This window comes from Musa acuminata, chromosome BXJ3-4, assembly GCF_036884655.1.
Source record: "Musa acuminata AAA Group cultivar baxijiao chromosome BXJ3-4, Cavendish_Baxijiao_AAA, whole genome shotgun sequence".
NCBI classification, from domain to species: Eukaryota; Viridiplantae; Streptophyta; class Magnoliopsida; order Zingiberales; family Musaceae; genus Musa; species Musa acuminata.
The window spans coordinates 41671761-41801763 of record NC_088352.1 but is presented as its reverse complement, the minus strand read 5'-3'; the positions used below and the strand labels follow the sequence as shown (position 1 = coordinate 41801763).

Below are 130003 nucleotides of genomic sequence, written 5' to 3'. Positions count from 1 at the left end.
ATCATAAACCTTTATGTGACAATATACTTATGCTACGTTACTAAAAATTTAAATATAGATACTTTGAATGTTGGGTAAATATAAATTGGTAATGTTTAAGATGAATTCTCATAAAAAAAAAAAAAATTATCTTTAACAAATTCTTACAAAACCGTCCTGTCATTCTTTCCTCACTTGTGATTGATGGTACGAGGAGATACGACTCACCAACTTGTGATAGATGATGAGAGATGATATATAGATGATCACTCCGATCCTTTTTTCCTCCTCCAACCTATGGTGAAAACCCAATCTTCTCCCTCGCTCATGATCGACATTGAAAAGAATCATTGAACCTCAATGACGAGAGGACCTATGGGCAATGGGGTCTAACAAGAGAAGAGTCTTTATCCCAAACAATTATCTGAACAATAGATAATTGTTTGCGATAAAGAGGGGGCGATTGACGAGGTGAAGAGCAATAGCCAATAAAGATAGAATAGATATTTAAAAAAGATTCTCTTGCTATAATTTTTTAAAATTAAGATTCTATTAGAGAAACTTTTTTAGTTCAAAAATTTTTCATGAATTTGCAGGTGAACTTCCAAAAAATAATTGATTTGATAATTTCCTAAAGAGCCTCCATTGTTTTTTTGTCCATACTATCTAAAAATCTAAATAATATCCTTTTAGTTTATAATTTCTTGGTCCGATTCAATGAATTAAGAACCGGTCAATGAGTTAAAGTATACCAAATTAATAAAAAATAAAAAATATACTACTACAAAAATTAAAAAAAATTAAAGTCTTAAAAAATATAAAAAATTTCTGAAAGGAGTAGTAACTTATAGTTCAACACTTTATTTCTTTGACATAATGCTTAACTATATGAAACATTAAAATATTTTTGGTTCCATAAAAAATATAAAGAAAATATTTTGGAAGGCATAATAATATTTCTTTTAAATACAATATTCTTATATTTGAAATTTTTTATATTTTTTAATTAGCTTACTATTTATATTTTATTATATATTTAATCACATGATTTCATATTAATATTTTTTATATTTTGTATTTTTATTCCTTAAAAACTATTTATTGATTTTTATCTAAACCTTTTAAATTATTTTGGATGTGGATTAACGTTAGTGTTGGTCTTCTTGTCGAGCATCCATGTAGTATGGTTTTAAGGCTGAGATGAGTGATGCTCTTTAGTTAAAAAAGATTATATTGGGTATCATAAATGCATTTGCTCGAAATGAGAGTATCTTGGCCAAGAAAGCCCTATCATACACTCCGAAGGGAAGGCTGTATCAGATCTATGGATAATTTTACTCGAGATGAGGACATCAGACACATGAGAAGGTTGTATCATAAGCATAAGATGCTTTTGTTTGAGATGAGTGCATATGCTTACTGAGTACAAGATAGATTTACACATCCTTCCTTGTGAGTTCCCCCCATAAGTTGAGTTTCAATCCCCCCTTCACCTGTTCATCTTAGAGTTCCTTCAGTAGTGAATTTTATCGGTCGAAATGACACTCAACTGTTATTTTATTATATTAATCAAATGGTAATTAAAAAATATTATTATGTTAGATTATCTTATCATATCTAATTAATTAAGATATATTATGGATATGATTGAATTTTGATTATGATCATCGATTAATAAAAATAAAGTTTAATTATAATAAGATTTTTTAAGAGATAAGAGGGACTCTCCAAATTACTTATCCTAGACTCTCTGTTTTTGTCTATAAATAGACAAAACCTCCTAGGAACTCAACACACAACACAATACGAGTATGACTAATACAACCAATTATTGAGATATTATAAATATTTTCTCATCTCTCTAAGTCTTTAATTCATCGCTCATAGTGGTCTTGTGAATGAAAGGAAGAAAGGAGAAAGTGAGTCTAGTTCTCCTTACCGATCGACATTGATATCACTTTCGGATCCAACGACGATGTATCCGTAAATTAGATAAGAACTTTCTGAATATCATTGCAAGGTATACATTTAAGATAAATCTATTATTATTTGATTTTAAATTTTATTATTAATTTTTTTACATAATAATAATATAAAATATTTTTATGCTTACATGGAATACCAACGTTACATTAACCTTTTGCACTAATGCTTTCGAGGTGTACAAGAGAGTTAATTCATATTACTTGATGACCCAAAATGATTTCAAAGATAGAGAATATTCCATAAAGCTAGAAAGATAGGTTCTTTTTTCTAGAATTTGGACAAACCAAACTTTTAGTCTCTTGTGGTCTACCCATAGGACTTTTAAGATGGTGGAGGTCCACCAAGAGATCCCGTAGAGAACCTCCAAGGAGGCATCGAGCAAGGCAAATCTTTAATCCTCCTAAGGGAGGACAAATATATAGGCATCAAGTATGCTTAAGTCCCCTTCCAGTTAGGTATCGAAAAATTAACCTTAACCTAACCCCAAAGGTCCCAAAGAGAAGCCAACATTGAAAAGGTCAAGACAGAACTTGGTGAAGGATTTATATAGGCACCACCTTGCTTCCTTTGCAATTTTTTGCATCATCGATTTATCCAAAAACCAATTCATGAGAGCCATTAGTGCCAAAGATTAAGGTTCTCACCCATCTTCTGGCCACCTGTAGAGGTTCTCACCTAATACCTATAAGGTGCTCTTATGCTCGAGCTATCCAAGGAGGTGTATTTCGTGCCCTCATAGACATATATAGCTGAGATACCTTGGATTTTTTTTTGTCTCATGGTAAACCTTAATTTTTCTTTTTTTCTTCTTCTTATTTTATGTTCTTCTCGATACATCCGGAGTTTGTTACTTAATTCGATCGATTGTTATAATCTCATTCTATTTATTTCAATATGTGAATATCCTAAAATGGATTCGGTTGAACTACTCTCAAAACAAATAAATCTTCTCTTATTTGACACATTGGTCAATAAATACATTTCATATATTACGCCTAAACTCGTTATAAAGTAATAATAATCATTCACACTCAGACCTAAAACTTTCATTCTTTCAAGAAGATTGGCATTAGGTGATAAACGATAATGAGCCTCTTCTAGTGATTGATCAGCTTCTCTAATAATCCTCCATTATTGTACAATTTTACTTAGTGGGCATTCTCTTTGCTCCTATCTACCACCGAGCATCATCAACGACGTCCTCATCTCCTTTTCGTCAATCGCTAAACTCGCTAGCACCTTAGATATACTATTGACCTCTCGATAAAAGTTCATTATCTTCCATCATCCTCTCGATTATGCCATCAGCACTCACGATCGAAAGAATGACTCAGGAGAAGAGGAAAGAAGAGATCGTCTTATTCTGCACATCTGAGATCAAAACCTCTCTTATTCACTTCTCAAATTTGACCTCCTATGTCATATCATTGGAGGCAATGATGATATCATCATTAGTGGTGATAAGAAAATCTCTAACACTTATATTGGTTCTATAATACTTAGTTTATGCACAAATATTTTTATGCTCAATATGTTTTGTATGCACCTTACACAAAGAAACCTTATTTCTATCTTTCAATTCTACAAACAAAATAACACATCTATTGAGTTTTTTTTCGACTCATCTTTTGTAATGGATCTAAACACTAGGGCATCATTAGTTTGAGATTAAAATAAAGACAACATCTATGATTGGTCGTTAGCTTCATAAAACACCTAGCTAATCGTTCTTGCTTCAGTTACTGCTCTAATCGATGTGTGACATCGTTACCTTGGTCATCTGTCATCCTCCATTCAACAATAGCTAAATTCTCGTTACTCCCTTCTAACTTTCAAATTAAGTAAAATTATTACTCATTATGAAATCATTTACACTGATGTTTGGGCCTTACTCCAATTGATAATTTTAGATTTTATATGATTTTTATTAATTATTTCACTATATATACATGACTATATCCTCTCAGATATAAATTTAAGGTTACCATAGTCTTTATTTATAATGACCCGAGCCTGATGAGCTAACTAGCTTATCAACTTCGTTTGGTCTAAACCACTGACCAAAATGCTTAAGCTGAAGTTGATAGTAGTACACTCATCAAACCCTTATAAGTCAATCTTAATCTTGCCCACTTTCGACGTGGGACTAATCAGGAGTGTTACAATCACCCAAACATAACCTAGATCAGACCCTAGCATAGTGAGTGTTACAATCACCCAAACATAACCCAGATCAGACCCAGATCAGACCCTAGCATAGTGAGTGTTACAATCACCCAAATATAACCCAGATCAGACCCTAGCATAGTGCATGTGAGGCGTAGTCCAGTGGTGGCTTCACGCCGTGACGAGTCCTCTGACTCCGTCTACGGGTAGCCCCCTCATCATGCCCAAATGCTAGGTCAGCTCTGATACCAAATATAGCTCTGATACCAAATATAATGACCCGAGCCTGATGAGCTAACTGGCCTATCAACTTCGTTTGGTCTAAACCACTGACCAAAATACTTAAGCTGAAGTTGATAGTAGTACACTCATCAAACCCTTATAAGCCAATCTTAATCTTGCCCACTTTCGATGTGGGACTAATCAGGGGTGTTACATTATTCATTTTAGAAAGGTGATCGAGAATTTTTTCTACTATAGCATTAAAACAATTTACTCTAGGATGTGAATTCCAAGCTTTAACAACTTACCTCTCAACATATTATATACAATATATCAAGTCACTATCACATACATCTCAACTAGTTGGCTATGTCAAATGAAAGCACCAACACATGATTGAGACTACCCTCCTACACTTAGATTTCATGCCACTAACCTTTTGGTCAATAGTTTTTTAGACTATAGTCTACCTTATTAACTATTGAGAAACCTAGATAGAGCATCATATGTTCAGTGGAAGAATATATAAATAAAAATATCATATTTGCCAAAAAAAAGTTTATCATCACTATACGAAGATTGTGCGTAAGACAAAACGTAAAACAAAAATTGCACGTGTCAAGGCAGATTTGTTATCTATGGATATCGTATATCCTTATAAAATTTTAGATCTATAGGAGTGGATGAAGAATGTCAACTGTCCTCCTCTAGCGGTGTTCCACACGGTAGATGTGATGAAAACACTCCTCAAATCACTGCATGATCTTTCCCTCCACGCGCACCACGTGATCAAGAAGGGGTCGGCCTTTCTTGCTGTCCACACTATCACGGACAAACTTCGAAACAGGATGTTTGATGTAATGCTTATGTATGTCCGTGTCTTTTGGCATGTTCATGCCTTGTACAGCATGTAGAGGGGCGGCCGAAGGCATAATAGTCTCATTTTAGTTGGGTTGGTGGCCTCTTTAGGCTTGTAAATAAAGGTTGTGTCATATGGACACGTGCGAGAGATTCTCGGTCTATAATGGACCATTTTACCCTTTGTTGTGCAACTGTTCAGAGCTTGTAAAGTCTGTTTGTAATTTGCATTGTCTATAAAGTGTTTTTCGGAGATGTTTGCTTATGGATCCCGATTGAGGCGTTCTCTCTAACCCGTTCTCTCTTTTGTTGGTCCTAAGGGACAATGGGAGGCTTCGGGGAGGCTGACCTTTGCGGACGTACACGCAAGGGTGCCGCACGACTTAGGCAAAACCAGCTAAGTCCGTGACAACACGCTCCAAACTGGGGCTGTCGGTTAAGGAGGAGAGGGAGGGAGGAGAATAGGAGGTGGCGGCTAAAAAGGGTCTAACATATGTCCATTTAGTTCCTTTATATTTATAGAGGTCCATGTTAACTCAACCATAATGAATCATGTCATATTGGGTATTGAATCTCCATCCAACTAACCGAGCCTATTAGATTAGTGAATCTCTACCAAATAATCTCACATTTTCTCTTATTGGATCTTATCCATATGATCCAATAATTCAGAGTCTTATTGGATATCTAATAAGATAAGGGCTCTAATGAATATCTTATATCCGAACCTCTACTCATCGCAATACCTACCATATGCGTGTAACTCTCTAGGCCTAATATCGAGCTGATCGTAAGTCATACATGTCATAATTCCTTCTAGCTCAATGAATTATTATCTCTATAATAATTCATTCGACTCATTGAATACGAATGTATTATGCCACTACGCCACAGTCCCCGGACAATATAAGGAAATCTAATCCATTAGACATATCCATTCTCAGTTACCATGTATCTATAGTTCCTCATCCATCTAATATTCTAGATACCGTATATCGAGCATGGTATTATCAAGCTCATACGGAATCTACTCGAGTCTCATTCTAATCAAATTCTTCTAGAGAACTCTTACTCTCTCGAATAATCTTAGCCAAGGATTTGTTTGAGCAAAAATACATAGGATATTCATCTCATGATACTGAGAGTGAATGATCTTCTATCGATACTTAATTACCCATGTAAGGTTGGTTGCCACTCTTGATGACCAGCTATGCTAGATATGAAACTTCTAGACCTATAAGTTCAGTATCAAAGAATGAAGTACTCATATAGGGCATCCTTAGTGTGTCATTATCTAACAACTTGAACGACGGATTCATTATCTAACAATGAGGTATCATCAATATTCAACATTCTATGAGTGAATCAATCAATGAACTCTTTCTCCAATTAGTACCTGCATTGTATTAATAGTGTCCCCACACGAGCAGATATGAGACTAGCCGTCTCCATTATATGGATGGGTATATAGTACACCAATTTATCTAGTTATCTCGATGTTTCTCTCGAGTAACTTATGATCAGGATTATTTAGGGTTTGTGTTTAAAGGCGAATCAATCTCATTATCATGATCTCATCATGATCTGATTCTTATAGCATAAATTCATAGACATGATAATATATGTAATAAGAAACATAAAGTGAGAAAATATTAATAAGTTAAAAGATCGTGCAACGTGTCACATATGCTATTACTCATGTGATTGGCTTATAAAGTACCTACGATTAGCATTAACTGCATGCTCACCCCAATCGTATAACACTAGTCATCATTTGAAAAATTATTTCATAAAATCCCTACCCTTCAAAAACTCAAAATATATGGTTATTTATATTATCCTTAATAACTCCTTTTTACTTCACATAAGTTAACACTAAGATCTAAGCCTTAATTTTTATTGGGTACTCTCTTAAACGTAATATTTTTAATATTCTATTTCTTAAACTCAAATGATCTTTGTATCATGTCATGCTATTTTATTGAGTCTATCTTTCTTTTCTAAAATCCTGCTCATTTTGTAATATGATCTACTACAATAATCATCCATTACTAGATGTATATGAGTACATCTGAAACCCACTCAAGTGTACCTTTTACTATATCCATATGTAGTTCTTTCCTATACTTGTACTTCTTTACTACTCTAGTTTAATAATGCTAGTTATAAGTGTACTGTAAGCCAATCACGTGAGTGATGACACGTGTAACATGTTACATACTTTTTTTGCTTATTATATATTTGTTATTTTTCTCATTTTATATTGCATCTTACATATATTATGATTTCTATTAATTTATGCAATGGGAATCGGATCGTGATGATATCATGATAATGAGACCGATTCACCTATAAACACAGATCCTAAATAATCTCAATCATAGGTTATTCGAGAGGGACATCAAGATAACTAAATATAATATTATATAGTATACACGTTCATATGATTGAAGTAGTTAGCCTCATAGATGCTCATGTGGGGACACTTGGGCTATAGTGCATATGCTCATTGAAGAATGAGTTCACTAATTAATTCATTCACGGAATGCTAGATGGTTGATGATACCCCATTGTCAGATAGTGATTATGTCTTCCTAATGGTATACATGGTCCTTAGACTTGAGACACCAAGGATGTCCTGTATGAGTACTCCACTCTTTGTACTAGTCATTGGTGCCCTACAAGCCAATCACGTGAGTGATAACACGTGCGACATGATACGTAATCTTTTTGCTTATTATTATTATGACATTCTCTCACTTTATATTGCTTATTGCATATATATTACGATGTCCATGGATTTGTGCAATGAGAATTAGATTATAATGAAATCACGATAATGAGACCGATTCACCTTTAAACACAGACCCTAAATAATCCTAATCATAGATTACTTGAGAGAGACATCGAGATAACCAGATAGATTGATGTACTATATACTCATCCACATGATGAAGATAGCTGGTCTCATAATTGCTCGTGTGGAGACACTAGGGATATAGTGTAAATGCTATTTGAGGAGATTTGAGTAGCAATTTGAGGAACATGTCATACCTGCTGGTCTCATATGCTATATTTTTTAGTTGTCACCTCATATTCTCCTCTCCCCTTATCCTCGTCAGATAGTACGATTTGAGGAATATCTTCACAGCCCCTACCGTGTGGATCACCCCTAGAGAGGAGGACACTTGACCTCATTCTTCCTCTCCTACAGGTCTATAGGATTTTAGGATATATGATCTCCCTAAGTAACATAACTATCTCACACGTGATTTTCAATTTCACAGGTTTGTACATACTAATCTTCGTACGATGATAAAAACTTTTTTTTTTAATTTAGGATTTTTATTTTCTGTTCTTTTGCTGCGCATGCGATGTCACCCCTATATTTCCCCACATATATGATAGGTGTTGCAATGAGTAAAGGTTCGAATATAAAATATCCGTCGGAGTCTCTATCTTATTAGATATCCAATAAGCTCTTGAATTATTGGATCCTATGGATGAGATCTAATAAGAGCCAATAAGAGATTATTTGATAGAGATCCATTAATCTAAGTGACTTGGGTAGCTGGATGTATATCTAATACCCAATATGGTAGGATTCATTAAGGTAAGTTTATATAGACCTCTATAAATAGGAGGGAACCAAAGAGCCATAAGCTAGACCTTTTTTGGCTACCACCTCTTATTCTCCTCTTCCCCTCTCCTCCTCAGCCAGCAGCCCCTATTTAGGGTGTGTGAACAACAAGAAGGGCCAACCCCTTCTATCCCGTGGTGCGCGTGGAAAGGAGATTTGTGCAGTGATTTGAGGAGTATCTTCGTAATCCATATTATGTGGATTATTGTTAAAGAGAAGGACAATTGACCTCTTTCATCCTCTCTTATAGATCTGAATGATTTCAGGGAAATACGATCTCCTTAGGTAACACACATCTATTAACACACGTGGTTTTTTGATTTTACGGGTTTTGCATACCAATCTTTGCACAACAATGAGAAACTATTTCATGTGAAAATATGATTTTTTTTTTCTTTCATTACACATATAATATCATATCGTCATAGGTTTCTCAACAAACAGCACATCATCACCTCCAATAGCCAAGTGACACCGAAATATATCAACTTAATCAAATAGGTGTCATTAACTCTTCATCAATTCTCATACCTTCAATATAACCCCAATAATACCATCGAGCCTAGTCATATGCCAATATTATCCAAAAATATCATCTTTAAATCAAGTCAAAGCCTTTATCTCCATGTTATTAGAAGCTCTCCGATTGAGTATATTGAACCCACTCCAACTATTCAAAGCAAACAGTGAGGTGGGCGGTTCACATGACGATGTTGTCTTCGTCAACATCAAACTCCACCACATCACGATAGAATACAGCCGATGTGGTGATCAGATTTCCAAGGCGAGGGTAATACGGAGAATATCCGTTTTCACGCTACGGCCACTAGCGTTGACCATGTCAGAATGTGTCCATGATCGTATAGAACTCTGAAAATAAAAAAACAAAAACCCTTCTTCGAGAAGCGTCTTCGATTTTTGATTCAAACAATATTTTTTGTAATATTTAAAATATTATTTTTCTTCTCTTTTCATATGGATCGATCCATAATTGATCCACCGGTGGTGCAACTTTTGGCACCAAAAGAACGTAAGGCTTTTCAATTAACCGTCGGATGTCTTTAAATAAATTTTTATTTTGACATATTATTATATATAAAAGATAAGTCAGAAAAGACGAAATGAACGTAAGGGGGCCTTTTTCCTCGGACACGTGTCAGTTACGGAGAGGAGAACCATGGTGCTTTGCTCCAGTCGGGCGTGCAGGGAATCCGAGTAGAAAAGGGCAGTAGGGGATCGAGTGACTCGAGCGTTTACTTGTGTCCTTACCAAAGCGGATCGAACTTTATGTGGTGGGGGCCTTTACGTCACTTCGCATCACTATCATCGCGATCTCTTCTTTAGACGTCGCCATCGCCAGCCATCTTTGCGCGTTGAGTCGAATTGGATTGGACCGCGACAGAGAGCGGTTGGGTCTGACCCATTCGACCGGATGTCTTGTTCGACCAGGTTTAGTTAGACTTGACCCTGCACGTGCTATGCACGAGATGTCAATTCCTATTAATATATTTTTTGAGGAAGAAGAAGAAGACTTGCAAATGAAACAACAAATTCAGAAAACAAAAAAAAAAATATTTGACATAAGATTCACATCATCCAACATATTTTACTCATATACATTGAATTACTGAAATATAATTTAAAAAAAAAACCCTAAAGCTTGTTCTACATTTTCTATTTCAAAGCAAAAGATTTTTTTTATATATTTAGATATATTAGAGAAAACAGAGGAACACTCAGCTACCACATACATGAAAACAGTGAGCTACATAGAATATTTATAGAGCAATGAACTCTTAATTTTGGACGGAATATGAATTCCTTATCCTCCGATCGATCTGTTTTTGGTCAAGGGATAAAAAAACATCGATCTTTATTATAGGATTATCTTGTGAGAACTTGTGATCTACTAAATAAATCTCGGTGATCTACTAAATAAAACTCTTTCACTGACTTCATCTTCAAAGTACATGCAAGCCTCGACTATCAAGAAACCTAAAGAATGCACGGACGTGTATGCAAATGAGAGGATGAGGGTGACTATATCTTCGATGATACAGCTTGTGAGAAAGACATCATGGATCCAACAAGATGACAACAAAAAGATGATAAAAGTATAAGGATGACAATAATACTCGGAATCACAAAAGAAGAGAAGAGTATGAATTGTTTAGCAAATCTTCTTGGGAATGGCAACGAAGAGATGGCTTCCATGTCTCTTCCAATTGCAAGGAGCCTCTCCAACACGGCCTTCCCCAATCTTTATTGGGGTCACTGACTCTTGAATTAGCTTGTGTTTTCTTTGATAAGATACACATGCTTTGCCCATTGAAATCATGTTCACAACCATCATGTTCACAAATTTACCAATTAGTTTTGTGGCACCCGAAAGCATATTATAGGCAAAGGGAGAAACCACAAGCACAAATATACAGCAACCAAGAATAAGAATCACATGATTTTAAATGTGTTTAGTTTCTCCATTGGTACAAGCAATAACTGATGAGATATAAATACAGAAGTTGATGCTTCTAGATGTAACAGGGAAACATGTAGATAGCGCTATCTGTTGAAAGAACAAGTGTCGTGCAATTTTTGGATGCCTCCAAAAACAAACACACAGTCACTTTTGTGTTTGCCCCAATTGAGCTATTCTTAGGGAAGGAGAGTCATTTTGGTGATGGGTTCCGGTATTTTCTGATGCTCTCCACTAGCCCTCTGCAATGGTCAGCATTACATAATTCTCAGGAAGGAGAGTCGTTCTGGTGATGGGATCCAGTATTTTCTGATGCTTCCACTAGCCCTTTGCAATGTTCAGGATTACACAACGATCTAATCCTATTTTGTCCTCTTCTTAGGATGTGTACATGACTAGAATCAAAATAGACAACACAATAATATGCACAATGACAGTAACCATGATAAGTTCCTAAATAACCACCAATGGTGAAGGTCTCTATTGTTGAGGTGATGTTAGTTTATTGTGCTCAGGTTCATGTTTTATTGTTGAATCTCCACCCATCAATTCATGAAAGGAGGCCTCCACTTTCACTGGTTGTGTTCTCATGCTATACGCATTCCTGCAATGGAAGACAAAGAGTCCATAATTACATATCTAAAGCACCGGTATAAAAGATGTGATCCAAGCATGTCAAGAAAATGCATCATCGTAGTCGTACTGTGCTTGTAGTTGAGGAAGTTGGACATTAGACATTTGTTTAAACTGCTGGCCTGATTGAGCATGCTGATTTGACATAGATATCTGGTGTCGTAATTGTAACTGTTGTTGTTTATTAAGTGTGCTGAACATGCTCTCCATTGGAGATTCCGTCATGTTTTCTAACTTGACATCCACCATGGGTTGATCTTTGTCCATGATGACCATAGAGCCACGAGTGGCTACTTGACGGCGGCGTAATTTGTCCCATTGCTGCTGCTGTTGAAATGCCAAGTTCTGAGGATGAAGCAACTGCATCTGTTGCATTTGCATTTGTCTCTGGATCTATTGTAAACATCTAATTTAGTTCTCTTACTGTTTGAAAACACACACAAGAGGAAGAAAAAAGGAAACAACCTTTTGAGGAAAAAAGTAAGCATGTACACACATGGAACTGATATGATACATGGATATGTTGGCACATAAAATCTTTGGAAATAAGATATGATATAGAATGGTTACGTAAATAAAAATGTTTAAATATATAAGCACAATATACGTGACAAGGCTTATCAATTCCTAGAATGTTTGAATTTTGGTTACATGTCATGATAGACAATATCAAGTAATTAATTAGCACCCTAACATATTCATCATACAAAAGAAATATTGTACCTTCAAGAATATAAATAAAATACCAAATACTTATCATAAATGATGATCATATAATTATTTTGACTACAACCACCATAAACTAGTACTTAGTACAAACAATTTACAAAGATTTAACCAATCATATATCAATCTGATGAAAATAAAATATCAATAATCAAGAAAAATGAAAGTTATCTCACGAAGTATATGTGAAATGTCCTCAAGTGTCCAATTGTCAATAACTTTTTGAAGATTAAATACTTTCAGGGGTATCCAGCACATTCTTAAAAGTATCCAACAAACCGTCTCCATATGTATAAGATATACACATGGCAATCAATTCAAAGTATCTACATTTTAATGGCAGACTGGAATCTATTATGAGTATCTACTGCAAGTTCAATTGCAAAACATTACTTTCAGGGAAGAACACCTGTTTCTTATAACCATAAACATTTTCAAAACCCTAATGAAGATAAATATTCTCAAACTTCAAGTTGCAATCTGTTCTTGGAAACATTATGAACTCATTGTAAAGAAGTTAGCTGAAACTCTCATCTGTATGTCTTCCTATAATTATCTCTAATGCCCTTCTGATGATAGCTTCCCCCTACAAATCTCCAATCTTTTTGCTAGGAAGGATACATCTGGCTACCTTTTGTGATGATTGCATTTCCTCTTTGTTAATCCAATCTTTTGATGACATGGATTCATCTGGCTATTATATATGTTGACACAAAAATTAACACTTACAACTGTATATGAACTCCAAAAGCAATTAATCAATAAAGGAAAATCCACTTTAACTTCTCAAATCAACTCCATTTCATCTTCAACTCCATCTCAACTTCTTAATTTATGCATCTGGACCAACTAAAAAGTAAAACTTATAGCCATAAAAAAAGTTGCCTTCTAAGAAGTAATCATAAAGATAGAGAGAGTAAAATGGGGTGTGCAAACATTTCTATGTGCCATATTTTCTATGATTTCATATGATTGAAGCAATACAATTAGGAATCCTCCCCACTATTTCACGAAATTCGAGCTTTACATTTGAATCTTAAATGGCAAGGCAATCATTGTTTAAAAGGCTTTTTTTTTGTTCACTGTGTTACATTTATAAAATGATATTAACATTAAGGATGAGGCTACCATGTAATAGTCAAATAAAAGCTAAGAGAATGAAGAGGACAGGTATAAAATCTTAAATGAAATGATCTAGCTGGATATTATGGTTGAAAGAAGTAAAGAACTATATAATCCTTTTCTACCATACTGTCTACTACTATTGTATGGAATTGATTCTCATCAATGAATTGCTGATCAAGACCTCAGATCTACTTATTTTTGTTTCATGGCAAAAAAGAAACATAATTTGAGCACTCTAGAGAATTGGATTGCGGCATCCGCTAGACAATTTTCTTCCTCAGTGCAAGCATTATCTCAAGAGCAAGAAATGATGGTCAGGTTTAGGAGTCAACAGGCTTGACAACAGTATGACCAGAAAAGCTCAAGACACTCATTAACTATATAGTCAAACTACTTACTATGTAGGATTGCGTGCAGTAATGGATGTAGCCTTTAGTCACGATCATTATCAATTTACTTTCAGTAAAATAGTTTGACCGATCATTAATTATCTATATTGTTCAATCCATGTATAGCATGGGCCTGCAACTACTTAAAAGACATTCCAGGAAATGCAAAACTCGAAACATAAAATACCTGAGATTAATACACTCACTAAGATATGCAATTGTCATGATTAAATCAAAATCATGACCATAAAAAATTAAGCATAGTACAAATTGTATTCTCCACTTAGTTCTTAGATTTGTACAAGGACCACATGAGCTAATTCGGTCAAGGAATGCAATGCCAAGTTATACAGCCTTCTCACACAGAAAAAACACAGAACTTATTGGTACAACCCTTGAGAACATTTTTCTTTAAACTGTATTAGCCAGGAGCAGAAGTATTCAACTAATAAAATATGCAACAGGGGAATTTTCTTACTTGTTGAGCTTGCAAAATCATGTTCTGTTGTGGTGATTGCATCACACGAACATTTTGATGTGCATGCTGAGTGAAGCCCTTATTACCATCCTTAATAACTTCTGATAAGATTCCAAGGTTACTGCTAAATAAGAAATCATCACAAGCCTTGTTTGAATAGGGGGGAAAAGTTGACCAATACAGGAATAACATAATACTACATAAGCTCAATCAGGAGAAAAGCCTCATTTAGATATCACCTAGTAAATGGATTACCTTTTATTATATTCACTTTTTCTAGTTGAAAATCTAGAGTCTCACATTACTATTTTATAGACATTCAGAATATGTATTTTGCTGCTCATAATTTGGTTTTGCAACCCAAAGAACCAAATAAGCCAACATACTGTTCTTCATATAATTTATTCACATCGTCAAAGAAAGTTATCACCCGTGAAACTATGTGATTTAAATACAATCTATGTTATAACCTTGCAGAGCTCAGTAAATAGTCAGATAACTCTATCTTCTTGGCAACAGGCAGCTTTTGTCAAAGCACTTCATAACAAAGATGTAGAATTGGAAATTAACTCTCAAGGTTAGCATGCATGAGAAGATTCTTCATCAGCCTTCTAGATAATAAGCCAACCACATCAATCTCAATGAAAGAGTAGACATAAAATTTGCTTATTTTGCAAATTTTAAGGATTGCTTATGCAGTATAATTTCCATAAGTTACACATGCCAAGTGCCATGTACCATTTCATACAAAAGTCAGACCTTTGCTAACATATTCCATGGAGCAACATGAAAGCATGTTACAGGGAACATAATGCATCAACAATGGCTAGATATATTTGGTATGTGTCATGGCAACATGATTCCTCATATCTGGCGATTCTACCAAGCTTGCTTCTACATAAGCAGAATTTCTAGTTCCAAAACTAGAACAAATTAGATATGCACAATTCTTGGTAAAAACTGAAGTTTAGTTGAACATGTATTATGCTGTTTCAAATACCAAAATACCCATGGTGGTGAAAACAGTAGTAAAGAGCATAATTAATATTTGCAGTAGCACTTGCAGACAAACTTAAAAAGCAGACCAGTGCATGCAGATCCAATAATGCCGGGTTTGGATAGAGTCAAGATTAGCAATCTTGTCCTTGCAAGAAAAGAAGTTATTTCCATGACTAAGAAGAGCCGATGCTTCTGAGGACAAACATGGGAAACATATAATACAGAATATCTTTTCAAAAAGTGGACTAAAATAAAGGTCTTTACCCTGTAGGTGCCAAGCTTATGTTGAGTCCTTTTTTCAGATTGGCCTTTTCTATTAACTTTTGTTTTGCATTTTCTTTGTAGAAACAATACCTTTGTTTCTAACATCTTCTAGAAAGATATATATTTTCTAATGTTTCATGTTGTATGATGCAATGTCTTGACCACAGGAGAAAAAAAAGACACTTGAGGAGAAAAAGTTTACCACGTCCAGTCTCTTAAGAGAAAGAGACAACCAAGCACTTGAGATCAGATGCATACATGAGTGCACAATAGTAACAAACATACCTATATCCTGCAGTTTGCAAAAACATCTTGAGGAGTTCAATTGATGAGAACTGCCTTCTGTAGCTATCACTCAAAAGCTTCAAGCTGCGGCCTAATTTACAGATATGACTACTCAAAATTTCTGAGAAAATTTCCACCGAGAATTCAGATCCACCTTCAAAACCCACCTTTGCCAATGTACTCGCTACTACCTTGCGAGTCATCTTGGATGCTTCCTCAGGACCAAGTGGCTTTTTCTCCGTTCCAGAACCATCTTTTCCCCTATATTTACCTCCAACCTTATGATATTCAGGCATGATGCCAAACCTTTCAATCATCGCCGGGCTCCGGCTTATTATGGTAGGCAAATTATCAAGAACCTCACGAACTTCAATATTCTGATTCTTCTCTGTGCCATTGCTTGGTGGGATAGCACTATCAGGTACACAATTAGAAGGGAACATTATTTCTGGAAAAAAGGTATAGTCTTCATCAGTCAAGTTAGTTAAATTAGAAGCACTCTTTGAATGCACAGAAGATCCATTTTCTGCCATAGGAACCCCAGAAGCCACATTCTGATCCCCCTTAAATGTTTGTCTCTTCCTTTTATGTGTATCACATAGCTTGAGGAACATAGACATTCCCTCAGATGTTCTCTTCTGTGGTTCCTTGTCACAATACGGGAATGTATGATGTCTCATTCGATACTCACGAAGAAATTGGCTATACCATGTATCAAGGCGATCCTCAAGCCTATGCCTTGGGAACGAATTTATATTGTCACCTTCATGGTACTTTGGCCCACTATTAGAAGACCTATCATATGAATGCTCATTCACTTTGCTGGTGGTGAAAGCTGTTTTAATTTGAATCTACATCAGTCAAGAATTACATTGCTTATTAGCAGAAGGGGGAAAAACAATATGTTATATGTTCTTTACTTCCAAAAAAACTATAATTATAGATGAAAACGAATGCATAGGATTTTTGGTTAATAAATTAAGGCAACAATTTATAATTTAGCGATAAATACTTGAGATTCAAACAACCATGAATTCAAAGGCTTCAACAGTACAGAATAAATGTTGAAGCAAGAAACTACATTTAAATATTAATATGCTTTGATTTTTCATTGACATGAATGTTGAAGCAATATTGGTCACAGATCATCACCAAGCAAGTCAGCATGCAACAGAGTTTGGCATAATTATTAAAGCATTGGGGTATCTTGGTTGGAGGAAGTGGCTTACCCAAGGCGAAATTACAATGGAGATGAACTGCTTTAACTGTTTGCTTTAAAGAACTGAAAACCAGCAGAGAAAATGAACTTACGCCACAAAGCCCAGTTTCTTAGAAATAATTTACATCATCTGAGAACTAAGGTCGAAGTCATTTTGGAAACTGAGTGCCCATCTACTAATATATTTCACTATTTCTCACCTTCCAAATGAAGTGAAAATGAAACACCATTTCCAAAAGCAGACCCCCAACAGGTCCACATGAGTCTTGTGTGCGCCACCCCCCGTTCTCTCTTCACTTTGATCCTTCACCTATCCAAGATAATAATAATAATGGAAACTGAAGATCCATTTTTTCCTTTTCAAACTCATATATACTTTTCTTGGTTTCTGGATCCTTTTTTGGATTTCATATATCTTAAATTTTTGGATCTGTTTCTTGGGATCCTGTAGAGATCTGTTCTAATTTAAGACACTGATAACTGGAAAAATTAACTTCCGGGGCATAAAAATTGACATTATGGTTCAAAAAACCACCATGACCAATTCATATTGGATGGTAAATACCAGTCCGATGGTGAACCGGGATGTGGGCCAGCCCTTTTCGGGTGGCTTGGGTCAGCTTCAAGGGTCACTGCTCGGTAACCAACTAAGACCATATTTGCCATTTGGTTTTTGCCCATTATTGAGCCTGGACCATGCAGTAAGCCACCTTCTGGTTCGGTTACTCCAAGAGACCCATGCTGGGGTCTCCTTGGGGTCTTTAAAGAGGGCTAAACAACCCTCTTTAACTCCTCTTCTCACACTCCTCTCAGACTCTCTCAAATCTTTAAAGAGCTCACTTTATCAAGAAGGTTCAATTTTAAGATCTGGTCCGTTTTTTCTTTCAAATTAGGTAAACATCCAAGCCTAATTTCTTAATGTAATCTCTTTTGTTTGTTGCAGTTATGTTGGGATTTGTTTAATGTCTTCCATCCAGACCTTTTTCCCTAATTAAAATAGGCATGAACCTTGAGGATCTAAGCTACATCTGCGAGGATGAAGACTACATCCTTGTGGATCTATCCAAGATCTTCTCCATTTGGATCTTCACAGCAAGGTAAAGTGTCACAGTCAATTAATACTATTAATGCAAGTGACAAGCAATATATCCAGTTCGACAATGAGACACCATCACCCTCATAATATGCATCTCATGAGGTCCATGAAGATAGAAACGACATGGACAACAGAACTTCTACAAATGGTAGCTGGCATGAACAGTTACATGTTCCTGTTATGCACACGCAAACAGGTGGTACGCGGACCTAGGAATAATATTTCAGACATGCGACCAGGGACACAGATCACGAAATACATGGATCCATACAGCTTGTTTGTGGCTGCAAAGATAGGAAAGAAAAAGGCAATTGATTCATACAAGAAGATGAGATGGAGCCTACATGCTGTCAAATATAATAGTGGTGCATCATATTCACAATCTTCCTGCCATCTTGGATCTCATAACCAATAGTTACATTGTGATAATTGGTATTTTTTCAGTCAATTGCATTGTGACATACAACAACATTATAGTGACAAGAACTGTAGCTCCAGTGCGCTACATCCTAAAAAAGTGACAGGCCATCTAGGTGAAAAATGTCAGGAAGAAGTCCAAATTAAAAACTTACTGCAGTGCATCATGAAGCAAACAAGACTTAACAGCTATCTGTCAACTAGGAAGAATGGTTAAAAGAGACCATTGGGGTTTTTGCCTACTCCAATGTAGAATATCAGATCTACTGCAGAAAAAAAGTTATAGTGGATATGCATCCAGATGGCCACTTTAGGAATTGATCTAGAAAGTAGAAACAAAGCCTAGTTCTACCCATTAAAAAACAAAGGTCCTAGATCGCATATATTTAAATACTCTCTAGCAATCACATCCAGTGTGTCCAAGAGGCAACCAAATGAAGTTCACATTTTTATATATGCACATGAAAGTGGTTGCACGTGAATCTACTGTTAAACAAGAAAGATACATATATTGCTTTGCAAAAAAAATAACATTACAAAACTCTTCCTAATGTATGAAAATCTTCTAAAAATAAAATTCAATTTGCTGTTAAAATATGATAGAAAAGTTTTGGATAAAATGAATTTAATAAAAATTAAAACCAAAATTATGGATAATTAGCATTTATGTATAGTTGTAAACAACTGCATTATGATTAATAAGGTGGGCAGAGCTTACTTCATGTTGAACACCATCTTGTTGATCATCTTCCAATGAGTAATAAATATCATCCCCATGCAACTGCAGATCTGAAAGAAAGTTTCAAAAAGGAACCTAAATTTCAGAAATGAAAAGAAATATGGATGATTAGATCGAGAACAGATTGATGTATGATAATATGGGTAAAAAAAAATGATAATCATTCTCTGGAGAGTGAAGTTAATAATCTTCATTTTAATCCCCATTTTTCAACATAATCCTGTAAAGAAGTTACTCTAAAACTAGAAAGCATAATAATTTTAATAAAGCATCTAAACTCTCAAAGCCAAAACAACTTTAATAAAGTATTTAAATTATTCCAAGGACTGTTGTCCTATACCAACCATGGCTGGACTGATACCAGTCAGTATCGATGTAGCGACACATGGTACATCGGACATACTAGAATTTCGAGAAGATGGCTGAAAAATCAGTTGAAATTAAAAAAAAATATTTCAAAATTTTCTTCTCATATGTTTTTGGTATATAAATTCAATAAAGTATATCTAAGATATCAAGCAATAGAAATTCTAAACTAATGTGAACAAAGTTAGAAATTATTATCTCTTCGGACCCATTGAAGAACTCTATTGCATTCATGCTAAAATACCTCTAATTAGGACTTAACTAGTCACTAATCCCTAATCAATCAATAATTACCAATAATCTTAGGCTAATTACATGAAATTATGATAAAACACATAGACGTTAGGTGAAAATCTTAAATTGAAGATAACTACCACCTGATCTCAAAATTCCAAGCCACTTTGATTCAAATCAACCTCCATTAATCACAACTTGAAATCAAAAGAGTGAGAAAAAGGGTAAGAAGTGAGATTGAGAGTGAGAAAGACAGAAATGAGAGCGACAAAGTGTGTGAGAAAGAGAGTGAATGAAAGTAAGAGAGGGTGAGAGGAGGCAGCCAAGAGGGCGTTAAATGACCTCTAAAAGTGGGCCAATGATCAAATTCAACTGTTGGCACATGGTACCAGTCGAAAGTGGACCGTTATCAACCAGTACAACTGTTACTGACTGGTACCATTTCGAATTTTGGCTGTGCCACCTGGTACAGTAGGTGTCCCAGCTGGTATGCCTTATACCACTGATTTCACCCAAAATCAGCTGGTCCAGGTTTCAGAAAATGTTGGACCAATTGTACTGCCCATACCATACCTTTATGGGTGAAATTACAGTCCTTGCTTCCAAGATAATAGTGACAGATAGTGAAAAGTTCGAAATCTAAGAGCCTATTCTTATGTTTTAAAAAAATTGGAAATTAACATATAAACAATGTAAAGAATGTCAGACAGATTAAATTGGCATTACATAAATCTGTCAATCATAAATTAACTACCATAAAGTCCATTTCAGTTTCTCAACCAATATAAGTTAATACAAAAAATGTTAATGTTACGTTCCACAAGGGTAGTCTGTGTCACTAAACAAAATAAAGAAAAGGTTGTGGTGATATCAGATCACCAAAGAAGGATGTCATAGCACCTAGAATCTGGTAACAATCCATCAGACACCAACAGGAACTTTTGTATTCAATTGAGGGCAGTGAATTTGACAATTTCGTAGGATGTTTAGGGCAATTCTCTGTCACTTGTCACTCTCCATTCTCACTCCTCTCATTTGCCTTCTCTCCATCTCTCTTCCTCTGTGAATGCTACTGAGGCACTAGAGAACCATCAGCTTCACCTTGAACACATTGCTATCGTGGAACTTCACAAGGAGAGGAAGTAACTAGACATGATGGGTCTGCAGCAAAGGCAGCAGTGTTAATGATAATGGTGGTAAGAGAATAACAGTAATCTAGGCATGGTGGTCCTAATCACAGAGGAGGGCATAAGTGAAAGGGTGGATCATTGCAGCAAGGGCCAAGGGTATGAATGACCATAGAGGAGTATGCAGAGAATTGAAGTTAAATAAAGCTTAGTCCAATTTTTGACCAAGATAATGAATTAAAAACAAGCTTTTGTTGAAAAGTCTTAGTCTGATGCTCCTTTACAAATCAGAGACACTAGGAATTTTACAAATGTAGACAACTTTGTATCCCAAATGCTTTTCTTCCCTTAAATCCATGATGATTTGACATTTCATTGTAAAAGCAATTAAAACTCTACATGTTACTTTACCCAAAATGTTCCACATGGGCAAAAATACTTCAATGTGTAATATATCATTCTTCTGTCAGAATCTAATAGCACACTCAGCATGTAGACAACCTTCTTATTAATTCTAACAACTTCTTTAGTCACAGTTTGCAACAATTTAGTCACCGAATATTCAGTTCAAATACACCACAAGAATACGATAACCTTATACATGACATACATTCTAGTACGAATATTCTTCCATTGAATTGTACATCCTGGTAAGAACATGTTTCCATCAGCTAACACTATTCAGCACTCACCTCCATGAATACATTGAAAAGATACTCAAAATTATCAGAATATACCCTTCAAAAATCACACTAGAATGGATGAATCCAGTTAGCATCCAAAATATGAACAAGTGATTTCCTAAAAGACATTTTCATCCAAACACTGGAACAAGAAACAGACAACACATAGTAGATAGTTGGAACCTCATCATCAGGTCACATGGTCAAAAGTCCAAAAATGAGTTACTTGCTATAACTGAAAAAAAGCAAAACAAAGAAACACATATCAGAAAAATATTTGTAGATCATTCACAGCACACACACGATGTTACGATTTGTCCTCTTCAGAATATCAATCAGAGGATCAAGTTACTAAATTGTCTCTGAATAGCTAGCGCAACGAGATCCGTAACCCCACCGGTTAACAGAGATAATCCCTTCTTCGAGTTCCTTGCATTTAAAGATGCTTGATTATGATTAATTACGTATAAAATTAACATTTAATTAAAAATTAAAGCCGCAAGAGGAAGAAACAATCGAAAAAAAAGTCGATGCTTTTGTTTCATCCACCAGGGAAAGGTAAGAAACAGCTCTATTTCCGAGAAACCTAAATGAAGGAAACTGGGGGAAGGGACGGCTTACAATCGGGGTTGAGGTCGGCGAGAGAAGGGGCGCTGTTTCCGGCGGCGGGGGCTGGGCGGAGGAAGAGGGCGGCGGAGGCCTTGTCGAAGAGGAGGGCGCGGACGCGGAGCTGTAGGTGGAGGTGGGCCCGAGAGGGGGAAGGCGAAGGGGAGATGAAGGCGTCCCAGGCGGCGGGGGAGGCAAGGTTGTGGGCGAAGGCGGAGTAGGCGGCGTCGCCCAGCCACGCACGCCACGCGCCGCAGCCCTCGAGCCGCCGCGCGAGCTCGTAGCCCCGGCCGTCCTCCCCCAGCAGCGACGCCGCCATCGGGAATCGATGGATCCGATCCCTCCCGAGACGAGACCGAAGCAAACCCTCCTCTCCCTTCTTCGTTCAATCTTCCCCCTTCCTTTCACTTATATTTGTTGGCAGCAGACGACGCCGCACGGATTTTGGACAAATCCGTCCGAGAGGAGGAATAAGTGAAATCACTCTCTCACAACAACGGAAGATTTATTAGAATCAATATTGTTTTGACTTCCATCACAGAGCGATCGTCTTTAAAAATAATAATAATAATTTAAATAGTCATTATTGAATCAATATTGAAATTTTTCTAAAGCTCTTGGACACGTCGTTATTGAAACTAATTCAATTATATATATATATATATATATAGGTCAAATTTATAATAATTAATGTTAGCGAACCACAATAATATTTTAAATGTGCTATTCAAATAATTTAAAACCATATTTTATTTATAAAATTTTAAGGATAATGACTACAAATATGAATTTTTTTTTAATTTTTACTTTCATTTTAGAGATGTTATTCACAAGTACGTACGAAAAAATTAAGAAGCGAATTCTGAAATTTTAATACCAATAATGAAAATGTTAATATGAAATGCATATACTGTTTATATTTAAATTTGGTGATACATATCTATTGCGCTGTTTTTTAATAGTATTTATATTTCAAATAATATATAAAATATTATCCAAAATTAACGTAATTAACATGACTCCTATTAAATTACAATAAATATTTCTCTCTCTCTCTCTCCTATTAAATTATTTTGACTAGTTTTGGATGTCCAAAACGTGTCTTATAGTATCTTCACGTATGTTACCATCGGTCCATCATATTTCTTTTTTTCTTATTTTTTTGCAGTACACAAGAACCCAATATCACACTAAATGGATAACAGCAACTACTGAGGACCTGATAGAATGTTACTGCCAAAGGATTGACAGTAGATTCTAAAGACATGAAACTAACCTTGAAATATGACAATGAAGTACACGTTAAATTTTAGACGGTCACAATATGGACTATTTCTTCATAGAATTGCTACATGGATCGCTATCCTCTCAGGTAGAGTTTAACATTGTGCCTCTGCATGACAAAGAAGGCAACAATTAAATCCAGAAATTCTGGCAATTGATCAGCATAAAGGCGTATTATACATCGATACAATGAATTACTTCCTCAAAATTGCCATCGCGTATTAATAGAGTTGAAATCTCAAACTTCCAAGAGGCTGAGTACCCATCTACATTCTACACATTTGATCTCCAAACCCCAGTTCCGCAGTGGATGCGGATTGCTAATAGATGTTTTGTCATCTGCAAGCTCGTGTTGTGAGACTTGATGGCTTTCATGAACTTGTAGCAACCGTTGGTTCCAGACACCAGAAATTATCGTAAGCTAATACTCCATCAGAGCTGTGAATAAGCCAACCTGTTCTTCGGCAGACTCCCTAGAAGTCGCCTGTATCTTCATCCTTGGTGCTAGGGCCATCATCAAAACCTGTTCCTGGAGCAAGCTCGTTCAGGTCTAGGAACCTAATTTTTTGGACACCATCACCTTCGTGTCGGTTTCCATCTGTCTTTTCTACTGACTGTTGCTGCTCTTTCTGCTCAGCCTCAACATGGTCCATGGTCATCTTGTTCTCTGCTACTTCTTGACTGCCTTCTTCATCTTCATTCTGAGATTCTTGACTTTCTGTTGAAAGTTCCAAGTCATCAGATGCATCTGTTGCATTTGACTTGCTTGGCTTTGTGGAATCTGTATCTGTATCGGATAGCTCATATTGACGGTAATTTACACGTGTTCGCATAGCTCTCTTGCTACGTCTTAGGCCTGTCTGGAGTTCATCAACTGATCTCAATTTTGTTTCCCGCCTAGTTCGATTTGGCAACGTCCTATGATGGTTTGGCTCCTCCACATCTTCACTAGTACTCAAAGAAAATTCCTCTTCCTCATCATCTTCTGCATTTTCCTCCTCCCACCGGTACTCTTCATCCCCCTCGGAACCACTTGATGCCTTTCTCTGTTTTCGACTTCTCAGATATTCCTCATCATATACTGCTTCGCCTACGATGTCATCATCACTGTCAAAGTCTGCATCAATATCAGAAACAATATCCACAAAATCTTTCTCCAAGTATCTCTGAGGTCTTTTCCTTCGCCTATTGCTGAGTTCCATGAGTGCAAATGTGACTCAGATATAACAAATTATAATTTGAACTATACATCTCAATATAAGCACAAAAGAAAAGGTACCTGCGATCAAGAGGCTCATCCTGGTGTTCTACATCAGTTTCTTCATTGTCATTTGACTTCGGGGACTGTGCATCATAGTCAACTAGATCTATTTCTGAAGAGCCATTCCATTTACCATTAGTAGATACCTCAGTTCTCCCAACAACTGCTCTTCTAACGACATTCTCAGGTGAGCTCTGTCTTTTCCTAGATCATACAATGTAAAATCGGAAGAGTAAAGGATAAGCCCATATTCTTCAAAGAATCAATGACATGCAGTATATATATGGAGAAAGGAGATGGTATACATACTTGGTAATTTTGATAGCTTCATTGATGGAGCGGTCATAATCATCTGAAAAATTGCTTAACATGTAACTTTCACTAGAAATCAGAAAAGAGAACCTAAACAACTACATTTCAATTAATCAGGAATAATCAATATCCTTAAATGCATCCACCTTTTAAAACTCAAAACTGCCAATATCAAACGTTCACAGGATCAACTTTTCCAGCTTAAGCATATCTAGCCATGTCCTCTTCCAGATAATTTAGTTCTCATGTACATCAAAATCACCAAAATAAACACTTATCATAGTGCACAAAAAACTTGAGCATGACATCTTCGAGCCCACATTTTTCCACACACGAAATACTGGAACCTAGTTCAATGACAAGCTTATGTATGACAAAAGACCTGACTCGCCACAGGAGCTTCAAGGATATGATTCACGAGATACAAAGAACTGGATACCAAGAAATTGGATTTCGCCCAGACCGGTATGTAATGCCTGCCTTACATTTATCTATACATTTATTTCCTTATCTTTGACAAATTAATCAACAGAACACCAGCTTATTTCACTTCAAATTGATCCTAGACTAATTACTCAGAGCCTTAGCCTATCGCAGTAGCCTCCAAACAATAAGATTACATCGTACAACATCAACATTTAACACAACAAAACCTCCCAATTAACAATAATAATCATGGTGCCTATCTCGAGGAATCAGAAACCAAAATGAGAAGTGGTCTATGGTAATATAAAAAAGGTCAATGGAATACATAGTTATTTTGCCATTCCCTCCCTAAAACCTAGTAATATATAGAGAATTAGTATGCCAACAATCAATCAATTAAATATCTAAAAGCACAAGGTTTTTGTGATACATTATAATAGGCTAATAGCATCCTAATTTCTAGAGATTATAGGGTTTCCACAACCAAAGAGAAAAAGGGAAAATGAGTGTGACGGCAATACATGCAACGTAGACACAATATTATGATAAAAGCACAAGAGTAAGCTAAGCAAGTAGTATAATCAAAACATTGTTCACAACATATTAAACATTGTGTTAGAACATCATAGTAGAACATCATTAAACTTTAGATGGCAAAATTAAGGATCTCACCAAAAGTATATGTGACAGGTTTTCTATCACGAAGAGCACGACCTGACGAAATTCCATCAGCAGTAAAAAGGCTGTCGAGGAGGAGGGCTTCTCTGTGTTGCTTTTTCAACAGCCTCTCCTTTTTCTGTTTGAATGACCAAAATATCAGAACAATTAGTAGACATTATTGACTTTAAATTATACAAGGCTATTACACAATTTATCGAATACCATATACAAGGCAATTAAAATTTAAAACCATAAGTATTAAGGTAGAAAGAATCCCATACTTTATGAATTTTTTCAATTTCTGGCAATGAATCAATCTTTAGTTTCTTCCCAACAGAGGCTTCTGTTCTATTTTTACTTGAAAAGAGTTTCTCCTGGAAACAAGCATAGAAAATTAATATGTAACAGCTGAGACATACAAAAGAGGAACTAACAAACCACCACTGATATCTTACATGATATACATTAACAAGTTTACAGTAAATGCATGAGCTAGCAAGACAATCATGCATTTGAGATGGTACCGCCAGAAATCAAGCCAAGATATCTCTTGTTTCAGTTGACAAGTATTGATGCAAAATGGAGGGCTGTCGTAGTGCAAACTCAAACTTTAATTCAATAAAAAGTTTTATCGCCAGACTCAGGCAACATACAAATGCAAAAGTAATTAAATAAAGAAATAACATAAAAAACACTATAAGGTTTCTTTCATCCAAAAATTCATCATATCCCATCTTAGTTGTTTAAGCGCCTTAAAGATTTATTTCCAAATTAATCATTCATCTATAGCTAAGATTGGAAAAGATAAAGGATTTTATATTATCTTCAAGTTGAACACTCATCTAAAACTACACAAAAGATATGATCTTATCTTATCATCAAAAGATAAAAGCTATAATAAGATAAAACTTATCCTAATAAACTCAACATCAAAATACACCAATTAGTGTTGTCAAAAGCATTAGGACTATAAGGCGCCAAGGTATCTTTTTGCTTGAGATGCTAGGAGCCTGCCTAAGCATGGCAAGATGCCTTACATAAATTATAAAGAATTGCTAAGGATAAAGATGGAAGAGGAGAAGCAGCGAATAGAGGAAAGAAGAAGAGGATGGGTAGAGAAGCAGGGAAGGCAGCGACAACAATGATTGTTGGCGTGGAGAGAGGAGAGAAGGACAAGGAAGAAAAAAAGAGGGAGGAGAGTGACAGTGGAGATGATTTTGGCTGCAGAAAGAGGACAGGAGAAGATAAAAGAAGAGGGTGGGAAAGGTGGGAGCAGGTACAAGTGCTACTCATGGAGAGAGGAGACTAGAAGAAGAAGGAGGGAGGGGATAAAAAAGGGGAGAGAGGATGGAGACAATAACGGAGCACCAACAAAGAGAGTACAAATAAGAGGGACTGAAGAACAGAAGCGGCATATCAACAAGAGAGGATCATAGAGGAGGTAATCAACAGTAGGGGAACATAAATCCCCTAGGCCATGGCATGAACAAACACAATAAAAGTAACTAGGTTGGATCTTGCACATTGAATTGATTATTGAGTCAGATTCGATGAATTTGGGTCCACAAACCCAGATGGGCGGGATACCCATGCCTAAACTGAGGTGTTCACCTAAGCATCCAGGCGAGCATTTGAGTGACGCTTAACAACATTGAATGCAATCCAAATTCCAACAAGCTAAAAACTTCTTTTTAATTGGGATGCATTAAATACTATACAACATGGCTTATCAAAGAAGTATTAAGCAGCATGACAAACATAAGGACATACCAAAAAAGCATACAACAGCATGTACTATGTAATTTATATTATTGAAACATAAGGACATACCAAAAAAGCATACGATAGCATGTGAATACTATCAACAATAATATCAACTCTAAGAACCCTAAAATTTAAAAACTTTGTTGTGTTTATCGAATAAAGCACTAAAAACAAAGGTCACGACCTTGATTCAACAAAGGAAAGAACTCAAACCTCATAAAGCAACAAAATATGTAAAAAATGTTCATGCATAAGCCATAAACAGAATATGACAGAGGCACATTAATGAAGAAAACATAAACTTATTTTGTTTTCCTCAGATTTCTCATGAAGTGCATTTTTAGCAACCAGCAAAGTATAACAATACTATTAATTATGAAAGCAAAGGAAGATGAATTTACCTTACCAAGATTAAAAAAAGGAAAAAAAAAAAGAACATTAACAAAGGTATTGCTGAATTCTGCAGTTCATTTTCTTTTATTCCTAATGGTTATAAACAATTTATATCAGCTGCATCACCATGAGCATTGTGCAGTTAAACTACCAAACACCCAACAAGGAGAAACTCACTGAAACATCTTGAAATTCATCTAAGTTGGTTGCAACAGTTTCCCACTGAAAAGATATAACAGGAGCAGATGATGATCCCTTTGTCCTGATCTTTTTTGCTTCAACCCGTCTAATCTCCCGATATAATCGATGGCCAATAATTGGATCATCTTCATACCTACAAAATAAAGAAATTAAGCAATTGCCATATTTCAAATCGTGAAACACGCAATATGACTATAGGGAAAGTATTAAGGATATAAACATGTATAAGATCTGGGGTCACTTGCAAAGATAACAATGAAGGTAATCAGGCTACCAATAAGAAATCCCATGTGAATCACCACCAATCCTTTCTTTGCGAAAGGCTGAGAGTTGAATGCCTCGTTTTAAGGAGTTGTCGATAAAATTCCGAATATCTTCTTGCTACAAAATGCAAAATATGAAGTCAGCTTTCATTATCAAGTGGACCCAACCAAAAGCTATTTAAAACTCAGTTCAACATAGTTGAGGCTCTACTGTTATAGTTCAAATACAAAGCCATACTGTTGGTTCATAAAAAAGCTGGAAATTTGGCATCATAGTGGCATTTCTACCATATATAGTGCCACCCACAGCATATGATACAGTACAAAAAGTGTATGCAAAAGGCCCAAGCAGATGATAAGGAAAAAAATTGCCAAAGAGCAGCATATAGGGTGCCAGCAAACCATGAACATTTACAAGGAGATAGTACTGATTGACAATGGTCAAAATACTGGTCCCATACTGATATTAGAACTCTATTAAAATAGTAAATGTTGGTACACTCCAAAAATATTTTAAGATATTATTAAATATCAATATGTGGTCAGTATACCGTGATATCTACATTTTCCTTCTTTTTCAGTGTCAATGTTTTACTATTCTACATTGCAAGTTTTTTATTCCTTGATTACATCAAAGAAGTGAAGAAAAAGTTGAGGGGAATTTCTTTCAGTTTTACAACAACAACAACAAGCCGCAATCTTTCAACTATTTAAGGATGATGGCATGGATCTTTTATGCCATTTAATCTGAAGGACATCTGGCAATCACATTAAGACCCCTATGCTCCTCTCCACTGTAAACATCCATTTGTTATTCTGTAGGTAACATATGCATCAATCTCTCTGTTTTGTATAATAGATCTACCATACATAAAACTGTTATATACATCAACTTCTTATCCATCTACCTTACATAACATATTCAATTCTTCTCTTAATATTATTAAAATCACATTTCATTGTATTTAGTCTAAGATCTACTTAATTCAAAAATATTAGTTTCCAGTGTTTGGCTCTATAACAAGTTTAGCATTGATTAGATCTAAACTCTCATGGGTTATCTTGCATATGATTGGTAAATTCATCCATTACTAACATAAAATGGTAAAAACTTAAAGTAGATCCTTGATATAGTCCTATAATTAAATAAAACTCGCTACACACACTCCTTATATATCCTTGGTAAGTCCACTATTACAAATATCTTTTACGACATCAATATAATTAGGCATTACATCTTTCTTTCCTAAGACTCACCATGATAAATCTCTAGCAACTCTACTATAGGTTTTTTTTAGGTCAATCAAAAGCATATGGAAATTGTTCTTTTTCTCTCTACATTTTTTTCATTAATTGTGATTTAATAAAGAAAAATATTAATGACTGATTTTTCAGTATAAAATCAAATTGCTTCTTGAAATATTCCTCAATCACCCTTTCTCAAAGTCTACATGACATCAAAGGAACCCTGAAAGAATAAACTTCATTTGCATAAAGAACAATCGGAAAGAGGAACTAAGCCAGTCTGTGCAAGGAAAAGGAATTAGCTATAAATTTTTCAACTTGACACTCAAGATAGAAGCCCACATTAAACAACAAATCAGAGGTAATGTTATTCATGGATGAAGATTGATATAGTAGAAGCACCTCAACACGTATGTCACACAGTGCTTTCAAAATCAGTACACGTGTCCCAGGATCAAGAGTCTTATATGTCTCAATCTCTGCCCTGGAAAAAAGTATAATTTGAAGTAGTGTCAGCCGAATATGCTATATGTAACTTTAAACCCCCTGCATATTCGGACTCACCCATGGGATGCAACAATTGGTATCTCACCATCAGCAACCTGCGGCAAATAACAATTAGCTTATCCCATAATATGATCTCTTTGGTGTAATACTTTTAGCATCAAACAAGCTGCATACCCAGTGCCACCAATCTCTTAATTTCCTGCAGAGTACTGTAACCCAGGTTGCACGCCCTAATGCCATGCGAGTTACTGGAGGAATTGCCTATCAACATGCCAATGGGATAACAACAATAATGCATAATCTAACTTTTCTTAACAATTTCATATAAATCCATCTTTCTCAAGTAATAATCACGTGAAGTTACAAAAAGAAAATCACGGCCAATAGTATCCTAAGTTCCTAACAATGCCAACAGATGAGAGATCTGTTTCCCAAGCCAGGATGGTACTCAAACTACATTACAGGAAAGAAATAAACAAACATAATAAATCATCAAAAGCAAGATCTATGGCTTGAGCATGCACAGAAAGATTAACCGATGCTGATTATAAAGCAAGATAATTTTAACGATATAATAAGCATGAAAAACCGAAAAACCCCAGTTACCTGGATAAGATGTTACTCCTAATAAGCACTAAAATAGAGACCATACATAAAGGATGCTAAAGTATAAACTAGCGAGTACTTCAAGTTGCAGCTCACCAAAACTCGATTGTTATGAAATATATTATAAAAGAATAAAATTCATGATGCACTTATTTCTACCTCCTTTGTCAGCTGAACTACATCCATATGGTGAATATATTCAGTCATCAGAAAGGAAAAGCAAGGAGGATAGTCAGTTCCTTTTCCATGTAGGAAAAAAGCAATAGTCCCTAAAATTGGTAACTTAAACGACCCAATCAATGGCCTCTTCATGTAATTGAAACCAACCACTGATGCAGCATTAAAAAAATAAAGATTACAGAATTTGATCAGAAGTATTTTTGTTGTTCTGCAGTAAGAACACGCTTGATGTTGGTGATTCTGAGCAATGTATAAAAGCTTTGTACAATACAGGTTCTGATACCTTGTTAGACTGGTATGGTACCGATATAACAAATTATACCATCCTATATTATTGAAAGCGCGATATGATCCAAAATCAGTCCTTGGTCAGACTGGTAAGTACTGGACAAAACATACCAGTCTGACCAGTATCTAAAATGTTGATTCTTAGTATTGAATAATTTATAAAGCAGCTGTGTCATGTATATACTCTTAATGTTGATCCCACCTATTGTCCTTCAAAGAAATCTAATCAGCTGATACCTAAACATCGCAAACAGCAAGCAGCTTGCATAATTACATCATATTTAGCCCATGACTTATTAGGCAGTCAAGCTTAATTTCTTCTCAAAGTAATGAGCTGCTATTATTTAGAGAACAACAGAAAGATATACCTCATCTAATTTTGCACTGAGAACCCCTACACAGTTCTAACATCTAACACACAAAAAACAAACTGACTTTTTCCTAAAAATGCTGATCATTTGTGAAACCAAAGACTTTCTACAGTAAGAGTTTCTGCATAGACCTAGAAACAAGTAAACACAAGAAAATGAGTAGCAGTACTGGCATGGCTAATTTCTCAAGTGACTACCATTTAGCAATAAGTTACTCTAGAATTTTGATGATGAAAATTTGCAAATTTAATGTAAAAATGTTGCAAAATTTCCATCTGATAGTCATTTAACACTTTTGAAAAGGAATTTGACTTCTTGTTATTAAAAACACATGACACTTATTATATAAGATATCAACCAAAAGGCATTTCGGCATAGTCGCATACGTAGATTTTGGAACAGTAAGCATAAGCTTATCATTTCATCATAGATTAGTAGGAAATTAAAACAGGAAGCAATAACATTTTGCTGGAAATCTACTATGTTCTGTTGAAATGCTATTTCTTTTAACTAAAAAGCATAATTTCAAGTGACAATGAAGCTCCTTTTGTTACAAACAGAGATACTTGATTTTGGAATTAAATGATTCAACATGTCCAGTATTCTGGGAATACAAAGTAAGACAAGTCCTTCCATAACAGTAACACTTCGGTCACAGACAACGCATTCAGATGAGTTTTGTGGTCATTTTAGGCTCATTAGCTGAAAATATTCTACCATGATATTCATACGCAATTCAAGAACATTATTGAGGGGAAGAAAGTTAAAACAACCTCGTGTCCTCAACATTCAATGAACTATCCAGATAAAAAAATAAGCTTGTGCACACACAAAGTCGCAAATAAAAACTAATTTGCAGCTTTCTGGAATTCATGCATCTATTCTGAAAGAACCAAATAATAAGTTGTGACATTTGACTGCCAAAACTCATAGAATAATTTAAAATCAGACTGAGTTCAATGATAGAGCAAAACTTTAGGTCAAGAAAAAATTTTATGGCAAGTTTGATTTTCCAACCTCTGAAAAATTGAAACAAAAACCTAGCAACAAAAAGCTAGGGCAGAATAGGGGCTTACATGAATAATACATGTCATAACTCGAGGTTATAACTCTCCATGAACCCCTCATAAATCTGACTTGAAATGATTAGATAAATAAAAAAATACAGATTCTCAAAATAAAAGAAATACAGGTTCTATGTAGCTAGTTATCTTTATGTATAATGCAAGCTACCAACTCTCATTTTGCAGAAGAAACCAATTAGTTGGCTTAAGCTTGGATAGATCTGATAGTTCAGGTCAATTTCAATCCTATTTAGGTAATTCATTTATTGCCGACAGGAGAGAATAACAGCAGTTAAACTTAAAAGTCAAGCTTCAGTATAAATTCTCAATGTCCCAGAATCAACATTTCTTTTGGTAGTACTTCTGCAAGCACTTAGATATGGTCGATGTTCATAGGGCGACAGGGGTTTTCTAAATACATATATGTTACGAAATCTATACCAGTAAGGACTTATTCTTAAGTTCCACAAACTTTGAGGTATTTTAGCACTTTAAATAAGAGGCCTTTGTGAACCCAAAAGGATGATGACACTTCTATTTTCAAATTCTTTTGTATTTTCAGTATTTATCCACAGTAGTTTAGTTTGCAACTTTTACTTTCATGTAACTGAACATTTGGAACTGTTTTAGTTAGCATAACTTCAAGGAGTATGAAAACATGTCAATGTCATCATCTTAGAATTTTTCCCTAGGTGTTTCACAAGAACTGAATAATAATGAACATTAATGACGCATATCACCAGAATAACTCAATTCATGTCACTTCTACTTTATATATCCTCAAAACAGAACATGGTTCTGATTTTGGAGCCTATGGGTTGCACATTTACCATGATATCCAATGAGTGAGCAATTGTGTAAACAATTAATATAAAACTACATCAAAGAGCAGGATCATACCCTAGTCCAACAAAGAGTGAAAGTTATGTCACATTTCTAGAACTTGGGTCTACCCAAACATCATTAAGGAAATCATCACTACATATTCCATGATTAGGATATTACTAAATTAAAATTGCAATTCATATTATTGATATCAATAGCATAATTAATGCTCTTGAACCAAGCCTTCCGCTGCTTAAAACAAAAACCTGGCACTTAATGAAAATGCAGCAAGGTCCATTTAACAACAAATTAATTGAGAAAGAAGAGTGTGTGCTCCACATACAAAGAGATGCAGTTCATAGAAGAAAAAAAATTCGTGAAGCAAGAAATAATTGTTGGCTCTGTCGAAAGGTCTTTCATTTAATTATTCCAGAAAGTGCAAATTATTCAGCAATTGTAGTTATTCTTGGTCATTGTGGCCAAACCATTCCTGGACAAAAACCAAAGTGTTCATTACCAGACACTCCAGACCTTATGTTAATGAGTCCAAAGGCCAATGCCGCCGACAGGATAGACAGAAAGATCAAGAATAGAGTTGCAAAAACCCACACTGATCCAGCGAGCCAGATAAGTTGCAGCTAAGATCTTTATTAGTAAAGTATCAGGAGGTACAATTCAAGGAAAGAAGTGTCAGCTTTTCAAGGAAATTCGCATTCAAAATCTGGTTATCAAAGAGAGAATTTGCAAAACGAGACAATCAAATTTGCAAGAGAGAATTTCAAAAACTTTACAGTTATTGAAACGACGATATGCAATGTAACACAGACCAGGACGACCGAAGATAAAACTACTATCTTTACGTTCAAACTAGAAAGAACGAACCTTTAGCAGAGGCATGTGCACGTCATCCAGGGTGCTGTTTGGCGTGATCAGCGCCGTCTCGAGTTCTTCAGCCGAAAACTCCATCCCAATATTAAGCAATGGTCTGAAAACCTAGGGAAACCAAGCAAGAACATAAGCAACCCTCGCAAACCCTAGCGAACAAAGCAAGGTCGCCTCGGGAGGAGGGAGCTTTACGGCAGGGGGGCGCTCACATGGAGGAAGTTGAGGACGGAGGCAAGTTCCCACATGGAACGGAGCTCCCACCGGGGCAGCTGCGACGGCGGCGGGGGCTGGACGAGCGGCATGATCACCCGCCCAGCCTTCTTCTGCTGCTCCTTCTCCCGCCGGGTAACGGGGCGGCGCTCCGGCGGCGGGGGCCGAGCGGCGGCGGGGGGGCGAGAGGTGCAGGCTCGTGGGAAGCGGGTCTTGCGGGGCGAGGGGTCAGCCTGCGGCGGAGGCGGCTGGAGGTCCTCCCCCGGGGAGGAGGATTCGTCCGCGGCCGGGGGCGGCGCGGCCGGGGGATCGTCGGGCATGGGAGCGAAAATTAGTTTAGATGGGGGGAGATCGGGCGGCGGGGAGGCAGGGGCGGCGGCGGGGGGCCGGTCGAGGAGGGAGGAAGAGGAAGAGGGGAGGAGGCGACGGCATGGAGAAGAAGCGGAGGCCATGAGAGGAAGGGGAGGGGAATTAGGGGAGGTTGGGAGAGGGGTATTATGGGGTTTTCAACGCTATCTTCTCTTTACTATGCTTCTTTGCCTCTCTATTTTTCTCTAAATATTATTTCTTAACGGTATATTATGGAGATCTTAAATTAATTTTTTATATATATTTTTAAAAATTTTGTTCTTTATTTTTTTCATAAAATAAGTGATGAAAAAAGCGGGATTTAAAGTGTCAATATTTTTTATTTATTATTCTCTTTCTTCTTAAATCCTCATTTTTATTATCTATTTACTGAGAAAGATTAAGAGAAATGTGGTGCTGCCTTAATTGCATTGTTACAGGGAAGTCGGTGATTAGTAAGTAAGCAGACATACTTCCATTTGGGTTCCACTTGGATCTTTGGATTGGGCTGAGTTAGTACATATTTCTTTCTCTCTCTTTATATATAAATATATTAATATTGTAATTTATCTGGACCATGGTCATAATAATAATAATAATGTTAAAATTTTAAATGATATTAACATTTTATATAATATATATATATATATCCTTATTAAATTGGTAATTTTGTACTTGATCCTCTAAATTTTAGATTAGAAAATGTGAAGCCAAATATACACATCTTTTTTATTTATTTTTAAAAGTATTTGAAATATTAATATCACATAAGTTTTTTTATTAAAAGATAAAAGATAATAAAAAAATTATATTTGGTATCCTCTAGGCCTCTCCACATGTTTCCTTCATCTCATCATCTTAACTAATACCATAAAAAATTATTCTATAAAAGATAAAATGTATGGTTTGACTAGTTAATTCACCAATTCAACCAGTAAACCAAGGTCTAATTGCTATTTTTACAGTTTTTTGCTTTGATTATTTTTTCATTCAATTTATTTGTTTAGCTTTATTTATGGTGTGGTGTTTTAACATCCTATGGTGATTTCACTATTTCACTAACTAATAAAAAAGAGTCCATGCATAATTAGGATAGTAAAGTGCTTAATCATTAGAATTTTGACCATCAAATACACCTAATTTCACATTTAATTTTTCTTGCTTATATTGAATGCAAGTGTGGGTTGGATATGATCCATTAAAAAAAAAAATTCTATATTCAACAGTATCTTCTTCAAACATCCAAATATTTGAACATTTATTAATTGCTCCTTCAATTGTTATTGACCTCTAAAGATGGAATGAGTCTTAGGTTGATCATCTGCTGGCTCAATCATTATCAGTGTTTTGAAGACAAATCCTGCCAAAATTAGTATAGTTATCTAATCGGACTTGTTTATTTTTATAATATCAATATGAATGAACTTCAAACTACTAAATTTACCAATGTTAAAATAAGGAAAAAAATGCTATTAGATTGTATTAGGCCTTCCCATTTACCAAATACTATTAGTGACTTGATAGATTGAGAAGATCTTAGTCTCATGAAGAGTTACCTCTCATTGCCCAAATGTATGAGCATTTCACTTCACTATGATAAAAAAAAAAAATCAGCTAAATTAACTTATTTGGATTGGAGACTTAAGTGATCTTATTTTAATAATGCAAATGCTACCTTCATTCTTTCCTCATTAGATAATTTTATTCCATAATATGAGCTCATTTTAAAGTAGAAATCTATTTAGTTAAAAGAATTATTATTATTATTTTCTTCTCACTATTTTTAAGAAATGTATGAAAGAAAGATCTAAAACTATTTTATTAAAAAATATTTAAAAATAAAATATTATTAATTTAATTAAAATAATAGTTTTCTAATAGTTCATTTGTAACAAAAATAAATGTAACGGATCCTAAATATATAAGATCTTTATAACACAAGAAACATAATCTTAAACTTTTAACTAAGCAAAAGTATCTATTCTGATTTTTTATTTTAAAAATAAAATAAAATAAAATTATTCATTCATTAAATCACGATGGCTGATTCAAAAATAAAATCAGGTAAGCCATTTATAAGGTTCAATTCGTCTCAAAGGAAAATAAGGTTGGTCTCACATCATTTTCCATGAGTTTGTTTCTTAGTCCATTGTTGCCGGAAGAACCAGTCGATTTAATAGCCTAAATCTCAATTGTTCGTAAACGAGCAATCACTAATTATTTTGACATCAAACAATCTATTTGTAAACATTTCTAGATTTAATAAAGAATGATATTTTTACCATTGTAATAAAATTTAATGAATTATGGATACTTTATCTAGAAAATTCTCGACTTATTAGTTTTTACGTCCTCAGTTAAGAAATTAGTATACCCTTATTCTTTTAATTTTATTATATAGTTTTGATGGGAGTAAGTATAAATCCATCTAAATCGAGTGAGTAAATATATTCAAATCAAATCTTCTTTCTATGAATCAGTTCATTTATTTTTTAAATGATTTATAAAAAAACTTATAAATAAAATTTTAAGAGAGAGATATCATCCAATAAAAATGAAATAGTGGATTTATTGTCATGATGTTTCCATCCCTTTGCAAAATATCTCCTAAATAATTTCTCATGTGGTGGCTTAGTTTCTTGTTGTTGCCGAATATATTTGTATACATAATTTATTCTATCGCGCGGACGTTGACCTCTGAAGTTGACTTTGTTCCTTAAGTCAAAGAGTCTCCGGACACGCTTTGGAGCTTCGCTCTAGAAAACACGAGAAACAAATCAGACTCATCAAGAATCCATGGTCAACTCCTTTTTTTAACTTTTCTTTTTTTCAATGGTCAACTCTTTTGGATCAATCTCATCCACGTATCAGTTTTGTGCCCAGTCCATTGTTTATTACTGAAAAACCATCGTCATCTTAATCGATGAGATGAAGATGTTGGGGGTAATTTATCCCCAAAAAAAAGCCCCATAAGCTTCTATCATATGAGGTCTTTAAATTTGATTCTTTTTTTCTATCAAGGGATATTTTAAAAAAATAGTAATAATCCTTAAATTGAGTTGTTTCAAGCTCAACTAATTCTAGGTTTGTTCGATCTAATCGGGATGTCTCGATCGACATTAAATTGATTTGAATTAGATCGAATATGATCGAATCACTTTTATCAACCCATGAACCATCTACACTTATTTCTCCCATTCCACATCCATCACCTTCCACTATTATATTCTCAATTTTCTTATTAACTTCATTCTTCCTCTCTCTTATGATTTCTTTCTTCTCCTTTTCTGTCTCTTATTCTGTTATCTTGACTTTCTCCATTTTATCCTTCTTACTCTGTTTCCCACTCCACGTCCATTTTCTTCTCTTCCTCACATTCCACTTTCATCTCTCCTTACTCTTTTTCATTTGTCTCCTCTTTATCATTCTCTTTTATCTTATACTCATCATTATTATCCATCACCACTACATCCTTATCATAGTTTAACATAGAAAAATTATATTATGCTCAAGTTATATTCAGGTTATAATCGAGTTATATCGATTTACACAACTTATAAAAAATATATTAATTTTTATATAATATATTATAAATTCATCATAAAATAAAAATTAGTAAACTTTTTATTTTAATATTAATTATTTTAAAAAAATAATTCAAAAAAAATATATTAATTTTGAAAAAAAGTCAAGTGATCGAGTTTAACTTAGCCTAATTTCGAGTGTAATTAAAATAAGAAATAGTAAATGTCAAAATTTGTGATTAGTTTTATGATGTATTCAAAATAATTTTATATAAAAATAATATATTTTTTAACATATTTATGTGAATGAGTGTAACTCGAATGTAACAAATTTTTTAAATAATATAGGATATTTTAATATAAAAATTAATATTTTTTTAAAGATAAATCATTTTTTGTTTTATGATGAATTTAATATAATTTAATATAAAAAATATATTTTTTTGAATGAGATAATTCAAGTATAATCATTTTTTCAGAATAATTTTACATAAAAATATTTTTTAGGATAAATTAAGGTTTTATTTTATGATAAATTTAAGATAATTTATATAATACATAACATATATTTTTTTATATGTTTCTTTTGAATAAATCTAACTCGAATGTAATTGTTTTTCTATATCAACTATGAGGAGAAGAAGATGGAGAAGAAAAGGGAGCGAGGGAGAGAGAGGAAAGGGAGAGGAGGCAGATGTGGAGGTGGATGAAGCCAAGGGTGGGAAAGGAGGAGGAAGCCGAGAAAGAAGAGTAGGAGGCGAAGGTAATTTAAAAAAAAATAAAAAAATCTAAATTTTAATCAAATCAAATTAAATAATTAAGACTTAATTGAACCATTCTGATCTAAAAGAAAAAAAGATTGAATCAAACCTAATCAAAATAATCATATATTTTTTAATAATTTTATTAAAAGAATATTTTGATTAAGATAAAAAAACCCCAAATTAAAAAGGTCAGGAGCTTTGTTCGATAAATAAATAAATAACCGTTCGCCCGCATCAAGTGGGTCCCATTAAAATAAGTACATTTCTATTTCTAGTTTAGTTTCTTACGAAAAATTGAAGCAATCTTAGACACAAAACCCGTGCTATGTAACATTTGGTCAACGCTCCTCGAGCTGTATCTTTGTTCCTTCTCGAAGAAGAAGGCACCAAAAAATCAAACGGCGATGGTGTTTTCTAAAGCAGCTTAGAGGAATTGGCCGACCACATTGACAGAGAAGCCGCGACCATTATAAAAAATTACAATCTTACGCCCCGCCATCTCCGGTCGTGCAAAGGTGAGATGGCATTTCCGTAAATATCGACAAAGATAGTGGTCACAAAGATAACAGACGTGGGCGATGGAAGCTCCGGACTTACTACGCGGCAAGACTCTCCAAAAGTCTTTAAATTAGCGTTTTGAACGGTAAATAGTATTTCTAGTCGAAAGAAATAAAGAGGGAAGAAGAACCCTTGGTCCGTCTCCCTTCTTCCAATCGCAGAGATCGCTGCCGCGGGGCGGCGATCGATCGATCGATCGATTGATCGAGGGCTAGGATCGGGGAGATCGGGTATGGGGCAGCAGTCGTTGATCTACAGCTTCGTCGCCCGGGGCACGGTGATCCTGGCGGAGTACACGGAGTTCCAAGGCAACTTCACCGGCATAGCCGCTCAGTGCCTCCAGAAGCTCCCTTCCAGTAACAACCGGTTCACCTACAACGGCGACGGCCACACTTTCAATTACCTCGTCGAGGATGGATACAGTGAGCCTCTCTACCTCGCTCGCTTCTTGCTTCCGTCTCGGTATTGGTTCGATATGATTTGGTTTTTTGATGTGGTCCTGTCGAAGTCGGCCTTTTTGGTCGATCTGATAAGGGAATAGGCCTTTGTTTATTGGTTAGTTTTGGGTGTACCGTGGGATTTATCTGGAGTGAAATTGTTTGTAGTTGTGGTCATTCGATATGGTACGATCGATCAACGCAATTCGTGAAGGTCAAGATAATTACGAGTGCTATAGATCCCTTAAGATATTTACCTTTCTCTTGTTCTTAACGTATCGGCCATTTATTTGGTTGGAAGGCGAGTTGATCAGTTGAAGCAATCAGTTGTCGCTTTCTATTTGATTTTGAAGGGGTAGAGCTAATACAGAGAGATTTCATGGCAATTAGAGTATTACTGAAAAGAAAAATTGTTAAAATTTACATTTCTAATTTGTTTCTAGTATTGCAGCTCATTTTCATTTACAACTTTCTTTGCGAATTACTCTTGCTTTAATTTTTGTCTTACTACGTGCCGGTACTAACACCGAGTTTCTATGATATTAATGTTCAATATGTTGTCTCAAGATTCAAGAACTTAAATTGTTAGTGGTCAACACGTTGACATTTTTTTACTGTTTTATATTGTCACAGCTGGTGTATATTTTTATTTTCTATTTCACTACTTGTCAAAGTGTCCTTTTACTCTTAATGGGAGACGCAGTTGCTTCCTTTGCTAGAAAATAAGTGCATAAGGTAGTTTGGAACTTTGTTTGACATTTGATCTTAAAGCACCTATTGGTTTCTGATTAAATACTTTGGTCCTTGTTATTTATGATGTATATATGCCACAAGGTTTACTGGTTATATGTATATATACATACATATATGTATATATATATACATACATATATGTATATATATATACATACATATATAAATATATATATATATATATATATATATATATATATATATATTTATGTGTATATATATATGTATATATATGCATATATATTGTTGATCAAATTAAATTAATTTTTTCTTTGCTTGATGCTTAGTATAGGATGCTTAAAAAAAATATGATCTACATTTGTCTGTTTATTCCCACAAAGGAGATTGTTGATTTGGGCCATTGATATCAAGATGATAGAATTGGAAACTCAATTCTCCTTGAAGATTGTAAGCGCAAACTCTTTATATAGTTCATATATTTGTATATCATTATATATAAATTGTGTGTTGCGATGGATTAGTTCTTTAATAGGTTAGATCATGTCTGATTCGTATCTGATGCAACAACTATTCCGACCATCATCAATTAATCTTTAGGACAAGAAATTGAACCATATCCAGTTTTGTGCAGCTCAGCCTAACTTGAATGTGACTGTCCATCAATGGACAGAAACAGAAAACATCATTTGTTAGTAGTTTCACTATAGCAGATCAGATGCTTATGGAGTCTGTAGAGTCAATTGAGATGGTAGTATTTGGTTCATCTAATCTTAATTTGAACTGTTACCTTTTATAAAAATAAGAATATAACATCTCCAATACTTTCTTGCCCCAAACTTGCAGTATATCCAACATTTTTTGTCAAAATACGAAGATAGCAGTAAAAATGTGACCAAGCAATGTAAAAGATAATGATTCATAATTTCTATAAAGCCTCTTGGATGTAATCAATTCTGTTGCCTGCCATTCATCTGTTGCAGATATATACAAAGAATTCATTTCACTTGTACTGTATGCCTTAAACTTAGACACGCTCGTGTTGTCTTGGGGCTTAGGCAGGTTTATTTGACCATAGATCAGCCTTTCCAACCATCAAAAGTCTCTAATAGGGGCGAATAAAATTTGATTTAGCCTTGTGTAGCATGTTGCGGCTGTACAATGTGTTGGATAAGCAGATTGATCCAACTTGATATGAGCCTAAAGGGGTCTAGTCTAACTTGATATGAGCCTGATCCAGCTTGGCATATTGATATCTTCATAAGAGGAGGATTCCTTTATAAATTCGAGAATTAAAAGAGGTCCAGTCAGCTTTGCAAGGTGATGGGTAGCAAAGTTCTAGTTGGAACAGAATTAGAAGAATCTCTGTTCTAGAGTCTCCTTGTTGGGTTAGGAAAGGCGAGGGTTGACTAAGACTCTGTACTTGATCCTGGTATTAATACACATTTATTTTATGTTTTTCATTATATCTGAGTATATTTTTGTCACTATTTTTTATTGATGTTATAGGGATTTATAAGAGTTCTGTTATGGGTTTCAATTGATGTCCTAAGTCTCGACATATGGTCATAGGATCCATGACAGTAGGGTTATATTGAATGTCCGAGAACTTTTTAGTCTCATTCTAATGTGCTGAAGTAAGCCATGAATGTTGCAGCATACTGTGTTGTTGCTGTGGAGTCTGTTGGCAGGCAAATTCCCATTGCCTTCCTAGATAGGATCAAGGAGGATTTTAACAAAAGATACGGAGGAGGTAAAGCTGCAACAGCCAGGGCCAACAGCCTCAACCGAGAGTTTGGGTATTTCTTTTTTTCAGGACTATTAAAAATTTAAGAATAATTTTACAATTGCTTCTGCAAAATTACTCAGTAACCAAGGCTTTTGCTGAAAGTCAAGGTCTAAGCTTAAGGAGCACATACAATACTGTGTGGACCACCCTGAGGAGATAAGCAAGCTGGCCAAGGTGAAAGCTCAGGTTTCAGAAGTCAAAGGGGTTATGATGGAAAACATCGAGAAGGTTCTCTTTTTTACTCTTTTATCGAGATATTATTTTCTTATTATTCCATGCTGGCTGGTGCCTATACAGTTGGAGGTAATAATTAAACTTGTTGCTTTAGGTTCTTGAACGTGGGGAGAAAATCGAGCTGCTTGTTGACAAAACAGAAAACCTTCGTTCTCAGGTGGGAAAAACTCATCCCTAGGTCTCTTTCAGTACTTGGTGCATCGATATTGTCCGATCGAATTGGCATCTGTTCATGCACTGGAGTATTTCTATTTGTGCATGGTCTCAATTTGGCATGCTAACATGCTAGAATCATAGTTGTAAGTAGTTTCTAATGGTTCGGGCTTCAGGCACAAGATTTCAGGCAGCAAGGGACAAAGATGAGGAGGAAGATGTGGATGCAGAATATGAAGATAAAGCTGATTGTCTTGGGCATTATCATTGCACTGATCCTCATCATAATCTTGTCCATTTGCCATGGCTTCAAATGCTGATATAAACTGTCATACTTCCACTATTATCGCCCCTTCTAGGTGCTTTTCAGTTTAGAAATTTCATTTACTTCTTACATAAACAGATCGTTTGTTTACGATTTTGTGGGTTAGCTGTCTCCCATACGAAAAAAGTACTACTGTTCTATAATCTTGTCCATCTGATGAATGGATTGATGCCTTATGTTTGATATATGCATGTATGGCCTGAACGCAATGCAATTCAAAAATGTCTTTGGGTTTCCATTTTGTATTTTACTGAGCATCATTTAGTTGTGTTTCTCTTTAAGTGGCTGGAGCAGTATATAAATCTTCCTTCTTTAACTGGTTTGCATTGAGGTCTACAATTAACAACTTGGTAATCTTTAAAAATTTTGACATTTAATTTAATCTCACATCAGAAGTGGAAGGATGAATGCAATCATATATGTATGAGGATTCAATGGATCTACTAATACTATTTTGTTTTGGTTCATATGATGTCCTCGTTTGAATGCACAGATTCTTGCCCTTTTGTGTTTTTATTTTTATTTTTATTTCATACAGTTAGGATATGTATAGAGAGTCCTACACCCAATCTAATCAATTCTCAAGAAGAGCCTTGATTGTGGCTTGGACTGTCAAGTCTGGTTATGGGGAAAGCAGCATGCAGCATGCAGCATATGTCAAGTCTAAACAATCTGTCTGGGTTGCAGAGAGTCTAGTCTGTACACAGAACCACTCATCTTGTGGTATGCAGATCCTTAACTTGGAACTGCCAGAACCTAATGCATCCATATCATGTATTCTGGTCACATTTGGATGGTAGCTTCCAGGATTTAGTTCACTTGGTTACTGCAGCTATAACATTTTTATTCCTTGTCAGGAAATGTTGCTGGATCAAGGACACATTGTGTTTTGTCATCTGATACACCATCCTCAACTAGTTGTCTCTTTGTTAGCCAACTTGTCTCTGCAAGGTGAACAGGAAGGAAGGACAGCTTGGGTTCTGTCATCTCACAGGCCATCCTTCAACTAATTGTCTCTCTGTCAGATCACTTCCAATTTTGCAAGGTAGACTCTACAGTTGATACAGATCTTACCCAACAAAGAAATGTTCTTGGTACTTGTGAATACTGGAGTAAACCGTGTCCAAGTTTGGAACCAACACAATGCTTCTGATGGATAGGATGAACCGTGGAAGATTTCACTCTCTTCCATGCATGTCATGCACATGATCAGTTCACCAAATCACTTGATCTTGCATTTAGATTGAGGCCTCTTCTCACACAAACAAATCAATGGATAACTTGGTGCAAGGAGGAGAGAGAGAGAAAGCAACTTTTGACAATGTGATAACCTGAAAAAGAGCCCTTAGAATATAGCACAAAGTAATCAGACAAGGAGAAGTAGACTTTGGTGAGGAATGCCTTAACCAAACTGAGGCAAGTACTTGTGCAGGAGATGTGCATGTGTCAAAGTGCACAACCCAAAGCAAGGCAGAGAGGGTGGGGTGGGCCCGTCCGGTCCCACAGCCAGGGAGTTCAAATCCAACACTTACACTCCCGTTCATGGTCCCACAAGAGCACTACAGAATCACCTCCAAACTCCAAGGATACAAGAACAGATTCAAAACTCTTCATTACCTTACTCTTCCATTTGTTTGGATCCCATGCATCTTCTTCCATTGTGGGGCGGAGACACAGAGGAAGGGTAAGAGAGAGGGACTTGAGAGGAGAAGAATAAGGAAGAAAAGAAGAGAAGGATGTGCAGATCTGGTAGGTCCACGAGGGACTTGTTCAGTGGCCTGGCATGCTTGTTCTGCATCAGTCTTTTGGTCTTCATGGCAAGCCATGGTGCAACACCAAGAATTGAACCACCAGTGGCTGCTTTAACTGTGCCTTCATCAATGGCTAAACACCTGAGTGGCATGGATTTGGATCCTTTCCTCAGTAGCAAGAGAAGAGTGCCTAATGGGCCTGATCCCATTCACAACAGGTACTTGTGCTAGTCTCTCATATGCTTCAGATTCCTCATCTCTGATATCCATCTCCTTCCCTGCATCTTCTTGTAGCTTAATGGAATAGTTCATGTTATTTAGACCTAAATATGACTTTTTTGGTTCTTTTACTCTATATGTTCTTGTCCATAAAGTTCTATCAGGTGCTATGAATCATTGCAGCACCTTCAGATTTGACTCTCTGAGATCTAACTCTTTCTTTTACAACCTATCCAGTGAATCTAAAGATGTACAAGTGAAACTAGTTATACATGCTTAGTGTTTTTGTGTAGGAAACCGAACTGCAAATTCTTTGGCTATTTCACTAGTTCCAGAGTTCTCAATTAATGTTGCCAACAGCCTGTTCATTAGAAACAAAGGTATTGGACACCATGACTCTCTTGTTTTTGTCCATTAAAACTGCATTCCTCATGTGCACTCCATGAATAATCGAGTATTTAGTCCATCAAATTACTGCACTCTGGAACTTGCCATATTGTTTGCACTTAGGATTTTCTAGGTGTAAACAGTGGGACACATTTCTGAAACAAGATTAGGATTTAGTTTGCAATTTAAGCCAAAACCGTAGAATTTGCAGCAATCGTGGTATACTGAGATGATGAAGTAAGTTCAGTTTGAGAAAAGTAGTAAGCTCAAAAGAAGAAGAAAAAGAAAAGAAAACAGAGACATGGCACACATGTAGAGGTCTGAAGTGTTAGTGTACATACACAACAAGCCGTGCTCATTGGTGTGTCATGATTGAACAGACAAGTAGAAAATGATTAGCTCCTGCATGCAGATGTCACACATCATGCAGCATGAACTTAGTGGGTACCAGTCAGGAAAATACTCAGCTCACACCCAGTCAATACAAAATCAAATTGGTGATGGTTGATGAGGGTCACCTGAGTCCAAGAATTGCCTCCACTGTGCTGCCATGTTTGCACTGTGTCTAACCACCGTTCGTTGCATTTGCTTTCCAGGAGAGCTGGGAAATCAGCAAGGCCCCCAGGTAGAGAATGAGGACCAGAGGCATGGAAGCTTCCTCTGTTTGGAAGATGGATTACAGGTGTTATATGAGGCATGGAACCTTGTCATAACATTCTTGCTTTCGCCAACGTGCTTTCTTTGTGAGTAATTGAAAGTGGTGGGATGTATGAAGAGTCCAAGCTTGACAAGATGGGAAAAACCTCTCGCAGTTACTTTACTGACTTCCTTGTTCTCAGTGTGAGAGGTAAAGAGAGAGAGAGAGAGAGAGAGAGAGAGAGAGAGCATGAAAAAAAGATGAGCATTGAATGGGAGCAATGTAACAAATGCACTCAATTAAGCTGACAGCTTGGTTTTCTTGTTCCTTGGGTCCTTGTAAGCAGCAGTCCTAACAACTAAAGAGCTTTTGGGTTTGTTTTTAATGCCAACTTTTACTTTTCTTTCAAGTCTCTCTGTCACTCACTTTGGTAGTACAGCTTTGTGCTCACCAAGGAATATAAAGTCAGTCTAAGACCCCTTTAAAGTTGCTTAAGACATGCATGAGAACATATGTACTCCACTCCGGTAGTAATCATCTCATGAACAATAGAGTAATCCAATGCTAGAAAAAGGGCAAAAAGAAGCTTTGGCATGGCTTCCTTTTCTTCTTCGCTTTTCTGTTGCATCTTTTCTTGCAGGATATTGAGATGGCTAAGGAGCAAAGGCAGATCAAAAGCATCATGGATCGATAACTGTGAAGCCCTCCTTCTCACCAAGTTTAACCTCAATATAATTTTATAGATTGGTGAGCAAGTGGTACAGTCTCAAAGAACTTGTGCCATTTCCCTACCTCCTCAGTACATTAAATCATTGCTGAGGACCACCTATAATTCTAAGCTGGCTTACAATCATAGGTATAACCTGGGCATCACAGTTCCAGTAACCAGCAGACAATTTGGATCACAACAACAATAATCTTCTTTTATTCCATCTGCACATGGAATTAGTGATTGATAAAAAAAATGAATTTGGCTTTAGTACCATTAGATAACTCACAAAGGTCACCAACTAAAGATGGTCAAATGAAAGAATTTAATCCTGAAAAGCTAATGCAAGCAGCTCATGGGGTGGTCAAGAAATGTTGAAACAGAGAGGGTTTGTTGTCTGGAATCATGCTGCAATATTGAGAAATTTATGATTCTTATTTCAAAAACCTGGATTCATGTCATGCAACTCAGATCCATTTGGAGTATTATAGAACCTTCATTTTATTGTGGTGGGGTTGTAGGAAAATATTGAAGTTACATGTGTAAAACTCTGATAAGGAAAAAGGAGCACAAGGGAGATCATAAGTTGGAAAAACAGAAAGGCTTTAATTGGAGAAAAAACAAACAAATTACTCCCTAAGAAAAACTTACTACTTTCTCAAATTATTCTTTTAATATTGACAAAACTTAAACCAATCACTAAACCATTTGAAATAACTAAAACAATAATGAGATGGTTAGGAACTATCCAAATATCAATTTAAAATCATGAAAAAAATTGAGAAAATTGGAGTATTTCTTCCTTGTGATTCTGACTGAGAGAGGTCCATGATATTAGTCCTCATGGTTGGGGAAGGTGGAGATTCGCCCTCAATCAAGCCACCACCACTCGCTCTGTATCTTGGCTTAGTCCTTGAGCTCTCTCTCTCTCTCTCTCTCTCTCACACACACACACAGACATCTCTTGAGGAAGTACATGAGGTTGACCTCGGAACTGTCCATATAGATTGCACGATCAGATGTAGCCAACCTGCAAAACAGAGATCAAACACCTTAAAACGAAGAGATGATAAAGCTCCCCAATGGAAATGAATTAGGAATGCTGAGTTAGAGGTTCCGCGTCCAGTAGGGATGACACCGACTTCATGGGGATGAAGCCGGAGAGAGAAGACACCACCAACTTGATGAGGACAAAGTTGGTGTCATCTCTCCTGGACATGGAAACCCAACTCCTACTTGTTGCTCCTTCCTCCTCCACTTGGCCGACTCTTATAGCCGCAGAGGCTCTCATCTTCCTCTCAATCCCTGCACTCTCTTTGACCACCTCCCAGTGTGAATGGCCCGACCTAGTCATTTCTGAAATCGAACTCCGATCGGTGGGCCGTGCTGACCGATCCTTGACCCGGTGCAGCATGCATGCGTTCACATTAGTCAACGACAGTTGACTTCGTCCGCAATTATGATTCTGAATTTTTTTTGTATTATTTGCGTTCTTTTATCATCCACTACTTTGTACGATTCAGTGGTTTTATATGCCAAGAAACAGAGTGAAGGTGTGAAACGGACTCCTGAGGAGATCATATGTAATGAGTAGATCCGCAGATTCCCATTGATGCATTATTCTCTTTCCTTTGGCTCGAGTCCGCGAGATGTCGAATCTCGTCCTCTTCTCGATCTCTGCATACTGTTTGACCAGTTCATAGTTACAGCTATGCTGCTAACTCTTTCGATCATTTGCGTGTTTCAGCATCCACTAGTTTATACGATTTAGTGGACTTTACCTGTCAAATCAAAAGAAGAATAGTCGTGGAATCATGGAAATAAAAGCCAAGACAACGTGGAAAAGTCCACCACTCGATGAGGTTGTGGTGATCTGTCCATGCGGAAGATGTGGTCTGCAAAAGAACAATGATGCATGTAGCCTTTGTTCTTGTTATGTTATCTAGAACAAAAAAAAGGGAGGATAATCTGATCTTGGAGGTTTTACTTGGTAGCTCGAAACCTTGGAAGCATCCGAGCTTTGCTCTAAATGTTCTAAACAGCATCAATAACTCTCACCAGTCTTTGTTTTGTTCTAGCATTTTTGGGTCGCATGAGTCAACTAAAAGCTGCTTTGTTCAACTAAGACCATTACAATCTGCTCAGATTCCGAATCCTTGACTGCTTCAAACAAACAATATAAAGATTAACTCTGCTTTTTTATTTCCTCATAATTTTGTTACAGTTCTTCTGTTGTGTTCCTGTAAGTCATCTTGTGACTGGATTTAGTTTGTCTTTGTTTTTCCTCTTTTTCTTCTCCAAATCTATCAAACTATATAGAACACACCAAGTGAAGAATCTAGTGTTTCAAATTCTCAATGCTCTGTACTTGGTCCTTCAAGTATAGACAGAGAAAAAAGAAGAAGTATGAACTAGATTAAAGTTCTTTGATCTGGAAAAGGTTTAGCAGAATGTAAAAGATAAGGGAATTGTTGTCAGTAGAACTTACATGTCGTAGATGAAGTTGGACTAAGAACCATCAGGCCCACTGGAGAAGAGATCAACGAGGTTCTTTTGTCTCAGAAGGTGATACCTGCTTTGCTATCTTAAGGCAAGACAGGTGTCACCTTTCCTGCGACAAAGGAGCCATAACCTCTTCGATTTTAAGCCTTCATGCTCATTCCAATCCTTGAGGTCTCCACCCACAACCACCTTCCAATTTATACCAATCAAGAAGAAGAAGCAATCATGCAATCTGTCCAACCTTCTTTTGTTTCCACAATTAGTTTGACCAGGTCAAATCTTCTTCAACACACATGGAATGACCTATTGCAATAGCTAGTCAAAGTAAGAAAGAGAGATGTTTGAATCATATCTTATAGATCCAAAACTTGTCTCTCCATCTTCTAGAACATCTTCTTTGGAGCTGTGTTCAGGTTTAAATAACGTATACTATGTCTAGAGAAAATTCATAATTAAGCAACAAATAAACTGAGTTATGATCTGTTAATACAAGTAATATGCATCCAGTAAAATACTGCTACTCCTAATTTGTTTATACCTATTCAACTGTCTTTATCAGTAACATGTACCAAGTCAAGTCCTGGTGATACTTCCTAATACATTATGGCCAGTCTTTGTCATCTGCAGAAGAACACTGTCAATTCAAAGAAAAATCAACTGGTCATTAGTGTTAATGGATTGGTCAAATCTTCAGCATATATCCAACACTGGAATATTAATGGTGCATAATGTCATTCAAACCACTTGGAAACAAGCAACATCATGTCTGCTTTCTTACCTAAAGAAACAATAGTCATGGTTGAATGAACACAGGATGCAACTGCAGAGAGTACAGCTTAGAAATATTAAACACATTTCATTGATAGAAAAGATGAAAGAGAAAGCTATGCAAGATTTGAATGCTTTCTGAGACATGTGAATCCTACAACAGCTGTTCAATGTTTCTGGTCATGTTGGGGATTAAATACACTGGGTATGGGGTATCCTTCAAGTGTTCCAAGTTTTCCAACCAAAGTCAAAAGTCAAGATTATAACTCTATCGCTTAGAAGCTTCCAACAATGATTTCATCCAAAGAATCATTCTACTGCACTTGTCCTAAAAGGTTTTATATCATGTTTTCTGATTGTTGCTTGAGTAATAATGATGCATGCATGTTCGAAACATGTTTGTTGTATGTTCTGATTTAACTTGTTTGAAGGAGTGCAAGAGGCTAAGGAAAAATAAGCAATCTCTACTGAAAGAGTAAGTTCTCTTCCTCAAGGCTAAGAAACCCATTTACAACAAGGTTGTCAGCCTCATAACTAGAAGCATGTAATTATAATTTGGTTGCCAATACAAGATCTAAAACATGTAATAGGATTAAGAACATTCCACATGAGGAAAATTTTACAATTGGTTGGGAAAATTCAATAAATTCAATCCCCTTTCTTTTGACAAAAACCTTTGTCATCCACTCAACCTTTTCTTTCCACTTGATTCTCACTAAAAAAATTTCAATTAGAAATCCTGTTTAGCTTTTAAAGCTTTCCAACCTTCTCATAGGGTCACAAATTATAAATACATGCTTTATATATATATATATATATATATATATATATATATATATATATATTGGGCCGGATATATAGTAAGTAACACATGAATTGCTTTCCAACAAGATGAAGTGGGCTGATTGAGCCGGCTTGGACTGGGCCGAACGTTTCAAATGTCGGACCCCGTTAAGCCTTCTGCGAATGACCCGATGCGCGCACCATCGACGCCCCTGCGCTCACGTGGCGGAAGGGAAGTCTGATGAGCGGACATCGCGGCGGCGTACTGTGTAAGGCGGCATATTTCTTGATGACCCACTGCCACCACCACCACCCCACTCACCGTGCCTTCCTCCCCTCCATCGCCGTCCCCGTCCGCTGCGCCGCCGGCTCGGCCACTCCCCCCTCCGCAGTCGTCATGTCCGACACTGCCGCGTTGCAGCAGAAGCGCGCCCTCCGGTCCCGGATCCGGAAAGCGCTCAAGGAATTCTCACCCGCTCAGCGAGCCCTAGAAGGTCACCTTTTTTGTCTCCTCCTGCTCTGAGCTTATAATTTATTAGCATTTCTCCTTTCCTGCCATCAGGATCTTGAAATCATCTTTAGATCTTCATGCAATGATGTTTGCTTCCGGTGGTTGTTGGTTTGTTGCCTATGTTTTGGTGGTTTGCATCACGACCGCTAATTGTTTGTATTTTTGCTTCTATAAAAGGCATTTACACTAATCTAACTGTCCCATTGCCTGTGTTTTTGTTACCAAATTATCCATTGTTTTTCTATACATGACACATATAATGATTAGTTCTAAAATCGTGGCCAGTGGTATTAAATACTTTGAACTTGTAGTACAGTTTTGTGTTTTTATGTAATTGGTACCGATGTTGTATTGGACTATAGTCAGCTCTAACATGATTACAATTCAAATTTCAAACCCAAGAACTCAAAGGATTCAGTTGCACATCAGAATAGAATGAGTGTATGATGATGTTGAATCGTATAGCTACTAGATCTGTGGCATATATTGAAAATTTGTATTTGATAGTTGTTTTCAGCCAATTTACACATTAGTTATGATGACACGAGTCTTGCTATGGTGGATTTTAAGTACCATTTAGTCTTATTCATGGTTTATATCATGTACACAAAAGAACCATCAGGTTGGTATAGCTTGTATTAAGATAAAATACCATATAGTTTATGCTTGTATTTAGTTCCAATTGCATCAAAATTCGTACACTACAAGCTGTGGTGTATGGGTTGAGAATGTAGTTATTATCAATTTGGTCCTCAGGCCATTGGTCAAATGGTGGGTCAATCTATTGGACTACAAGTTTAATAAAAAAATATATAAATTAATATTTACATTTGTATAACATATAAATGATATATTTTTCCACCTTTATCATTTATTGCTGTAATATATAATTAAATAGTGCTTATTTTTTGTTCTCTCTCTCTCTCTCTTTTCCTGCCTTATTATTATAATTTTTATTTTCTCCCCCTCCTTCCTCCCTTTTATCCTTTACTCCTCTCTCCCTTCTACTTTCCGCCTCCAGTTTCTTCTTCTTCTTTTTTTTTTTCATTTCTCAGCCAACAAATGCTCCCCCTCCCTCTTCCTCCTCGTCTTCCTTTGTCTTTCCTCTTCTCATCGCTTCTTCCTTTTCTTTTTTGTAGGAAGAAACCTTGCATATCAACCAGCCCAATTCATCTGGTTCAACTAAAAAATCACCTAGGTTAAGCAGTGTATCCCAGTTCTATGACTTCATGCAATTAAAAGACCGTGAACAAAGTCACAAACTGATTTCTGGTTCTTGGTTTTTCCGGTTGCACCAGAGTTTCCTGTTTGGTCCTTACTACTATAGTTGAGAATCCATATTTTATCCAATATTTTAATAGAGAACATCTCAACCTTTTTGCATGAAGAAAGTCAGCTTTAATCTTTTCTGTTTTTTATTTGTTTTGGATCATATATATTGTGCTATGATTCAGATGCTTATGTGACACATGCTTACATCAACTAGCGCATCATATACCAGGTTTGAATTTCATTTCTGGGAAATAATACCAGAAAGTGATGAGTTTTCATCATTTGTTTACAAAAGCCATGATCTAGACTTCTCTCTTCTCTACGGACTTCTTCATCTTTTGTTTCAGCAAGTGATCAGTTTCTACTAGTGATTTGCCCTTTTGTCCACTGTGGAATCTTATTTAGTGGTGTCCTAATCTTTTTGTCAGCTACCTCTCTGGAAGTTATATAACTCATTACATGCTTAATGTTAGATTCTGCAAATCCAAATTCTCCTTTCACATATTTTCCTTTCAGAATTTTCCTCCTGTTTATTTCTTGGATTTTCTGGTTCAGATGTGGAAATTCAAAATTTTGTGCTCAATTCATCTTGGTTCAAATCTTGCAAAGGATTATGTGCTTATATAAGTTGCAAGTCACTACGGGAAGTTGATACATCAAGAATCATAGCAGACGTACTGAAGAACTCAGGTGCTGGTATATTGCTTGATCACCTTTTCTGTCATTTAATATTAATAACGTATTATTTTAATTTTTGGTTTCTTTATTCTTGATGTTTATTCAGTTAACAACAACTTACTAGTTTTTAACTTTGACTAGATGAATAAATCCTGGCAGTTTAAAATGATCATTTCTATTATGAAATTCCTTGCAATTTTTTGCAGCAATGTGATCACTTGCTAAGGTTGCTCTATGTCATGATCTTATGTTCTTGGTTCTAGCATCTAGTGCTTATGCAGAAAAAAATTACTAATTATGTGGTCCATATTCAAGTGCGATTTGTGAAACTTTTTTTTTTGTGTATTTTAGATATTGGAACCTAAGTTGCCAAAAGCAGAATTGGGTGCTGGTCCAAGTGTGATAAATTGGCATGATTTAGAATATACTGGTAGGAAAAACCCCAAAAGCATCAATATTGATATATATTAAGCATCAGTCAAATTATTTTTAAGCGATCTTTTACAAATATTATTGTTATATTTGCAAAAGATATATATGTAAAATGTCTAGAATGAATTTCTGATGTTTTTAGCTGTTTCCCTGAGCTGAGTTCTCTTCTCCCTGCCAACCACTACTATTGTTAATCATGATTACTAAAATTTCGAAAACAAAAAGGGGATTGAATGCTATGTGACTGTAACAGCCAAATGACAATTTTCTTAAACTAAGCCTGTTCTACATGCTGCTTGGAGTGCCATCCATGATGATTACTTCAATCTCTACACTCATATAAAGAGTGTTAATGCTAGTTTCTCATAAGTTACCACAATGATATTGGTCAGAATTTGATGTGTTGATGCATGTTTTGGGAATTGTGACAGTTTATTTTATGTGGTAAAGGAATCATATCACATAAAATCATATTTTGAAGATGGTAAAATATTGTCAGAAATTGATGCTCAAGTGAATATTGTCATTCTTGATTGGAGAAACTGTTAGTTTTTTTATCATGTAGGGGTGTACACATGTATGCTTACTGTTCATTTTCAAGTCAAGAACATGGCTTGCAGGTAATGAAAAAACTCTATGTTCCAAGGGTGGAGGATAAGAATAGCCATATGAGGATGCTCAGAATCTCAACTATTGAGGACTTAGTAGCAAATTCAATGAATATATTGGAACCATCTCCTGTCGATTCTGATCAGAGTGAACGTGAAGATGGTAAACTTTATAATTTTGTGAACTTGTTCTTCTTTTCTATAGTAAACTTTACACATGTATGCTTACTGTTCTTATTCCTATTCTATGCTACCTTGACAATGATTATCTTTAACGATTGGATTTGAAATGAAATATTACTTTGCACATTATATATTATAAGCTAGATGTTCGTGTTCCATTTTAAGTCTATAGAAGAATTAATGTGTTAACTTGACATAATTTGGAAAGTGCATCACATCAGTATATGGGTTTGCATGCTAAGTATCAGTCCATATTTGTAGTTTAGATACATTGGTTTTTCCTTTCTAATTACTTATCTAGTGGAATGTCATGACTGTCAGTTTGACATTTGCCAATTTTTCTCTATGCTACTGCCTTTTGAAGATCATCCATGCCTAATAATTTTCAGTGTATGCAGAAAGCCTGATAGGGGTTTTCTTAGTGTGAAAAATTCAATTATCATCCATCTTGGCTTTTGAACAAGATAATGCTACAGAAAGTAGCACCATTACTGACTTCCCTTTGATAAATTTGCATATATGGACTGTTTTTTGTCCTGTGAATGGTTTAGACTGGAAAGAGTTCGATTGCTGCCTTGATGGTATGTACTGAGCCTTAACATGCGATGACATGACAAATTGATATGTTGCAAGTTATCAGCCAATGCTTGTCCCTGATCTTCTGATGGTGCATGTCACAATTTCAGGCTGTGTGTGCAGATACCTTGTCTTGCACTGGCATGCTATGATGCGTGCTTTATATATGTATTTAGGTTTACATAACAGATCGATATCTCATTTGCTTACTGCAATTGTTCCAAAAGTAATGTTCTATGTTCTCCAACCTGTTTTTTGATCTGCTTGAAGAATAACTCTGATATATTGGCCGAGTTCTCTACAATGATATTGGCCGACTTTTTTTGCTCTTAAATAATTGTCACACACGTTACATCTTTGTGATTATGAGTAACATTGGGATTTACCTTAAACTTGAATCTCATCACCCTTTATGTCCATTAAGGATTGACTCCAACCAACAAGAACATGCTTAAAGAAGAAATGTAGTCACTTTTTTTTTGTTGCTTTTATAAGTACTCATAATTTAGTACAGGGAAATTAGAAACTAAGTGTGTTCAATTGATGTTTAATTGTGTTTTCAAATTTAAATGATGTGCAATACACAAATTTCAGATTTACTATAAGTATCTGACTACATGTCTTTGACTTCCCTTTTCAGTTCTGCTGGCAAGTCAACCAGTTGACCTATTACTTTTACCTGGTAAATCTGTTTAATTCATGTTCTGTAACTGCAATATGTCTTTGAATTTTTGTCTCCTTTCGTATGATTTGCAGGACTTGCATTTGATAGGCATGGAAGACGTCTAGGTCGTGGTGGAGGGTAAGGCTTAAATGTTTGATTTCTTCATTACAATGTACTTATTCAATTCAATATCAATTAACTCTCAACATGAGCAAAACCAGTAACTTAACTTACTTTACATGCTTGGCCGAATGTTTTAGTTATTTTTTTCTATTTCAAGCGCAGCATGCTGGGGAAACTCGGCTCTTAAAATTAGTGTGTATGCAAGAGATTAGAGGTGCTGGAAAGTTTGAGAGATCAAAATTTCAAAATGGAATGTTGTGGACAATTCTGTAAAATCATTCTTTTATTTTTGATGTCTAAAAATCTTGTCTTTATGGAACTACAAATTAAGTGATACTAATTAGGTACACGGATTCAAGCCCCATTGACACAGGGTATACCAGCCAGCTGTCAACAAAATGGTTCATGCCATGTCATATTGGCTAGCATAAAAACTGTGCCCATAGGAACAAAGAAAACCCTAAAATTTATCTTAAAAAAAAATTAAATAAACATACACTCATGCTCTGCATTGGAGATAAGTGGAGACATGCCATGGAGCTCGAAGGATGCCACATGGTCCCTCCTTTGGCACAACCTAGATGAGGAAGAAGCCCTGTGCTCCAAATGATGCCTGTGGTTCTGCATGCCTACTTATAAGTGAATAAGACCGGTTTTGGTCCTATTCTTAGTCTCTATATCATGTCTTGCACATTTGTTTTTGGCCAGTTTTGGAAGTTGGTAGGAGTTTGTGCTTCATACACTTGTTAGAGCAGTATGTCAGTGAAATGTTTTGTCTCGCATAAATTTTACAATGCCTTCATGCAGTAACTAGTTAGCAATACTAAATAGTAGACATCATTTTTGTTTATTAGAAGGATGATACCTCTCGATCAAAATTCTGCTTTGTTATTGCTTGCTTCAGTGAAATTGCACTTGCCAACCTACAATTTTGTGATTGTTTCTAATAATCAAATTTTTATTGAAAGACCTATAGTTCAGGTTCAGGATCCTGTTATAATCTAAGATTAAATTCAACCATATTCTCAAACAACCCCCTTTTTCTATTACCTTCTGTGAACTTTAGTCTCCGTCCTGCCATATCTTTTTTCATGTTAGATAATTCACAACCCTCAACGCAAAATCCGTATCTCAAATCATAACAATGTACAAAACCCCATATCTGCAAGAACATATAAACTGCAGATATCTTTTTATATATTGTTATTCTCATTTTGACTTATCTGAATTCTGTTCTGTGCGTACAAGCTACTATGATGTCTTCCTGCGGAAATATGAGGAGCTTGCCAATCAGCAAAACTGGAAACAGCCACTGCGAGGTACATCACTTTCTGTATATTCTTCCTTTTGTACTAATGTGTAATTCAATTCCCGATGAGATTCACAAGTTGTCTGACAGTTTGGTAAAGTGCTTACTCATAAAACATTTACATATTACAGCTTATCGGTGCCATGCTTAATACCGGTTGATTGGCAGTGGATGTTTAGTTACATGGAACTGTAACATAACATACTGAAAATATATTTTGTAGTTATTGCATGTTATGGGATCTCAAATACCCATTAAGGCCAGTATTCTAATTTTTTGGATCTATATTTGGCTCCTTGCAGTCGCACTTGCATACACGGTGCAAATTGTGGAGGATGAGTTGATACCAATGACCGAAACAGATGTTCCAGTCGATGCTCTTGTTTCATCAAACGGTGTGTTTCCGATCAGCCCTGCTGCTTTGGAGAGGATGTAGCATGATTGCTCAAGTCTGCTCATTCTATTTTGCTTCCGTAGTGTTCGTAAGTTGAACCTTTTGCTTTCTGAACCAGTTGACTTTGTGGCATGAGCTTGTTAAAAACGATCTTCTGCTTTATGCCAAACATAATAAACATCACTCTTCTGATAGAATAATTTTCTTAGAACAACTCGTTCACAACTGATAAGGAGTGATTCATCTTTATGCGCTAGTGTTTATTTCATCGAGCATTCCTTCCTTATCTGATGTCTCGTGTTGTATTGTACCTTATTCATTGCACGGAATCGAATGCTTTTCTTTAAAGCTATTATTTCCTTGTGCTGTAGTCTGCGAGAGCCAAGTACTTGTAATCATCACAAAATCCAAAGGCATTGCAGTCTGTGGGTCAGTCACTCAGCTCGTGATCTGGCACCATTTGGTCATCAACTTCATGTCGCACTCTTCAATCATGCCTTCTCCTTTGCACTGCACGAGTTTGTCCATTAGTTGTTGCATTAAGTTTCATTCGTACTCTATTATTAATGCATCTTTATGGCCTTGTCACTGAGAAAGCCATGTTCTTGAATTGACCTGTCTGTCGGATGCCATGGCCGTAGGGATGATAAAGAACATGTCAGACAAAATTAATCGAATCAGATTGATGGAATTGAAACCAATTGAAAAATAATCAAAGAAATAAGAATTTATCATGAGTTTTTTTTGTAAATTATTAATGCTAATTTTTGAACAGGGATAGGAATTAAAATATACATTGCTAAGGCATTATAAATTATAAAATTATTAATTATTATTTATTATAAAATGAATATAAATCGTGTACATAGCACTAATAATCTAATGAATCATAAATACAAATAAGAAACTTTTTGGAATATACCTAAAAAAGATTAAGATGAATTGTGGAAAAGGTTAAGTGCATAATAATGTAATGAATAACCAAGGACAAATAAGAAAACTTTTTTTCTGAAGATAATACTCATGGAATTTAAGATTAATGCTAATATAATAATTCTTTTCGTTATTACGTATGTGCTAAAAATAAAGGACTAAAATTAATTATCGGATAGGTTTTTTTAAAAATAAATATTATGATATATATAATTTTGTGAGAACAAATACGGAAGTCTCATATTTTGATGGGGAGAAGTATTTCTCAAACTCACTTTTAAATAATAAAATATAATAATAATAATAAATTTGATGATATTAACAACTTTTAATAGTAATAAAAAGGGCGTTTCATCTCACCATTAAATGTTGGTGTTTGATCCAAATAATTTGACAATGTTGTGTGTGCATGAGTACGACAATTGCTATTTGCATCATGTTCTTGTCTTTTCTTCTCTATGTTTGATTCTCCGTCTTGTCTTGTTTCTCCTCACACTCATTTATTTTTTTATGTCATAGTTATAAGACTCGAATTTGTGTTATAAAAAGATTAAAATATTTCGATATTAAAATTTTTAAGGAGAATAAGTCTTCGTAATTACAAGGTTGAATGAGAAAAAAATTATATTGAAAAAGTACTAAACAAAATAAATTTTATTATTAAAATAAAAATGTCGAGATGTATGCGTAAAATTATAAAATAAATATTTTTTATAGAAAACAAAATGATAAAAATAAGTTAGAGATGATATATCCATATGCTGAGAAAAATGATGTAATTAGAATATGTCAGGAGAGATAGAGACTTCTGTATACACTATAAAAAATATTTAATTGCTTTGTACAGAACTCGATGATGACATAAAAAATCCATGAATAATTGATTCCAAAATAGATAAAACATCATTTACATATTATATATATTTCATATAAGATATATTTTATTTTATTTTTTGCAAATATTATTTAACAATACGGTTCGGTCAAGTAGGTTCGCTGACCCAACGCCAAGGCTTCCGGTTCGGTGTCGGACCGATCTGATGACCACCACTTATATCTCATCTTCCATCGCTCCACGGCAAGCGGTGTCGCTACCTCACCAACAAACTCGCCATGTTCTCCTTTCCCAACGCGCCCTCCTTCTTCCTCCTCCTCCTCCTCCTCCCTCTCCTCTTTCTGCTCTCCCCCGCTTCCGGCGCAGGGTCCCCTGCCTCGTTGTCGAACGGCACTACCGTTTACGACCTCCTCTCGGAGTACGGCCTGCCGCCAGGCATCCTCCCGGACACCGTAAAGTCCTTCTCCCTCGCCTCCGGCGGCCGGTTCGTCACCAAACTCTACGGCGCCTGTTACGTCGACTTCGAGTACGTGGTGTACTACGAGCCCCGCGTGTCGGGCGTCGTCAAATACGGCGCCATCGAGGAGGTCCAGGGCGTCCAGATCCGCCGCTACCTCGTCTGGTTCAACGTCGACACCATCAGGCTCGACCCCTCCTCCTCCGACTTCATCTACTTCGAAGGCAGTTGGATCTCCCTCAAGCTCCGGATCGACCAGTTCCAGACCGTGCACTCTTGCAGGGGCAGCCTCTCGCTGCTCGGCCGCGCCAAGGAGGTCGCCCGTTCCATGTTCGAGGTAATGCACTTTTGCGTTGTTGTGTATGTCTGCGCGTAATTGCTTTAGAACTTAACTCCTATTTTTCTCTTTGTCCCTCAATTTTGAACATAATTTTTGTTGTTTCTGGCAGTCATTGTTCTTGGATTGAAAGAAGAAAAAAAATCATTTTGGGGGCACTAATTCAATGCTTGCTTACATTTACATAACTAATTTTTAGAAGAAAGTTGGCCATCCTTACGGTATGGGAGTAAAAATATTGTATGTTTTACTGAGATACTTAACATAAGTTGACCTTTTCTCCTTGCAGCAAAAAAAAATAAAAACTATGATTCCTTTTTTCATGAAAGTGTATCTGAGCCTACACAATGCTGGGTGAGCTGTTATTAAAGTGATTTAACAATGCTTATTGTCGATTTCAGAGCATTTTCGCACCTCAACTTTGATGGAGTAATGTGAGAGAAAAACCAGTATGCTAATGAATGGAAAGCCTGAAGGTATTGTACTCTTTTCAAGATTATCTTCACTGTTATGACATTTCGGTTGGTTGAGATTACCTACATTCTCCAAAAGTGTTCGTGATTAATTCTAATCTAAACGTTGACCAGCTTCGTTTTCTGTTTTTTGACATATATAGCCTTTTCATTGATAGAATACCCCTGTATTCTCTCAGCATGATGCTATTTTATCAGCATATTGTCTGGATCACACCATCTAAGCTTATAGAATAACACCTCACACGTGTAATTTATATGTGGTAGAAAAAAAAACATGTATTTATATGCTGCTTTTCATGGAAAGCTTTGGAGCTAATTTAAGTTAAGTGGCATGTTTTCCTGGATTCCTTTCAACTCTCACTCCATGGTCTCAAGGATGGTTGCCCAACCATGAAAAACTCCTTCCTCACTGCCTTCTCAAGTTTCATATTCTTGTCTTTCATGTGCAGATCTACGGAGTTGGTTGATCCTGTTCTTTAACTTTGGAATCTTCACTCGTCTAAATATATGCTATTCCTTCTAACAATATCTGCCAAAGCATTCTCATCTGCAGTTTGTCTCCTCTTTGCTATGTAATTTCAGATTGCAGACTCGTATCTATCCACACTATATAAGTTTAAATGATGACCATATCACTTGTAACTCATTCTTGTCGAGTGAAATTGGTTTGTGCAAGATGCATTTGAATTGTTTCATTCTGTAAATCATGTTCTCTGTGACTCGAGAGTTCTTTTTTCTTTCTAGTATTTGAGATTTCTTACTGCTGCTTCAGCTATCAGCCTGATCTGCTTGTCCTTCTTTCACTCGGCATGTTTTTTATTATGGGTAGTAAATTATGATGTTATCAGTGAGAGCAAAGCTTTTGTTTTTGTATAGTTCCTTAAGAAAATGATGAAAATACTATTCCTAATTGTATGCCTGCATATTGTTGGGTCGTCTAACAACTGGGGAACAAGTTTTAAATCAAATTCCCCAGTTATTGATTAGACATAAGATTTCCTTCAAAGCAAGAAAAGAGAGAAGGTAGCTGATGAACTAACGGTTATCCTGGGCTAAGGTTGTTCCTTTGGCAACGGTGATATCAAAATAGGTTATGCACCATACCATGAGATCACTTATGAGGTAACGCTGCTCTTAGTTCTTGATATAAATTCCAGATCGATTTTTTTTTGCATTTATTTCTTTGTTTGTTTTCAGGTTCTCAAGAAACTTTTAGATAACCTGAAAGGTTTCTCTAATTTGGCTAGTTTGTGTGTTATGGGCTTAGACAAGTGGAGATACATATTTAGTTTATGGGTTGGGATGTGCTAGCTTGGTTGCAATTAACCTGATTTGGTTTGTGTATTTTCTATTGTGCAGCTCTAAGAACTCGTGAGAGAAGTAAGCATGCTGGCCATGATATATGGATAAAGCTAGAGACTAGTTGAGATGGTCTGTGTCTATTGGAGTCTCTCTATAAGTTCTTCTCTCAAGAAATTGGTGTGTGTGGCTAATGAGTAGTCTGTTGTTCCATAATCAAAACCTTCTAAGAAGAACCGATGTAACTATGAATTTGATTATTCGAATGGTTATATTTTAGTTGTTTATTGTTATTTACTAACAGCCTTTCTACCCGTAAATGATCAGTCAAAGGCAGTAATTTCTCAGCTTTGTATTATCTAACTAATGTGGCATAATTTGATAAGAGACATGACACTTGGAAGAATCATGAAAAGGCTATTGTGCTACTTAAGACCAACATTTAAATGATGGAAATGATTTTTCTGCTTATAAAGGTAAGATTGTATATATTAAGCCTTTCCCTTTTTTTTCATCCTTATAATAAAAATTTTGAATAACTTCAAATATTATTAATTTTGACAATAAAAATTAGAAATATTTAAATCCTTTAAATAGTTCGATCTTCTTCAATTTTCAATTCTTCGGGTTCCATCGATCAATCCAATACCTTTTTAAAACCATGGTTATGTCAGATGTGGGCAGCTTAAGGTAGCAATAATGCACGTCCAGTGATGCTGCATCAAGACTTCATTCCAATCATGCGATTCAGCAAAAGACCTTACAGCTTTTGGGATTCACAGTCCAACAGTTCACAACCAATGCTTACAAGGAGGAGTTTCCAACCCTGATTAAGCCCACTTACTGGATCAGGAACACCAACAGATGCTATCGGCTCGGTTCACTCCACAGTAAGACCAAGAATGGATGCTACTTGTAATCTGAACATAGAAGGGGCCATCAAACCCTACTGCAGATGATACCACTACGAATGTGCAGCAAACCACATCCGCTTGATAGGGAAACGAAGCCCTAAGCACGACGAGTGTGAGTGCTGCACCACATCATTGTAGCTGATAAACCGTGCACACTGCATGTGTTTCATGAGGAGCTGGTCAGACAAGGATCCATGAAGACAGAGGAAGCACCTCCAGATGCTGCTGGTGATGGCGAAGAAGCAATAAAATGGTTGACAGGCAATGCCACAGGAGTGAGGTTCGGCGTCTGGCTCTGATGTCCTACAGGAGCAAAGCGTGATGGACTAACCATGGCACCACCTGCCGATGAATTCGGAGTAGTTGGCCCATAGCCAGTGGCTGTCATGCTAGCTCTAATATTTTGAAGACCCTGCAAAGCATTAGATTCCATAACTGTTAGAAATGCTGCAGCTTAATTAACGATCAAACAATGTTAAAGGTGTAACTCATAAAACAATGATCAATGATCGATAATATAAAAAGGCCAATTGTTCTGAGAAAGCCCTAAGTTTCAGGCCAATTCCATAATGTGGAGAATGCTCATGAATACCTTGCTTTTGACTTGGTATACATTTCAAAGAATAGCACGTCCAGACAAGAACATTATCCGTAAGTACTAATTTTATACTTCTTAGACACACAGGTTTGGGAGTATTGTACACAAGAACATAACATCAGATCACATAAAAGGCAGAGTTTTCCAAGCATAAAGTGTGTGAAGACAAAAACATCGTCTTAAGACACGAAGATGGAAACTCCATTGCCTTGAGTATTTATTGTTTGTCCTCCATGTAAACACCTTGCTTTTGACTTTATATACATTTCAAAGAATAGCATGTCAACTCATAAACATTATATGAATGTACTGAATTCACTTTTTTGACATATAGGTTTAGAAAAATTGTACAGCAGATTATAACATTATATAACATGAGACAAAAAGGTAGTGTTTTCCAAACATAAAGGGTGTGAAGACAAAAACAGCAATTTAAGACACGAAGAAGGAACTCTGATAACTTGGATCTTTTTTTAGTCTCTTTTTACCAGCTTCAGCAGAAAAGCAACATCTAGATATTGTGTTATCCGTACGGCGAAAATTATTAAAGGCAGAAATTATTAAGGGCAGAAACTTAAAAGCTTGTTGTGTGTTTATGTAGACTACCAGACACTTTGTCTGATACTTCTGTATTAGGTGAATACAACCTTTTGAGATGACCAACTTTTAAATCAAGCTTTTTGACCTTGGGGGTGTTTACGCAATATATCCATTATAAATTTAGTCAACATCAATTGCAACACAATTCTATTCTGCTTTTCTCCACCAGTGATTTAAAAAGCGCTAGGCGCCAAGGTCCAAAAACGCCTGAGGCGCTAGGCGCTCGCCCAGGCGCTCGCCCGAGCGAAGCGAGGCGCTAAAATATAAAAAATATAAAATATAATTAATAAATATAATTATTTAAAATTTTAAATAAAAATATAAAAATATATAATATAATTAATAAATATAATCACATTAACAGTATAAATCTGCTGACGGAGAAACGAGGAAGCAGCGGCGAGCGACGGCAGCAGCGGCGGCAGCGGTGAGCGGCGGCAGCGGCGACAGCGGCAGCGGGAAAGGGAAAGGGAGCGGAAGGCGCGAGCAGCGGGAGGGCTCGCGGGAGGCGAGAGGGCTCGCGGGAGGCGAGAGGGCTCGCGGGAGGCGCGAGCAGCGGGAGGGCTCGAGGGAGGCGTGAGCAGCGGGAAGGCTCGCGGGAGGGCTCGCAGGAGACGCGAGCAGCGAGAGGGCTCGCAGGAGGCGCGAGCAGCGAGAGGGCTCGCGGGAGGCACGAGCAGCGGGAAGGCTCGCGGGAGGCGCGAGCAGCGACAGCGGCGAGCAGCGGCAGCGGGAGCAGCGACAGCGAGCGACGAGATCGCGATCGGGATCGGCAGCGGCAGCAGGTTAGGGTTGGGGTTATATCGGTTTAGTTGGTTCGATTGAACCAACTAACAACCGAACCAGACCTAAAATTCTGGTTCGGTTTACCCAGGCGCTCGCCCGAAGCGCCCAGCGCCTGGGCTCGGGCGAGCGCCTAGGCGGCGCCTGATTGAAGCGCGCCGCCTGGGACATTAGCGAGGCGCTCGGGCCTCGCCTCGCCTCGCCCGAGCGCCTAGGCGAGCGCCCGAGCGCCTTTTGCAATCACTGTTCTCCACACAATGACTTTCATCCTTAGTAGGAGGATTGTCACACTAACCGAGAGGGGCCAACAAGTGTTGAGCAACCATGAAGTCAGCAGGCCATGTGTCGAATTGCCAGGTCAACATTGTGTTTATGTTGGCCATTAGAAAGTGCATGCCCATAGAAATGGCATAGTAAATACTTTCAGCACTCCCTCTGTCCCTCATGTCATGCAGTGACGAATCACAGATACCTATTGTGAAATGTAACAACTAAAAATTGTCACTGCATGACATGAGGGAGTGCTGAAAGTATTTACTATGCCATTTCTATGTAAAAATTCAAGATAGCTTCAAATTATTGAAACTAAACTGGGTTATTCATTATCCTACAGAAAGAACCAAACTATATATATATATATATATATATATCACCTTCCATAGTTCAATTTTAAATGTAACACTATATACTTTGTGTAACATGGTTTGCCATAAAACAGATCAGCTGGCTTCAATCTATGCAGTTATCATGATTCATCAAACTTTAGACAACTATCAGTCATTCTAAAACCGAATGGGTGTAATCACCCTAGACTCATTTCCAATCACACCTGATATGAGATTAAACACCCAAAAAGCGGATCCTTTGTTCTCCTCGCTCAACCCCCACATCTTTGCCAAGAGAAGAGTCCAGTTGTAAGCATCATGACTGACCCATGTCAGCAGTAGAAGTCCAGTCACAAACACCAAAATCTACTTATGCTCAACTATAAAAGATCAATCACAATTACCAAAATTGACCTGATTTTAATCACAAGAAAGTCCCTCCTTCAATGATACATGGATGCAGGTCAAGTTAGAACTCATACAATCTACGATACCCAGCACCTTGCCATAAGGTAAGGTTCCCCAATAAACACATGTCAAAAGTGGATTCTAATCCCCTACCCTCCTCTCATCACTTTTCTGTGAATTAATAAAGTGAACTATGAACACCTGAGCTAAATCAAGAATGGTATAGATCACTAAGACCATCGAAACATGTTCATCCTCTCAATAAAGTACCACGTGAAAAGCTAGAAAATCCAAGCAGGAATGCATGGAAATGCATTGTACTAACGGTGACAGTGTGATCAAGTCAATTCTGTTAGTTTAAAACCATTAGCCAACATTTAATGAAGGATCATAGAGAACCAATAAAATATGCCAGAAATATTAAACAAAAAATTCAGCAACAGCATGCTAACTTACTTTTTAAAATGATTTGTTTTGCCATAACAGACTTTTCAGAAAATCACAAGATGTATGAGATAAGTCCCAAATTATACGGTAATCATCAAATAAGTGAAAGATTAACTTTCATTAAAAATGCAACCGGCTAATATAACATCAGTTCAGATAACTAAAAGTACAATTTAAGCATAGCAAATTAAGACTTAGGGAAAGTTCTTAACAGGAATAAAAATATTTTCTATCGTAAGGAGCATAAAATAAAATTGATTAGACTTTTGTTTTAACAAAACCACTTACTGTGTTATGCTGGAAAGAGCCAAATGTTGTCCTTGTTAAAGATGCTGCAGATGGAGATGTACTATGGGTGTGATGCAACTGCCGTACATGACTGTTGTTCTTAGCTGCAGCATCTGATTCCCCACCTGAATCACTACCAAAATTAACCTCTACAGTAAGCTTGGGGACCTGCTTCACAGAACCCATTTCCAGTGTCATCTCTGCTTTTTGGGGAATAGAAGGATGTAAAACAGGTGACTGCATGCTCCGCCTTTTTATTTCTTCTTCGGCATTTAAGATCTGTTGGACAATGGAATCTACAGATTTCAGAAAGAAAAACACTTTGTTGCCTCTCCTATACTGAAACTTAAGAAAAATTTTCAAGAATTAATTGATGTATCATCATTTCTCTAGTTTTGTTATCAGTACAATCATTTCAACAAACTAGTGCATAAACATACAAATCAGAAAACATTGCCATGCTTGAATCCAACTTATATTGTTAGTTGATATTTTGAGATTTTCTTAACAATCCCATAAAACCGAGCTATAGCATTGGAAATAACCATACTAAATGAAATGGATAAACGTATTGAAAATGAAGCTTACCTGCTTCAACATTTGGACGAGATTGTGTTTCTTCTCATTCAAGACATGCAACTTCTTCTCCAAGTCTCGTTTTCTTTCCTCCTTGTCACTAACAACATCAGATTTGTTTCTCACCTAGGAGGCAGTGCCAAATTAATAAAACAAAGCAGTATATGAGCTAAAGACAGTGGACTCTAAAGTCTGGCATTCATACAATTCTCATAGATACAAGAATGATGGACATAACAGTTAGGTCAATGAAGTCCCGAGTGTCATAAAAATAGACATCAACTGAGTAAAAATTATCTAAGACTGTTAAGAAGATTGAAATGTTATTCCAAGAAGCCATAGAAAAATTCAAATATGGAAGAAGAATTGATTGAAGTCTGACACAATCAAGGGCATTATTCAAAGTACAAGCTGCAGGTTACTAATTGTGTTCTTTGATTCTATTTAAGTATCTTAGAGTTTATGCACGTCCATCACAGGATGAAATACATGATAAGCACAGGCAGGTAAAATTTGGGAGAATAATTGATGAAAACATAAAAAAACCAAGAACCGTATTTAAAGTGAAAACCACAAATTACTTTGTGTGATCTTTGGATCCATTTAAACATTATAGACTTTTATGCACATCAGTGGAAGAAACTGCACGTGATAAATACAAATTCTAATATACCTTCTTCCCTAAAGCTATGACATTCCTGCCAGAAAGGTCGAATTATCAGAACTGAATGGTGGTAGAATAAATAGAATTTTATGATGTCTACCCATACTAAAACCTCACAATTGGCACATTGTTAATCTAACAGCCATTGCTAGGTGTTCCTAAGTCACCCATGAAACTAATACCATTATAATGACCTAAGTACTAACTCGGAGCTGCTAGAAAAAGGAAGCAATAGTATTCATTGGTTACCTTACTTGCCCAAGACTTTTCGAAAAGCAAATCCATTGTCAAGCTGAAAAGAAACTATAGAAGCAATTCCATTGCTAGCTTATCCATCTGAAAACATGTCAATAGTACCTTCTCTCAATGACTAATAATCTAATCTATCACTCCAAAAATGACAACACATAAGCCACCTCCATCACCACCTAAATCATACTAAAATTGAACTTAAATAAGTTCAATATCAGAATGTCCATATTTGCTGCCATATCAATCTCTTCATAGAAAGTAAATATGGCTACCAAATTCGGTTTAGTCACGAGCCACAAAATGACCAATCCATGCTCTAGATATATGATCCAAAACCACATAGTTCTCTCCTCCTACAAAAGGTAAGGTTGCTAGCAATACAATTTTGAGGGTCAACAAACCATCATTATCTTGCAGGCAGATAGACTTTGACCCAAACATCAAGCTATATAACTACCCCAAGCAATTAAATTATACTATTCCCCCAAAAATATCCAAATAGCAATTAAACTTCATTTCCTCACAATACCCCCTTGAGAAAAGTTATATAACTACCCTCTCTGAACTTTACTCAGAATCACCCCATTGGGGACCAGCTTCAACAGAGTTTATAGTTCAATTCCACCCTGATCATATTTGTAAAAACCGTAAGCTTCCAAAATATGAGAAGCAAGCCTAGCTCCAGAAAACCAAACAAGTTAGATTGTTAAGGAATCAGTTAGTCTGGACCAAACAAAATCAGAAATTAAAGCCTTATCGTTGTTATTGTTGTGAAACAAAGCCTGGACTAAACTATATAAGAGATGTCAATTGGAGCAAAAGATGCTTTATCTTGTATATTCTTGTGAAAGGAATCTTAACAAGTTTTTGTTCAGTTCCTTCTCTAATACCCTGAGCTCGAAGAAGGAAGTCCTCAATAATCTATGAAATGTTAAATAGCTTTGAATTGCAGCAATTTTTCCCAGACACCAATTTGATCTCTGTATATCTTCTCTTATTTACAGATAAACACAATTTCTTTCATCTGATATGTGGTTCCTTTCATTTTCCAATTATTTTGATATTTACCATTGCTTAGCCTCTTCTCAATAAATTTCTAAGAAACATACCACTATAATCACAACATAATTATTCAGGGAACATGAATCCATCGTAACTTAATAATGGCACGGCTGACACAGCACCTAGGAAGAAAGAAAATAGATTATCAATAATAATATTTATCCAAGTTGCCTGGTGAATTTATATCTAAGATCTTGTATACTGATTTTAAGATGAAGGCCATTCAATCGATATAACCGAAGCCTTCTACCAAGGATGAATCCCTCCCTCCTTTGAAACTATGCACCAAGCTTCATTATGCTGAGGTGAATCCACTATAAAAGTTAAAAACTTCGAGCAAATTAATCAGCACATCATGAGCCTCAGAATTTGATGACTGAATAACCTAGCCCTCATACTGATGTCAAGCATCTCCCATTCATGTAGTTTTTGCTCCACTCTCTGCTGTGATTGCCCTAATCTACTAGTCCATCATCTCTTTACAGCAGAAGATTATTGGGTAAATGAAAGAAATGGAAAATTGATTAACTAGCAAACATGGACTCGGTAGCATCAGCAACATAATCCACAAGGTTTCATGGAACACAGAAATAAAAGAATCAACTACAAGCGCACCTCTTACCTCAAACTTTCCATCGACTATGCCGGCTTCACCAATTTTCGAATCACGAACCTCCTCCTCCTCCCGCGTGGAAGGCGCACCGGCCGGAGCATCTGAAGCGGAAGCACCGACCTCGGACTCTCGAAACGCCTCATGATCCCTCGTCTCTTCCTTGCACTTCGGCTGGGAATTCGAGGGTTCGGGATCGAGAACAGAAGAATACTCCCGTACAGAGAGGCCAATCTTGGCTCCATCGTCGTCTCCCTTGACTTCCTCCTTCGATTTCCCCTCAACCTTGACATCTAGGGTTGTGGCGGCAACGGGGGCGGCAGAGAGGCGAGAAAGGGCCTCGGACCGCTTGCGGATGAGGATCTTAAACTGGCAGAGGGAGATGGCAGGCGGCGGCAACGGCCACCTCCGCGGGACGTCGGGGACCCGGTGGAGGTTGCCGCGGTAGAGAGAGATCGCCACCATCGTCTCTCTTCGTTTCCTCTCCGCTGTTTACCGAATGAGTAATAACAAAAGGCAAAACTATATAAAGCGAAGGACGAAAAAAAGAATCGAGAATAACAATATATATATATTTTATATATATATATATATATATATATATATATATATATATATATATTATTATATTCTTCTTATTCAAATGAACTAATGATAACAATGATTAATAGTAATTAATTATAGTTTATTGATGGAATATACATATATATATATAATTAAATTAGAATATTTATTCATCTAAATTTTAATACTTTATATATATCCCTGTAAATATTTTGATTTCACATATACATTCCATTAGATGTTTAAATCTTTCATAGATGTTATGATTTTGTGAAAAGCATGATTATTATTTCAATTTTAAAAAATTAAATTTTTTTATAACTGAATTATCAATTTTTTACTTTCCCCGTATTCTAAAAAATTAGAATGAGAATCGACTGTTTAAATAAATCAATAAATCATCAATTACTAAGTGGATCTGTTAAAACAGTGTTTTATGTATGAAAATATATCAGATAAAATTTTATATTTCAATCTTTGATAAATGGATCTAATATATCATTACCAAATTAATACTTTAAATTAAAAGATATATCAAATTAGGATTTAAACACTTAGTCCTTTGGCAAGCGAGTCTATTGCACCACAATCATATTAATGTTGTAAATATAAAAATATATCAAGTTAAATTTTGATCCTTCAACTTTTGATAAGTGTGTCTAATATACCATAATCACACATATAATTAAGATGTAAAAAATATATCATTTGGCAAGTGGTAAAAGTTGAAAAATATTACTTTTGTCAATTATTTGATTCTTTATTTTTTAATAGTTAAAAATATTTATACTGGTTTGAGTTTTGATGTTATTATACTAACGTCATCCACAAAGACTAATCAAAACAATGTATTTGTAAACTTTTAATTCCAAAAGATGTATTTGTTAAAACTTAAATGTATAGAGGCAAATAAGAAAATAATTAACTTCAAAAAGAACATCAGTTTATGTTTATATTAATATTTGAAAAGTATTTATATTAATTTAAGTTTCGATGTTATTATATGGACACGATCTAAGAGACTAATTAATATGATATATTTACTTGTTTTTTTATCTAAAAGAAATAAGATGAATTAAAAAAACTTATTTTTGTGAACTTCTGGTACAATTTATCCATTTTCAAAAATTCTCACAAATTATTCTTTTTTTCTAAATGATCATTTTGCTCTTGACCCATCGAGCTTGCCTCAACATATAATCGCATTACCTTCTCTCCCCTCTACCTCGTAAGATCTATCATTACCTCTTGTAACCCTTGTGAGAATCATCGCCTTTGTCGTTGTGCAATGAATAACAATGAAAATAATCTTACCGAACCCTTTCTTACACGCAAGGGATAAGTGTAGACAACGAGAATCGCTACCTCCATAAACTCTTGTTAGACCCTCCTATATACATGAGAGCCACAAACAAGGATGGTGAGGGTCGCTACCATCACGTTCTCTCTTTTCTCATGTGAGGGTAAGGTGGCTTCGATATATAGTAATTGGACTATAATTAATTTAAATTCTCACCAATATTAATTGTCGAATTTATTATACATTTTGAGGTTTCATGAAACAACTTGAGAATTTATTTAATGATTTTAGAAAAAAAATTAAAATTATTTTGCTGTATTTCAAAATAACGAATGATAAATTGTAATTTTTTTCCAATCAACCTTAAATTCAGTATAAAAAATTCCTATACTATTTGTGTTTATTTATTATAAAATACAATAATAAAAATGAATGAGACATTAACCAATTATAATATTTTTAATAGATTTGAAATGTTCCTGGTTACTAAACCAATGCTTTAAGGCTCCATTAAAAGACACTATAATTGAGTTATATACAAATGCCCACAACCTAAATTAACAACTTTCTTGTAGGTCTCAAAGTCTTGAGATTTTATAAAATGATTTATATAAAGTTTGGGTGGTTTTGGATAAAAACTAAAGAGGTCTTGACATATTCTAAAATAAATGGTAACAAAATTTCACTTTTTATCACTTAACCTTAAATATGGGTGGCAACATTACCCAATTATAATTTTTTCTTACTAAACCAAAATATTACAACTAAACCTTGTGTAGTTCAAATTCTCATAATCTTGGTTATTAACTCTACTATAACTTCTAAGATTTGAAAAAGGAATTTATAAGAGAGTTTGAGCTGTCTTAATGAAAATTAGGAAGTTTTTAATATATTTTAAAATATTTTAATTTTCCCATTAAGACTTCAATTCATAGATACATATTTTGAAAGACTTTGTAATATTTGTATTCATTTATTATGGAAGAGTGCCAATAAATACTAACAATATACAGTGTTTTTTAATAGATTTTTTACTGAATTGAAACACTATAATTCCATTTGGAAATATGATAACCTGTTGTTCCGGTTTAAGATTGAACCGGTTTGATTGGAAACCGGTTGGACCCAATTGCGACTCAACGAAAAAATAACTTTTGTTTTTGTGTTTTGTTTATAAGAGAACAATTTGATCATTTGAAAATGAAAGCGACTTCTTGATTGACTCTAATTTTTTTTGTCGGTACAAATCATAAGGTTTCTTCATGCAACTTAGTAAAGTTGCATTGATTATCTAAAAATGTTTGAATTCTGATTAATATGTATCACTTTGTGTGTGTACATAATAAGACAATATATATTTTTAACCACTATAAATGTATTTTAAAAATATTAGTCAGTGCTAATATATTAAATTGGTTCATATGCTGATGAATTTTCTTTTTCTAGAAAAGGAGTAATTTTTGTATCAGATGTCTCAATCCTTGTTTTCTTGAGAGACAAATTGGGTTCAAAGTCCTTTTCTCAATAATCTGATATGGTGGTGGATGGGGTCAACAACTTAGTTTGGTTCTCTCTTCATTATTTAATTATCTTTCTTTTTATTGTTAGGATCAGTAATTTTTTTTTTTTAAATTTTACAACTGAAAATGATTTGTAGTGTAAGGAATTCAAATGTGAAAAGATTTTTACTTGAAAATAGGAATACATCAAAATTAAGGATTGGTTGCTCTATAAATATCCTGTTTGATATGTGATAATGATGATACTCATGAGATTATTCTAGTAAATCTAGAGTGGCCCAAGCAAGAAAAAAATTCTTCAGGATTTTAGATTTATGTGACTATGCACACAAAGAGATTCTATATTTGGATTTGAGCTAACTTAGAAGGGTTTTTTTTTCCTTGTATTTTCTTATTTTCGTATAAATAAAATATTATTTTCTTCGTAAATATAGAATGCATTTTATCGTGTGTTCTCTAAATTTATTCCCTTGCAATCATAGCCTCCTTCCCCTACAATAACTTTTCTAATGTTAATTTTGGTTTAAATGGAGAGTTGCTTCAACCTTTTTGGTATTGCTCTATCTACTAATTTCGACATTAATCGCCATGGAGCTCATAGTTAAAGATCGTGATCATGAACATTATTATCAATTTAACAAAAGAATCTACTCATCATCTTGAGCAAGTAAAATTTTTTTTGTTCCTTTTTCATTCAATTACCTCTTCTTTCTTGTACATACTCTTTTTTTTCTCTCGCGTCTCACCATAAACCTATTTGATTTTTACATGTTATCAAAAATAAAATTTAAAATCTAAATTTGATACCTAAACCAAATTCAAGATACAATCAATAAGAGAAGCAAGAGAGAACAAGATAGGCTAATGAGAGGTGATTAGAGACATGATCGTTGTCTACTAGCAACATGATTGAATCATAAATTCATCCTTCACTTTTATGAGTACTAAAGCATTAAGATGAATATCATTTTCAAGTCTAGCCTACGATGTTTACGAGATTGTCGATAAAAATTTTAAAGAATATAGTCGAAAAAGAAAATTCTCTCACTGTGATGAGTTATAAAAACTAAAGAAGAGGAATAAAAAAACACTTACCTTCATCAAGCATTTGAACTAAAATAAATTTAAAAAGATAATAGTAGTAGAAATATTGTAGGAGACTTGATCTACAGTAAAGTTTATCGATATAGGTTTACTGTGAAATTTGAAAACCAAACTTAAGCCTAATTAGGTTTGGCTTAGATTAGTTTCATAAAAAAAAAAAAGCTAAAAGAAGATAGATGAACAACGTTGAAAAGAGATTTAGAGGAGATGAATAATGATATATTAATGAGACTTATGATAATTCTTAGAAAACAACCATGTTTTAAGCTTACAAATTTTAAAAGGTATATATGCTTATTTTATACCTAAAACAAAGTTGGTTATTACCACACATGATAAGCAATTCCATGGTAAGGAAATAATTATACTATCTAAATAACTAAAACAAAACACCTCCATGGTTGAGTTATTTACAAGAAAATTTTGAATTTTTTTAATGTGACATAAAATGAAATTTATATAAAATTATACAGAAAAAAAGTCATCACAAAGAGTCAATATGTTGCTGCAAAATTATGCATCATGTGGTATAAATGTATGATGTAATCCCTTCTATTCCTCTTAAGCTTTTCGTTCCCATTTCCATCTACAACATTGGTCAAACTAAACTCAAAATAACGTTTACCGAGAAGGATGAACCTAACGGAGCGCAGGAGTGGTCTGGTCGCCGAGCACTGGCTACGGCAACACCATGTCATTTCATCAAACACGTTCTATGCGTTGGCGGGAGTGGGTTTCGCGCAGAGACAGAAGCCCACCGACCAGGGGCGCCACCGCTTTTTCTTCTTCACCGGTGGAACCTGAGGCGGGACGGCCACCGCGGCATCGGCCTTGAGCTCGGGGATCGAAGTCACCGGCTCAGGCACCGGCACGGCCGCGCCGTTGAGCTCCACTCCACGCATCGGGTCATTCCATATCCGACCCGACGACCCTTGTCTTCGGAACGACATCGCCGATCGCTGGAGCTTCGACATGTCCGTCGTCGTCGTCATCGTTCTATTCTTTTCCTCCCGTTTGGCTCGATCGATGGGGGAAGTAGAGAGATGTTTGCGCAGTCTTTAGGGAGCACAAGATGGGGGTTGCTTCTCGAATCATATCCTTTGAAGTGTTGTCATGTTCTAATAGTAGAAGAGGGAAGACGTTGGTTGTTATCGATTTGTGGAGATGGCGTGGAGCTGTGGATATTATTAGCAGCGACGTATACGGTTTGCACCTCGATGTGAACGCGGTGGGTTTTGTCATGCCAATCAGGCAAATAGCATCTAAAATACTCCTATCATGGTTATAATTGTAATAAAATGGAATATTGGCTATATGTGGATATAGGGATGAATTTATTAGGTTAATAAATCGAGAGAAAAAAAAACTTTAATAAATTTTGTGAATGAATATAAGATAAAGACTCGAATGTCATTATTACCTCAATATTCTTTAACTCAGATTAGAGTACTCATTGATCGATTTCTGATGCGTATCGATAAATAAAAAAAAGCACGTACTATTTAACCAAAAAAAGAATCACAAATCTAATGAACCAAGACACGTAGCATGCATGTCTCCATCCCCTAAACAATCTTAGGGTAAGATAACATTACAGAGCTCGCAAAAACCCCATCATCAGATAATAGTTTGTGTGCATGATACCAACCGAACAATTCAAACATATAATACACTACTAATTTATCCCTAAAAAATCTGACCACCAATTAGAATTGGAGTAGCACCACTCTTGAAGGATCTGAGTGCTCGTTCCCGTTCCTGTCACACAAGCAACAGAATAATATAGCAATACTGTTATAAGAACTATTTTAAACAACAAATGATTGACGTATGACTCTTAAAAGGAGAAGCAGCATTTTTCAGTTGAGAAAAGAAAATTACTTTACTCGATTAATTATATTGCTTAAAATTGTAACTAATATAGAAGGCAGAACAATTATCTCATCCACCACAAATTTAAGGTTGACATGAATCACTAACAAATGCACATCACAATATGAACTGGCAATCCAGCGTTAGAAGTTGCCATACAAATTAGCCGAGTAGTAGTTCCACCTACAGTTTGATTTTATTAGATGATGATGCTTGTAGATTTTACAGCAAATCTGTTGTTGGCTATATTTTCTTGCTAAACTATGGTACCCACACATGGACTTGTTGTCAGATAAGTGCTCGACCAATCAGACTCAACCGCATCAAGGACTAAGACAAGATTAAAAAGTGGGTTCAGTTTGAATGATGGGTTATAAAGGAGTCAGAATAAATGAAGAAGAATCATTTGAGAAGTCACTGGACAATTTAAAAAGAAAGATATTTTTAAAGAATCATGCATATTTAGATTCAATCAAGGTGTCATTTCAGAAATTTCAGAGCTTACTATAAAGAATCTATAAATTCTACTATCTAGGGTATATTTACAAAGACATAGGCCTTTGTAAATATAGGCACCATGTAATAAGTCAATAACAGGAGGGGCATGTGAATTGTTGAAGTCCGGATAAAAAATAATAATTTAAAATTAATTTCTTTTATTCATTTAAGATGAATATTTGTTTTACTAAATAAGATTCTTTTAAAAAACACCTAATTGAGTGCACAATAAATATACCAACTGCAACACTTATTTTGCTATAAGTTATTTTTGGTAATTTATGTCTTTAAAGTGATTGTTAGAGGTTTAAATAGGAAACAACTAAATTATCATATTGTCATTACTTTTTACCTGGGGATTCGCGCTCCTCAAATCACTATATGATGGGTTTTTTTTTGTCGTGCAACATGGCACGCTTCCTGAGGTAACCATCTGTCATTGTTTTCCACTGTTGCTCCTATAGTGGAATGCATGCAGCATGCTGCGTAGTCACTCACAAACTGGCAGTGGCAATCTCCGATCAATCCAATTGTTTATATCCTCCTTCGCAACTAGTGTCTACAGTGAAAAAAAGTTCTTATCACCCCCAAAATTTTCATCATGGTAAACTGACTGGAAAAAGGATATAAATAGTTGTTTTCAGTCCAATTAGAAATTATTGCATGGCAAAATAAGAGTGTCACGTGGAATGTTGCATGCTTCCAACGGTAGTAGCAAGCGTTGAAGACAGTTGCAAAGATCAGCAAGTGAAAATCGCAACGTGATGGGCAAGTGAAAATTCCGAGTAGCACCATGATTTGAAGAGCACGAGCTGCAAGACATAGTCGAGGGAAAAAAGAAAATCTAATAATTTGGAATGTTCTTATTTAAAAGCTTTAACAAGAAGTTTATAACACCTAGATTAAGTCCAACATTAATAGTAATAGTAGATAAAGATCAAGATAAACTTATAAAGGATAATGAATGTCTTAATGTTAACTTGGGACTTAAGCATTTTGGACTAGTATAAACTTACACGGCTCAACAAAATTAACAGTATCCCATTAGACTAAGTTGTGGGAATTGGTATTAAGACTGACATAATATTAAGACATGATAAAAGACTTAAAGCCTTTGTGAATGCTTATCTTTTTTTTTTATATATGTGTAATCAAATATAATATGATTATTTAAAATCCAGGCATCTTGTCATTTTTGTTATATTTGCCTATAATCACCTTAGACAATAAAAATCTATTCCCAACTATTACCCCAGACAACTAAAATCTATCTCCAACAAATTAATTATATATATATATATATATTCAAAAATAGCTGACCTACAAAAAGATATAGTTTCTTAATGTATTAAATTTCTTCAACATTTAGATGGGGACATGAAAAATATAGAAAACATATCATTTAGAATTACTAAACTTTGCATAAAATAACACAGAAAAAACAACGGGCTTCCACAAAAGGCATTCGTTAGGAATAGGGGATTCAAAGTCAAATGAACTAAAAATGAGAAAAGAAGAACCTGCTAATTGTTTGGGGATCCACCAGTCTGGTAGGAGAACTTTCTAGCCTCCTCATGTCTCTAAGATGTCAATAACAGAAACCAACACAGAATACGTTATATTAGAGGCATACAAGGAAATCTACATATAAAGCTCATATACAGTATCATTAATTTATTTTGAAGAAATTAATGCAATAATAAATGGTAGAGAACAACAGATAAAGAAGTACAAGAAGTTGATGATTTGACTAAGACTTTTTAGATGAATGATGGGTGTTAAAAAGACCTAACAGATAATCCAAATTAATAATGCAAAAGTTTACCAACTTCTCTTTTGATCAATTGTCTTTTGCTCTTCTTCTTGTGCTTCAACAACTTCAGGATCATTTTTGCGACTGGGCAGTCAGACTTTAGGAAAGTGGTTCTATCTTGTAAATTATCAACATCTGGACCATGCAAAGAAATAAAATATAGCATTACATGTATATTTTGGCTCCCTTTTCTATAATCTATTTATTTGTAAGAAAAAGGAGAAAAGAAATTTTCTAATGAAGACTATTAATAAGATCTGATATTATTTTACTTTGATTGTTAGTGACCTAATGCAATCCTTCACTTTTTTTATCTGAGCTTAAGATGAGCATTGATAGTGACTAAAATTTTCTAGTGAAAACTCTATCATGAAAAATCAAAGTAAGTTGCTTGGACCATAAGCAAATAAAATGAAGATGTCTTTCCTTTACTTTGTTGTGTTTCGAATGCAGGGCAACTTTTTTTTTTTTTCTTTTTCTTGGAAATTGGAGATGATTTATTCTCATTTTTCAAATAAAGAATCTGAAAGAAAGGTTAACCTGTCCTCAAAATATGAGAAACAATTTGCATGATTTTTTATAGTTTTCCTATCGGATAAAAATCAGAAAGAAATTTCTCAAAAGAAAACAGTATTATGTAGACATGCAAACAAACACACCCTTATAGGAAGATACCAATTGCGATTGAAATAATATCCATAATAACTGTAAAAACTTCTGAAATCAATTGATCCGAGGAAAAAAGTTAAATGAAAAGATCAATTATTAATAATGCAATAAGTAATCTCATACCCAAAAAACAAATTCTGTAACAATCGTTAACTAAATAAACTGTTAACACATTCCAAACAAGGTTCAAGAAAAAAAAGAATGCATACTTGAACCGAGAGCTCACGGGTAGGTGACAAGATAAGCGCAGGAGGATACACTGCCCTCGAGCCCCGCTGCCACTGTGAAAGGTGGTCCCCTTATGATCCCACTAATAATTGGAAAGCAGAAAGCTGCTGCCTTTTCTGACCCAGTCTGAGCACAGACCATCAGGTCTCGTCCAGCTAGCAAGATGGGAATAACATGGCTCACCTCCACAGGTGTGTTTTCATCCCCCAAATCAATCTCAGCAAATGTGCTCACCGGCGGAGTCACATTCGCACCGCTCACCACCATAGGTATGCCTCCCGTATGGATTAAAATTTATGCCAGTAGTCTCCCGACCATCAAACGCGACTTCAGTGGTTTCTTCGTCATCTGCGAAAGGGTTCTTCTCACGCTTCCTCCGATCCCACCCAACGCTCCTTGAGCCCCAACCACCTCCTCCACCCCGGCCGCCAGCAAAGCCAGGGCGTCCTGCATCTCGAGTAGAGCCACCACCCCATCGGTCTCCTCCAGAAGGCGCTCTAGGCCCAGATGGTAATTTGGCTGCAGAAGGACCATAGACAGGGGCTGGCGCTGGGAGTTTGGAAGACTGCACACCGTTGGAAGGACGTAGGCAGCGCGAACAGGGCGAGGGGCGGCAATGACCACAGCAGCAGTGGCGTTGGTGTTGCCAGTGTTGCTTATGCTTACAGAAGCACCGATCGCACACGCCGAGCTCTCGGCGTTCGCAACGGAATCAGCCCATGAAGTTCGCATAACTCAGGAAACAGTCTCGACCTACCAACCACCTTAGATCATATATTCCTAACCCTAGATGATCCAAACAGAAAAAACACAATGGAAGACAGATGTGCTGAGGAAAAGCACCAAAACCCAATATATTTCGGCGACCAAAGCAAAGGGTAGGGACATAGATACCTGGAGAGATTGAGAAAGAGAGAAACGGAGACAGTAAAACTGAGGAAAGGAACTGGGTGGAGGAGAGACAGTAGAAAGCCTGGAACGGGACGGGTAAAAGCGTTGCGGGAGGGAACGCAGAAACGGAGGAAAGGAACCGGGCGAGGAGAGCCGCGAAAAGGAACCCTAACGACTCGTTCATGGATGCGGACCCACCGTAACACGAGGGGCTGACTACTGGAGTTAATTGCATATTATCTCGGTACTTATTTTTAATTTTTCGATACTTATATTTTAAAAATTATATTAATATTCTTATAATTACGAAAGTAACCGATCTATTTATACTAACATTGTTAATTTTATTAATGAAATCATAAAAATAAAAAGTAAAAAGATAGTTTTGTTAGTTAATTTTACTGACGAAAATAAAAAAAATAAAAAATAAAAATAAAAAGATAATTTTAACATTCGATGATGGACAACGTTTGTGGTGGTGGACGTCATTGTCACTAGTGTCAACGCTAACACAGTTGCCTCACCGCCTCTAACAATGATAAGGTTCGCTCTCGCTATGACGCCACCCGCCTCCATAAGGAGCGCATCATTGACCTCATCGTCACCCAAGCTACGCTAATACGGATGGTGGTGGTCACTCTCTATCCCCCCACTCCTTCACTATCTTATTCTCAGGAGAGCAGTGTCCTAGAATCCCCAAATCCCTCTCTCACTCTGCTGCTGTGGTTGAGGATGCCTTTGTCCACCCCCTCCCTCCCCGAATCCGCTCCCACTCAGAACTTTTCACCATGCATAATAAGCATTTTGTCGCCCTCCTCTGACTCATTTGTGACGACACTTGCCCTCTACTCCATTGGCCTCCCGCATGACGATGATGACGTAGATGAGCTTCGGTTAGTGCTCGATGTCACGCCAATGAGGGTGGTGTCCATTGTGCTAAAGGCCATTGAAGCAATTGGGTTGATAACAGACACCACCCTCTATAGCACGACGTCCATCGTGTGAGAGTAAGCCTTCGCGCAACTAGTGTTGCCCTCCGATGGGATGTAGAGGACCAAGTCCCTAGGCACTTGGACCACGTACCTCTCCGATTGTTGCATGGGTTTGGGGAGGATGCGAAGAAGCGAGGGCTCTTCGAAGGGTCCGGTATCAATCTGTTAGTAGGTTTCGATTGCACATGATGATGTGATCAACCATAATTACTGTTTCCTAGTAGGTAGTTGAGTGAGCTACAAAATGAACAATGATGAAATGATTCGTTGATTACACGGTGAAGAACAATAATAGATCATTGTTTTTATTTTTTATTTTTTATTTTTTCCATCATCAATTTCTCATGAATGTATTGGAGATGGAGGAAGAAAGAAATCAATGGATTTTAATTTACACCCTATGTGGCGTGGCATTGGGCACTAACAAAAGCTCGTCCACATCATCATCATCATCATATGGGAGGCTATTGGAGTAGAGGCCGAACACAACCATGAATGGGTTGGGGGTGGCGATGAAGTACTTCTTGCGCGTGGTGGAGAGTTCTAAGTGGGAGCAAACCGGGAGAGAGAGGGGGAGGAAGGGGTGTGCAGAGAGGCATCCTTAGCTGTAAATGGGTGGGGGAGGGATTTTAGGATTTCAAGGTGCTGCTCCTAGGAGAATAAGAGGGTAGAAGAGCGGGGGATGAGGAGCAGCAATCACTATCTACATTGGAGAGGGGGTGAGCGATGATGAGGTATGCGATGTGCTCCTTGTGGAGGCAGTTGGTATCGCGGTGAGAGCAGACTTTATTGTCATTATAGGCAGCTAGGCAACTGCATCGGCGTTGACGCTCGCAATGCCATCGTCCGTCGTTGAACGTTAAAATTATCTTTTTACCCGCCAATAAAACTGACATCCTTAGTACAAATAAATCTAGATATTTCATTTTCGTAACTATAAAGATGTCAATATAACTTTTTAAGGTATAAGAATCGAAACATTAAAGGTAACTAGGGGTAATATGTAGTTAACTACTACAAGACATTTTCTCTTTTAGCCGCTCGTTTACTTGTAAAGGAATCCACTTGTGAGACTATATGTTTTGACCAATATAAAAAGGATAAAACAAGAGTACACTGATACTCGCATCATTTGACATTATCATATACAAACGCTAGCGTAAGTTTTATAGATAAGAGTAGAGAATATATCTTTGCCCTATTTAAGAACTAGTTCATATATTAGCATCCAATCAAACAATTAAAACCAAATCTGTTCATGATGCCAAATAAAGGACAAAATTAGGTCAAATCTACCGATGAATAAAAAGAGCAAAATACACCAAATCTGATGACTAAGTTTGTTGCACATTATTGATATTTTATACTTAACTATTTTGTTAACATGTATCCGCATCCTACCATTCAATCACCACATATTTGTTCATGGATGATAAACAAAGGTCGAAATAACTTTTTTTATAGTAGAAACATCCATGAATCTAAGAATTTTATGATCTTACCATTCATTGTTAACAAAAAGAACAATGTCTCGTACTGATGCAATTTTGATCTTAATGTCTAATTAATTCAGGTGAGATGATTGTAAGAGGAGAAGCTCCAGTAGATCATCAAGCGTACATGTCAGTGATGGTAAAATTGTAAATATTGCAATGCGCATCTCTTCAGCAATGTCCTTCCGAGCAGCCTACGCGATAATTAACCATCCAAAGACAAGACCCACCCGACAAACGTTTAAGAATCCACCACTGAAATTTTGCCACCGCATAGCATAACTCTAATGCTGCTTGAGTTCATACAGCTAATCCCTTGACAATTCCGGGAACACAGTTTTAGTCCTCCAACCCTCTCCCCGACACGATTAAATGGACGAAGGATCGATTGATTTCCTCCTCTTTTAATTCACTCTTCTTCCCCTACTTTTTCTTTTTGGCTCTTCCGCCATTTCTCGCCTTCGAGGGAAGGAAAGATTTCTGTAAGGGAAAGGAGGGAAAGGGAGGGCCTTGGAACCGGGAGGCGACCAAGAAATCTAGGGTTAGGGTTTTTTTCGCGTCCCGTGGCGTCCCGCGGGCTGCAGAGGAGAGGAAGATGAGCGCAAACGCGTTGCCGGCGCCCAGCCGCCATGGGAACCTCGACGAGCAGATCGAGCAGCTCATGCAGTGCAAGCCGCTCTCCGAGCAGGAGGTTGTTCTTTCTCGACGTATCCGATCGCTGTGCGATTGTGTTTAAACGCTTATTTTATTGGCGGTTGCTGTTTGATCCTGGTTATGGTAGTCGAATCCCCGTGGATCTCGACGGATCAGGGTCGGTTGATGTGTTTTCTGTTAGAAATTTAGGGACTTAGTGTACGATCTAGGAATGCTAGTTTTGCAAAGAAATAGGTAGTATTTCCGAGGAATTTAGGCCTTTTCTCTTTGGACATTTGGTTACCTATGCTGGATCTGATCAAAGTTATTTTTCCTTTGTAGACGCCTAACGATTTATACGAGAGACATATGGTTGATCTGTTGGGATAATGTATTTTATTCAGTTATTATTTTGTTGTTCAGTTGCAAGGTATAAGGAAATTTAAGATTGTTAAATGTGAGAAATAATATTGAGTTAGTTGGCTTATGTCTCACATAATTTATGGTGCTTCGTTCATTGTCATAATTCATGCAATAAGGACTCTGATTGATGAGGTTTGTTGGCTTTAATAATGTTTTTAAAGATAGAAAACTGTTCAGAATGAGGTTTTGTAAAAGGAAATGCATACTAATGAATTGGAAGAAACATATATCTGCAGATAGAGAACTCATGCCTATATGCAATAGATGGGCACACCTGTATAAGGCTACAGATAAATGAGCTTGCTAATTCTTATATGTAATTTCAAATTATTAATTGGAAATAAAGCAAAGATGGCATTCTTGCTGCATTGGTTACTCAAGGATTATGGAGAGTTGGCATCTCTTACATGAACCTGAAATGCGGACGTGGGTGGTGATGGCTAAGACACTTGCCTTAGTTTTGTGATGACCCATGGATTAGCAAAGATAGGTAAGATTAGATCAATCTTTCTACAAAAAACTAAGCATCAACTTTTATGTTCTAGACCATCAATGTGTTGATTTTTTTGCATCTTCCAGACTTTTGATCAACTGCTTGAGTCTGGCAGGAACTTGTCTAAATTGAGAACCAAGTTTATTTTCCTTTTCCTTTTTCTCTTGTCTTCCCTTACCTTCTTGATTGTGACCCTTCAGAAGTCATGCTGTTTTTTACATCCCAAAATATTTTAAGATTACAGGATGGACTGTTTTCCTAGTTCACTGAACTTCTTCCTGCTCCCTGCACATTAGATGTGCATGTAAATACATCAAAATTGTGGTCCCTGGCTTGCAATGGCCATAAGAAAGTTTTTTCTTAAATTTGTTATATGCATTTCTAATCGTCTATTTTGTCTGTTGTGGAAGCAAATTTCTTGTATCTATTATTGTCCCTTGTGGCTAACACTTAAGAATAATTGTATAAATATGTAAGACAAATTTGTTTCAGTTTTGTACATTACACATCTGATTATGACTTCTGCATTTTTTTATGAGTTATTGGTAGAATTGTGGTTTTGATCATGAACTTTGTCTCGAGATCTAATAATAATATTGTCATATAGGTTAGGGTTTTGTGTGAGAAGGCCAAAGAGGTATTGATGGAAGAAAGCAATGTTCAGGTAAGACATACTTATTGACCAATTTTATATTGATTACAGGGTTTCTTGTTTCTATAAATTTCTGGATAAAAGGAGTCTGAGCACTTTGCCTGTTGGCTGGCGGTGGCAGGACCTTCAACTTTCATGATAGCTTCTTAAGATACGGTTCGGGTTTGTTCAGTTGTTATGACAGTAAAAGTATCTGATTTTTTAGCTTGCTGAATGCTGATGAATTATGGTTAAGGGTCAAAGAACTTAAATTAGCCTTTTTGTTCCTTTATTACGTCCCTTTCTGAAAGAAATGTACTTTTAGTGTGTTCAAATGCTTCATCATTTAATATTTTAGAAAATGGCAGCTCTAAATTTTCCACTTTTTTTTTCCTTTCAGATGCTTTCAAGTTCATAATCCTGATTTTAGCTTCAAATATTTTGGCTGCCTTGTTTTTCACAATTATCTGCTAAAATAAGTTGATTTTAAGATCTTTCGGTTCAAAGTTCTCATAACTTATTTGGAGCTAATAATTAGGCATTTCTTGCCTATATTAATGGGAGTCCATGCCTTATTCTTCTTTAATCTGTGATTATTTTTATTTCCTGTCACATTGGGTACTTTTGCTGTTTTGATTTGGTTTCTTTATAATGTTTGCTAGACACTGGCTACCATAATATTATTTGGTTTTGTGATACATATAACCTTATTTTGTTGAATGTCTTGTTCATCTACTTTGAAGAAGTAAACTGGTGGTCTAGCACATGCGGATCCGGCCAATATGGGATTTGGGAAAGGTCTTTGTTCATAAGCTTACCATTACAAGAAAATAAGTTTTTTTGTGACTTGAATTTTTGAATGTGCTCCACTAAGACTTACCCTATATTTTATTGGAAGAAGTCTTGGACTTAAATTTATCATTTTTTTCATTACGCTTCAACCTAACTAGAAATAAAAATAAACATTGTAGACTTTTGTAAGAAACAAGTTCCCTAGTTTCATTGAACCATCATCTAATTATATGGAGGAAACATTTGCTTGCCTTTAGTACATTTTGGGAGGCCTACATTCAATCTGTTGTCTCATAGGTACCGCACAAGGTTACAAACCTATAAGTAGCCCTGATCAATGTAAAGATTTGTGAGGGCAGTCAACTGCTGCTAGCAGATCTCTGTTATAATTCAATTATGAATGTTATTTTCAAGCATGCGATTTGAACCCATCAGACATGCTCGATAGTGATTTCCTCTCGATCATCAACTTGTATGCCTTTAAGTTTTGCTTTTCATGTGATTGCTTTTGTTTCTGGTAGCTTCTGATCTATAAATAGGTGCATCTTCCCATTCTTACACTGATGAAATAGATGAATAATTTTTGGGCCAGGTTAACGAACGTAATTTACTTCATTGCAGCCTGTGAAGAGTCCTGTGACGATATGTGGTGACATTCATGGGCAATTTCATGATCTTGCAGAACTGTTTCGAATTGGAGGGAAGGTACTACATTTTGTTAGCTGCTCTGCTTGTATGTACCTCTATTATTTTTAAATATGATGAAACTATGTGATTTAGGTATCTGGATAGATAGTACAAGTTGTGCTTCTAAATCTAGCTGTGGGATTGATGATACCTTTCTATTGTTGATAGTGTCCAGATACAAATTACTTATTTATGGGCGATTATGTAGATCGTGGATACTATTCTGTTGAAACTGTTACGGTAAGAAAATTTCTCCTTTCTTATTTGCTGTCAACTATAGACTATACTATTTGTTATGCTGTTATTGCAAGTAATATTTGAATTCATTACATATCTGGGGTACTGACTTTAATAGACAAAAATTGTGCCATTTTCTTATTAGAATGCATGACTACACTGCTTCCAGGGCAGGAAGCTTTTTCTTTCAAACCTAGCATAGACAACCTGTTCTGATTTTATTAAGATGTTGGATACGTTGTTTTATCAAAAGCAATTTTTGTTTGTAATCATGGAGAATGCTTGTAAGCATACACTTATATGATGCATGCTTACATATATGTGCTTTGCTTGTCAGCAAGTGTTCTTGGTTGCTTCCTGTAGCAAAGAAGTAAAATTTACCTGACTTCTGTCTTCAATAAAACTTTGGAGCAAGGTTTTAAATACGGGTTCAATCTTGATTTTGATAAGTTGTTGGATCAGTATGGTATCTAAACACTGGATGGTATACTACCATGTATCACTTGATCTCATGAAATAAGACTATTGACCGTTACTGAGCTATATTGTATGGTACTGGTCCTTGGTCGGAGAAACCATGCTTTGGATTTTTGTTGGTTACGTCATAGATGCATTTCTAGATATAATGTGAAAACCTTCATAATTCATATATTCAGGATTAGGCACTTAAGGTCATTGTCATTGGTAGATATAATCCTAAGCATTCATCTCGGTAAGATATATTCTGTGAATTGTAAACAAGAACACTAAAGAAATGATTTCCGCTACATTTCCATGTACATTGCACATGTGGAGATATTGTTAGCTTTAATTGCAAGTTAAAAGTAGGTATCATCAAGGATCTCCCTTCCATTGAAATGCCTTTGGCTGCTAGCACTAGGCACTGCTGTTGGTATGGTATGTAGAATAGCCATATTGGCATGGGTATGTCTGAGGATAAGAAAGTGTAAAGAAAAGCAACTAGGAGAAAGAAAGAAAAGGAGAGAAAAATGGGAAAATACCTTGTTTAGTTGGACTATTTCAAAGTCTCAATCTCCTCTGACCAAAAGGAATACAGTGAGTCAGTGACTATTTGAGGGTCATGACATGGTTTGATTTAGACACCTTGCCTTGATTAAAACCATGAGCCCAGCATAAGGCAAGTTTATTGAACTTATGTCCTTTATCTAGTCAAGCAAGTTGATCGGGTGAAAGTATGAACATGTTCATCAAGTTGTAAAAAGCAAAATTTTACCTATTTCATGTGTCACTTCCATGTCAGTATAGTATGTAGCTATTGACATGGAGTGGTAAACAAATTTTCAACTCCCTTGTGCTACTACCCATAACTTTCCATGTGGTTTTTCTTGAAATATCTCATTGCATAAAATTTCCTTTGTTCCAATTATGCATTGGATATATAGATGACCGCGTTCATAAAGTTTTTTCAAACTAGCTGTCAACCTATGCATTGCACAGGATTCATGCGACAGTGACATGAAAGATTGATTGATCAATGTCAATTTCTAGAATTTTGATTATTTTGTCAATAGTTCTTCTGGAGATAATAGAGGGTCAAGTTGATTTATATTCTTTATATTGATTTATAGTATTACTTGTATTGACTTTGTAGCATTCATCATGGTACTAAGAGCTTTCTAATTGTTATTCTGTGAATGGCAATTAACTTTCTAATAGTTATTTTATGATTAACAATCACTAGGAGTATACATACTGTAGTGAGAGGTTCTCAATGCATTAAAAAAACAAATGGGTGCACAGTGTTCATGGATGAATATCAAATTGACTTCAGGGCATTAATTAGGACTTTGTAGCATTAATTTGTGAATTAAGAACATGGTATTACATTTGTTAAATGTAAATATTTCACAAAATATGAAACAATATTTTGTTTGTAAGAAGTGATCAGTTAGATATTGCTGGTGCGCTCGTGAATGTTAACATTTTCTTTTTCTCCCAAACAGATCATCAGCATCTTCCTTGTGTGTTTATAGGGCAAGAAGCAACCTCAGACCTCTTTGGTCTCTTGTTAGTGTCACTGCCAATGCTCCTTGTAAATGATGAGGTGTTCTTCGGTGGAGGATGAAGGGAGTTGAAGCTGGAATTAGCCTCATGGGAAGTTGTAGCTATGGGCTGTAATTATTTTTGAGTCAAAGGAGATGGGATCTCGATTGCAATATAGTGGATTTAACTAGAAATCGATAATATACAAATGTTATTTCAGGTATTGAAATATCATGGATTATTTTCTAACTCCAAAAATTCTGTTATGGGCTGAAATAAGGTATGCATAGCAAAGCATATGCTTCAATACTGTGTCAATGATAATATTCGAGCAATGTACTGACAAGAGGATGGGGTATGCTGTGTTCCAGATAATTGCAAATTGTGTGCTCAACATTTGGCTGAAATTGCAGCTTAAGAGGCACTTCAGGAGTGCTATAAATTAGAAACTATAGAGTATTAACTTAGGAAATACAACTTAGTGTAAAGGAAATTATATTACTAACAACCCATGGTTATATCAAGTAGTTATGAACTTCTCAATTGTAAGTCAACAGACTTTTTAGTCTGTTAAGATATGAAGGCCTACATTTTAATATAGTACATGCTGATGAAATGGTTCTATATCTTGTAATCAAATTAGTCCTGAGTCAACATTAATTTATCATATACTTATTATCAGTTCATTATGCTCATATTATTAATATAGTTGTGCATATACATGACAAATATACTGGTAACCTGGAGTCTAATTAAAAAAATGTATTGCTTGTCTTAGGAGGTTAAAACTTTATAATACTAGATTTTACTATTCTTTCTCATGAATTTGTAAAGAGGCACTCTCATTTGGTCTTTATTTAAGAAGATAAAAAAACTTAAATTTTTTATGGGTTGATATAACTGATGGTTTAATGGTATTTCTTAAGTGAGCTGTTGATATACAGTTATGAGTAGTAAAGAAAAAAATCTCTTGTTTTGTTCCACTTTGAAATAGTTTAATCTGTTTCTTTATTGAATTTTCAAGTTAATATTAAGTCCTCTTGTTATTTGTTGGTTGTCTTCCCATCTATTTCAGGATATTGATGTTGATGATATGGTTATAAATTTATTTGCTCTTGTTGGAAGTATGTCTTATGGTTGATAGGGACATTTGTGATTATTTTGCTTAGATGTCAGTCAAGTACAGGACTTTGATCAGGACCAAGGTTTTAAAATTCAAGCTGTGTGCAGATTTTACCCATCCTTTGACAAAAAACCAAAGTTTTAATGGTCAAAAGAGTAAACATAATATAGATATTTTTTACAATATACAAAGAGATTCATGTCCATATATGTATATACGTGTGCAAAGACTTTTTAAAATACAAACAGAAGATGATAAGTAGTCCATGATGTGCATCATTAGATGGCATAGAGACTTCTTATTCAATTCAGTTACTTCGGAAATACAAGTTTTTTGCATTCCTTATTAGCTTTAGAAGGTTTTTACAATCTACTCTCCATGCAATATTGTAGATACTGCAAGTGTTCTATTTCTGTTGTGCATGTATGCTATGTAGTGTCAAAATACGTGCCTCATAGGAACTACTGAATGTTGTGATATACCTGTTGCCACTTCCAAGTTCAGTATTTGATAAAAGGCAACACTTGTTGTTTCTTTTATTGTGTGGGACAGCTATGTCTAACTTATGTTGTTTAGCATGTATAAAACATGTTAAAAAAACTTTAATGCTATTGACTTGAAATAGGTGGATGCTAGTGTTGTAGAGATCTATTAATTTTTAGGTTGATTTTCTTCTTTTTTAATACTGGTACGTGTCCCAACATGGAATAAATGTTCATGTTTGATGATGCCATTGTTCCATTACAGGCATTCCTAATATACGTCATTTAGTTGCTTCGCCTCAGTTATATCTACATGCTACTATATATAATCCTAATCATCGATTTACATGACATGGTGATCAATGATACCTCTCTGTGGTGTTACTTTTGTGTCTGTACATGCATTTATGTACTTGAATTGCTCTATGTTTGCCACTTTGTTTTTAACCTTGAATGGTGTGGCTGGCAAAGTTAAATGGTAATATCATATTGAAACAAGATATTGTTTTCTTGTGAAGTTCTAGAAATTTGTGGTTCGAGGCAATTTATCTACTGACCTTGCTCTTGAACATATGGTTGACCTTGTGCTGGGACCATGGTATAAGCTAAGTTTTTCATGAGGATAGAATCCCAGAAATTTGAATTTTATCTTCAAAGTTCTCTGATAAGCTATATTCATTTTATGCCATCTGAGTTGAATGTTACAGTGTGCCATGTTTCTAAGTATTGAACTCAAATGAATAAAATTTTCTAGTTGGGATGCACATCTTTGCTTCTGTTAGAACATTCTGTTTATTTGTTTATGTAACTTTACATCCTTGTATATAACATGTTGTTGATTGGTATGACCAGCTTTTGGTGGCCCTCAAGGTGCGATATCCTCAGCGAATCACTATTCTTAGAGGAAATCATGAGAGTCGTCAGGTACATGTCATTTCTTTCTTATTTTTGCTGACATTATTGGGTCTATATTTTTGTAGCTTGATATATTTTTTTGTAATGAACCAAATCAAATTGACTGCACTGGAGATTAGATATATCAGCATATCTTTTTTTTTGTCTTAATTTTTTTTCCTTATAGATCTAAACTAAATACTATTGCATCACATTGCAGATTACACAAGTTTATGGATTTTATGATGAATGCTTAAGAAAGTAAGTTCTCACCTTTTGTGGAACCAATTGTTCATCTTCCTAACTTATACACTATTTTTTGCTCACTTTTATCAGGATCATCGATACATTTTTTTTTCCTTTTGGTAACTCTGTACCAGAATTCATAGTTTAAAGTTTAAACATGTTTCTATGTGAAGAATGTGCATATGGCAAATGTAGTTTTTTCAATATAACTAGTGTATGTGTTTGTTCTATTTTCGACATCAAAATGGATTGACCTTTTTGAATCAATTTTTAATGTTTGTTTGGGTAGTAGTTCCCTTGCATTAGAATATGGGTCTGTACGCTATTTAGTAGATATTGCTATTGTTGGTCTCATGTAATGATTTTAGAAAATGTGTTTATCTGCTGATGGAACTTTAGGTTGTAGAAAATGACTTTTGCTGTCATATCATCATCATTTGTTGCTGTCTTGAACAGCAGTCTGTGGTCATGTAAGATGGCATTATACTTGACTTGGCGTATCTGTATCACTTTAACAAGCATATTGATGCACTGCAGTCAGACCAAGACATCTCTGGGGAATTCTGCAGTATGTATGTACCCTAAGCAGTATCTTCTGAGAAGCGTAAGGCAATGCAATGATATCCAAGTGGCATGATTCAGTTTGATGAGTGTCAATCTAGTGGCATTGTTTTTCTTGGGCTTCTATCTGGAAACAATAAGATAATCAATTTTGAGTCTTATAACAGGAAGGAAAATGTACAAGTGCTGCATAGGAATTTGGTGATCTGACATTACAAGTGACAAGTTTCTATCTATTGTAAAAGGCAACAATTAGGCTGACAGTTATATGTAGTTCTGCCCTGTGCCTCTATTTCTCTCAATAACTTGAGAGTTGTATTTTAATTTGACATCCGAGAGTCAAGTTGCTGAAACTTTTAATTCTTTTTGGGACCTGAAATAAGCTTTGGTTTTGACCATGTCAAACACAGAAACAAACACAAGTTCAGATATTATTGTGCTTCTTCAGATAAATGATTGAGGGTTGCTCTGGGTGTGCACTATGGTATCATACTACTGCTGGTACTTGCCTTCCCCTCCTTGTCTTCTTGTTGCCATTTTCTCCTCCATATCCTGTCATCCTACCACGTCCTCTCCTTAAGGTACGCATGCCACCTCTTCTCCCCTTTCTTGGTGTTGTCTTCTTGCACCGCCTTCTGCTCCTCTTCCTCATCTGCTTTCTCTTCTTCCAGTTCGAGCCATGCTTGTCATATTTGGATTTGCCAACACATGGTATCTGTGGCCTGGTTTGGTACCAGAGCAAGATCTAGAACCTTGACATCAATAATCCTGCTCATTGCCACAGGACTAAATGATAAGCCCAAGAGCCATCCTAAAGGAGATCAGCTACATGAATATGTGCCAACTAGCATTCACATTTAGAAAAGTAGGTTTTAAAGCAATAAGAGCATCAAATAACCAATTGTCCTACCCGACATTAGCATTAGCTCCACAACCTATATATTTGAGCAAGCCAGATGTCAGCTTCTCCATCGTTTGGAATTTGAATAAAAGTTCTTCAACACCAGCTGGGTTTGGGGGGAATCCTGCAATTCCATGGGGAACAAAGCTCCATGTTTAGCAATCACTCTATTGGTCTGTAGACCAGTCACCAACCAACCATCCAGCTGTATCTAGTGGTCCTATGGTAGGCACATGCTAGATTTACTCTGCTCAGTGCATGCCTGGACCTATTTAAACAAATGGTTTCTTTTAAAAGATTCAAAAGACTGATTTTTATTATTGATAAATGATCCTTGTTTTTATCTGTAATTTATAAAGAGTAGATACAAGTGAACTGTAGTCAACATTTTTTTGGTCTAGTTCCATTCACTCTAAATGCGTGCCATTGTATGAAAAATGATACTGCCTCCTTCTGTGTGACATGTTTTTAGTTTCTTCCATGTGGTACTATACTGACGGAGAACAAGGATTAAAATAACAGAGTTCTTCTGATGACGGAGGCATTTTTATTCTTTTTAGTCTTTATATTGTGCATTTATGGAAATACACAATTTCCAGCTGTTAGAGTAATGCTATTTACTGCAGCTGTTATGATTGATGTTATTATCGTGCAAGGTTGATATCTCTTCAACATGGTATGTGCGTGATATGCAGTACCATATTTCCTAACATTTTTCCTTCAAAAACAATTTTATAAACTTTTAAATGGGCCAATTATAATTATAATTATATTTTAGTAGTTTACTGCAAAGTGCAGTCATGTAGTTATATTCTTGTTCTACAAGCACAGTATATGTCACCAGGTTTATCAATACTTCCATGGCATCTTTAAGCACAGTATAGGTCACAGGTGCTTCATGCCGTGTCCCAGAATTGGTTGTTTTCCCTTAGGAGTAAAGACTGAAGATTGTTGACTGAAGAATTGAGAATTGCTTTGCCTAGGAGACAAGTAAACTATATTAACTGATAACTGCTAGGCCTGATACGGGGCTATGCTGTTTGCAATCTGCTATACTTATTTGTTGATACTTGTTCTGTAGTAAGTGTCAGCACGTGCAGATAGTGCTGCTGTGAAGCCATAGGCTTGAGGACTTTTAGAGCAAGAGCGTGGTGCAGGAACACATTAAAAGTTTTGTAAGTGCATCAATAGTTTCCAGATGCCAACTCTTGATGCTGTTGGCATTTTCACCACTGACCAGTTTATATGCTATAATTTATGGGACTTCGTTTAGTGTAATGACAATAATTAGATATGTCAGTCATATAAACTGTTGTTGGACCAATGAATATAACATAGCAAATTGGTCATTAATTGTGGGAATGGATATACAACTATAACACCCCCCAGTTTTAAGGCAAGAGTAGAGTTGCTTTAGAAGAGGTTAGTATGGTTAAGGTCTCATTGATCCAATCATAGTCAAGCTAGTGGAGCATCTATCTGTATGTAATTTGTATATGGTGATTTTAGTACCAAATTCATCATTGTCATGGAATCTTTGCGAGTTCTGTTTTCTCAGAAAGTAGAACTATGATGCATCTTGATCTGCAACCTTAATGTACTTCTAAATCAGGAGAAATCAATTTAATCCTGTTCTGGTTTTTACATGTAATTGTATTAACTATCTGTTCCTTACAATATTTTCCTGCATTATTTAATTGCAGATATGGTAATGCAAATGTATGGAAGATCTTTACAGATTTGTTTGATTACTTCCCCTTGACAGCACTGGTTTGTACTTGAACTATTCCTATTAGCTCCTGGCAATGGATATTTATTCTGGATGCCACTATCATGCAGTTTTCTGCTAATTTTTTGGTTTGATTTGGATGTGCAACAACTCTAAGCTAATACTAGAACCCTTTTTTTTTAATGATTTATTCCTGGTGTTGGAAAAAACTGTATTTAATCAACATGTTCCAATGACTTCTTTGTATATGATGTCAACATGTGGATTTGTCGGAGCTTTGTGTGTTGAAAAAGTGCTTCCTAAGAAATGGTTGATATGGGGTGGAAGCTTGTTTTTAATCTTTTTGTTGAAATTGTTCTGAACATTTAATGGCAACTAAGATAAATTATCACAAGTATTGATTTTTTTAACATTTAGATCAACCTTTATGCCTAGTTAGTGGATGGACGTATATATACTGTTTTGTATGTCATTTTTTCTTCTGTTATGATGGTTAATTTACCTCAAGTTACCGATACAAAGTGTTTTATCAATTAAATTCATGTTGGTTTTCTTGTTGATGCTAGGAGTTCCATTAGTTCTCCATTGCAGAAAATCAGTCTGCATAAGGGTTGATTTTATAATGTGAATGTGTGCAATGATTTTCATTAGTATCTGAGTTTTCCCTGTATGGTCCGAGTATTTATGCCTCGATGCATATTATCTGGTGATGATTTCTTGATCTTCGAGTCATTACTCATGAAATCGACTGATTTGAATATCTTTTTTCACTGTCTGCGTAGGTTGAATCGGAAATATTTTGCCTTCATGGTGGATTATCTCCATCTATTGAAACCCTTGATAACATCCGTAACTTTGATCGTGTTCAAGAGGTTCCACATGAGGGGCCTATGTGTGACCTTTTATGGTCTGATCCTGATGACAGATGTGGGTGGGGTATTTCTCCTCGTGGTGCAGGATATACCTTTGGCCAAGTATAATGCAAGACCTTTTCTTTCCTTGTGGTTGCAATGTCCTGTCTTTGCATTAAGCAGCTTCAGGTAATTGTATTTTCAGGATATATCAGAGCAGTTCAACCATACCAATAACCTTAAGCTGATAGCCAGAGCACATCAATTAGTCATGGAAGGATATAACTGGGGACATGTAACTAATTTTTTTATAATGTTGTTTTTGCATTGACTTCTTGGAAGTTCAACGACTGAATTAATAATTCAATTGCCTAAAACAGGACCAAAAGGTAGTTACTATATTTAGTGCTCCAAATTATTGCTACCGGTGTGGGAATATGGCCTCCATCTTGGAAGTTGATGACTGCAAGGGGCATACTTTCATCCAGGTAGATCTTTCTCTCTCTCTCTCTCTATATATATATATATATTTATGTATTGTGTGACAAAATGCTTGTGTATGTGTATGTTTGTACATGTTTACTTTGTATGTATTTGATATTTAATGGTTACTCGTATCAATATTGTGCCGGAATGGGCATGTAGGTCAATCAAGGATCCATAACGTCGAACCAAATGGGTTACTAAGCTTTGTAAAAGAAAGAGTCTTTAGTTGCCTTTGTGCCTGGTCAGACAGTGAACACTAGTAATCAAATCCTAGTTGTAGGCTTAGGCTTATGTAAGGTCCCATGATGATTTCCAACAATGTCTTTTGGGAAAATGTTAAATTTAGAGTTGTGTTTAGGCGAAACTTCCTACACCGGACATGCACCACCAAGCAGGTGTCTGCAGGGTGAGTTCTATTTCATGTGCATGTTTCCCACATCAGTGCAGCATGGTTCTTTGCTTATGTGAAGTTCTAACAATTCAATCAAAACCTTGTATTTCTTCTGGCAACTCCGGCTGTTTTTGTGGATGGAAACTATTTAGGATTGACCTCTTGTTGATTGGTGTTTCTGTTGCAGTTTGAGCCAGCCCCCAGAAGAGGAGAGCCGGATGTGACTCGCAGAACTCCCGATTACTTTCTGTGAGTCAGCGAATGTGGGGGCTAGGTTCATGGCTTTTTCACAGCAAGTGCTTCTCGCCAAAAGTGGGACTGTGGTTGTGGACATTTCCAATCCTAGGATCAGTTTTTACTCCAAGCTGCCTGAGTTTCGCTGGTTTGGAAGGAATAGATGTATAATGATGTTGAAAGCTGTACGTCTCACGTCATTCAACTGTAACAGGGTTCGTTGGAGGCGGTGAGGTCTATGGTTCAGCTTCCGCAGCAGCGTGTATCGTTTCTGATGGACTCTCTCCTTTTGTCCTTTTTTTTTTCTGGTTATTCTTTCGTTTGCTTTTTCTCCGCCTTTGGAGGAGAGGGAATTTACGCCCAAGTGTTGTTTTTAGCGAATGGATAGATTCAGTTGGATCTTTCTCGATTTGTTCAACTTAAGAATACTCTATATTAGTGTTTGCTGCTCTAAGATCGGTTTGTTTGCCAACTTGATTCATTTCAGCCATAGTTTATTTATTAGTCGTTTTGAAGTGAGCATTCTGGGCAGTAGCAACCCCAGTTGACCATGAATCAGAGAGTGGACTCTTTTGCCTAAACCTGTAGGCTTTCACTAAAGCTCGGCCCCAAGTTCGCTCGACCAACTTCTTTCAATGGTTTCTTTGCCACTGCTTTCGAGGTAAAAGGATTTGGAAGTGAAATAATCAAGCATCAACTCAATTTTGCAGGTCGCACGTCTTTTATTTTATTTTTTATTTTTATCACACTATTCGTTTTTTTTTGGTATATGGCACATTTGAAGTAAAGTGGGATACATGAATCTTTCTTTTGTCGTCGTTGAAACTCACCTATCACATGAACTGTTCGAAGAAAGTTAGATTGTTGCATACCATCTGAAACCGGTAAAAATAATCAATGAAACGACTCATTTGTCTCCATTTACATGGAATTACAAGTGAGACATGTAGGATTCCAATTCGATAAATTCTTCACGTGTTGTGGGCACCAAATTAATACTACATACAAGTCTCTCTACAAACTGATTTCTTGTGTGGGTTGTAATCTCTATATATACAACCAACCTTCTACGAAACTCAACGTATAGTTACTATTTACATGATACCATCACATCATATTTAGCTCATGTTCTTATCGGGCGAAACGTCTAGTCCACTCTGCTGCAATCTCATCATGTTTAGCTCTGTCCGTCAAGTATAGCTGCGTAATGCCGGCGATCTCTGGGTTATCTGCTGTGGGGAAGAAAGCGGAGAACAAGGAACAGAAATGATGAAAAGATGCTGATATATCATGCCGTTTCCAACTAAGCCCTTGATGAACTAGCAAACAAATGACGTATGACGTACAGGGAACCGGATTTGTGATGATTGATCTGATGGCGAGTAAAACCTTCGAGATTGTCATGGCTGGACTCCACCCATCCTTCAAGATGTCTAGGTTCAGATCGCCAGTCGAATCAACATTGCAGTGGTAAATCCGAGTTTTAAATGTTACCTGAAGCCAAATTGATCATGAGTGTGATTCATCAGATAGATAGCTAGCCTTACTGATGCTTACGATAATCACAGTCAAGAATAAATGGACAATCTAATGGCTCACAAGCAGTTTCAGCCAACCTCGATCAAACTACAAGATATATTACGATAGAACTTTTCTACTATTTACCTGTTTTGCAATATATATACCATTTAAAGGTTTCGATATAAGATATATCAAACGCAATATATCTGTCCATTTAACATTCCAAAATTGTCATAGATAACAGAAACAAAAAACCAAAATGGCATATGTGACAGGATTCTCAAGCAGTTTATTACATCTATTTCTTGCGCCAATGAAGCATTTACAGAAATCTCGAATACGATTGAAGAGACCAATTTTGAAGGAATATCAAATGCTGTTTTGAGGCTATTACTATATAAATTTTGTATAACATGTGTGGTGCACAACACACATTGGTTGTGATTGGCATCAATTTCCCTTGTATGAGAACATTACAGTTTTTTTGAGCAGCATGAAAAGACAACAAACACGAAGACAAAGAGGGTAAAGAAGCTGAGGCACGATGAAGCTACAATTAAAAGGAAAATTGCAATATATAAAATTATATCTGACCAAATATTAAATGCATGCATATTTGTTTGATACTAATGTTATCAGTAGACTGTCAATTTAATGAAATACCCTCACCTTATTTCCCCACTTCTATTTCCTCCATTTTCTTCTCTCTCCTCCCCACCCTTGTCTTCTTCAAGTCACTGTCCTCTCTTCCCTTAGCTACTGCTGTTGCTGGCCACAACAACCTGCGAGGGGCTGCCGCTAGTCTCAATAAACCTGTGAGGGGTCGTTGCATCACTGCAGGAAGCAGTAAGCCGCACCACTGCTGGCAGCAGTAGGCTTACGAAAGGGCCACTGCTGCAGCTGTTGGCTCTAGTCACTCCTGTGAGCTTCTGCCAAATGGCAGCAAGATGCATCAAGGGTAGAAAGTGAGGGTATCTGTGTTATCATCTTCCCTTGATCATTTACTTTAGAGTGGGGGCAATATTCTCCACTAAGTTCTCTATTTGCATATTTCATGAAGGAAGAGAGAAAAACAAAATTACCTATAAAACAAAATCTCTCTTGCCTTTAAAATAAAAAGAAGTGTTATGAGAACCCCTAATCATCCCTTTCAAAAAGAATTTTCATGCCACCTAAGTTTTTTAATATGCTAGTTTTATGTAGTGATGCTTGCTAGTGAATGATCAATTCTGTTCTTGTGAATCTTTCGTTTTTATTTTTTAGTTTTATTGGGATGGAATTGTATAGATACCGAGAGACTTTTCCATCAGCCATTGGGTCATGCTTAAAAGTGTATGATTGATGCTGTTTCATAGGTCAGCCAGATCATTATTTCAAATTGGAGACTACTTCTTAAGAGATCAACATATGGATCTAGAGTTATCCATTTCATCAACTAAACAAATGAAGTTAAATCAGATTTCTGAGTACTAGTTTGCATATAATTATACTACAATATACTCACTTTACATGCTTAAATGAATAAATTGCCAAATTTGCAAGGCCCCAGTGTTAGCATGGCACCAGGATATAATCCAGCTATTCTATTGCACACTTAAGACTTCATCAGCACAGTACAAAGCTTTAGTTTCTGCCTCAACATGGACGTAAGAGTTCTAATTTCAATGAAGGCGGTGATTTCATCCACAACTTTTTTGTTGATATTGACATAAGAGTTTTGATTTCATTAAAGACAGTGGTTTCAACCACAACCTTTTTTAATGAATACCAACAAAACTATGTCAAAGTTTATTGGTATATACTGGATCAAACCTGAACCAGCACATGGACCACTTAATTTGGGATGGTCCATATGAGATACAGGGCGGTGATTGTCCTGACTCATGGGATTCTCCTCCTCCTACTTCTCTCCTCCCCTTTTCTTCTTGATTACCTCCTCCTCATCTCCTCCTTCTCCTACTCTAACTATAATGACCTGTTTTATTATTATTGTCGCGACCAACAAACTGATTAATTACCCTGATTGGTTTTAAACCAGGTGGGTCAAGATACTTAATCCAAAATTTTGGAAAGTAAGCTCATCTAGATACAATCACATTCATCCTCCTACTTCCAATGTGGACTGAATCATTCCTCGTATAAAAGCATGACTTGATTGACTCATGGTCCATAATCAATCCCAAGTGCCTAAAGACCAACTCATCTAGATACAAACCCTAAGGGGGTAGCTTGGTGGCTGCATGTTGGGATGTGCCTTAAGCCTTGTCCACGAGTAGCTCTTTCTTAGTTGGATTTCTCATCATGCCTATCACCAAGTTCTGATGAACAGACAAATGTATTAACTTAGTGAGCTTAAAGCCACATAATCCAAATTATTTAAACCCAAGCTAATAGTAGTAGACTCATCTACCCCTATCCCTATGTACAATTAGATTTATCCTTTTATTTCCAATGTAGGACTAAACCGGGGTGTCAATCATCTAAGCAACGTAGTTGTCAAACAATGTCTGATTTTAATTTATTTTCTACTTAATTAACACATAAATAGAGGTAGAAAGTGCAATTTATTTTATGAGTATTAATCATCTCTCCACAGATTCACCTATTCAATATACCAATGGAATCCTAGCATACATTTGTTGTAGAAATATTCATAATATCTTCTCAATTATTTTTCTCTATCATGGTCTAGATAACCTCCTTAGGTTGGTCTTACTAATGAGGTACAAGAAAATGTCAAGCACAAAACATGACAAGGGGAAGATGCATGGACCAATGGACCTAGGCATATGAAGCTGACTGTATAAGGGTGCTCACTAATTTATGTTAGATTTGAATGGATCTCTGCAAATAACGACATAGCACCCTTTTAAGCTTATGCTTCAAACAAACAAAAAATGAGAAAAAAAAGTATAATAAAGAAATACTTGTGCCCAAGTTGTGATACTTGGATACACTATCTACAATAGGTTGCAAGAATGAAGAGGCATGGTATTCTCATCGTGATACTGGCAAATAAAGCTATTTTTAAAAAAACCTAATTAAAGATGTTGCGCTTAGATGTACATCTTCTTTGGCCTATTCAATTTACTCATTTCTCCAAAGCTTTCGATTCACTTTCCAATAGCAGGAAAACTGAGGAAGATATTGGGAAAGACAACGTCTAGCATATCATAGGGCAGGTAAATTGACCTTGCCAATATAAAATTATCTCTAACAGGTGAGTACATTAATATAATGTTGGACAGTTAAGAAACAATGTATATAAAAAGTAAAAGGAAATGAGGAATCTAAATGATGATGCAATATGATTGAATGAAAATAATACAATGTTGTAGCTAGAAAGTCTAGTATAATAATATTAAGCATAAACTAACAAAAGCACAACAATTTGATGTCTTTTTATTTAGTCCAATTTCACATACCTTTGGGGGTTTGAATGGATAGTCACATGGAAAGACAATGTCAAGAAAAAATATGCCATCTTCATATGGGGTTCCTGAAATAATAACAAAAGTTGGTAACTACCAAGGGTTCCAGGCAAATGGATCCTTTAGGTACTTATCATTCGTATGAAAATCTATTATAAATATTGATAGATAAAAAAACATATGTGGTAGGCATCGAGGATTAAACTTCGTGGTGAAAATATATATGTAATCTTTGAAGAGAACATATAATACAGCTCATTAATGATGAAAAGAATCAACACATGATATCTTTTAGCACAGGGATTAGAAATCCTAGGACTATTACCATAATGGGAATCCAAGTTCCAACAAGATTATTCCATTTTGCATGCCTACATTTTTGAAATCCCAAGTTGAGATTTTTTAAATTTCAGTCTACATTTTATGTTTCGTAGGAGATTTCATGTATATTTTATGTCTATCTGAAATTTACAAGTCCTTTCAACTGTTTGGAATTTTTGAGCTACCCAATTGAAATGGGAGAGAAGAGTGTTTGACTGAGATTCTCATATATGAAAGGAAATCCCCATGGAATCACCATACCAACCAGGACTCTTAGAAACTATGTTTGCCGTGAGCTGTAGAATATTTTCCCAATATTGCAGGATAGATATGACATGCATCCTAGCTATGACATATTCGATTCATGGCAGCAATTAGAAAAACTTAAAAACCTTACTAAAAGCCCCTTAAGCATACGTAAGTAGAAAAGTGGTTAGAGCATATTAGGTATAATGGGTTAAAGCTCATGTTTAGATCAGTTCTGTTCATGGCCAAACTAAAAATCTTGATAGTTCCAAACTAAAAGTCGCTATACTAAAACTGGAGGATAGAGTGTGACTAACGAGTCAAATGATCACATAATATCTAGACGATCTTGAAGTTGCTGATCAAGTTGCTAGACAGTAGGAAATGAGATCATTATGGAAAAGAGCCTACATGATGAAAATCGCAAGAAGAAAAGGGCATGAGAGTCCAATGTGGTACATGTGGATGCTTAAATGAGTGAGGTCGCCAGACTGAGTTGAAGCAACAAATGGGAAAGATTACACCTTGGAACTCCAATAAATATATTTATAGGTGCACAAAGGCTATTCGACTGTTGGGGTAGCCCCTGACTAGTTTTGGTAAGACCATGTTCTTAACAGAATCTAGGAAAGATGCTTAAATACTAATATGAGAAAGGAAAAAATCGTCTTCCTCCTCCTCTTCTCCACCTTTTCTCGTCCTCCCCTTTTCTCTCCCTCTTTCCGTTTGGTGGAGAAACACATGAAACGTTGTTCATGACAAGCATATCCCTTAATATATCAAGTGTACATGTTACAAGAATGTTCACTTTCCAAGGTCCAACCAAAACAACAAGGGGCAGGAATTAATCACCCCAAATCTCAAGCAGCAAGGGGCATATGCCCCGAGAAACCATTACCTTAAGAAAAAGTCTTATTAAGCGCCTGCTTATGAGAATGTTCTCATTAATCATGAATGAAACCAGAGGGGCTGCAAGTGCAAACAACAGCCCCCTTCTTGCAGCAATTTTTAGGTCAGCTTAAATCAAGAAACCATTGCTAACCGTAAATTCAGAGAACACAAATTATCTGCCTCTCTAAGAAGCAATTAGAACAAGATGATGAGAGCGTAAGGGTTTATGGTGGTGATGAACATGATAAAGAGAGGAAGAGTTTAGCTAGACCTTGGGGGCCGATTATGGTGGAGACCCAGTGGTAGAGGTTGTCGCCCTTGGGGCCGGCGGAGCAGTCGGCAGGCGGATCGGCATTGAGCTCCAGCATCTCCTTCTTGATCCTCTTCCCAGACGACGACACCGACGTGGCCGACAGCCAGCCCCGTACTCCCACACCCCCTACGCCGCCGCCACCGCCGCCACCGATCCCTCCTCCGCCTCCGCCAGCGCCGGGCGGAAGGCTGCCAGTCGAAGTGGAAGACATGATCGTCTCTGCTCACCTTTGCTTCGTGCCCATCACCGTGATGAATGTTATCAAGCCTTTCGGATGGATGGACGGCTGAGATGCCAGATTTAGATGGATAGAGCGTGAGATGGAGCGTTGACGAGAGCGACTCCCCTCGATATTTAGAAATGACATTTATTCAGTGTTCTTTTTTTCTTTTGCTATTTCCATGTTTATTTTGCTGATTTAATTTAGATTAAAATATCTATAAATCGAGTTTGGAATAAAAATAGGCCAAAAGTTACTATTATATATATATATATATATTATATATATATATATATATATTATATATATATATATACACACACACACAAAACATAACTTTGTGATAAATATGAATTATATATATGCAATTTTACAAAATAATATTGTAATAAGGTTCCCATCTACTGAAATGTTCATCAACAAACAACACCCACAGCACAAAGAAGTATCACACTGCAAAAAGTAGTTGACGTCTGTGGAAGAATAATTCATTCAAAATAAATTATCATTGGTCAATGAGAAAACTACATAGCTGTTTATCCTCAATTTTCACACATAAAATACTGAGTAATTAACCTAATAAAATAATTGCATAAAACATGTAAAATACATGCCCTTGGATCAGTCTCAGTTTCAGGAACAAAACTGGCACTCCCCACTGTGTGTACTCCCCTATGCATGCATCTCAAGAGGGCAATCTCTTCTACGACACTTATCCCTACAAATTTTCTCTTGATCAAGAAATAGAAGGATAAGCGAAAAGGATTCAGAGATACAAGCAATAGAAAATTCTAAGTTTTGCTATATAAGGGGAAAAATGATATATTCGGTGTAGAAAAGATTCCAGATAAACCGATAGAACTGTGATATTGCCTCCTGCAAGGAAAAAGAAGGATAAAATAAATATCATTATTTGGTTGAGTCACTTGTTATCACCCAATCAACAAGTGATGACTGAAAATTATTTAAAAGCATCACAAGGAAACATCCCGGTGATATGAGATTAATCAGGTCTAAGTAGGAAATTGGTTTTGGCATAGGCACAGCCATGTCTCACCTAGTTTCAATTGTTTTTCTTGTAATAGCACTATCTAATTGATGACTAAAATTTTTTTTCACCAAGACTAAATTTATTTTGCTCAAATCAACAATGATTTAAGAGCGATGATTGTAAACTTTAACTAGCTTCTCATGACTGTAAATGATTTAATGTATATAATGTACCAAGATAGGGATTTGTATGAATTTCTCTGCACATTAGATTGTTTGGATTTAAAGGCAAGAATTTAAGAGGTTACACTATTCTTGAGAAGGATGCTGTGCTCTCAGCAATATTCTTCACCAGTCATCTATTTGCTTTTCTACCATCTCAATTTAAAACCTATCCCAATGTTACAGCAAAAAGTATCACCAATCTCTTGAGGTTTTGATAAAGAAAACTGTGAGTAGAGTTTATCTAAGAAACTAACGGACAGTATATAGTGATAATTCATACCTTGGTGTATTTTGCTTGTTCCAAAATCCATGCCTGAAAATCACATGTACCCTCAACTTAATGCATAAGAAGATTATAAAGCTAATCATATAAGGAAGACAGCTTAATATTAAGAATACAAGGGATATCCTCTAAAATAAAGAGACAAACAAAAGACAAAAAAAAGATAGAGAGCCAACTCCATCTTCAAATTCAAAGAAAAAAAAAAGCAAATATTTTACCAAGGTCTGTCGTACCGAAGCGTACCACCCGTACCGGGCAGTACGTACCGGTCCGATAGGTTACCGGTACGCGGACCGTCCGATACCGCTACAGTGCTACAGTATTATACTATAGCACTGCTACAGTATGAAAAAATATAAAATTGTTCGGTACACCAGGGTGTACCGCTCGGTACACCCTGATGTACCGCCCAGTACACCGGTACCATATCGTACCAAGCCCGGGTCGAAACGCCGGTATGGTACGGTACGGTGAACCTTGTATTTTACACTATCTTTTATTTTGTATACATAAAGAAATATAAGATTAAAATACATGTATATGAATTGGCAGGATATTATTAAGTCAGATGTGCTAAGGTTATGGAATTATGATTGACAAACCAGCCAAATCAAATTCTGGAATCAAAAAATTGGGTTCTCCAAAGCTAAAAATGAGCTAAGTTCAACCATGACAATTAAAATCAATCTTGATAACCAGAAATCAGCATAAATTGGCTACGTCAAGTCAGGATCAAAATCAGCTATTAGATCTCAAAATGAATGAATAATAGCAATAAACCAGTTAGAACTTACTGAAACCAACCAGACTGGTAACTAGCTAAAATCCTGGAACCGAGCAAACCAGTAACTAACTGAAACCGGTGGAACTATACTGACATCAGATGAACTTTGTCAATGGCAGAGGTTTGATTGAGTTCCAATAGCTTCTGGTTGAGTCTGAGGTAGATTTTGGCTGCCATGAATAATTTTGGACAAGTTTGATTAATCCTAGATAAATAGTAGGCCTCAAGATTGGACCTAGCAAATCCCTCGTACAATGTGTAACTATACAATTTATTTGCAATCAAGCATTTATCTCCATAGGAATACATAGTAGCAAAATAACATTTTGTTCCAGGATGTACCCTCATGCTTGTAAGGTCCTAATCCAGTGTGTGCTAACAAAGGAGTGCCAGCCAACATTAGCAAATTGCACATTAGCATGACCAATGCCGTACTGTGCTAGTGTGTTAAAAGCTTCAAGCATCAACCAACAAGGTTAGCATAAGTGCATAACCAACATGTAAAATCCTCAACTGCCAGTAAAACTCATAAGGCGTGACAGAACTAAACTTACATGGTTCATTTTCTTCCCCTATATCCATAGCCTCATGAGAACTCCCCCCTGATGTTGACTTATTTCCTAGCTGGCCATTTAAGTTTTTCCTAATGATCAACATGAGAACCTTCACTTAATAGCCACCAAACTGGGACGCCCATGCAACAAATCATTTCTAAAACAGTGCCTTAATTTAATTTATGTCCATCTTATCCAACCTTTTCTCAAAGAATCATACATGCGGAGTAGATACAAAATGTTGCAATCAGGGAGCAACCCAACATGCACTCAGTAAAGTTCCAATTTTATGTATGCTCCAACTAATTTTTCACTTTACTGTTAACTACTTGCAGAAGCTGCTTTCTTAAAAAAGGAACTATATTTTTTATGTGACATTCTGTATACATTCAGCTTGAATATATTTCATGTGAATGCCCAGACCCAAGGTTTCAAATTTTGGTCTGATACTTGTACTGATCTGGCAATCAGCATGTGAAGCATGCTGACACCTGGTATGCCCTGTGCTAAATGGCATGCACCAAAGAAAAAGAACGAGAAAAGGGGAGGCGGAGGAGTGGAGATAAGAGATAGAAGTGAGCATAGGAGAAAGATGGGGAGGAAGTGGAAGAGATAGGAGTGAGCATAGGAGGAGAAAGACGGGAAGGAAGTGGAAGAGATGATTTTGTATACTGTTGGAGGAGGCAGCAGCAACAATGATGCAAGGAGGAGGCAGCAGTGGCAATGGGAGAAGGTGGATGCCAAGGCAGCAATGATGGAGGAGGTGGTTACAGTCAGGAGAAGAGAGAGAGAGACAGTGGTGGCGGTGTCCAAACAATCTTATCTGAATAGTGTTTTCCAATAGCCTTCTCAGCTATACTTTATATTATATTCTTTTACTATATGTTGGCAGCCAACAACTGTCTTCAACTGTATAAAATAAAATTAAAAAATAAAAAACCTCTATTTTGAGCCAGAATGGGTGAAATTGGCCAGCCCACCTGTTCATCCTCTATTAGACAATTAAGTACCAGACCATACAAGATGGTAAGTCTGGTATTTGGAACCTTGCTTAGATCATTTGACCTATATGACAACATTTAAGTATCATCTATAGGTTTAATTCAATTTAACTTTAAATAATTATAGCAAAAAATGTAATGTGTGGCAAGCTCTATGCCTATCTCTTAAAGATTCACAAAATGTCCAATCTGATATAGTACAGTAAGAAGCATCAACAAAACAATATATTATTGTATAAGAAGTTACTAAAAAAATGTCCAATCATCAAGAAGTTGTTTGCCATGTTTCAGCAAGAACTTCTTAAGGCGAGTTTCTAAATGAATTATCAACATAAATGGAGTTCTCAGTTAATCACGAGGGGCAAGGAATAAGGTGCAATATAAACACGGGGAAATTAGATATGATATAACCTGGAAAATTAATCCCAGTGCTAACAGAGCATGTGCTGGCACCATTATGCTGCGTCTAAAAGCCTGTAAAGCAAAAGGCAGCTTTCAAGAGAAAGAAAATGCACAATAATTCAGAAAAAAGGCAAAAAGATCATGGCTGCTTGCACTGAAGCACTCGGTTAATACAACCAAAAGCTGAATGAAAAGTAGACAGATCTTTCATTTTTGCCAACAACAGTTACAATGACATAAGCCAGTTTCGAAACCATATAACAAAGAGGTGGACAAACATTAGAAATAATGAAGCACTGAGTTTAAGAAGGAACCAAGACTTGCAAAAAGGATTTTGGATAATGTGTTCACCTCAGGCATATAAATTGCGACAAGAATAGCACCAAGGTAATTTGCTAATAGGAGACCTGAACCAAGGAATGCAATGTTCCTGACACCAAGCTTTGTTGCCAAGGTTGAGATCTGAAATCTAAAGGAGAATTGCATATGTGAGCCAAGGAAGAAATACTTGATACGTATGACATGTACAAGTATTTTTTAACTCTACATGGGAAGGGCAATACCCACAACATTCATGCTGTAACATACTGTAAAATATTCTTATACCAATGTGTCTCTCAAGATTGACTAAAGACCAATTGATTCGCACTTCAAATTAATTAACCAACTGCCATACTCTAAATTGGATGTGAACCATGTAATGACCAAACTCTGAGTCAACGTATTATTACCCTGTGCAAGTGCTTGTACTCAGGTTGACAGGCTATACTTATTTCTCGCCAAAAAAAATGAATACTGGGGTCAAATACCAAGTATTACTTAAAGGTAACGAATAATGTTTCAATGGTAGAACCAATACATGATCCAAGTGTCAGAATATTTACAATTATAATCACAATTTGTTTGCGTGAATGTTTATCTCATCTCCAAAGAACAACTGTAGAGTCAGAAAAGTTTAAAGGGGAAACAGCAGCATCATATATGACTTCAAGGACAACACAGTTTAACATACTGAGCAAAGCTCTAGATCATTATGGTTTATGGAAGATAATCAAACAGTGCCCAATGTTAAACTAATGTTGATTTAAGCAAGAAGCAGTCCTTGCCAACATAGAAGCCAGTTAGCTGGATAAGATATAAGTTATATGGGTTAAAACTTTCTGCATACAATAATATGCTAAATGACAATCTAGAATATCCCCGAAGCACGATGACCAGTGCAGACATAAAGAGGAAGAACATGAGCATGCCTATTCTGCTAGATCCAGAAAATAGGAAATTTAGACCCTAGATTGAAACAGTAAATTGAAGATGAGGGAATGGATTAATAAAATTTGCCTACTACGACTAAAGAATAAGGCCCATGGCAGACAGGGCAGACTAGTTCTGTCTCTAAATCTGATTAAATTGTGTTAACAACAAAATGGAAATAAAGGAGGACAAATAAAAGAAGGAAAAAGTAAAGCTAACAAAATAACAGTGAAAAAAAGATTTCAAATTGAACCTGATTTCCTGAGAAAGACTTCTAGATAGTATCATAAGCAGGGAGCAAATGAAAAAGACAAGGAACATTTCCTGAGAAAAACCTCAGAGACAACACAAATGTTTTCATTAACAAAATTCAATCTCCTTCTCATGTAGCCATCTACCATCTGAGGTTCGTTTACAGAAACTTGACTTTTAGGTTGGGATGAACCATAAGATCCAAGTCTTTTGTGCATAAATTGATTAACTATGCACAGGTGTGATGCAAGAAGAATAGATGCATACAGGTTAACATGTGCATCATGCAAGAGATTTATCGAATACATTGTGCTTATGACAGAAGCCTTTGCTTTGAAAGCATTGGACTAGGCCTTAAAATACGGGTTAGAACCTGAATGTGGAGAGTGATAAGCTTTGACTTTCTAGAGACAAAGATGAAATGCCTGGAGGACCCAACCCATTTTGACTGATATTTTATACATGTCTAAATCTACTAATATCTTCATTAATCACATATAAGACAATGCAATAGTTTGGCTTCCTGGTACAGGGGAGATTTCATGGTTTTTTTTGTGCTTGGAAAGACAAATTAATATGCAGTCAGGTGTATCAAGTGCACCCAAGCTTGAGAAAAATGTGAAGGACATTTGTATCATACATACAAATTTGGAGGGCAGTCCATTACTCACTTGCGGTCTCCCTCAACATCTGGAAGATCTTTTGTTATAGCAATGACCAAAGCGAATAGTGTCACGAAGGCTGTGATGAAAGTGACAGGTGCACTGCAGATAGAAAGATGTTATATGGGATTAAACATCACCATCATCTCTGCATGTGTCTGCAATGAGATGCAGAAACAACATTTACATGTTTGCTCAAACAAACATATTTTAGTTTACAGTTACAAATTATTGTATGCATATGGCTTCCAGTAACAAATTTTATTGATTAATATCAAAAGATTCTTTACCTCCATTTGAAAGAAAGTCCCAAGGCAGCTCTAGTAGCATAATATACACCAAAATTCAGAAGAAAGCCACGTACCTATGGAATTGTAGTCATAAAAAAAGACAAGATAATCAGTAGAACAAACTATGTCCATAAAAATAAAGAAAAGAAATGAGAATTCAAATAATTATGATCTGATATCCACCAAAAGGCTGAGTATGTGTGAATACAGCTTGAGAAATTATGAATGTGATCTTGATTACTATTTCATAAAACAGAACAACATCTAATTTGTATTAATTTCACATATTGAACGGAAAGTTATACAAAAATGATATACAATATTGCTCCCATTGAATGTGTTAATGCTTGGTCCAGTACAGTATACGTGGTAAATAACAGTCCAAGAGCAGTCTGGTATATGGACCAGCTTAAGCCAGGCTTGAACCATTTGTCATAGACTCATTACCCGAAATTAATTTCTGCAATTTGCTTCCATTGAAAAAAGTTAGTGATTGAGAGATACCTTATCCAACAAATATAAGCCAATCTCTAGCCATCATAATATGTAATTTGGAATATAAGCATATTGCTTATAAGCTTTGGTATAATCAAGTAACTGAGAATGTACAAGGAGAATATAAGGAATTCAAATAAAAATAGCAGCTCAAAAAAAAAAAAGTGAAAAAGCATTACTGCAAAAAAACAATTGAATAAAGATGATATAAACCATCTAAAACACCAAGAAGGATAATACAAACAAACAAGAATTTAAGTCTTTGTTTGGTATCGGTTTTAGACTTAATAGTAATCTATCGATCAGATGCAATACCAGTATAGCAGGCCTCAGGAGGCATACCAACCCATGCCATTCAATATTATCCAAAAAGACAATAATAAAACATTGATTAGTATCGGACCATGGTCCTTATCAGATTGCTAAATAAGTATAAATCAGTATTTGAATATGCAGAAACAATAATGTTTAAAAAAATACATTTCACTAACAAAAGGAAAACAACAATCATCATCTGTCTTTTCCTATTGACAAAAGTTGGTTGTCGAGCAATCCCCAACATGAGTGACCCAGAAAAAAGATCAGCATTTTGCAAACTTAGTGTGAATATATTGTCAACCCTATATGCACTAATGCAAATTACTACTTGATCAAGAAGACCATGTAAGTTAGTGAGACCAGCATTAACATAATTGATGTAGGATGAGATTCAGTTGGGTCTTTCAAGGTTAAGTTTGGAATAATTAATGATGATATTTATCATCATTATTCCTTATGTTTCGAAATGTCATAAGTTAAAAACTTGAGTATACCAAGTCTTAATTCAAAGTATTATATGGTTTGGGGCAAGGTTTGTCGTACCGTGGTGTACTGTTCGATACGGCCTATACGTACCAATCTGATAGGAGACCGGTATGGGCGGTACATCGGTACAACCCCATGTATCATGTGTTGATACATTCGGTATGGTTTGGTACAGCTCAATATGTACTATACCGACAATTAATCAGTACATCGGTACGGACCGATAAAGCGAACCATGGTTTGAGGAAGTCATGAAGCTATTATATCTAAGAAGATTTAGAAGTATTCTTAGATAAGATTTATGGGTGTATTAATTGCATAAAAATAAACTTCTCCTATAGGTTATAGGTATAATAAATGTTTGACATTTATTATCCATGAAAATTGTGGTTAGTGCACATATTGTTCCATGTTGTGGGTAACCTATACCGTCTACATGAATTACAAATCAGCCTAGCTGCTAACCAATTCTTAGATAAATTGCATTCATGCAGCCACACAGAACTAGATAGTAGATACTTCAGTATCATAAGGATTAACTGTTTGATCAGTTTTATATCAAAATATGCACAAGGAACAAGTAGAAGCCTCTAATTTTGCAAAAATCAAGAGAAAAGAAAGCCAAGCATACCGTGGCAATGATAAGAAATGCCACAACTGGAAATCTCTTTAATCTAAATGGAGGAACAGAATATATAGTGCCTAGAAAAAGTCCTAGACAATAAAGGGAAGTAATGAATGGCCCAAAATTCCATGCAACAATCAGAAGGCCAGCTGCTGCAAATAACAACACTAAAATCCATGCAGACTGAACTGAAAGGTCTCCTGCAGCTATAGGCAAATATGGCTTGTTCACCCTGCAAAATTCCAGAAACACAAGTTACCAAAGATGAGTAGGAAAAAGGATAAGGAAACAGATGGTCATGCAATCAGATTAATAGGAGTATGAGATATGTCATGTGCATAGAGGTAAAATCTTTAAGTAAACAAAATCATACATATAACAGATTTGGTAAGTTGCAAGCAGAGTTTATCATACTTGTCAATTCCAATATCATAAATCTGATTAATGCCCACTATATAACCATTGCCACAAATAAGAGCTGCAAGTCCATAAAATGCCTTGAATGTCAACCACCAGTTTATAAGATTTGGATTCTCCATCAAAGCTTTTGCAACTAAAGCTCTGTCATTAATAAAAAAGAAACAGAAAAACAAAGCACAGATGAGAAACAGCAGAGAGTTAGAACTATAGAGAACTAAACTCAAGATTGATATCAAAGTTTGAACAATTCGTTCACTATCTTTATACAATAAACTCTGAAGTTCTTACATGGAACCCAATGCAGTCCCACGAATAGTATGAGGCCTTAAAAATCTCCAACATGAATTTCTGAATTCTGACAATTTTGTTGTTAATGTACTGGAACCAGCAGCATCAGCTTTAGAACATGCCTGCCTAGCATGTGAAGTTAATTCAGTTATTTGTTTATGTAGAAAAGATAACTATACCTTTGTATGTTATATTTATATCTTTCACAAATCATGAGAAAACAAACATGAGTAGGAGAAAATTAAAAAAAGATACTAAGAGGTCATTAAGTTTTGACTGATATGTTTTTCAAGGATGAAAACAAACTTGTGACTGAAAAATTACTCTTTAATTTCTTTCACTTTGATGTTGTTGACAAGGCAGAACATGATTCATAATAGATGTCACAGAGACGTCAAATTATTTTCGATCCTATCAAGAGAAAAGGTCACAAACATGGTTATTGGAAGGTGCAATGAAGAATAAGCTAAGAGTCTAGAACTTCAAAGGATGTATACTAGGCAGTTCTTCCCAATTGCCTCAAGTTAAACCAATTCATATTGCAAACAACCATGCATTGTAGAACACTATATAATTGTTAGTCTTGTACACAAGGTGTTGCAGCTAAAATTTGTAAGATACTTCCAAATATTAGAGCATTATCACAATGATTATATAATGTCATCATCTCGCAAATTTGGCATCATAGTTATAGTTCCAAAGAAGTATTGAATCTTTATATCTAAACAGAGAAATTATGCATAAAAGGCCATATTAAACAGAAGTGAATCTCAGTTATAAAACCTCATTTATTGAAAATAAACTAATAAAAGGTTATGGATATGAATCATGACATTTCTGTCAGTTCACAAAGCTGCACTAGTTGTACCTACAAATTAATCACGAATTACATTGTTTGCGCATGCTATACATTACCTTGTTGCTGTTTTGCACATATATGTATTGGCTAAAATCACATCAGAGAGGCTGAAACCTCTAATTGGATTCAATTTCAACTTGGCCTTCAAAGTGTAACAACACAAAAAATTGTTGGCTTGGTCTCAAACACAGGTTCCAAATCTAATTTGGTTTGATTTTCAATTTTGATTTGGCCCTTAAATTGTAATGTCAAAAGATTGCAGTTCAATTTTGGTTTCCACTAGGTCCTCAGCATCTTTATTTGAACAAATTTATGCAGATTGGATTTTGACAACGTGTATTTCTAGTTCACGACAGACCAGTAGGGCATACATGTTAACAATAAGATTGCAGATAAATGAATTTCATTGTATTTTTAACTGTTGCATACATGTTAACATCTATAACTTGTTCTGATGCAAACTTATCAGAACTATTAGGTTTTCACCAATAAGTAGTCTTTTAATATGAATTTATCAGGACACCTGTTTTTTTATCATAGTTTGTAATTTCTTTACAAGTAATGGTGACTTTTGTAGGTCTGGCTAAGCTTCAACTTTGTCCTTTCAGTATGTTGCATGCCAAACATTGACTTTCCAAAACCAACCACTAGCAACTATTGACTTAGCCTTTCAGAACAAATTCTGTATTCTGAAAACAGGGATAATCAGAAAATAGCCGTTCCAAAATTAGAACCCAACCAACTCATGTTTCCACCAAATTTTGCAATTGTGTTAAGAAATCAACAACCCAACCTTTTTCTTGAAATAGGCACAGGGAGTACTATGTTAGATTACCTTAATCAAATTCTTGCAGAATTCATTCCCTCAATAAAGATCACACTCTTGTAATTCACTGAGCTAATTAAATACAATAGTTAATTACAACACTACTGAATATACATATTTCAAAAACCAGGTAATTAACTTGATGACAAACCAAGTATCTTGTAATATATTCAAATTGGACCCACTTAGACAACCTTTAGGAAATTTGAACACTCTAACAAGGTCAGACAGCGGAAGTATATCTAAATGTGAGATCTAGATATAAATCAGAAGGTTCAAGCAAGGCACTGAAAGTGATTGCAAGAAACAAACACTTGGTTCATAAGGCAATAAAATATTAAATGGAGAGAGGATAAGTATTTAACAGATAGCACAAAAAGTAAACTTGAAATCTTTATGATGCTCTCTTCGATCAATTTTCCAGCCTGTGGTGGTGGCCAACTAGTACAGCATGAGACTGCATTGCTTGTACTGAATTACGCCAGGTCAACTTATAGGTATGTTGGGTATATTGGGTATAGATATGAAATTGTGCATGAGAATGCACCAGTATAAACAAGCAAACAAAAACGAAAAAATGAACTCTGAACCATACCCTTCTTCATAGTTGACATTAAGATGTGGTAAGTGATAAGGAACTTTAAAGCACTATGGCAACATCACAAGATGCTTGATCATACCCTTAATATTACCATGATAGCGTAGAAGCATGAGATCTGAGAATTGGCAATTTCAGCTGATGGAACTTTTTCTTTAAAAAAATGTTTCACTAAGATGAATGTTAAGTCTATATTATACTTTTGATGTATTTATAATTGAATAATCAAGACAAGGACAACAGATTCAAGCAAATTATGCAATAATATGAAACCTTAAAGTAGTTGAGTGATGATATCTAATGATTTAGGAAAACAGCCAAAAACATGTGACAAATTCTTTTATTAGATGAAAGATTGAAATGAATGAGAGGCTCGAACAATGTTTTAGTTTGTAGAATTTAGAACATAACAGAAATCTATAAAATTCAACAAATTTTGAAAAAGAATAGAAGGCTTACTGAAAGTAAACAGAAGTTTTATGCATGATATGAACATTTTTCTTTGAGAATTGGTTAAATAAAGATCAAGAAGAAACTAGTAAGCATCATTAAAAGCAAGGATTTAGGTTTTGGCAGAAAGTTCCCAAACAGTATGTTTGCTGCTTCACACTTTGATGATGAAACAAGACACGAAAACATGAGAAGCAAGAGTATTCAAGGTCTTAATTCTTTTCACGAGCATACTACGACATTTGGAAATGAAAATCAAAACAAATACAAGATTAGCCTACTCTTCTATTCCTGTGAAATAGCGAGTCTCAGACTTATATTCCCTAGAAAGGAATTTCTTGTGAGAAAATGACATTTAAGTTCCAGAAACCATGTATCTTTAAGCAATGAAATTGAAGGTCATACTCTTGGTCATCTCAATCCCCTTAAAACCGATCAATCCAATTTTCTTAACGCATTCAAATCATATAAAAACTGAAAAAGATGATTTTGAACGCAGCAGAACATCAAGAACTAAATATGCATTTCCTGATAATTATCCACACTAGCAAACCGATGTGCGTCACATGTGCAAGAATCGAATTTGGGCAATTCAAAATCGAGCATTTTCAGGGAGATGCACGTGCAGAACATACCGAGACAAAGAAACGCGGGGATCTTCCGCGAGGTCGGCCATGGCTGCAAGGAATGGCGCCTAAGAGAGAGTGTGTCGGGGAGGAGGCCCGAAGGAAGGAGATTGGGGGTCTCGGTCTAGTAGGGAGGCGCGAGCGATGTCGGAAGCCGATGGAGTCGGCGTGGGAGGTGGCAGCATAGAATTGAGGGCAGGAAGAAGCCAGATAGGTTCGATGTGAGGAGGAGGAGGAATGAAGAGCCATAGGGGAGAGTCGGAGCTCACCGACGAATGCCTACTCTGCCATCCACACGGTGGAGGTGAACCGCTATTTGATAAGAGGTGGCGGTGCGGGAATCGTATGGTTGGGAACAGCTTGGACCCTCAACGTGAGAAGCCGTCAGTGGACCCCTAATGGGTCCCGCCGCAGATGTGCTGATTACTGTGTGAGATAAAAGTGGGTATGTGCATCTTGAACTGCCTAACTAATTTAATGGTACACTTTAACTGTTCAAAGTAGCTATTGGGATTTGTAGTATTCAATTCAAAAATATTACCATAATATCACAGTGAATTATGAAATAAATCTTGTATAGGCCTATATATAATTTATGTAAAATATTTTCCTTTTAATTAGTTTGTCCCATACATATAGTTTAATTTTATATACCAATCGAACTTACACGTGTGAGAGGATATTACAATTTAATAAATAAAGTTCCTTTTTGACTGTTAAAGTTTTCGAAATTTATGGAAAAAAAAAATTCAAAAAATATTTATAAATATCTTTGACATCTGTGGTGTAGAGGTCAAATTGGTAGCACAAATGGTTGCTTGTGACGAGAGCATCTGAGATCAATATATTGGTTTTCTAATGAGATTAATATTATTGGCTTTGATGCGTGTGTCCTGCTCAATGCTCTGTTTATTATTATTTAGTAGTGACGAGATTAATGATATGATGATTTTTTTGATGTCATTAACGTGCCTTGGTGATTTAAAATAGTTAATATTGCTTAACCACCGTGTGATGTACGTTAATTCCGACATCACAGTTCCATTCAAACCGAAAAAAAGTCGACAATCACCATACAACACAAAAAAAAAAATCAACAATCAAGAATTACGATTTGAATTTTAATTCGATTCCAAACTAACTGAAGAAAAATGAAACACGAATGAATTCTAAACAACACTTCAAACTTTTTTTCTTTATATCAATTAATTGATAAAAACAATAAGAACCGACGATTCAACAATTTAATCGAGGATTTAAATCCTCATCCTATAATCATAATTTTTTAACACAACCACTGAAGCCACAGATATGCATCAGTAGACATCATGAGCGCTTCATGATGCGAAGTTCATGTTTAACTCATCTACATAGAACTTGCCATCAATGCACAACGTGCAGTAAGTCAAAAACATCTTTAATAGAAAAGCAGAACAACAGAGAGAGAGAGAGAGAACTGACATGAGCATAAAAAATGTTAAAACATTGAGAGTTAAATGACTCACTAGAGGAAAAAACAGTTTCTTGGCTCGATACAGCTCATAATAAAGCGACTAAGTAATAGAAACTAATGCCATAGAACCAGAAAGACCATGGCAGAGAAGGACAAATCTGTAGCTTAATAGAGTTACCCTACTAATGTAGGCAACATGGACATGAAAGTCATCACCGCAATCTCCTAGCCTCCCTTTCAGACTCAAGAAGGGTGAGGATGTCACCTTCCCTCACAGGGCCTTTCACGTTCCTCATGATCAGCCGGTTTTGGTCATCCAAAAATTTAACCCTGACCTGGGTTACCTGACCTCTAGATCCAGTTCGGCCCATCACTTTCACCACAACTGCAAGTTTAGCTTGAGTATCCATGCTGATCAAACAAGTTAAATAGACTGCATCAGATCAAGTGCTCAGCATAAATCAACTTTTCAAAAAAATAAACATAAACCAGAAGAACAGCTTGACAATTAAAACCAGATTAAAGGCAAAGAGACACAGTGAGCAAAATGCCACTGGAACTGGTGTTGCAAACTGATTATGGCACAATGTCCCATTGAGAAAGCAAATAAATGGGCTGTGAGATCAATGGTGATATCATATGGCTAATAGCAACTCTGCATTAGAGGGAAAGCAGCATTTTTCTCTACAAATTATATTTTCATCAACCACATCAATTTCAAAAAACAAGATTGTACCAAAAATTAGCCTCAATATTTAAATTTTATAAGATACAAAGAGAAGGTATGCAAAACTTAAGATGAAGAACATTCAAAAACATAAAAACAAGAACGAATTGGATGATTGCGAAAATAAATGGGACACAGATAATCCAATTTGCACCCAACAGCATCATACTAGCAAAAAAAAAAACCAGCGCTAGATCAACAATTCTACATTAAAATTTCTTAAGACTTTTGTGTGTCAAGTAACATAAGGTACCATATATGGAGGATGACATACTTCACGGATTATACACCAAGAAGTGAACCATTGTGAATAGAGTTAAACCAAGATATATGAAACATGGACATTCTGGTACTCATCCAAGTTCTATTTTATTACTTGGAGAAGCATATAAAAAGGTTCTACAAAAATCTTTTGATGATCACCACAATTCCTTTATCTTGAGGAAATAAATTGTTGGTCTCAACCTCGATTCATCAACCCTTTCTGAAGTTAAGAAAATATAGAATAGATAGTTGGCCTCAAACCTGATACACAACTAGTAAACTGCATCTTTAAGAAGACAAAAAGATAGGGTTTTTTTATCAATCTGTACACCTCATATATATGGAGGATGATGGATTAGCTAGCAAAGAAAGTTAAAACTAATGTTTTACTTCTCCTCATCGACCATCTTGAGGACACATCACTATAGCCGCTGGTCCCAATCAACAAGCATTACAAAACCTAAATATTACGATCTTAAGAAACATAAATGTCACCATATTCAGATCTTATTTTCCTAACAATCGTTCGCTGGACGCAAAAATCATCCGCGGCACAAGATCATCGTAACCAGCAGGAATCACGTAATACTGATTGTCGCTAATTACCCTAGAAGTTGCTAAAAGACCAAAAGAAAGCATCTCAGCATTCGATTACGAACCTGCTAAGATCGCCTCTCAATTGAGATCTCCGGAAGCGAAGGCGGCCGCGGGGAAAGCACGGGAAACCCTAACGTCTGTTGCTTTATATAGGCAACGACCGAGGGGGCCATATTTAACAGAGCCTTCTTGGGCTAAATATTTAAACCCGGCCCATTTAAAGGCATATGGAAGATCCGAAATGAGGAAGCTTTTAATGGAGCAAAATACTCTTTTTTTTTTTATTTGCAAAGCTATAACATATATGTCATACTAAAAACTTTTATAATAGCTTGAAGGATATTTGTCAAATACTTATAATCAGGTTCAAACATAAAAATGGATGGTACTAAAAATGCCGTTACGATTTTATCCTTTCGAAACTCATGAGTATCAAAAAATATCTCTAAAATTAAGGGTGATTGGGTGGACTTACAAATCCTTGATTCTCCTACATCTCGATCAATGTGAGATTAAATATTATAATCAATATCTAAGATAGTATTGGTGGTGTGGGATTGATTCTTAGATACTAAACAAATATCTATATGCTTATAGGTCGTAGGTTTCTCCATGCTATCATAGTTGCTTAACATATGAATTGATTACTATCGAAATAAGGGTGGAATGAGCATTTGATTATTGTATCATAAATTTGAAGGAAACGAAACCGACGGTTTGTTGAGTAGTATTAAGAGCATTTTGAACTTAATTTTAATATTTCAAACATATAAATTTTATTTATGAATATATAAAAGAAATTAAAAATACTTTTCGAATCCTCTCAAAGATAATATTTACAAGTTGCATATGACTCATAGTCGAATGGATCTAAATATCCATCATTCAGCAACTTTTGAATCCTTCCCTCGTGGATATAACCTAGCATACAAGGTTACATGTATGCATTGTTCACTTCATCTTATTTATTCTTAAACATACTTGTATTTATAATATGTGGAGCAGTGTTTAGCATAAATAAACCATTATATAATGTTTCTCTTATGATTATTTTTTCTTCCAATATTACTAAATAACTATTGTTCTTAAAAACTAATTTATATTTACTAATTGTCAAACACAAAATAAAAATAATATTTTTGATAATAGAAGAAAAAAATAACATAAATCCAATGTAATAGTAGCTCCACTAAACAGATGTAGGGTGACCTCACCAATAGTCGTTGTAACAACTTTTGCTCCGTTGTTTATCTTGAGGTCCATTTCGCCTCTTGCCAATCTCCTAGGTATTACCAAAATCTACAACGAATTACAAATATGATAAGTACTATCGATATCTAATACCTATGTGTTATCATAAAAATCTAATAAATAGAGACTGATCATGAATGTACATGAAGTTTTTTTGAGTTTCTGTTTCGCCTTATCTGTAAGGTACCCTTTGCCGTTTCTCTTTTAATGTCCGTCTTTATCGTAGTAGAAACACTAGCTTTTGTCATTTATCGAATCTTTCTTGCCAATCTTTATTTTTTATTTATATTTTTTTTAATTTAATAGATGTCAAGAACTTATATTAAATGTTGTTGCATGGAAATGTAGAGTGAGACTGCTGCAATTGAAACATTGAAAGTTTGATGTTATTTGTTATGTCAATAAGTTAATGGTAATATCTTTATCGAGACATATGGGTTAATTAATGTATTTGTTACACAAATGATAAATCTCAGCTTTGAATACACTTGTGAGCATCAAATACATTATTTCATATAATATTTTTTTTAAAAATAATGGTAATAAATTATTGTGAATGTGTAGTTGGCTCTTGCTTTCCCTTTTTGCTTGTTTCACTCGTTTTGCTTAGGATATTAAGTGAACACTTAGCTTATGTATATTAAGAAAAAACATTAATGATTTATCATTAATATTTAGAACTTGTGTATGTATAAAATATACTTAGAACTTCAACTATTTGGATTTTTTTACGAATAATTTATCCTATTTTCATATGGCTAAAGACAGTCTTACCTTTTTTTTTTTTCCGGAAATGATAAACTTACAACATCTATGTTTTAGATTTTTCATTGAAAATCTAATTAGATTGAATTGGTTAGATCAATTTAGTAGTAAATCAAATTGATTTACTATGTCTTTGATTATGAAACGAAGACAATAAGTTTATTGAAAAATATTAAAAATTAATATATGTATCAACTTCATTATTCAATTGGAGGTATTATAAAGTTATTTGAACGAGAACTTGAGTATATTTGGATAAAAATTATAAAGGTTTTGATATATTTTAAATTTTTAATTTTGTGCCTAATTCTAAGTTTAGGAATTTACTTTGGAAAATCTTTAATATATATATGTTTATTTGTTGTTAAAGGATGATAATAGAAAAAAATTTGGACATTACTCCATTATAGTATTTTTGAATAAACGATGGATCCCACTACCCATTTTAGTAATGAGGAGTATTATTTGCTAAAAATACAAGAAATTGGTCATTTATAATAGGGTAATTTCCTAGAAAAAAAATTCCCAAAAATATCTCTTGTTTTTAATTTTCTCAAATGGTGTCTCTTGTTTTAAATAATATCCAAAATACTTCTCACCAACTTAATGATACTTTTTTTAATCAATTATAGTATTTTAGCTTGTTATAGTGATTTGATCTACTACAGTATTTAACAAAAATAATATAGATGATATAAATAGATCCATAATCTCAATCAAATCAATTAAAGTCTAAAAATTTTATATTATAATGGTGTACCAGCAATCACAACTAAAGAGATATAATATGTATAATAATATATTTATTTATAATATTTTTAATAACTTAATCAAATATTATAATATTATTAAAAATATATAAATAAGTTAAATAAAAATATTATAAAAATTAGGAATACTATTTGAGAAAAAAATAGAAAGTATTTTTTTGAAAAAAAAGAAAATCGCCCTTTGTAATACTATAATAAATATAATGAATGTTTTTTTTTTTTTTTCTTATTCTGTCGGTTCCATTAAGTTGCTTCCTGCTCCAGTTATAAGACGACGCGGAAACCTCACGTCTTCGTCGTCGATCGCTCCCGAGTCTCCCACCGATCGGGCGCTCGATTACGATCTCCGAGGCTTGCCGATCGAGTTGGCCTCCACCGGTGGCCACGTCGCTCCGATTCGATCTATCGGGGTCCGTAATTTTCTTCATTCTCCTTTTTTTTTCTTTTTTTCTTTTTCGGATCCTGTACCCAAACGATTTCTAGGGTTCCCATGGAAGTGTTGATCGAGACTTATATACCCTCGATTCGGATCTGCTGTTAGGATACTTTGGCTTTCCATTCGATGTGGGTTAGGAGTTCGGTCTATTTGGATTTGGTTGCTGGTGTTTTGGTTTTCGTTTAGTCGGTATGAAAAATGTAGTATTTTGATATATTGATCATCTTTGAAAACCCTTTTTTTTCGTTTTTCTCGTTTCTGTTGGTTCCCTATTGACGTGTTCTTGTATCACTTGGTTTTGTTGGTATTCTGCCTGCTTGATAACTGAATAAATGGGCTTTGAGAATGGATTTTGGAGAAATGTCACATATGGATAATGGATAAAGCCGAATTATTGGGTTTGACATTTTCGATTTTTATGCAATTGGTTTGTTCTGTCATGGTTTTAATCGATTCAACCAATATGTTGGGAAAACAAAAAAGATCTTGTTTCGTTTCTCTCATCGATCGCGTTTTTCCTTTTGTTTAGTGTAACATTTACATTTTCTTGAACAGTCTCGGTTTTTTCCCATGTGTTCAGGTTTATGTTCAGAGAATATGCAGAATGGCAGAGGCGGTATGGGTGACTTCTTTGGTTTTGGGGATCCATTTGCTGGATCTGGTGGCCTCAGCAGACCAGGGAGTCTGATTTCTGGCTTTTTTGGTGGGAGAGATCCCTTCGATGACCCTTTCTTCACGCAGCCTTTTGGAAGCTTGATGGGCCTTAGCATGTTCCGACCAAGCATGTTTGCTGATCGAGGGAGCCTTTTTGGAGAGACCAGTAGAGTTGGGTTCTTGGAGCAGGCTCCTTATGTCAATAAGTCAAAGGGTCCGATCATTCAGGAACTGTCTGATGATGATAATGGAGGAGAAGAGACTGACAAGGAGCAGAAAGAGAACCCAAGAAAACATTCTAGAACAAGCAAAGAGCCATATGTTCAGGATCCTGATGAAGTAGTTGAAGGTGTATATACTTATCTGTTGGTTCCCTTTTTCATAGTAGTTGTAGGTTTCAAAATGATAATATTTCTAAGCGGTGCAAGATTCCTGAGAAGGTTTGGTTTTTGCAGCAAATAAGAGAAGGCGTATGCAATATGTGAACAACTTCAACCAGTCTGATAGGATGCAATCACATAGTCACTCTATTACTTTCCAGAGCTCAACAGTGACTTATGGTGGTCCAAATGGAGCATATTACACTTCATCTACTACAAGGAGAATGGGTGGTGATGGAGTGAGTAATCAGGCTTAGTGAACTAATGCACTATTTTTTTTGTTTTTGTAAATTTGTTTGGAACATTGCATGACTGTAATGATCTTCTGATTATTTATATTAGTACTACCTCCCTTCTTGACTATGACAGTTTGTTATGGAGGAGAACAAGGAGGCCGATACTACTACCGGTAGAGCTACTCACAGGATTTCTCGAGGGATCCGTGACAAAGTACATATGAACATAGATTATTTTTCACATTAAATATACTTTCGAGATACTTGATTATAATGAATCATTTTTTGTTAAATGTAGTTTATATGCTATATTACTTAAGGCACCCTTTTCATCGTCTTTGTAGGGTCACTCACTAACAAGAAAACTAAATTCAGATGGGAGGGTAGACACACTGCAGACATTACATAATTTGAATGAAGGTCTGGCACAATTTTGTGCTGCAGCTAAGAGGATGATTATATTCTTTGTTTATTTCATTTAACTGCAATTTGCTTTAAACCATCAGATGAGCTGCCTGTTTTCGAGGAAGACTGGAAGGGGAATGCTAAACAACACTTGCCTGGATGGAAGCCAGGACTTGATTTGCTTGATGATCGGAACTTAAGTAAGTAGTTATTTTTCGGATTAACTAACTTAAGACTGAACTATATTGAATGATTTTTCTGCATTTGATTATGTAGCCAGTTACAATATGTTGTGGTCTTCTGTATATTGTTATTCATGGAGCACTATGGTTAATATCCTGCATGAAGTGAGAAAATAAATATATGAGAGCATATTAACATATAATTTTGTGGCTTCTTCTTGGTTTATGTACTAGGTGTTATGTTGGATTTCATAATAAAGAACTACTTCCCATTAAGTTCTTGTTGTTGGATAGTTTTTGTTAATTTTGCATTGGTATTGATGTGTGTTCAATACAAAATATCCGATGCACTTGTTAGCTAGTTGAGTCCTGCTAACTGTCATTTCCTTGCCCCTTTTGATTAGCTAGTTCACACTGCTGCATGTGTTCTCAAAGTAGGTCCTTTCCCTTGAAGGAAAGTCATGTTGCAATTTCTTCGCATGGCTTCCACATCATGTTGCAGGGCTCCACCAATGATGATATATGTATGTTTTGTGCCTGATCATAACCTCTAAACACATAGTGGCTCCCTTGAGTAAAATATAGTTCTGGAGTATTCTGATGTCCAATATCTCCAACCATTCCTCTGGATGATCAAGTCCTTGAGATTTTGGTTTGTCATGCCATGCACTTGTCATTTGCATCAATTGGATTTACCATACTCTGATATTATTAGGCAATAGCCGTTTGTCTCCATGCGTTAATGAGCCTTAGCACTATTGTAAAATTGCACCTTTCGAGGACTTGGTGCCCAATATTTTAAGTTATAGAAACAACATCTTTGCTTGCAAGGGTGATCCTCTTGGGCCCAGATCGGTAAGAACCTCATATGCTACATTGCCCTATCATCCCTTAGCTCTTTGGGTTTCTAGTTATATGGCTTTCTTTTATGTTTCGATAGAACATTCTAAATGTGTTGGATATATAGTTAACTTTTTATTGACATCATGGATAACACAATAATAGTCAAAATTATAATAGAAATAGATGAAGACAACAATAGCAGTATTAGCCTATGTCGAGGAGAACTGCAAGGAAGACACCATATAAAGTGATGAAGAGGAGTTGATAGTAGTTCTGGAAGAGGAAGAACAAAAGGAAAAAAAATGAAATGCAGAGGTTTAACAAGAGACACCAAATTCTAGGGGGCTAGTTGAATGAAGTTCAAATGAAAAGTCACTATGTTGCATCAAGACATACTAGTTTAGGTTGATCTTTGTACTTTCTAAAAATATAATTTGTAAAAAGGTTTTTTGTCATGCATCTTTGTGTAGCTGTATACCTCTCCCTAATAGAATGGCATGCCCTATACGAAAGCAACATTGTTAAAATAGTATTTTCAATTTTTGATGAGATTGTTAAATTAGCTAGGGCATGTTACATAGAAAATTTTAATCTTCATGGTAGTTTAGCAATGCCCATGGTGCATTGGGGTTGTTGTAGATTGTCTAATTCTGAGGGTAGAGAAGTTCCTTTCTTATGATCGGTTTTACTGTAACGTTAAACTTTTTCTCTTAAGACTTGTTCACATAATATCAGCACCATACTTCCATGTCTATGTGCATGTTGTCACGTTAATTGGGAGTTCCAAATAGGAAGGAATGCTAGTGGAGCAGTATAAAATTTGAAATCCCATTGGATTTTGATGAATATTGGTTCTGCTCTAGATAGGTAGTAAATTAAGAGATTAGACATAAGATAAAACCTACGGACTAGTGAAGATCTTCGAAAACTAGTATGTAATGTGTTCAATGACATTTGTCCATACTTTTCAATTGTAATGTTCTTGCTCTAGTCAATGTCAATTGGCCAAATATGAGTTGCTCCAGTATCACAGTAGCTTTCCTGCACTCAATTGCATAGAATCTATTGGAAAAAAAACCCAAGGCTTCTCTACTTTGTTTCCATGATGAACTAGGTTAGTCGATCAACAAAAACTTTTGTACAAGTGAAGAATTTTCAAGAACGAGTGAAATGTCAGATGATGCACGTTTTTACATTGCTCCTTTCTTTTAATTTTAGTTCTCAATGACATTTTATACTTTCTCTTGTAGTATGAGTTACTTCATTATCATAATAGCATGCTGCACTCAAATGCACAAAAGCTGGATGAAGAGAATACCAATGTTCCTCTAATTTGTTTCCAGGATGAACTTGGAAATTTTCCTAAGAGAATATATTATCCTGTATATTTTCACGGAAGAACTTAACTTAGTTGAAATTTGGTTGCTTTTAAGGGTTATGATGGCCTCTGATGTGGTGCATAGAATAGTCTATGCAGTATGTTGTAAGATCCTACTCAGCTTCTGTTTGATAATGGATTGGTGGTGGCCGCATGCACTATTATTCGACAGTATGGTTTTGGTGGTCGACTGGTAGGTGATTGTCAATACAAAACACCAAAAAGAAGTGTCAATAAAATATTTGATAAAATGATCTTTTTCATCACTGTGACTAATACAATGATTTTCTTATGCTTAGAATTTGAATGGCTTCACGATGAAATCTTTGTTCTGCAAAGGTTTTAGCAAGGGCGCTGTCTGTTGAGTTGGTTCAGGATTAACATGATATACCTGTGTTAAATCAGGCATATGCTTGGCTCACCTATGCACTTGGGTGAGTTTAATGTGAGTCAAAGCCTCTTCTAATGCATCTAGTCAAAGCCGTTGCAACTGTACACTCATAACAGTATCAAGCAACCACTGTGCACTTAATGCCCCTGGTTGACCCATCTGTCAACCCATACATCAATTCCTGTTTCAAAATTGACAGTATCCTGTGTACAATAATAACAACAACAACAACAAGGTCGTAATTCAGTATCAGGAGAAAATAATTGGCAAGCCATGATCTGCTGGTTCCAAAGGTGGCCAGTTGATAATCTGTGGATGGGTTACAATGATGAGCAAATTTTTTATTAATTGTTCCTATTTCTCTTCTTTTTCCTCCCACCTTTCAGGATGCTAGATTAGTGTCACTTGGCATGCTGGCAACTGCAGTGGTCAACTGAAGCAGTGGCTGCTTCTTTCTTGGCTTGGAGGCAAAAGCTTCTCATCTTGCATGGCAAAAGCAGTAGCATGGTGACAGCCATTGCTAGCACTTGCCTGGCCATCAGTATCCACCAGTTATTTCTTGCTTGACCATGGACTGGATTTTGGAATACATGGACTCTAGAATTGCTCTTCCTTTTTCTTTGATGCTTGAAAATAAGTACACCTTGCTTCACTTATGTGTGCCTTTTTTAAGCCTCTCACTTTAAGCATTCACTACGGGGTGTTTGGTTGCCTGCAAGTGAATTGTCTGTAAGTTTTTCTTCTGGTAGTTAATACATTTGCAAGCATTTGCTTGTCTCTAAGTCACTTGCAACATGTGCATATGAAACTAAACTGTCATACGGACTTACAATTCAAAATACTGCATTTCACATTTTCAGGGTAAGTTAAAAGTTTGTATTTTGATATATCCCTCCTCTCACTCATTACCTCTTGTGTTGCTTCTTACCTCCTTTACAGTTTGCACAATTTCTGTTTGCTTCTATGCCTTTGAAGACCAGTTGCCATTCCTGTTCTTTAGTTAAAAAGCAACTATATATGCAGAATCCAAACAACCGCATTTATAACAATTTTCTGTGGCCTATGCATTTGTTGGCAACTGCTACTTGTGGGCTCTTTGGTTGCAAGGAACTTATTCCTTTTTAGTATTTTGCTTTTGTCAACCTTGATTAATGCATCAGTCATACTGAGCCTTTGAAATTGACTCCTTTCTTTGTGACTGTTTCTTTTTTAACAGAAAAGCCTAATAATCTTTTAGTTTGTTTTTGCATGGCTTAATTGCTCTGCCATATTAACCCAATGATGTTTAACTCTATATCCATGTGTGGTCGTGTAGGGAGTGGTAACAACAGCAGTCAAAAGCACACAAGAGGATGGGCGCTTCCATCAACTGAGCGACCACATGACTCAGGAAGGATGAGGTCTCAGCCACGCGCGGACTCTTCCAAAACCAGAGGTTCCATTAAACGAAACCTGAAGGGGCATTGAGTACATAACTGGTATGGTAATATGCTATCCTAGCATTCAGTGATCTTCTGTAGTTGACATACAACTAGTATTCGCCACTCTGCACTACACTGCTATTTCAAGCCACAAATACTTTTGTTGTTGTGGGACAAATGTTATAGACATTAATGAGTTCTTCCTGACTGGTAAAACTTTGTTTGAATTTGATTGATGAAGAACATTAGCCTTACTTTTTACTTGTAGATTCTTAGCTTTGTGTCAAAAGACAGTCTTTTTGTGGTAATATGCTATCCCTGGTATCACTAATCTTCTGTAGATGACACACCACTGGTATCATTTTTAGTCACTCTGCACTACTTCCATTTCATGCCACAAAAACTTTTATTGTTGGGTTAAATGATAGACTTAAGAGTTCCTGACTCATAAAACTTTCGACTGGTGGATTCTTAGCTGTGTCAAACGACAGGGTCTCCTGCTTGATAACTGGCAATAGATGCCGCAAAA

At 35.9% G+C, this 130003-nt stretch overlaps 10 protein-coding genes, 1 long non-coding RNA gene and 1 pseudogene across 27 annotated transcripts; 5 read left to right on the top strand and 7 right to left on the bottom strand.

Annotated features, from left to right (window-relative positions):
• Positions 1-11281: 11281 nt before the first annotated feature.
• Positions 11282-23172, bottom strand: LOC135636754 (uncharacterized). 2 transcript variants are annotated; one of them, XM_065148765.1, is made up of 6 exons: positions 22729-23172; positions 19677-19747; positions 16227-17077; positions 14679-14802; positions 12031-12353; positions 11282-11931 (listed from the first exon to the last, which is right to left on the bottom strand). In XM_065148765.1, exons 1-6 carry the CDS (start codon positions 23030-23032, stop codon positions 11808-11810), a joined length of 1797 nt encoding a protein of 598 aa, XP_065004837.1. In that variant the 5' UTR covers positions 23033-23172; the 3' UTR covers positions 11282-11807. The 2 variants fall into 2 exon arrangements, with proteins under 2 accessions (XP_065004837.1, XP_065004838.1); XM_065148766.1 differs by having other exon boundaries at positions 14679-14799; positions 22729-23171.
• An 824-nt stretch (positions 23173-23996) lies between these two features.
• On the bottom strand, positions 23997-35926 carry LOC135636722 (DDT domain-containing protein DDR4-like). Its single transcript, XM_065148663.1, has 12 exons — positions 35458-35926; positions 35246-35356; positions 31204-31290; positions 31087-31124; positions 30925-31006; positions 29289-29395; positions 28991-29147; positions 26938-27030; positions 26669-26792; positions 25568-25610; positions 25277-25462; positions 23997-25188 (listed from the first exon to the last, which is right to left on the bottom strand). Exons 1-12 carry the CDS (start codon positions 35908-35910, stop codon positions 24471-24473), a joined length of 2199 nt encoding a protein of 732 aa, XP_065004735.1. The 5' UTR covers positions 35911-35926; the 3' UTR covers positions 23997-24470.
• Positions 35927-40745: 4819 nt separating this feature from the next.
• On the top strand, positions 40746-44546 carry LOC135635366 (putative vesicle-associated membrane protein 726; annotated as a pseudogene).
• Positions 44547-52254: 7708 nt separating this feature from the next.
• Positions 52255-59155, top strand: LOC135585004 (5-formyltetrahydrofolate cyclo-ligase, mitochondrial-like). Of its 3 annotated transcripts, none has more exons than XM_065146700.1 (7): positions 52255-52551; positions 54396-54532; positions 55571-55721; positions 56958-56999; positions 57074-57119; positions 58353-58423; positions 58716-59155. In XM_065146700.1, exons 1-7 carry the CDS (start codon positions 52299-52301, stop codon positions 58847-58849), a joined length of 834 nt encoding a protein of 277 aa, XP_065002772.1. In that variant the 5' UTR covers positions 52255-52298; the 3' UTR covers positions 58850-59155. The 3 variants fall into 3 exon arrangements, with proteins under 3 accessions (XP_065002772.1, XP_065002770.1, XP_065002771.1); XM_065146698.1 differs by having other exon boundaries at positions 52256-52551; positions 54396-54536; positions 55557-55721; XM_065146699.1 differs by having other exon boundaries at positions 52257-52551; positions 54396-54530; positions 55557-55721.
• A 1654-nt stretch (positions 59156-60809) lies between these two features.
• Positions 60810-63437, top strand: LOC135585000 (uncharacterized). 3 transcript variants are annotated; one of them, XM_065145600.1, is made up of 3 exons: positions 60811-61369; positions 61771-61845; positions 62295-62605. In XM_065145600.1, exons 1-2 carry the CDS (start codon positions 60854-60856, stop codon positions 61792-61794), a joined length of 540 nt encoding a protein of 179 aa, XP_065001672.1. In that variant the 5' UTR covers positions 60811-60853; the 3' UTR covers positions 61795-61845; positions 62295-62605. The 3 variants fall into 3 exon arrangements, with proteins under 3 accessions (XP_065001673.1, XP_065001672.1, XP_009398407.2); XM_009400132.2 differs by lacking the exon at positions 62295-62605 and adding an exon at positions 63205-63437 and having other exon boundaries at positions 60812-61369; XM_065145601.1 differs by lacking the exons at positions 61771-61845; positions 62295-62605 and adding an exon at positions 61482-61750 and having other exon boundaries at positions 60810-61369.
• Positions 63438-63890: 453 nt separating this feature from the next.
• LOC135634847 (uncharacterized) lies at positions 63891-71455 on the bottom strand. Its single transcript, XM_065145509.1, has 4 exons — positions 70964-71455; positions 68376-68489; positions 67788-68066; positions 63891-64470 (listed from the first exon to the last, which is right to left on the bottom strand). The coding sequence occupies exons 1-4, from the start codon at positions 71414-71416 to the stop codon at positions 64225-64227; spliced, it is 1092 nt and encodes a 363-aa protein (XP_065001581.1). The 5' UTR covers positions 71417-71455; the 3' UTR covers positions 63891-64224.
• A 5557-nt stretch (positions 71456-77012) lies between these two features.
• Positions 77013-81486, bottom strand: LOC135635481 (uncharacterized). The gene is made up of 4 exons (XR_010495646.1): positions 80501-81486; positions 79330-79757; positions 78162-78368; positions 77013-77197 (listed from the first exon to the last, which is right to left on the bottom strand). It is a non-coding gene; the product is annotated as an uncharacterized LOC135635481 (long non-coding RNA).
• A 2776-nt stretch (positions 81487-84262) lies between these two features.
• LOC135636266 (serine/threonine-protein phosphatase PP2A-2 catalytic subunit-like) lies at positions 84263-98147 on the top strand. The gene is made up of 11 exons (XM_065147907.1): positions 84263-84586; positions 86052-86108; positions 87489-87572; positions 87723-87794; positions 92253-92324; positions 92515-92555; positions 95706-95772; positions 96514-96705; positions 96788-96877; positions 96963-97070; positions 97647-98147. Exons 1-11 carry the CDS (start codon positions 84491-84493, stop codon positions 97710-97712), a joined length of 945 nt encoding a protein of 314 aa, XP_065003979.1. The 5' UTR covers positions 84263-84490; the 3' UTR covers positions 97713-98147.
• Positions 98148-98584: 437 nt separating this feature from the next.
• On the bottom strand, positions 98585-104669 carry LOC103983012 (constitutive photomorphogenesis protein 10). Of its 8 annotated transcripts, none has more exons than XM_065147090.1 (4): positions 104375-104660; positions 102640-102713; positions 99040-99115; positions 98585-98925 (listed from the first exon to the last, which is right to left on the bottom strand). In XM_065147090.1, the coding sequence occupies exons 1-4, from the start codon at positions 104625-104627 to the stop codon at positions 98825-98827; spliced, it is 504 nt and encodes a 167-aa protein (XP_065003162.1). In that variant the 5' UTR covers positions 104628-104660; the 3' UTR covers positions 98585-98824. The 8 variants fall into 8 exon arrangements, with proteins under 8 accessions (XP_065003162.1, XP_065003164.1, XP_009398411.2 ...); XM_065147092.1 differs by having other exon boundaries at positions 98585-98922; XM_009400136.3 differs by having other exon boundaries at positions 99040-99187; positions 104375-104654.
• Positions 104670-105102: 433 nt separating this feature from the next.
• On the bottom strand, positions 105103-117634 carry LOC135586757 (probable homogentisate phytyltransferase 2, chloroplastic). 5 transcript variants are annotated; one of them, XM_065148484.1, is made up of 10 exons: positions 117331-117634; positions 113963-114084; positions 113669-113815; positions 113261-113486; positions 111331-111404; positions 111050-111142; positions 109227-109344; positions 108885-108947; positions 106132-106164; positions 105103-105512 (listed from the first exon to the last, which is right to left on the bottom strand). In XM_065148484.1, the coding sequence occupies exons 1-10, from the start codon at positions 117568-117570 to the stop codon at positions 105438-105440; spliced, it is 1191 nt and encodes a 396-aa protein (XP_065004556.1). In that variant the 5' UTR covers positions 117571-117634; the 3' UTR covers positions 105103-105437. The 5 variants fall into 5 exon arrangements, 4 of the variants coding, with proteins under 4 accessions (XP_065004556.1, XP_065004557.1, XP_065004558.1 ...); XM_065148485.1 differs by having other exon boundaries at positions 113963-114088; positions 117331-117509; XM_065148486.1 differs by lacking the exon at positions 113963-114084 and having other exon boundaries at positions 117331-117585.
• A 1083-nt stretch (positions 117635-118717) lies between these two features.
• LOC135635903 (small ribosomal subunit protein eS28) lies at positions 118718-120502 on the bottom strand. Its single transcript, XM_065147362.1, has 2 exons — positions 120425-120502; positions 118718-119185 (listed from the first exon to the last, which is right to left on the bottom strand). Exon 2 carries the CDS (start codon positions 119182-119184, stop codon positions 118987-118989), a length of 198 nt encoding a protein of 65 aa, XP_065003434.1. The 5' UTR covers position 119185; positions 120425-120502; the 3' UTR covers positions 118718-118986.
• Positions 120503-123400: 2898 nt separating this feature from the next.
• Positions 123401-129741, top strand: LOC135634576 (uncharacterized). The gene is made up of 7 exons (XM_065144956.1): positions 123401-123558; positions 124165-124587; positions 124694-124857; positions 124988-125068; positions 125199-125274; positions 125361-125459; positions 129369-129741. Exons 2-7 carry the CDS (start codon positions 124182-124184, stop codon positions 129518-129520), a joined length of 978 nt encoding a protein of 325 aa, XP_065001028.1. The 5' UTR covers positions 123401-123558; positions 124165-124181; the 3' UTR covers positions 129521-129741.
• The last annotated feature ends 262 nt before the right edge of the window (positions 129742-130003 follow it).

What these genes read in the sequence shown, in the direction of transcription:
- LOC135636722 (XM_065148663.1), bottom strand. Translation starts at nt 35,910, where the DNA reads ATGGCCTCCGCTTCTTCTCCATGCCGTCGCCTCCTCCCCTCTTCCTCT. An exon ending in TGTGTGACATACGTGTTGAG is followed by an intron (nt 29,396 to 30,924) that starts GTGCTTCTACTA and finishes TGCATTTTGTAG; the next exon opens with CAAGAAGATATTCGGAATTT. An exon ending in TCACATGGGATTTCTTATTG is followed by an intron (nt 29,148 to 29,288) that starts GTAGCCTGATTA and finishes TTTATTTTGTAG; the next exon opens with GTATGAAGATGATCCAATTA.
- LOC135636754 (XM_065148765.1), bottom strand. Translation starts at nt 23,032, where the DNA reads ATGGCGGCGTCGCTGCTGGGGGAGGACGGCCGGGGCTACGAGCTCGCG. An exon ending in TGATTTTGCAAGCTCAACAA is followed by an intron (nt 12,354 to 14,678) that starts GTAAGAAAATTC and finishes TGTTTACAATAG; the next exon opens with ATCCAGAGACAAATGCAAAT. An exon ending in CTTCCTCAACTACAAGCACA is followed by an intron (nt 11,932 to 12,030) that starts GTACGACTACGA and finishes CTTCCATTGCAG; the next exon opens with GAATGCGTATAGCATGAGAA.
- LOC135634847 (XM_065145509.1), bottom strand. Translation starts at nt 71,416, where the DNA reads ATGGTGGCGATCTCTCTCTACCGCGGCAACCTCCACCGGGTCCCCGAC. An exon ending in TCGTCCAAATGTTGAAGCAG is followed by an intron (nt 68,067 to 68,375) that starts GTAAGCTTCATT and finishes ATTGTCCAACAG; the next exon opens with ATCTTAAATGCCGAAGAAGA. An exon ending in GCTCTTTCCAGCATAACACA is followed by an intron (nt 64,471 to 67,787) that starts GTAAGTGGTTTT and finishes AATGCTTTGCAG; the next exon opens with GGTCTTCAAAATATTAGAGC.
- LOC135585004 (XM_065146698.1), top strand. Translation starts at nt 52,299, where the DNA reads ATGAGCGGACATCGCGGCGGCGTACTGTGTAAGGCGGCATATTTCTTG. An exon ending in ACTGAAGAACTCAGGTGCTG is followed by an intron (nt 54,537 to 55,556) that starts GTATATTGCTTG and finishes TTTCAAGTCAAG; the next exon opens with AACATGGCTTGCAGGTAATG. An exon ending in TCAGAGTGAACGTGAAGATG is followed by an intron (nt 55,722 to 56,957) that starts GTAAACTTTATA and finishes TTCCCTTTTCAG; the next exon opens with TTCTGCTGGCAAGTCAACCA.
- LOC135634576 (XM_065144956.1), top strand. Translation starts at nt 124,182, where the DNA reads ATGCAGAATGGCAGAGGCGGTATGGGTGACTTCTTTGGTTTTGGGGAT. An exon ending in TCCTGATGAAGTAGTTGAAG is followed by an intron (nt 124,588 to 124,693) that starts GTGTATATACTT and finishes TGGTTTTTGCAG; the next exon opens with CAAATAAGAGAAGGCGTATG. An exon ending in CTCGAGGGATCCGTGACAAA is followed by an intron (nt 125,069 to 125,198) that starts GTACATATGAAC and finishes TCGTCTTTGTAG; the next exon opens with GGTCACTCACTAACAAGAAA.
- LOC135635903 (XM_065147362.1), bottom strand. Translation starts at nt 119,184, where the DNA reads ATGGATACTCAAGCTAAACTTGCAGTTGTGGTGAAAGTGATGGGCCGA.
- LOC135636266 (XM_065147907.1), top strand. Translation starts at nt 84,491, where the DNA reads ATGAGCGCAAACGCGTTGCCGGCGCCCAGCCGCCATGGGAACCTCGAC. An exon ending in ATTCTGTTGAAACTGTTACG is followed by an intron (nt 87,795 to 92,252) that starts GTAAGAAAATTT and finishes TGGTATGACCAG; the next exon opens with CTTTTGGTGGCCCTCAAGGT. An exon ending in AAGGATATAACTGGGGACAT is followed by an intron (nt 96,878 to 96,962) that starts GTAACTAATTTT and finishes TGCCTAAAACAG; the next exon opens with GACCAAAAGGTAGTTACTAT.
- LOC135585000 (XM_009400132.2), top strand. Translation starts at nt 60,854, where the DNA reads ATGTTCTCCTTTCCCAACGCGCCCTCCTTCTTCCTCCTCCTCCTCCTC. An exon ending in TCGCCCGTTCCATGTTCGAG is followed by an intron (nt 61,370 to 61,770) that starts GTAATGCACTTT and finishes TGTCGATTTCAG; the next exon opens with AGCATTTTCGCACCTCAACT.
- LOC103983012 (XM_065147088.1), bottom strand. Translation starts at nt 104,627, where the DNA reads ATGTCTTCCACTTCGACTGGCAGCCTTCCGCCCGGCGCTGGCGGAGGC. An exon ending in CACCATAATCGGCCCCCAAG is followed by an intron (nt 102,714 to 104,374) that starts GTCTAGCTAAAC and finishes TTATTATTTCAG; the next exon opens with GAACCCCATATGAAGATGGC. An exon ending in ATCCATTCAAACCCCCAAAG is followed by an intron (nt 99,188 to 102,639) that starts GTATGTGAAATT and finishes ATTTGGCTTCAG; the next exon opens with GTAACATTTAAAACTCGGAT.
- LOC135586757 (XM_065148484.1), bottom strand. Translation starts at nt 117,570, where the DNA reads ATGGCTCTTCATTCCTCCTCCTCCTCACATCGAACCTATCTGGCTTCT. An exon ending in CATTTCTTATCATTGCCACG is followed by an intron (nt 111,405 to 113,260) that starts GTATGCTTGGCT and finishes ACAATTCCATAG; the next exon opens with GTACGTGGCTTTCTTCTGAA. An exon ending in GATGTTGAGGGAGACCGCAA is followed by an intron (nt 109,345 to 111,049) that starts GTGAGTAATGGA and finishes ATTCTCCTTTAG; the next exon opens with ATTTCAGATCTCAACCTTGG.